The 113,376-nt window shown below is 39.3% G+C and overlaps 5 protein-coding genes across 7 annotated transcripts; 1 reads left to right on the top strand and 4 right to left on the bottom strand.

The window, feature by feature from the left end:
* Nucleotides 1-1,093: 1,093 nt before the first annotated feature.
* Nucleotides 1,094-12,771, bottom strand: LOC139943084 (uncharacterized). Of its 2 annotated transcripts, XM_071939900.1 has the most exons (9): nt 12,660-12,771; nt 9,511-9,934; nt 8,545-8,742; nt 5,893-6,069; nt 4,550-4,735; nt 4,255-4,335; nt 3,488-3,607; nt 1,947-2,206; nt 1,094-1,573 (listed from the first exon to the last, which is right to left on the bottom strand). In XM_071939900.1, the coding sequence occupies exons 2-8, from the start codon at nt 9,745-9,747 to the stop codon at nt 1,994-1,996; spliced, it is 1,212 nt and encodes a 403-aa protein (XP_071796001.1). In that variant the 5' UTR covers nt 9,748-9,934; nt 12,660-12,771; the 3' UTR covers nt 1,094-1,573; nt 1,947-1,993. The 2 variants fall into 2 exon arrangements, with proteins under 2 accessions (XP_071796001.1, XP_071796000.1); XM_071939899.1 differs by having other exon boundaries at nt 1,094-2,206.
* Nucleotides 12,772-20,573: 7,802 nt separating this feature from the next.
* Nucleotides 20,574-33,742, bottom strand: LOC139942929 (GTPase KRas-like). Of its 2 annotated transcripts, none has more exons than XM_071939752.1 (8): nt 33,479-33,742; nt 29,859-29,907; nt 28,991-29,019; nt 28,088-28,172; nt 26,589-26,731; nt 25,915-26,033; nt 24,476-24,517; nt 20,574-23,120 (listed from the first exon to the last, which is right to left on the bottom strand). In XM_071939752.1, exons 1-8 carry the CDS (start codon nt 33,507-33,509, stop codon nt 23,052-23,054), a joined length of 567 nt encoding a protein of 188 aa, XP_071795853.1. In that variant the 5' UTR covers nt 33,510-33,742; the 3' UTR covers nt 20,574-23,051. The 2 variants fall into 2 exon arrangements, with proteins under 2 accessions (XP_071795853.1, XP_071795855.1); XM_071939754.1 differs by lacking the exon at nt 29,859-29,907 and adding an exon at nt 29,752-29,800.
* Nucleotides 33,743-37,703: 3,961 nt separating this feature from the next.
* Nucleotides 37,704-84,872, top strand: LOC139942523 (TBC1 domain family member 2B-like). The gene is made up of 30 exons (XM_071939342.1): nt 37,704-38,041; nt 40,604-40,686; nt 41,674-41,742; nt 44,176-44,250; nt 45,301-45,373; nt 46,794-46,874; nt 47,223-47,286; nt 50,039-50,183; nt 51,487-51,576; nt 52,475-52,594; nt 54,251-54,350; nt 55,002-55,129; nt 60,309-60,443; nt 62,053-62,152; nt 63,322-63,522; nt 64,782-64,888; nt 65,587-65,672; nt 69,000-69,111; nt 70,233-70,347; nt 70,789-70,875; nt 71,877-71,941; nt 72,519-72,594; nt 73,167-73,262; nt 73,964-74,029; nt 75,648-75,706; nt 76,053-76,196; nt 77,261-77,327; nt 79,287-79,466; nt 81,187-81,264; nt 83,149-84,872. Exons 1-30 carry the CDS (start codon nt 37,715-37,717, stop codon nt 83,275-83,277), a joined length of 3,258 nt encoding a protein of 1,085 aa, XP_071795443.1. The 5' UTR covers nt 37,704-37,714; the 3' UTR covers nt 83,278-84,872.
* Nucleotides 84,873-85,016: 144 nt separating this feature from the next.
* LOC139942524 (oxidoreductase HTATIP2-like) lies at nt 85,017-102,453 on the bottom strand. Its single transcript, XM_071939343.1, has 6 exons — nt 102,150-102,453; nt 96,584-96,779; nt 94,958-95,065; nt 93,357-93,494; nt 91,371-91,432; nt 85,017-89,982 (listed from the first exon to the last, which is right to left on the bottom strand). Exons 1-6 carry the CDS (start codon nt 102,263-102,265, stop codon nt 89,682-89,684), a joined length of 921 nt encoding a protein of 306 aa, XP_071795444.1. The 5' UTR covers nt 102,266-102,453; the 3' UTR covers nt 85,017-89,681.
* A 5,871-nt stretch (nt 102,454-108,324) lies between these two features.
* Nucleotides 108,325-109,302, bottom strand: LOC139943479 (techylectin-5B-like). The gene is made up of 2 exons (XM_071940291.1): nt 109,168-109,302; nt 108,325-108,753 (listed from the first exon to the last, which is right to left on the bottom strand). The coding sequence occupies exons 1-2, from the start codon at nt 109,300-109,302 to the stop codon at nt 108,325-108,327; spliced, it is 564 nt and encodes a 187-aa protein (XP_071796392.1).
* Nucleotides 109,303-113,376: the final 4,074 nt, after the last annotated feature.

Below are 113,376 nucleotides of genomic sequence, written 5' to 3'. Positions count from 1 at the left end.
TGTAGTGTTCTTTCAGATATATTTTAGTTTGGAAGTATTGTTAACCAGCACTTTGACCGAACTCCATGTATAAAGAATATTGGTAGCCAAAGACCATTGTTTATTGGAGGTTCAAGATCTTCCTATACTAGACCACACAGTGTGAGCCCAGTGGCTCTGAAGTTGTTTATTGGGTGGTGTTGCAGTAGGGCAGGAATAGTGAGATCAGAAGGCAAGAACACATACTTTTCTTGTGAATACTTAAGTAGCTGTAGGCAAGAACACCTATTTTTCTTGTGAATATTTAATTATAGGTATGCCTTGATCATTTACTGCAGGGACAAGATTGTAATGGTTATAGGTTGAACACCTGTTGAAAGGAGTTATTGTGTATGCATTTAAAGGTGTTTGTTTTATGAAGTTTATTCTTTGAACCATTTTGAACCAGATTTAGAGATCAGTACATTTAATTTAGTTATTTGTTAGAAGTAAGTTTGAGTTTGCTGCATTACATCTTCAGTAAAGTAAGTACATCGTTTAAAGATTGACAAGTATTAAATGTTTTGATAATGATTGATGTAACGTGATTCTTATACCAGTGATGACCAGTAACAGACATTAAAGGAGTTTCTTCTAGATAAATATCGTGACAGTGGTTTTTCATTATTCTTTACAGTGGTCATCAACCCGATTTTAATGTGCTCCGTTTAGATTGTTAGTTTGGTAATTTGGCGGGTGCAACAATGGGAGATAGTGACTTTGCTGTCAAAAGTTCCTTCATGAACTGTTGCCCTCGCCTTGGGTTCGGGGTTCTATCCCTTATTAAAAGCCAATCTATGTTGTTAATGCTATTATACGCCTGTTATTATTAGTCAGGATACTACAAGAAAAGTTGCATCCGTTGGTCTAATTTTGCTCACTCGTTATATGCAGGATGTTATGTATCACATTTTAATTAACACCACTTATTGATAAACGTATACAACTTTGTTATACAATTGTAAATACTAAATAAATTCATCCTTTTCGAATACGATGCAGTCTCTACCTGAGCGACAGCATTTATTTGATAAACAAAACACATTTTATTGATGTTCAATACATATACCAGAAATAAATGACAGGAAAATTAACGGTTTTATTTGAATTCACTTTAAGAATTATGTCACGGTATATGATGCAAACAGTGGACAGTCGGTAGACAAATATTGTGTCGATCAACCCGGTATTTTATTTTATAACTCAGCGAGGACTCGCAGGTGAATTAAAATAACAAATAATCAAGAGATAAATAATATATAAATACATAATTGACCCAACAAATCAAGAATACAAGAGGGGTATTAAAAGAAAACAAGCAATGAGAGGTTTTTTGGAACGATTAAAGAAAATGCAAGGTTACCAGAAAGATAAAACAAAACAATTATTAAAGGCTAGAACAAATTCGTTGCACCACATTAATAATGTTCAATTATAACAGTTATAGACCATTCTAAGTTCACACTTACAAATTGTTACCGGGGAAATCACTTCAATCAACAGAGTGAGACGTAACGGTGATGTACAGAGGTTTACGGGAGTTAACGGCGGCAAACTGATAGAACAAAAAATTGTTGGGAAATACACACAGGATAATCAAAGTAAATAAACGAACAAATTGAGTGGGTCAAAATAACACTTAAGAATAAAGTTACTTCGCTAGTGGCCCTATAAAACATTTGCATACAAACAAACAACTTCGGATCTATTTTAGTAAATAACAATATTTTTGATCCTAAGAAATAATCAGGTTTTGACCAAAAATAACTCCGAAAAGGCCCAAATCATCAAAATAGAAACTTGGTAACGAACGCACCCAATAGAGCACAGGGATACTGACTAAGAAGCATGCACTGTATAGTCGATTATGGTTAATTCGAGAGCTTCGTCACAGTGTCTGGACAAGTCTAGTCGAACATGTCACTCACCCGAACTTGTCATCAATGGTGTACACATGTGTGTCTGATGAGTTGGTTTATGGTGGTGTGAGAAAATCAAATCTTGCATTGAGTAGGAGGTGATCTGATGGAAAGCTCGGGTTGGGACAAGTAGCAAACGGAGTGATTAAGTCTTCATCAACCATCTTCAGCACACCATTACACTGCAATACGTCTGAGCTAAACCAAATGTAGTCAAGAGTCGCAATGTACTTCTCAGATCCGTACGTTTCAGGATCGTTCCGATAGACCTGAGGACATTACAAATAACACAAACAATAATGTCATTGCTATTATTTCTGGTTTGACCAAAATACCAAAGTAGGATTTCAACCAACGACCTCTGGATTTGCATCAGAGGGCATTTATAATGACGATGATCCCCTGGTCAACCGCTTGATGGTAAAAAAAAAACATTGTGAGAAACGACTCCCTCAAAAGTTAATGTAGTTTTTGAGAAAGAAATAAGTAATTTTTCCACGAATTTGATTTCGAGACCTCAGATTTAGAATTTGAGGTATCGAAATCAAGCATCTGAAAGCACACAACTTCGTGTGGCAAAGGTGTTTTTTTCATTCACTTTTATCTCGCAACTTCGACGACCGATTGATGATCTCAAACTTTCACAGGTTTGTTATTTTATGCATTATGTTGAGATACACCAACTAAGAAGACTGGTCTTTGACAATTACAAAAAGTGTCCAGTGTCTTAACGGGTGAATGGCTTCCGACTGGCACCCCAAACAAAGATAATATTGACAAAATAGGGAGCCCGTCAACATGGCTAGATAGATAACTATTTAGTTGGTAGAGCGCCATCTTATTAATCCAGATCGGTCGTTGATTCAAATCCCGCTCCGTTCAATTTATCTTAAGGAGGTTTACATGACACGAGATTTGCCTCAATAGAACCAGAGAATGACGTGAAATGCTACATGTAAGCTGATGTCCTGGGCTCGTTTTTCCACGCAAAGAAAAGTTACCGTCCAATGATTTGCCTCCTTGTCTTCAGTGAGGTCGCTTTGTGGGAGTGTGACGTCATAATGCCAATGGTCTATACATAAGGAGAAGTTTTTCCAATTCTTCTCTCATTGTTGTTCAAATGCAATGCAATGTCTTTTCGTCTTGCCCAAACAAAAAGCGCTTTCCATATTTTAAAGCACATTAGCACGTAAACAAAATGCGGAGACCTTGTGTCCCAGTTTCGAATCCCAATATAAGCCATTTGTCCTTATTTCCAACAAAATCATTGGAGTTACAGAAGTCACAAGGATAAAAAATAAATAGAGAGATGAAGCCAGTTTGACAGCATTTGATAAGAAAGAAACGACTTGCTTGATGCAATGGGCCAAATAAAGCTCACCCTGCGGTAGTCTTGGCCCAAAACGACTAGTCTAATACGCTCAGTTGTATATCGTCAAAGTGCGCCCTCTTGTGGTATAATTTAACCACAACTGAGCGTATCACACCACCCACTATCAATCACTGTCGTCTTGAGCCAAGACTAGCCCTGATTTGGCTGGAAACATTACCTTAGGGTGACTAGGGATTGCATCAAACATCATCTGAACAGCATCACTGGGACGATCTCTCTTAGGAGTTTGGTACAAATCAGAGGAGTCTTCATAGCAGGAGAAGGGTAGCTCGTGACCCTATGTCAGAACCAAATAAGTAACCAATGTCTTAATCGTTTGATTACTGACGATGACTAAGAGCAAGCTATAGTCGAAACACTGAGACCAACTTTAAGAGCTCACTCCGCGGTAGTGCAGTAAATAACGATCCTATAACTATAAGCTAAAGTAGTACTAACTCCCAGCTGATGTCTATACCTTCCGCCCAGGTAGTAGTTATTAAAATAAGCAGGACAGTCTTTTCAAACTGAGAAGTCTCCCGAAAAAAGCACGATAAATCTACTCTGCAGTAATGGAATTTATAGCAAAACAGTTCTCTTCGAAACAAACTATACATGGCAGGATGTTACCGGACACCAAATTTATTATTGATAACTCACCATGCAATGACTCAAATCATGATAGTTATAGATTTTTAGATTAGGGTACTAGATTTCTAGAATCGTCACTGAACAAGTTTGTGTTCTTCGTTGAGAATATTGCAGTGAATTCACAATTGGTCATATGCCACTTTCTCACAGTTATCTTTCCAATCGATATATGCAAAATATAAGTAACTTCGGTTATACAAGTCATTGTGTGCATTGCATATAGCACAAACTTAGGTCAGCAGTTTACAAAGATGTTTATGGTGCTTTAACTCAATATACATGTAATGTACTCACCAGTATTGCTTCGTATGCACTCCTGAGACTTGCCGATGGGTGTGTGAAATGATCTTTGAATATATCCATCAAAGACACGGTCTGCAAGGTACAAATACTGTGATTCAGTGCAAGTGTCATTGACAAGATCAACAGTTTCATGAAGGTTTCAATGTAACAATTAATTGTTATGTTGGTGTGGTGTTCAAGTGGTGTGGCACATTGTTATCCTTGGTGAAGGAAACACCTCAACTTAGCATTCAGGATTTAGAAGAAAAAAAGGTTATTTCTTGAGTTTTCCTTAACAACGACTGACCTTGTTAGTTTCTTCATCACTCTGATCAAAACTTCGTACATATTTAGTCATGGAATGATTGAAACACCTATCATGAAGCAGCTGGTACCCGGGATGATGTGGTTCCTGGTTGAAATCGCCACACAGGATATGCGGTGTTTCTAAGCCACCAGAAAATTTGATGAGTTCGTTGATGGCAAACGATACCTAAACATAATTGTGAGATTTTGCATGTGTTTATTGATACTAAATAATAAAGGCTCACCTGTTATAATTCGCCATAATGGAAGATACATGTCTTAAAGGCAGTGGACACTATTGGTAATTATTTAAAATAATTGTTAGCATAAAACCTTTCTTGATGACGAGTAATGGGGAGAGGTTGATGGTATAAACCATTATGAGAAACGGCTCCCTCTGAAGAAGTGCCGTAGTTTTCGAGAAAGAAGTAATTTCCCAAGAATTTGATTTCGAGACATCATATTTAGAACTTGAGGTCTCGAAATCAACCATTGAAAGGCACACAACTTCGTGTGACAAGGGTGTTTTTTCTTTCATTACTATCTCGCAACTTCGATGACCGATTGAGCTCAAATTTTCACAGGTTTGTTATTTTATGCATATGTTGAGATACACCAACTGTGAAGGCTAGTCTTTGACAATTACCAGTAGTGTCCACTGCCTTTTAACCCTTGAGGGCGCTATTTATACAATGAAAGTGGCAATTTTCATAGGGCTTAAAGGGGTACATCTTAGGCCGTGTCCGAATTGGTGACTTCGGCTACAGCTACGGCTAGATCAGCGCGTCTGTCAGTGTTGAAGAATAGCAGACGTGCGCGCCCTAGCCGTAGCTGTAGCCGAAGTCGCCAATTCGGACACGGCCTTACAATGTAAAATTTGCATCGGAGATAAAGAATATTTTATTTGCTCTTTACATTAGGCCTGCACCGACGTGTGTTAGAACTGTTTACTCAGTACTTTTCCGAGTCCTTTGAAATATCGTTGCGGTACCCGCTGCCAAAGCATATGATTCGAACTGCCTCTAGCTACCGGGCATTCTCGGTACTAATTGGTAACACGCTGTTCTAGAATTGCAAGGGTCGTGGGTTGAAATCCCACCCGGGTAATATGCATGTGAATTTTTTTTCGCAGGACTCTGGAAAGTATTGAGTATGCAGTTCTAACACACACATCGGTGTATGGGTAAAAAAAACTCAACATCGAGATTAACTAACACACAACATTTTAAGCAGTTGGGCTTTTCCAGCTATTTCACAACATGTGTCATCCATGTTTTTTTTAAACATTACTTTTTCTAACTGAATTAGATTATTTACTAATTTCAACTTCCTGTAAATAATTACCTCTAATGAAATCAAATCCATTCTTTTAAAAAAGTCGAAGCTGAGGTGAACATTACCAACGGCGAGGAGACGCTTGGTTTTGTGACATCGGAACAGAGTAAATAGAAATGAGCGTCTACTGTCGGTAATACTCAACATTGTTTCCTTGTCATCTGTAACTCCATTTCGCGCATTTTCCTAAAAGGGATTAAAATGTCACAACATTATTCATTGACAATGTCAATATATAATAGTATCAAAGTCTTATTAGCGCACATATCTACCAAACAAGTTACTCATGGCGGTGAGTATGTACAAACTTTCAGAAAGATAGTTTATTGCAGTGATGGATTCTGAGACCCAATTATGTTGCACCTTATAAGGATGTACAAGGTGCTACGGCGCATACAGCAGCCACAGCCAGGAACACCGGGCAACCCCCTGTTCGTTTCGTTAAAGCGCACTGGGTTCTTTTACACTGCGTTAAACAACACTTGGGCCCAACTGCTTTACGTCATCCGATGGACGAAGCTGATGAGTGTCTTGCTTAAGGACACAAGTGTGGATGGGGATATGAAGTAACGTTCAGTCTGCAAAGGTATGAATAACGGTAGATGATCATTGTATCTTCATAAAAATGTACAAAGGTAGTCTGTGTATAGAACGTCGTATGTCAACGTTTTGGAAAACAGGTCGGAGAGGACAAAGTTGTTGGAACTTCCAGTTGATGCTTCAGTATTGGCATTGTACTGCCTATTAAACCACATTTAATGTAGTGTGGGGTCTATCAGTCAACAGTCAACATGGAACAAGCAATCGATTGACTTTATTTCACAAGGTGGCTGTTTACAAACTGCTTCCATCACAAAACTACATAGGCGTACGTGACAAGAAGTGCAAAATATAATTGTCACTGACCCACGTTTTAAACCAATACTAGCTACACGAGAAGAACTGATAATATAATAAATCATGCATTCAGTTCAAAAGATTAAAAAGTTTTTTGTTGCAACAATATTCACAGCGAACCATAATCTATGCGCACAACCATTATTCACATGGACATCTAGGGGGTATCACTAACAGCACTCAATGGAACTGAGTTGAATAGTGACAATACCAAAAGTGCAACCATCGGAGCATGGTTCATGGTACACAATACTGTCGCCATGCTCCGATGGTCATCAAAAGTACCTACAAAAATGTTGGGGTCCCTCATGGTTCAAAGATCGCTCATGTGCCTTGCCTAGCCACATGATGCTTACACATACACCGCGTTTACACTAGATCCTCCTCCAAGGATCCAAGGAGGACCAGATCCCGAAAGCGAGATCAAGCATTTTTGTGCCGCGTTCACACTTGAGTATGATCTCACATTGATCCCGCATAGTTAAACGGAAGTTCAGTTCAGCTGACGGCAAAGGTTACTGTGCGAGGTCATTTATTGTGCGCGCGCATGTTCCCTGAAATACATGTAACCGGAACACGACGCAAAATCAGACACAAAACTGACCAAACAGACAATAACTTTCCCATGTACACAATAAAAAATATATTTAAAAAATAATTTGTTTGAATGCTAAAAAATATGCTTAGGCCCTACATACAGATAATTAACGAAAAAAGGTAGGTACTGAAAATTCTGGAGGACGCAAAGCGTGTGAGTTATGCATCCACAATCGCTGTGATGTTGGTTACCAGTGTCATATGAATTATGGGGTCTGGGACGGCCGGACCAGTTAACGATAGAGTGCACATGCACAATGTATACAATCCCCATGTACATTACACCATGGGCAACAAAAATATATTTTTTGAATGGGATTCAATGGGATCCCATTGTTTTAATACAATTCAATTGGATTCAATGGATCTGTGGATCCCATTGGATCCAATTGAATTCATTTGAATACGTCCCAAATTCTATACCAATCCCATTGAATCCTATTAATCTCTCAATGGGATCACTTAATTCTTTTGATTTTTATCAATGTGATTTGTTTTCCTGGGTATGTGATTGATATCGACTGTTTTTATAATAAACAATACATGTACAAGTAGTTGCTACAATAGTGAAATCTAAGTCCAAAGAACAGACAGAAGGAGTCATAATCGCACCCAATCAGAAAAGTACAAAGACGTACTAGAGATGACTGATGTACTTATGTGAACAAAATAAAACGGCAACCCACTAAACACATCAAAATATATACAAAAATGTTACTCTTAAAGACACTGGACACTATTGGTAATTATCAAAGACCAGTCTTCTCACTTTGTGTACCTTAACATATGCAAAAAAAATACCTGTGAAAATTTGAGATCAATTGGTCGTCGAAGTTGCGAGATAACTATATGAACGAAAAAAAAACACCCTTGTCACACGAAATTGTGTGCTTTCAGATGCTTGATTTCGAGACCTCAAAATCGAATTCTGACGTCTCAATGTCAAATTCGTCGAAAATTACTTCTTTCTCAAAAACTACGTCACTGCAGAGGCAGCCGTTTCTCACAATGTTTTATACTATCAACAGCTCTCCACTGCTCGTTTTTTATGTCAACAATTATTTTTGGTAATTTCCAACCAATAGTATTCAGTGTCTTTGAGATTCAAAATAACATTCATAATGTATTTTTCAACCTAAATTGAATGAATATGTGTAAAGGAAATACCTGAAAAACGTCTCTGAAATTGCCGTCCCTCTTTTTGATCAACTGAAAACGTTGCTGTTTGTGAAATGTTGCCGAACCATCGGTCCATGGTCTTGTATCATGAGAAGCCCGGTCATTAGGTCGCTGAATGTAGTCACCAATGTAGCCTCGATGCTTCATCGCTGGTAAAAGTGTCTGACCATAATACTTACAACTCACCTTATAAAAGAACAAATGTTTCAATAGTTAACATGTGAAATGTCTGTATGCATACATTTTAGTTTTATTCATTTCCTCAAAACCTCAAAGATGTATAGTCATTAGCAAAACCATTAAGCTTTTGGAGACCAGTGACAGTCAGACTATAGAGAGCAACAGATCATCAGCAATAGCAGAAAACATTAAAGGTGGATTGGGCAATAACAAATGAATTAGTGTCATCTGACTAAGTGAAGTCCTTACAAAGTCATCTCTATATAGAATCATAATGTGGGTGTAAACAAAAATTGTTTGAATTAGAAGTGGTTTAAAGTGTGCATATTATTTCTGGTGTTATTGCAGCATCATCAGTGTACTAAATGGAGGAGTCCGACTTGCGCTCGATAAAAACAGTTTCGGTTCGGGCCCTTGTAATTCACTGCTTGAACACCAGTTAATCCCTTTTTCATGTTTTTCATGAAATATTTGTACAATTTGTAAAGACGAGTTGTATTTTAAAATGATACCTCATCGCACGCCATTAACACTGTGCAGACGGCGTTTTATTTAAAAAGACTCCAAATCCATTACGTATTTGCTTTAAATTTGTACAGCAGCGGCAAATAAAACCTACGACGATAGGCCCCAACGTGCTGACAACAAGAAAAAGAAGAGCAGTCCTTGTTGCAATATAATATTTATAGATAAGCTGAGCCTTTCAGATAATGTATGAGGGTTTAGTTTTTGAAGTTCGACTACAAAGGCGGAGTATGTCCCTACTGTGCCTACCTCTTGCATGCAGACTACATCAGCGTCAGTATGATTGTCTATCTCCTGCATTAGGAGTTCATGACGCTCACCATTCGTCACATCGTCTTCACCAAATTCCTTGGTTTCCTGACATAGATCTTGATTGAGAATGTTGTAAGTCAATATGACAAACTCTCCGGTAGTTTGAATCGGTTGCTTGTGCGATTCGTAGGCCCATTCCCTCTGGAGACAAACTGGTGATCTTGTGGACGCCATGGTTTTCACACAACGGCACGCGGCGCGTATTAACTGCTTCTCGGTTAGCGTAAAAGTGAAAAATACATTAATTTAAAATCGTTCAATCCACACTGCTGCTTCCAGGAAACCCGAACAGTAGATGTCCACTTTTGGACCGTCAGTGTAGTAAATTAGTAACATCTGCTCACTAAGACATCAGAAATCACTGAAAAGCGGAAAAATGGAAAACACGAAAAATGTTCAATCTACTTTTCTGAAAAATTCATCAGGAAACAACGTTCAACCTGCTTTTCTGATAGTATAAAAGCATCGTCCTCCATTGTTGGGCCATGCGTGACCCGCCACATACAGTTGTGTAGGATGGCTTGTCAAAACCTACCGAGCGTTCCTCTGCAGACAAGCCGCAGACTGGACAGCAAATACTGCTGTTGCTAAGGACCTCCGACAGTCCGCTGAAAAACGGCCATGTGCATTGAAGCGCGGCCAAGTTTAAGGAGCTATCCATGCCTGGCGCTATTGTTGGTATAACAATAAGTTTCATGAATAAACAAGTTGTATTTTCACTGGTCATGAACCACGGATCAGCCGCATGCTCTCCCCAGAATAATACATTTTCAACTGATATGATACCATTGTCCTGGAAGCGGACAGTCTGCACCGGCAAGACCATTGCACCATGCACGTTTGGTGCGCCAGCCGACCCTCCTGCTCACGTGATAATCGCGCGCTACATGTTTAAACATTATAGTCAACCAAATCGGTGACTTTGAAACTCAACATCAGAGTCATTCAACAGACATTTAAGAGGCACAGAATTGGCTGGTATTTTTAAAAAGCAAAATGTTGAGTCCCGGCTAAACAACTCAAAACGTTCAACACTTTATCGGCTTTGTTCGTCCATGAGTGAACATTATCATCAAATAAAATGCTTACTAAAAAAAAAGGACAACTAAACAAAAACAAGACAGTCAAGTTTTACTCCATGTCAAATATTTGTCACCCGAATTCATGCAAGTTTAATATTGTAATTTTTTGTTTACATCCCGGCCCCATAGTACCCGTATATAACTTTAAATGCACATCCCGTCGTTTTCACGTAGATAAACTCATTCCCGTCTATTCCTGTCCCACACCCTGTCCCGCATAAAAGACACAGTAAAGAAGAAAAATACCACCATCGGTTGGAAAAGTTGATCACCGATTGCAAAACACCACCACCCATCCCTAAAGTTGGTCACCGATTGCAAAATGCCACCACCGATCGTGATGCATCACCGATTGCTAAAGTTGATCACCAATCGCGTAGGACCATCACCGATGACGATCACCGGTTGCAAAATACTGTGAGTTTTGGTAATGTTTGCCCTTTTGGCTGTCCATCATATTTGCACTATTTTGGTTACTTGTATTTTGTTATGGTTGGTTAGATTTTTGCCCTTTAGGCTGACCATAGCTGACCAATTGTTGACCTTAGTGAGACCTGTTTTTGTGTGTGTATTGCATATGGCATGGGTTATGTGTGCTATAATGTAGCATGCCACACGCCAGAGGGAGTCATGCCATGCTTTGTTTAGGTCCCCTTTTTGTTATGGTAAGCTACCTTTAATTCACTATAGCTGATCCTTTAGTGTTTTTTCTTATACATGTACATTGTGTTTACCTGGGTTCTACAACAGTTTAAATAGCCTCTTTTCATTTGTGGGGTATAATTCTGGGGGAAAGTAGTTGTTGTGTGTTACAGGCTTTTAAGCCCTCCAAATTCAGCCGATTTGGCCTGGTTTTCACCCAAAGTTAATGCTTAAAACATGGCTGCACGTACAGGAGACACATTGGACGGAATTTGGGGTTCCATTCTAGTTTATAGTGCCTTTATTCATATGTATATTCTTGTACTGTAGAGTTATTAGAGCCCTTGGTTGGTTTTAACAATGTTTTTTGTGTACATGCGGCAGGGTAACATTTTGAGGGTATAATTCTGGGGGAAATTGTTTTTAAGCCCTCCAAATTTAACAGCCGATTTGGCCTGGTTCTCACCCAAATTTAATGCTTATTTAAGCATTGCTGCATGCATGTACAGGGGACACGTTGGACACAATTTAGGGTTCCTTTAATCCTGTTTATTCTGGTGAACTAAGTGTAAGGTTTGATGGTTTGGTCATAATTAATAGCGACATTCATGGATTTTTAGTCCATACTGCCTCCCATTTTGATGTAAGTTTGGATTTGGAAGTTATTTTGCTAGTTGAATAAAAAAGTTGCTAAGAGATTACAGTGACGACAACTTGAACTTTTGAATCGTTTGCGAGTCCAAACATTATTGGCTTGTTCATTTTTCTTTTAGTAATTTATCTGGCCATTTCTTTAATAAATCCCACGACTGGCGGAATTCTTAGGGAGGTTCTGTTACAATACCATCAACGATGATTAATTGCCTCTTTGGCGTTCCATACGTTTGTTATAAAAATCCGCGATGGATGATGCAGGGCCATCCATGTGGGTTCAGTGTAGCACACGGTCTGTGTATGTACATTGTATATACATGCACTGTGCTGTAGCAATGTGCACGGTCGACCTGGTGTGTTTGTTCATCCAACGCAGGTTCAAGAGGGAAAGAAATCCCGAATTTCATATAATAGTAATAATGCAGGAGCATGTCCCCCATCGAAGGATTCTTTTGAAATCGGGGAAAAGCCCGAAATTGTTTAACAAAATAAATAGAAACGCCGTTGTGCACATGCCCCCCCCCCCCCAGGTCTCATCACAGTCGCCATTTACAGCCCACCTTACATGCCTAAAACGCAAAGTTTTCGCAAAATGCGAGGTACTTTGATTGCAAATTTCTCCCATTTTGAAAAATCCTACACAACTCCAACGTATACTTCATTTTATTCCTTACATTTGTGGAATTACTCCCACATAACATGGCTTACCAGATGATGACTGTGTCCAGATGTGACGATTTGAAAATTTGCCCCCCCAAAAAACGTGTACACAAATTACATTAACGTAACTCGTTCATGGGCGCCGCCATCTTTTAATGATAGTAGGGTCATATCTTTGGATTCCGTGACCATTTTTTTGCTACCTTTTTTTCTCGATGGATTTGAGTTCAGGAACCATTTAAAAGGAAAATTAGCTCCTATGAACCTCTGAAATGTGATAGGAACTTTTTTTATTGCGCAATATTCAAAATGGCCACCGACGCCATCTTGAAAAACATAAATTGTAATAGCTCTGGCACCAGATGACCTAGATGGACAAAGGAGATGTCCTTTTCCACTATATCTGGCATGACAAATACACTGGAGTGGTTATTGTAAGGTTTGGGGACCATCTTGACCTCCAAATCCAATATGGCCGCCGGACGCCATCTTGAAAAACATAAATTGTAATAGCTCTGGCACCAGATGACCTAGACGGACAAAGAAGATGTCCTTTTCCACTATATCTGGCATGACAAATACACTGGAAGGGTTATTGTAAGGTTTGGGGACCATCTTGTCCTCTAAATCCAATATGGCCGCCGGAAGCCATCTTGAAAAAAACTAACATTCATTGGCTCTGGCACCAGATGACCTAGACAGACAAAGGAGATATCCTTTTCCACTATATCTGGCATGCCAAATACACTGAAGTGGTAATATTATATGGGACCATCTTGACCTCGAAATCCAACCTGGCCGCCGAACGCCATCTTGAAAATTTGAAATGTGAAAGCTGTGGCACAAGAAGAGCTATAAGAACAAATAGTGTGTCGTTTCCCACTATTTCTGGCATTACAAATTAATTTTAAAATGTTTTTTTATAGTTCTGGAACCATCCTTACCTCTAAATCCAAGATTCACATCATAGCAGCTTCACTATCACAACCTATCTCACTTTTCACTTAGCTGCCGCTATCACTGTTGTCATGTGTCTGCGGGTTTGTTGGTAGGGACATGGATCAGGGAATGGGGGGGGGGCTTAGTATAACGGATTGGCAGACACAAGCCATTTGCAAGATGCAACCCATGGCCTAATGGTGAGGGGTGACTTCTTAACTTAGTTAGTATGCACGCTCCCAAGTGTGGACAGAGACTGTCCAAGTCAGGCACAAACCAAATAGTGCTCTTTTTCCTGCACTCTTCACTTGGCAGCTCGGACTTCTCCCAGGGTCTTGCTTTTACAATCGCCATACACGTATGACAAATTGCTCCAAATTGCTGATAATCTTTTGTGTCACAGGGAGCTGTTTTATCTAGCAGGTCTTGTGCCTCTTTGGACTTTTCAACCCAATTGATCCATAGAAACCAGAGTTATCGTCACACCCAAAGAACATAAAGTGGTATGATGTAAGTGGCCATTGCCACATCTCACTAACACCGGGCACCGATTAGTTGATGTTTGCGTTATACACACACATGAGCCCTGATGTATTCTGAGAAACATATGCCACTTGTACAAAGTTGTCAGTGTTCTTAGTATCAAAAATGACTGCTTCTGAGTAGCCTTAAGAACAAAGCACAATGTAGATGGTGAATATGGCAGCGTCTGCCTCTGCATGGGCACAATATTAAGCTCTGGCATCAGACTGCCTGCGAGATTCTTAGCAGTTCTGCCTACTACACGTAGATGATCTCAATACTGGTTGACTCTGCTGTTTTTAGGAAAGCTTCTTGGAGGAAAACTTGAAGGCGAATCTTGCCTTGTTCTCAAGTGTGCTCAGGAGAGCATGGAAATCTTCTGATTTCATGAAAACATTGCTGATTGGCAGTTTGTCTTCAGTGGTAGGAATGGTCAAGCGCCATATGATGCCCATATCGAGGATCTATGTGTATACATCAGGCTCTGGAATGGCAGTCGAAGTAAGACTTTTGCGGGAGCTTGCTTTTCTGTGTCTTATGCATGATTCCATTGACGTTGAAGATTGCAACGGAAGGCACAACACGATTCTGCAGGATGTCTTCAAGATTGGGCACCACTCGTTTCGACCAGCCAGAGAACAGAGGCCAAAGCTTTACACTCCATTTCCTCCATCCTTACTGCAATTCTCGAGTTGAAAAGTTCTTCTGATGCTTGCTATTTCGAGTGTCTGAAAGGAGTTGCTTTTCATTGTTTGGAATTGCCAGTCATCCAGATGTCAGCTTAGAGCCCTTATTCATTGTTGGCTCTATCCAAATGTCAAGGACGACACATGAATATGGTTTTCCAATTATTGAGTGCGCAACATACCATATTCCTTGAATGCAGCCTGGTCTTCAGGAAGGGTATTAAGTACTGCCGTAAAATCGGGAAGATGCTGACTATACGTGTCATTGTCATAGATTCACATCCATGTAAGCATGAGGTTGAGTGAAGACTTGAACTCTGTCTAGTTGCTCGTTCTGAAGAGAGCGTCAACTACAATCATGTAGGTCAATCAGATCAGCATTGTACTTAGGTTCATCATGTGAATCTGAAAGTTCTTGAGCACTAATTGAAAGTCGGAGCTTGGCAAGTAAAGCGTCAATAGCAAATACGCTTCAAGTCATGTGTTTTTGTCCTGGCATGACAGAACAGTCTCGTAGTAGATTTATACAGGCATCGAACCCGCTCCTTTCCCACGAAAGGTCGAAAAAAAGAACCATCTGCAATGACACCCACTGGAACCAAAACATCTAAGATGCCAGATCCCTTTAAACCTCTTGAAATAGCGTAGATGAGTGACATATTGATGTGGAAAGGTCATGTGAAAGGTATGATTTTGTGGAAAGTTTACAGGATGGTCACCAACAATTATTGCGAAAGGCATTTTTATCTCTTTGAATTGATTGGCTTTACAAGTTTACACATCACATCAAATAAATCGTCTTATCAAGTGGGTTGGGGTATGTCGTATGAAATTGCTCAACTTTCCTCTGGTTTTGACATGTTGGCTGAAGCCCTGAAAACCCTGGCACAGTCTGCTCTTCTGGTTTAGGTCTCACTTGGTCATCTTTGGCCCTGGGCAAATGCAAGGATTACACCGCGAGTTCTTTGCCCGTATGTATCGAGAGTGCTTGAATCAGTTAGAATCAGTTGTAATGCCAGAAATAGTGGAAAATTACACCATATTTGTTTGTACAGCTCTTCTTGTGCCTGAGCTATTACAATTCATAATTTGTGAGATGGCGACAGCGGCCATCTTGGATTTGGGGTTTAGGATGATCCCCACACTCTACAATAACCGTTCCAGTAGACTTGTAATGCCAAATTTAGTGGAAAATGACATATCTTTTGTCTGTCTAGGTCATCTGGTGCGATAGCTAATGAAAGTTATGTTTTTCAAAATGCAATCCGGCGGCCATATTGGATTTCGAGGTCAAGATGGTCCCCAAACCTTACAATAACCACTCCAGTGTATTTGCCATGCCAGATTTAGTGGAAAGGGATATCTCCTTTGTCCGTCTAGGTCATCTGGTGCCAGAGCTAATAAAAGTTATAGTTTTCAAGATGGCGTCCGGCGGCCATATTGGATTTAGAGGTCAAGATGGTCCCCAAACATTACAATAACCACTCCAGTGTATTTGTCATGCCAGATATAGTGGAAAAGGACATCTCCTTTGTCCGTCTATGTCATCTGGTGCCAGAGCTATTACAATTTATGTTTTTCAAGATGGCGTCGGCGGCCATATTTGATTTGGAGGTCAAGCTGGCCCCCAAACCTTACAATTACCACTCCAGTGTATTTGTCATGTCAGATATAGTGGAAAAGGACATCTCCTTTGTCCATCTAGGTCATCTGGTGCCAGAGCTATTACCATTTATGTTTTTCAAGATGGCGTCGGCGGCCATTTTGAATATTGCGCAATAAAAAAAGTTCCTATCACATTTCAGAGGTTCATAGGAGCTAATTTTCCTTTTAAATGGTTCCTGAAGCCAAATCAATCGAGAAAAAAAGGTAGCAAAAAAATGGTCACGGAATCCAAAGATATGACCCTACTATGATTCTCCGCCTGTTGATCGTTAGCCTTGTCCAAGGCTATCTTATCTACGCAAGCACCAGCGACCCGCTCTGAATTCACGAACAGATACTATACCGCACGGCACATAACAGTGGTTGCGTGCGTTTAGCTTCCCTGGGTCGACCCCGGTGTGCTCATCCAAGTGGCGTATTTTTTGTTTTCCTTTTTTTTTTCAGGACGATTGTGGGCACTGATAACTACCACACGTTCGTTCTGGAAAAGTCGCCTATACAGGACGAACGTGTGCAGATATTTTTACCCACGTCCCACCTGGGAAAACAAAATACGCATCATCACGTGACCCTTCTCGTGGTGACGTCAGAGCACCTCGGGCCAGCCCAAAAGCACTTGGGGCTGGCCCGAGATTTATTTCCCAGATAGAACGTGGGTAAATATCTGCACACGTTCGTCCTGAAAAAATAGGCGACTTTTCCAGGACGAACGTGGGGTAATTATCAGTGCCCACGGTCGTCCTGGAAAAAATTAAATACGCCACTTGGATGATGAGCACAGGGTCGACCCAGGGAAGCTAATCGAACGCACCCAGTATAGTATCTTTGGGTGCGTTCGTTTTAGCTTCCCTGGCTCGACCCCGGTGTGTGGCGGTTTTTTTCCCAGGACAAGTGTGTGCAGATAATTACCCACGTTAGTCCTGGTAAAAAAAAACGCCACGCATCGGGGTCGACCCAGGGGAGCTAAACGAACGCACCCTATGCTGTTCGTGAATTCAGATGGGCGGGGCTTGCGTAGTTAATAAGCGTGTTGACTTCAAAATCTGTCTACATATCTTCAAGGCACACATTCTGAAATACCCAGTACACATCTGTGAAAGGCTTCAGCAACATCAACCATCACGCATGCTACGTTCTTCCTCACGCAACCTTCTCACTGAGCATAGGACAAGCACTAGTGCAGGAGACCGAGCCTTCTCAAATGCAGGCCCAGCTCTGTGGAACTCACTTCCTGATAGCTGCAGAAAAGCAAGCTCAGTTGATTCATTCAAGAAATGGCTAAAGACTCACTTGTTTTGTCTTTGATTTTGACTTTTGATATGTGTTGGACATATCCAAGCGCTTTGTAACCAATGGGAAAGGGGCTATATAAATGCTAGCTTATTATTATTATTACAGGTTTTCTCGGTCAAATTCGGCAAATGAGCAGCCAATTTCATTTTCATACGTTCGAATTAAAGCTGGTTTGCCTCTCCAGTTGTTACTGCGTTTCAAATTCATAATTCGGCCATTCAATTTCGTTTTGAGTCGAGTCAATTTCCATTAGCACTATGTTCAATTTAGAGTATCGTCATTCTTTTTCGAGACACACACGCCTCAAGAAGCGTCTGCGAATTTAAATGCTGCTTTGATGAATTGTTAAATTGAATGATTATTTTGTTAAATCGAATGACGCAACATTACATTTGACTAATCATAAAACGAAATCGAATGACCCTTTTCAGTAGCATTCGATTTCGCGCGAAATAGAATAGCTTGATGGTTAAATTGGCTGCTCTTTTTCCGAAATTGGCCGAGAAAACCTATATTAGATAGCCTTGGACAAGGCTAGTTGATCGTGAGAAGTTAGGGCGCCCGGCAGATCATGCAAGTCATGAATATATGTGGTTACGTCACATGGCTAGGCTGATTTATCAATCTGCTGCTTGAGTGTAAAGAATGATGAATGTGTATGAGGTGACGAGCTGTGCTACAGCTGGAAACTGGCCAACTTTCCAGCTATTAGCACTACCGCGCAACGTCACCTCATATTATTCACACGCAGATTGATCAGCGTAGCCATACTGCGTCACGTGACGTTATGGGAGAAATTTGCAATCAAAGAACCTCGTATTTTGCGACCTTTGAAAACATCGCGTTTTAGACATTTGTGGGCTGTAATGGTGACTGTGATGAGACCGATTTACAGCTCAACAAGGTGGGCTACCTACCATCGTCGCTCAGACGAGGTGACGTCACGCGATGTGATCGGACTGTGTCTGTATTATGCAAGGCAACTTTAAACACGTTATTTTCGCAAGTAGGCCGTACAGGGGCGTTTTCTTCCATTCTTATTATCTCGCAACTTCGACGACCAAATGAGTTCAAATTTTCACATGTTTGTTATTTTGTGCATTTTGAGATACACCAAGGGAGAAGACTGGTCTTTGACAATTACCGAAGGTGCCCAGCGCCTTTAAGTTTAAATGCAAGAAAACAAGAAGACTATAAACATAAATAGCTGCGATTTGATTGGCAAGTACAATCGCAATACACCTAGTCTTGAAATCAAGTCGGTAATTGCTGTGTGGTCTTATTCACCGCGCGCCCGCCGATGTGGTTCGTTCTCAACGACTGGTAGTCTGGTCCAAAGCTCTTTATTTGGTGCGCCTTACATTTATACAAGCGACCACTAAAGTGTACAGTGCTCTCCCTCTCTCCTGCAATTATTTATGTAATTTGAACTCTTATTTTGTTCAATATTATATCTGTGGATAGAGCGTTGTACCAGGAATCTACTGGACTCAAAATGTTTGGCTGAGTTTTCTTCTGAAATTGGATTTCAACCATTATTCACCCCTGTTTATTATAAAAAACTGCCCATCGTGCATCCCGGACTATCTTCTAGGTGACTGTTTATTGCATTGTGCTAGTTTTGGCTTTGGTCTCACACCTTGTGATGATTCCTTATTGGACAACTCATCACTTTGGCCTTTTGCAGGCACTTATCGGAACTACATGTACATTGGTACGAATGAACACTATGGAAAACAACATCCTCGACATAAATATACGAGTCTTCGAATTCCTTACTAGTTCTACCTTTCAACTGCAACTTCTAACATCTGGTGACATCATCCTAACCCAGGACCTATTTCCTGTATTAAAACAATGTCAATCCTAGGTTTTCTAGTTCCCATTGGTCTCCCTTTAAAGGAACACGTTGCCTTGGATCGGTCGAGTTGGTCTTTTAAAAGCGTTTGAAACCGTTTGTTATGAAATGAATATGGTTAGAAAGATGTTTTAAAAGTAGAATATAATGATCCACACAAGTATCACTCAAAATTGCACGATTTTCCTTTTACCTCGTCGACTAACACGGTCGGCCATTTATGACTCCCATAAATGGCCGACCGTGTGTGTTCGTGACGTAAAAGGAAAACCGTGCAATTTTGAGTGATACTTGTGTGGATCATTATATTCTACTTTTAAAACATCTTTCTAACCATATTCATTTCATAACAAACGGTTTCAAACCCTTTTTTATAGACCAACTCGTCCGATCCAAGGCAACGTATTCCTTTAATATGATCGAGATCAGCTCTTACATGTCACAGACAAAGATTAATATTTGAACTCTTTTTACATGTCACAGAAAAAGATTATTAAAGACACTGAACAGTGAACACTATTGGTAATTGTCGAAGACTACTCTTCACAGTTGGTGTATCTCAACATACGCAAAAAATAACAAACCTGTGAAAATTTGAGCTCAATCGGTCATCGAGGTTGCGAGATAATGATGAAAGAAAAAAAACACCCTTGTTACACGAAGTTGTGTGCTTTTAGATGCTTGATTTCGAGACCTCAAATTCTAAATCTGAGGTCTCAAAATCAAATTCGTGGAAAATTACCTCTTTCTCAAAAACTACATTACTTCAGAGGGAGCTGTTTCTCACAGTGTTTTATACCATCAACCTCTCCCCAATACTAGTTACCACGAAAAGGTTTTATGCTAATAATTATTTTGAGTAATTACCTAGTGTCCACAGCCTTTAAAAGTATCTATTGTAATCGAGGCAGATAAACTATAGACCATCATGACGTTACTTGTGTCATTTCGGGTTCTGTACACACATGGAGATCATAAAAACACTTTTGAACTATACGGTTAGAGGGAACCAAAATATTTAATTTGATTGGAAAACAAACACTTGGGAGGGGTTTCACATAAGACATGTACTACATACACTGCGTTAATGTTTCTCTATAAGTTATGTACACAAATCCAAATAGTTATTATGTGCAGAGTTAAATGTTGGAATAATAAGTCTATACATTAATATTAGCTTTTCACAAAATTACCAACAGTTACGTCAACGGCAAAATGGTTAGTTCCTTATTACTTATCCATGTGTATTCATTACATACTTCGTGGATAATAAACCATGTCTGGATTGCATTTTGGGCGACAGCTTAAAGAGTATGGACTGATTTTCAGAATGCACTTAACATGTTTCCCCAATGTGGCCGTAGCCAAACTAGGAAATTCCTTATTTTTACCAAAGAGATAATCAACCAGGAATTGCTTCGTATTCAAAGGTAAAAGCACTGCAACAACGAGTCAGAGGCATGTGTACATGGTGTTTTGTCACGTGCAGTTACACTAAATGGAAGCTAAGGAGTGATGACCATCATTGCAATGAATATGATTAATGAACAAGGAAATAATAAGGAACCAACTTGTCATGTGAAGTGAACAATGAAAGCAATAGTAATTTAATCCAATTGAACCTCTATCTTTCAAAGGCGATCCATTACACAAACCTAAATTGTGTCAACACTTCTCGGCAATTTTTATCTATTGAATATTTTTCTTACCAGATGCTGTGTTAAAGAAAGTTTCACTTGTATTAAGAAAAAGAAGTCAGAAAGTAAATTTGTAAGCATTGTACATTATTATATCGTCACTCACTGGCAAAATGTATCGATCAAAAACAATTCATTGAACGGTTTGGGATTACATTGTATTAAATTATATTCCAGTTCCTAATATTGAACATTTATAAAATTAATAATCTAAAGAAAGAAAAAGAACACAACTACCAACAAAAAGACAAGAATATTACTGAGGTGGTAAACCATTTTGTATCAAATGAGCTCCAAACTAATTTGTCATAAGAAAAGTGCTTAAAATCTCACTTTAGTATAATAAACACTTACATTGTACATGTTTACTGAAAAGGTTGCACTTTTGTAATGTTAAACACCAACTCAAAACTTTCAAAGAAAAAAAGGCTCGAGGTTGATGAACAGATCTTGACAACAAGACGACTGTAAGATATCTCTCTAAAAGAAACCCAATGCTGTAATGTCCAATAGCTGCCATTCAATAGTAGGATTGTAGAACAGCATAGTCTTGGCCCAAGACTGAAGTGCTCGATATTGGATAGTGTACTACGCGCAGTTGCAAATGGCTGAAGTTGCTCGCCAGTATAGTCTAGATTTCAAGCTTGCCAGTAAATTAAATCATACCGTAAGAGGGCGCGCTTTAGCGATTTACAGCTGCGCGTAGTACACTATCCAATATCATAACTGTAGTCCTGGGCCAAGACTAACAACAGCAGTACTTGTTAGTTCATGATCACCCACTTCATGATGGTCCTAAACACATTGTTCTTGCCTACCAACACATATCCCATTTTCACTGATTTTTTGTTTTTTGTTTTTGTGGCTTCAATTAATAGGGACGCTGTTTGTGAGTTACCCAAACCCTGTGTGCCTAGCTACCAGCATAGCACCTGCTTTTCCAAAACCACAACAGCTTTGAATTAAGCAGCTGCTTATAGTCTCAGTGCTTAGACTGCTGGAATTGTAATCACATCATGTACTCCAAGAGCAAGTTCGAGTGAGCACCAAGGTTTAACTAAAGCCTTAGGTTGACTATTTTGACTCAAACCAAGGCTGGTCGACCATTGGTTGACTACTGTGGTCCACCATTTGGAACCAGCCTCATGACCATGGCTGCTCCACTGGTCCCAATGGCCCGTTTCATTCTAACACTAGTAAAGTGCACAGGGGAACAAATACCGTGGTACCGATGGTCGACTAGACTTCCAAACAAGTAGTTCGAGTTAGCGCGTCACTGCGCATGTATGTTGCTGGTCAGTAGTCGACTAAATGGGGCACTGGAACTTCCTCCAAGTTGACCATACAGCACTATAACGTGTCCCAATTTTGACAGCCGACAAAAATGGGAAAATGCCACCCACATCATTCTAAGCAATGGGTTTGTAAGTCTGACACCATCTTCAGTCTCATAAAGTTCTTCACAGTTTTGCTTGAATATCCCTTGATAAGAACTGGATAGATACTTTGTGGAATGACACATGCAACAAATCAATCCATTCAGATATTGTAAATCTCTCTATTCTCTATAGTGCCTAATATAAAGCCAATGCTAAATACATGTACAGTGTTGAGAAAGCTTCAAATGACTCTGTCACAGAAACGAAAATATCTAAATTCAAAAATAGGGTAAAAATGGTTGAGAGCACCTTTAACTATAGACAAGTAGGGTGCCAGACAAGTTAACATTTATACTTAGGAATTAAGAATTAAAATGGATAATTAATTGGGTAATAATATCCTAAAGCAAAACACATTTCATTCCCTTGCTCTTCTTCTTCTTTTTCTTGCTGACATTTCGTCTTTCTTTCTGAAATTAAAAGAAACAAAAGAAACACAAATAACTATTGTGATTGACGAATGTAAACTAAGATGTTTGCCTGTGTGGTACAAACTTTAATTGCACCTAGCTGCACCAATGTATGAAAGTCCACTAAGTCACAGTACTAATGGATCAGACCATCAAATGCAATGAACCATAGAGGGCGCTGTGAACCATTGAGGGTGCTGTGAACTACATAGCCTGAACATCCGACGTCACACTTCGAGGCTCGTGAATAACGCCAGATACCTGCCTCCAAACCGGCGTTTACTTTCACCTTTGACCTCATTCATTTCACATAGAGATACACAATTAAATTTTATTGCGGACGTGACAGCAGTGTTCTGTGGAAAGCTCATGTCACTGCACGTATCACTTAACCCAATGGAATCACCTATCTGACAGCAGGGACCTGTCTTAGGAGCCCAGTCTATAAACTACAGAGTGCACTGTGACCAGTAGAGGGCGCTGTGACCATGCAGTAAAGATCATTCCTGAGAGGAACTATTTGCTGTTATTTATATTCATTATGTAAATGACCTGGCATCAAAGGGTGCGTTCGTTTAGCTTCCCTGGGTCATCCCCGGTCTGCCCCGGTGCGTTCGAATAGCTTTTGACGTCATTCCAGGGACTCACCCAGGTCAGGCCCCAGCGTCCTGCTTGTGGAGTGGGTCACTTGGGGGCTGGCCCCAGGTAAACGGCATCACTTCAAGAGCGGTGAGTGGTCGTTCGTTTAGCTCTTGACAGGGGCTCACCCGAGTGAGCACCGCGGGGCACACCCAGGGAAGCTAAACGAACGCACCCAAAGTTTATTGGAAAGTGTCATCTCCTCTTATGTGAGCTGTGTAGCCTAATGTCATACTCACTAACAGTAATGTATCAGCAAAATGTTGGGCTCTGATTATGCAGGCTGTCCAGTTAAAGGCAGTAGGACACTATTGGCAATTGTCAAAAACTAGTTTTCACAGTTGGTGTATCTCACATTTGCATAAAATAACAAACCTGTGAAAGTTTGAGCTCAATCGTCCATCGAAGTTGCGAGATATTAATGAAAGAAAAAAAAAAAATTGTCGCACCATGGTCACACGAAGTTGTTTGCTTTCAGATGCTTGATTTCAATTCTAAACCTGAGATCTCGAAATCAAATTCATGGAAAATTACTTCCACGAACAGCTCTCCATTAATACTCATAATTAAGAAAGGATTCATGATAATAATTATTTTGGGTAATTCCCAATAGTGTCCACTACCTTTAAAGGAGGTAAAGTCAAACAAATACACAGCAGATTTTTGAGGAATGGTTTGGGGTGGTGAGATTACGTGGTTAGTTTATTTGTACTCACATCTTTCCTAATTTCTCGAACCAGCGTGTAAAATGCATCATCCTGAATGGAAACAAGACAGAATATAAGAACAGTATTATCCATCGGGTCTGATTCCATACAGGGTCTGCATAGACAGGAAATGTTGTCACAACACACACATATCAGACCAATACTAATTTCATTGTGCCAACTGCCTGATACGTGGAGTTTGATACAAGTCAACAATAAGTTACATGACATCAACACAGAAATTGATTTATAAACTACTCATACATTGAAGTTGACATTAAAAACAAGTGAACCAAATGGGACAGCAAAACCCAAGTGTCTGGATTCAAGGCAGATATGTGCATTCTGCTAAACTGACTTCCTACGAAGTGCCGCTGTCAATTAAAAAAAAAAAAAAAGACATGTCAAATAAATTGAATCACCAAAGATTGATTTCAGGTGACTCATAGAGATTCAAGGTTTTGGATGCTGTGGCCATAGATAGGGTGGGTACCCGCTGTCACCTAGCCTTTAGTCAAGGCGTACGCGACACCCTAAGATGTCAAGCACAACCCCAGATATCAGGCACGAAAAAAGACCAACGCAAGCGGCGAAGCCGCGAAGCGCCTTTAGCAACTCGTTATGGTGCCTTATGTTTTTCTTGACTTTTTGCCACAGATTTTGGTGTGAGGAAATGTAATGCATGGAAGTAGAAGTGTCGTGGCCGAGCGGTTAAGAGCACTGAATTCAAACTCTGGTGTTTCTGATCAGCAGAGTGTGGCTTTGAATCCCAAGCCATGACGCTTGTGTCCTTAAGCAAGGCACTTAACCATTGCTTTGTCCATGGATGGGACGTGAAGCCGTTGGTCCCATGTGTTGTGTAACGCATGTAAAATAACCCAGTGCACTTATCGAAAAGAGAAGGGGTTCGCCCCGGTGTTCCTGGTTGTGGCGGCTGTATGCATCGGGACAAAGAACATTCAATTTGTTTTTTTACCAATAAACAACGATGTGTGTTAACACACTTTGTACTCAGTACTTTCCAGAATGCTGTTAACAAAAATCACAGGCATATTACTCTGGTGGGATTCAATCCCACGACTGTTGCAATTCCAAAGCAGTGTCTTTAATACCAACTACACCACTGAGATTGCCCGGTAGCTAGAGGTAGTTTGAGTCCTATGTTTTGGCAGTGGGTATCACAATGATATAATAAATGTTAAATTTGCATCAAGGATAAAGATTATTCATTTTGGTTTTCCCCATATACACCGATGTGTGTAAGCACTGTATACCCAGTCTTGTTGCTATGACATTGCTCTAGAATTGCAAAGGTCGTGGGTTCAAATCCCACCCGAGTAATATGCCTGAGATTTTGTCCACATAACTTAGGAAGTACCGAGATACAGTGCTTACACACACATTGGTGTATAATGGTAAAACCCAAATGAACATGTAGAAAGCATTACCACTCCATGTCTGGTCTTAGCTGATGTCTCAATGTAAGGAATGCCATAACTCTTGGCTGTTGCAGCACCATCTCGAGCTTCAACTGTTCTGTCGGACAAGTCAATTTTGTTTCCTACCACTGAATCAAACAAAAATTAAAGCAGATTAAGGAATTATTTTAGGAATAGCAAAAGTGTTTGGGGTATGAATTCAGGCGAGTCGGGTCAAATGAGTAGGATTTGAAACTTTGCATGGTGGAAATACGATATGGAAAGGTTTGCAGTAAGACCATACACGTAATGACCATCTCTACAATTGTAAATGAGCTGGGGTGGTTCTGAAAAGAACCCTTGGTTGAAACTCAATGTTTCGATCAGTGTAATCTGAGAAGACGATCAGAGCACACTGATCGAAACGTTGAGTTGAAATCAACAATTCTTTTCAGAACCACCCCAACTCATTTAGAGATAGTCATTACATGGTGTTACCGCAAAGCTTTCCATATTAGGTCAAATGCATGCAGAGATCCAGACAAACATGGCAGACTACACGTACATTGTACATGTAGGTTATACATGTACATGAAGGTTAGGTTGTGATTGTATGACATTGGTCAATACAGGGTAATGGGTCTATAGTGACAAGGTCAGTAGCCACTGAACCAGACAACCTGTTCCTGATTAGTCATACTTACAGACCATAGGGACTTCTTCTGCATCCTTCACTCGGTAGATCTGGGACCAATATAAATTGAAATCCTCAAAGGATTTCCGATTGTTGACGGCAAACACGATAAGAAAACCTTCTCCAGTCCTCATGTATTGATCTCTCATTGCGCTGAACAACAAAACAAAGAAGAGACGAAAATAGGCAAAAGAATCTCAATGAAAACATAAATGTTAATACTCCAACCATCAATTCAAATGCATGAGTTAAAGACACTGGACACTATTGGTAATTGTCAAAGACCAGTCTTCTCACTTGGTGTATCTCAATATATACATAATTAAAAAAACATGTGAAAATTTGAACTGAATTGGTCGTCGAAGTTGCGAGATAATAATGAAAGAAAAAACAACCTTACAAGTCACACAAAGTTGTGTGCTTTTGAGACCTCAAAATCTAATTCTGAGGTCTCGAAATCAAAGTTATGGAAAATTACTTATTTCTCGAAAAACAATGTTACTTCAGAGGGAGCCGTTTCTGACAATGTTTTATACTATCAACCTCTCCCCATTACTCGTTACCAAGTAAGGTTTCAGGCTAATAATTATTTTGAGTAATTACCAATAGTGTCCACTGCCTTTAAAGCAAATCTTTCATAATTCAATCATCTGGTACTTGAAGAAAATAAAAGAACTATTGAATAGCCCTATGTATGTTACAAACGGATACTGATTGTAAAGGGGCCAGACTACTGTCCTCTCCAGACCTGCTTGAGTTCCATTTACATTAATTTAAGAAACTATGGCCCTTTTTGAAACAACAGCTTCAGCTTTGGATTCAGGATCCACTCTCTCATCTGAAGCCCTGAGCGCGTACACAAAGCTCACTAATGTCAAAACAACCACGGGCAAAGAATCTAGCCCGAGCTGAATCCAAAGCCGAAGCTGTGGTTTTGAAAAGGGCTTATGACTTCACTATGATCAGGGTGAAGTTACTCTATGTCCCTTCAGCATGTACAGTGTTTGCTTGCTTGTATTTTTACATGTTAGTACATGTACATCAACATGTACTAAAATTACTAATGTATAAATGTATTTTTTCTATTAAAAGGCACTGGAGATTATTGGCAATTACTCAAAATAGTTTTTACAAGCGAGCAATGGAGAGCAGTTGATGGTTTCTAAAACATTAAGAGAAACAGCTCCCTATGAGAAAGGGGTTATTTCTCACTTAAATATTTAAAGACTGAAGCCTTTTATTCGGCATCTGGATGTTGAAAGCACAACAATTTGTGCAACAAGGTTTGTTTTTTCTTCTTTCTGTTATTCTCTTGCAACTTCGATGACCAATTGAGTATAAATTTGCACAGGCTTGTTATTGATATACCAAGTGAGAATACTGATCTTTGACAAACTACCAAAGGTGTCCAGTGTCCAGTGCTTTTAAGTGACACTTTCAACTATGTTGGTCATTTGTCTTTTGATTACCAATAAATAAGAATGAATGATAAACAAACTAGTCTAGTACCTATACTCCTCTTGACCTGCGGAGTCCAGAATGTCCAGTAAACACGTCTCTCCATCTATAACAACTTGCTTACGGTATGAATCCTCTGCAAAAATATATCAGGTCAAATTTGTTAAATAAAATTTTTAAATATTACACAATTCAATAGGTCAGAAAAGCTTCAAACTTAAATCTTTTAAATGGTGTTTAAAGCTTCGCATTGTGTGAAGAATAAGAGTTACTTTAAATGTAAATATGAATAGTAAACTTGCGGGTAAACAACCATGTGTATGAAGGAGTGTTGGCTCTGAAAAGAGCCAGTTTGGTCTCGACGTTTCAAACAGTATAGATGAGCAGGGTATACATGTAGGCCTACAGATCAAAACGTCAAGACCAAACCGGCTCTTTTCAGAGCCAACACTCCCTCAAAACAGATTTACACATTGTTGTAGTACTGTACTGTTAAAATTTGTATTTTTAGTAACTCATAAATCTTTCCTTAAACAGGGTGACTCTTACGAAACATAGGCGTCCCTTTACATTGTCCATGAGGGAAATGGAATAATTAGTAAGAACATGTATTCAAATGACTAATGCAGCTTTTCAATACACTTGTTGCTGAACGTCTCTTGTAGCGAATGTAACCATAATGTGCACGTACTTTCCTTACTATTTGATGTCAAATATGAACTACAATGATTTGCCAGCCTGCATGAACACAATACATAGGATATTCAGGCCTGATACTATACAGAGGCAACAAAGGTGATTGCCTCCATGCACCCTGGTCACTGCCGTGGTGCCCATGAATTAATGCTCCAGTAGTTATTTGCAATACGTGTAGGGTGCCCTTGCCCTTTCAAAAACGAAGCGAACAGGCCTGGATATTACATATTAAATGCATCAGATTAGAATCAAACTTACCAATGGTAGGGTCGTACTCATCAACAAAACTGTGGAAGACAAAATTAAGTGTAGCAAAGGTGAGTGATTGCTTTCTGATACAAGTCTAAAACTAGGATCCAACTTAATGGACGTACATATACGTTTCATAGTTTTAATGATGGTTTTTCCATTTTCACGGCTTGCCCCCTGTGTGGGATCAAGTAAAGATCCTTTTGTATTTTTTGTATAACTGCAGCGCCCTCTTTTGCACTTCAAGTACAGGCATCGAGAATTACGGATTTATTTTAAACATATGTCATGACACGGCGAAACATGCGGAAACAAGGGTGGGTTTTCCCGTTATTTTCTCCTGACTCCGGTGACCAATTGAGCCTAAATTTTCACAGGTTTGTATTTTATACATAAGTCGTGATACACGAAGTGTGGGCCTTGGGCAATACTGTTCACCGAAAGTGTCCAATGGCTTTAACGTTTGGTCAACAATCTTCTATGATGTACTATGTATGTGTACCAGTGATTGCATGTTGTTGTCAGTGATGTTGCTGTCAGTCATTGTCATTGATAGTATGTTGCTCTCGGCCAGAGTTTCAGTATGGTTCGAGTCAAAGGTCTCGTTCAGTATCAAAATTTCAGTAGCTACATACATGTACATTAGTAAGCGACGTTCTACTGTACAACTTTGTAAACACTTAGGCCCCTACTGTACAATGATTTTATAACAACACAATATTTTGCTTGAGTAAAAGGCATGGATGACATTTTACATAATTTGTACTCACTGATTCTGAATGAGCTGTATCGTTAGGGCGCTCTTGCCTACACCACCAGCTGTTTCAAATAATAGGAAAACAAACAATACAAAGATTATCATCTAAATCTTACTTACTGGTTCTGAATGAGCTGAATCGTAAGGGCACTTTTCCCTACACCACCAGCTGTACAAAAAACAAAACACAATACACATTACAGTATATTCAGGCTTTTCAATTCACACACATCTTTTTAAGGACAGTTTGTTTTCATTTTTTTCTAGCGTAGTAGTTCTACGACTTCCTACAACATGTACTATGGTTCTTGTATTAACATTTTATGGATTGTTGTATTTTCTCACTTTTTCCTGTTGTAATTTGTTAATATTTATGTTATGGAATGGGCGCAATACAAATGAATAAAATTATTATTTATTAAATGTACATTGTACATTGTACGTCATGCGTACACTAATGCTACCATGGTATTATTACAATTCAGATTCAACACAACATTTACAGTTTCTCAAAATAGGCCTGTACATTGTATGCTGCATCATTGAAAGGACATCAAGGCAATTTCTCCTTGGTAATGGCACCCTGTGAGGTGCACTTCAAGGGCACCAAGGCATTGACCATGGGGCATGAAGGCAATAGGACATAAAATCAGGCCGACATAAAAAGTCTGAATTCAGATAAAAGTCTGAAAAGTAGGCCTACTGCAGAGTGCACACCACAGTACCAGGAAGCAGAAAGAAACAGACAATAGAAGAGGAGGGATAACAACATCCAGGGTTCTAGCTACACCAAATCTAGTGGTGGGCAATCAATCAAATTTTGTTGGAAGTCTACCAAGGGCAACAAAACAAAATTTTTCATGTTTAATTGTGGGCCATTATTGCTGAGGTGGGGGCCAGGTTTCCAAACTGTTTGTGTCATGTGGCCATGCAATTAGTTGAATGGCCTTTGGATTGTGTTCTTTCTCACCCCTTATCATTAGCTGTGTCTCAGACCAATGCAAAGTGGACAATATTTAAAATCTGTGCTGGGCGGCATAATGTATTTTGCTCAGAGTGCTGGGCAAAAATTGAGAGTCCTGGGCAGGCCCGCCCAGCACCGCCCACCGTGGCTACAACACTGACAACATCAGGATTAAGTGACTCTCATCTAGAGCAGAAAGGTACAATAAAGTGACAGATGGAGAGAGCTTGTGCATTGTACAAAGTCATCTCTGGTGCTCCAAGTGCATAATACACAGTACATGTACATCATCACGCCTATACTTTGAAAGAGCAAGGACACCACGGGCATTTTCTTCTTGGTAAAGGGCACCCTATGAGGTCAGAGGAAACTGTAAATTTCTACTGGAGCATTTCAAGGGCACCAAGGCAATGACCTTCCTTGAAGTAGCAGGCCTCCATCATAATGTACAATCCTACAATGTACATGTATGTAAGCCATGTACATGATCTTCCAAACAGTAGTCCAGAGCTCAACTTAAAGGCAGTGGACACTATTGGTAATTACTCAAAATAATTATTAGCATAAAACCTTTCTTGGTGACGAGTAATGGGGAGAGGTTGATGGTATAAAACATTGTGAGAAACGGCTCACTCTGAAGTGCCATAGCTTTCGAGAAAGAAGTAATTATCCACGAATTTGATTTCGAGACCTCAGATTTAGAACTTGAGGTCTCGAAATCAACCATCTAAACGCACACAACGTTGTGTGACAAGGGTGTTTTTTCTTTCATTATTATCTCGCAACTTCGATGACCGATTGAGCTCAAATTTTCACAGGTTTGTTATTTTATGTATATATGAGATACACCAAGTGAGAAGACTAGTCTGTGACAATTACCAATAGTGTCCACTGTCTTTAACACAAAGAGCTGAAATTAGTCTTAACCATGATAATGAGAATCAATCTAAATTGCTAGGCCCGATGCAATCTGTGGAGGTATTGACAAACCTCTAAATGGTGACTGTGAAAATAAGCCCAATTGTACTTTACTTAAATTAATAACTCGTAGTGAGCAGGCCTACTCAGTACCAGTACAACAACTGTACTGTAATCTAGTATTCTAGAGTACACTGTAACGTTACGGTACATGCTGTGTACACTTTGAACAATGCACAGTACATGTACATGTGTGTACATCAAGGACCACAACGCACTGTCCAGTGTGAAAGCTATACACAACATGACCTTGTACGGTCTGCTCACTTACTCACTGGGTTTCCTTCAACAGGAAGTCTCTAATTTAACAAACTCAAGGTAACACATGTACCTGGGTTTATTTCATACAGTACACTCACATACCTACATGTACATCAGTACAAGTACATGACAGCATACTACATTGTACATGTACATGTGTAGGTGCAAGGTGTATACTTAGTACCTACAATGTACTCATTCTACCTTGTGAAATAATTGTACATAATGTACATATACTGTATGGGTTAACCAGTAGGTTCAGGTAAAAAAAGCTACACTTATAGACAATGTCACCTGTGACATCACATGTTTACAATTGAGCCACAGAGCCTAGACTTCCTGCAGGCACGATTTGTACATAGCTCAATGGAAGAAAACATAAAATCTTATATTTTATGGAGATGGCACTGCCTAATTCTTATTAACTTTGATATGATGAGAGGCTGCACATCTCAAAACTTGTCCAGCTTTTACTTTCATAATGGGATTGAGGAATACCCTATTGCGATAACTTAACCCTCCTGCTGAAGCATGCTTGAATGAAAAGGGCGAAATGGTCGAAATGGTCACGTACAATTTGGACAGCTAGTCAACAGATTTGCTCAATTTTTTACCACTTTCGAAAATCATGACACAAATTCTATGAACAGGAACTTAATCCTAAATGTCTAATGAATAACACTCAAAACAACATTGAGAAATTATTTTGAAAAACAGGACAAAAACTTTCCATATCCCGGAGCGAAACAGTCACAAATGTCCCAGGTTCTGTTTTTGAACCTGTCGCATGGCCATTTTGTGACTTCCCTACATGTTCAACGCTTTATTTTTTTGGTCACCAAAAAACACAATGAGGATTAAATTTAGAATTTGTGTCATGACTTTTGAAAGTGGTAAAAATTTAGCAAATCTGTTGACTAGACTATTCGCCTTTTTCGTTCGAGTATGCTTCGTAACCCTCCGGCTCCGCTGTCAGCAGGAGGGTTACGTTATCGCAACTATTCATACTTAACCTCTATGACCATCATGCCAGATGCAACATTATTGAGCACAGTGTCAGTGCTACGTCCATAAGGTTTATCGCGATTCAGAAACTCAATGCATTGTAGGATGGAATATGGGGCGGTATTATGGGTTTGTATTACTATTATTAAATATTGTTTATATGAAATAGGTTAGGCCAGGCCTAGCCCTAGTCCGATGATAAGGATTTATCATTCAATAATTATTTAAATATTAAATCATTTGCACCCTTCCATTCCAATCAATCAATGCAAAACAAGAAGGGCCAACATACATGTATCCTGACACAGTACATGAAGTTGAACACACTATGTATACAGTCTACACGTCTTGAAAAAACCAAGAAAACAAACAAACAAACAAAACGGGTCCGACAGTGACAACCCACTGACACGGAAGCATCACGATGGACAACACTGAATGGATGTGTTGTGACTGTGATGATGACTAATGGAATGGGTAACTACATCATAATGTGATCTGACTGGCACTTGGCACAATATTAATTACGAACCTCCAACGACGACCAATTTGTATTCTGTCATCGTTTCGTCTATTTGTCCAACATGTGTCTGTTAATTAAACAGCAAACAAACCCCTCCGTCCTGTCTGTACCGTATCTGCACTCATTTATAGAAGCATGACCTCTGCAAAGAAAAGACACTTAAATCAGACTTGATCTTTTTCCTTAGACTCCAACAGAAATGCATGCGTTGGAATGAGATCAGTTTGTGCGACGCCCAAAATACTGTTGACCACCCAGCGGCCTTGTGTGTGATGCATGCATGCAGTACTACTGTGTGTACATGTCCCATCCGCACATACTAAGCTGATCCTTTTGTTAGACTCTTTACAAACCGTTTCTTAAAAACCTCACCTTTTTTATTCTTCTTTTGGCTTCGCAAATGACAATAAATTTAAGCTTCTGTACATTTTTGTGAAAAAGTGTACTTGTTTCTATATTTACACTAGATTTGTATTCAGTTATATTTATTTTAGGTAATTAATACTTATTTCCATACTCTCAATAATGTTATTACAACTTTAAACTGCTGCTACAAAGACTATGAAAGCTCCATGTAGACTGGCTCCGATTCATTTGGAGTCATGCATTACGCGTATTACAATGCTCTTTCGGCGGCGGGAGCTGGTCCTAATTTTGTTTTCCCGAACGGGTGGGGGCGCTATACACTATACGGCTCTGAGATGGTTTAGACGAGATTATTGCCCTTTTTGATTGCCCTTTTTCTGGATTCGACTTAGGCTAGCTTGGCCCCGCCGGTTGTTTTGACAATAGTATTGCCCGTGCTTTGGGTATAAGCGCCCAGGGCTTCAGACGAGAGAACAGAGCCTCATGCCGAGTCCAAAGCCAAAGCCTAGCCGTACGGTTTCGAAAAGGGCCTATGGCTACTTTTCTCTTTTTGTGTTCTCTTTTTGTTTAACCGAAATGCCATTTTTTTCTTCAACAACAAAACTACTTATTTGAAAAGATCAAAATTGATGATTGAAATTCGACCATTGGATAACTTTCCGTATGGCGCCACCACTTTTTCACTCATTTTTACAAAAAGGGTTATCTCATTGAGGTAAATTAGATACTATATTATTGCATTTCGAATGAAAAAGTGGTGGCGCCATACGGAAACTTTTCCCGACCATTCATTTCAGTAGTCTGCCTAAGATACATTGTAAGTGGTAGCTAACTTAAAAGGACTACACAAATTAATTATTGCAGGTTCCTGGACTAAGTCTCTCATCACATCTATCATTATATTCAGCTACTATAACCAGTCTTTTGCGGGGGCAGGGGGCAGGGGGTAAGGGTCGGGGTTATAATATTATTTACCTTTCACGCTTGCACGTTTCACCAAAGATGGAGGTCTCTGCATGCATGGGGTTATTAATTTTAGTGTGGTGCAAGCACCCATTCGAGATTCTGTCCCGCCGGAGATTCGGTTCCACAACGTGTACAAACTTCTTCTGATAGCGCCCTCTTTTGAATCATCCTCCTATAATAACATCCAACGTCCAACTTTTGCAGGGGGGGGGGGGGAGGGGGGACACCACAATATCAGATGTCCCCCCCCCCCCTTCATTTTCTTTGACCAGCTCAACTATGCACCGTATGCCGCCATGGGCATCAATCCTGATGGGGGAAACGAATGACATCACTTTCTGAATGGTGGGGGAGACTGTAAATCAAAACTTTCCCCCATCTTAAACGCAACATTTTCCCGGGCCTTTAAGCGGGCTCGGACCCCACGCCGTAAAGCTTAAAGCACTTGAATGTTCCATCGTTGACAGGACCACCCCCTCTTAAAGAGTGGTAGGGACAAGGTGCCCCCAACTCCCCCTTTTTTGAAGGGTGTGGGACACAATATCAAATATCCCTCCATGTTTGTGACCATATTTATCAAGACGCAAGACGCTCAAGTTTTGTACTGTGAAGCCCAAACCCTGTTTCCGAATTCCCGCCATTGGCACCAGTCCTGATGGTGGGGATGTTCCCCCAATTTGAGTTAACTCGTGTGTCTTAATAACTTATAAGGGCAAGTGCGTGTCATCTCCATACTTTTTAGTTCTCTAGTTACTGTATTGTTTACTTTACTGTGTGACGCGCTGTCTCTGTCTGCCATTGCTCAAATTCTTCTGCTCAAATTTTGAAGACATTGCATTGTTTCGTTTGCCAAACTGGCCTCTACATTGGCCTATAAGATTGCACCACAGAGCATCTAGAATGCAACATTTCCCCGGGCCCTAAAGCGGGCCCGGACCCACGCAGTAAAGCCAGCACAATCGTGGTCGCAAGCTCAATCTTTGACAGATTTCCCCCTAGTATTCGTGCCATAAATCCATCTGAAGATGTTGTTAACCGTGAAGGGTTCTACTGCTGCAACAGGCTTTATGTTATAGAACCTATGTTATAGGCTTTATGTTCTGTTTAATTCATTATGCCTGTTATTGGCCGAAAATTTCACCACAGAGCATCTAAAATTGCACAATTCCAGGGCCCTTGAGCGGGTCCGGACCATCACGCGTATAAGGCTTCTTGTTCGCGTTTGCATTCTTGATCTTTTATAGATTTGCCCCACCCCCTAACATTTATTGTCTGGATTCATCCTTAACGATGTTTGGGATGAATCGCCGTCTGAGCATTAAACTCACTGTGCAGATTTTTTTTATTGGATACAAAGCAAAGAATGCTTCATACTAAACTTGAAAGAGGCCTTAAATTCCAAGATCTTAGAGGGGGAACTTTGACCCTCAGACTCCCTAGATGACACCAGAGAGTTTCTACGGCCTATAATTTTCCTGGGCCCTAAAAAGCGGCCCCGGTATGGCGGTTTCAACTTTCCGCTGTGTTCAGTTTTCCGAACGACCAAATACGGTAGCATTACGTCATGCGATGCCTGCGCACAGCAAGCGAAAGTAGTCCATTTTTAGTCATCCGTCATCCGCCGGTAGCTGTCATGGCGGCGTACACGAGTCGAGTACAACTAGCGGCAAACGCGTGGATCGTATGAGTTGTTTTTACGCAAGCAGAGTGTGACCTGCCTAAAGTTGTACCCATGACTAATTGTAAAGATGGGGCAAGAGATTATGTGACTACACATAAAAGAATCGTAATAAATTATATACAATTTGGGGTCACTGCTGAGAGAACATAAGTACTCGCCAGGGTACTTGCGGCGGTATCTGACAGGTCACCCGGAAAACTGAACACGCCGGAAAGCTAAAACCGTTCGAACAACGTGTTGATATGACCGACTACGTCACCCGGAAAACTGAACACGGCGGAAGACTGAAACCGCCACACCGGACCCACGCCGCAAAGGCTTCTAACTCGCATGATCACCCTTTTTTGTGCCATACATCAGCACCTGTTTTGTTTCATTCATAATGCCTGTTATTGGCCCAAGAGGCTCCACAGAGCATCTAAATGCAAAATTACCCCCGGCCCTTGAGCGGGCCCGGACCCCACGCCGCAAAATACCCCTAAAGAACTTCATGTCTTGACAATGCTGGTGATCATTGGGATGAGATGAAACGCCGTGTGAGTGCAAAATTATAAGGATACGCAGCTATAATTGAGTTTTTCTTTATTAGATACAATTACCAATAGCAAACAAAATTGTGCATAAAAACTTGAAAAAGGCTTTATGAGTGGAGGGGGGGGGGGGGGGGGTGGGGGTGGGCACATCACCCCCGCAGACTCCCTATTAGTATTAGAGCGGGTCCCAGACCCATTATGACTGACGATGCGTCCCGTATCTCATTCCGAGATTTGGTCCCGTATCACGCTGACGCTAGGAGGATCGATGATTCAAAGAAATAGTTTGTGCACCGTTCAAGAATCTCCGGGCGACAGAAAACAGCCATACTCCCCTCCCCACCCCCCCCCCCCCCCCTCCCCCCGGATGACCGTAAATTCCCTGATGGAACCATGGGCGTCAAAAATATTTTTCGGGGGTATGTGTATTAAAATTGTATCACAACGACGTGTCATAAACCATAAGTCAATGTTTCAAACTTTTATCGATTTTTTTTTAACATGCTGATCTCCACTAATAGGCCTTTTTGAAACTACGGTCGGCGGTTGCTTCGCTCTAGTTCAGTGCATAGAGTAAGGAGTGGTAGGCGGACGAAAGGCACGAGGGGCGCGCGGCCGGCCAGTCTAATTGAGGTTCAATGACTCGCGGGAGCTGGCTCGGCACAGACCTTGGGAAGTCTAAAAGTCATCAAAACAAACATGGCGGTGCCCTGGGCAGACAGAAAGACGAAGGAAGGACGGAAGTTACGTGCTGATTTAAGTATGACAACGACTGCAAGTGAAGTGCCAACTGCTCAACTCATATCCTTTGACGATGAAACCAAATCCGAGGGCAACGAAAGCGAAATTGAAAACTTAATTCGAAACAAATGCAGTAGTACCGATGTGCAAAGTAGTCGGAGCTTTGTTGAGAAGGGACACACACCAAACGTTAACGTGGTCGTGGATGCGGGCTGTAATGAGTCGAGAATCAACGAGAAAACGGATATGTCGCTCAGCAAAGATCCTAACGACACTCAGAAAAGGGTAGGTCAATGTCTGCTCTATGTCCCGGTGCCCCCCCCCCCCCCTCTTAAAAATTAAGTACCAGTACCACCTTAAAAAAAAATCTTTTCTTGTATGTTTTATTATTATTAATTAATAAGTTATATTTGGATATAAAAACAAAACACAAAAAAAAAAGATACTCAAATAACAATCAATCAAAATATGTTTTGGCGAAATCGAAAATGTTTCCGTATCATGCCACCACTTTTTCATTCGATATGAATAAGTATCTAATTTCTCATCAATGAAATATTTTGGATAAGTTTTCGTACATGTCGTATGGCGCCACCACTTTTAGTTTTTCACTCATTTTTATAAAAAGTGAGGTAAATTAGATACTGTATTATTTCATACCGAATGAAATAGTTGTGGCGCCATACAGAAGTTTTTCCGTTATTTTATCCTTTTTTTGGTAATAATATTTGTAATTCTTTTTTGGTAGGGCCTATAGTAGGCTAATATTTTTATGACTATTTTTGTAAACTACATTTCGGCTTGTAGCCGCTGTAATTGCAGTGTTTTAAACCATCAAATGTTGTCATTTGACCAATAATGACAAAGTTTAAAACAAAAATGAGTAGGCCTACATTGCCCAGTTAATGTGTCGACTAACTTACGATGTACCTCAATGAATTAATCATTCTTTCTGTTAAACCGAGTGCAAAAGTGGTGGCAGGATACGAAGTTATTCGCAATATCAACTAAATTAACAACACGGGCCATTGAGGGGCTTGCTTGCTGCTCATTCAACAATGTTCACTTCTCTAATATCATGCTAATTTGTTGGAAACCAGTCAACTCGCCCCCCCCCCCCAGTAAAGTCGCCCCTTCAAAGTCGCCCACTACACTGTCGCAACAAACTAACAAGACTTGCATATTTCCTGTTAATGGTGCTTTTGAGAAGTATTAAGGGAATCAATTTGTGGTGAAGAGGTTTTCAACTAGTGGTTTAATCCCAACGAGGCCTGGTTCTTGATAATTTTACCGAGACGAAGTCTAAGTTAATTATAAAGAACCAGGCCTCGGCGGGTTTAAACCACTAGTTGAAAACCGATTCAACACACTTTGATTCCCATTCATAAATACCTTTTCGGTCAAAAACATTAACACGTTTTGGTCAAAAAGTAAAATAAATGCAAATATTAAAATTGTTCAATGATTTCTTTCAACACAACACCCCTCCAGCTTTGAAATGGTAAAGCCCTCCGCTGCCCTCGGGTAAACAACTCCTTGTAAGGGACTGCTGTGCGCGTTGCGCGTATCGCGTGATGTTGCACAATTGTTTCAGCCTTTGCTCTCGACCAATAGGAATGAAGAAACTCCTATATAAGAACAGGTGCAAGCTCATGTGTCATGCCCATTTCAACACTTTTTACTGGTCATAAACAAAGGTTTACTATGCACACCTACGTTACGCGCTCTCCACCAATAGGAATAGCGAAACTGTATGAGGTTACTGAGGTATTTATGAATGTTTCTTTATGAATACTGCTATCTACAGGGAAATGTGTCAGTGTTTAATTTCAACCACCAAGCTTCCATAACAATGATCTTTGCATAAAGTGTACTGCACATTTGTAGTCTCGGTTTCTAATTGTAGTGTAACATTTTTTATCTTAGTCTGTATAAACTCTAATTTCATTTTGGACTTCCAGGTTTTGGATTGCAATACTAAGTATGAATAGTGTGTACATAAAAGCACATTAGGCCTGAAATCAAACTGTGAAAACTGCATGCATTCTGTATTCATTTTACCTATACATGCTGTAATGTAGGCCTACATGTACATCATGTATATGTACTTGTACCACGGAGGAAGCCTTCTTGTAACATTTTGTACAATAGTGAATAAATCGTCATTAAACAGAGTAGGTGCACATGACAAGTTTTCACTCCAAAAGCTTTAGAACATTGTACGTAAGCACACATAAAACGGGAAACAAAAGGAGGCTAAATGAAATTAAAAGGAAGGAAATATGAAAAAACATTTTGATTTATTTGAGACATGTACATGTAGGCTTATTGTACATAGCTGTATTCTTGAGCCACTATGCAATTCTTGAGTCTAAGGCCCAGTTCAATGTACAGTCTGTGAATGCAAAGCAATAGGCTACAAATTTTGACATCACAAATTATAGCAGTGAGTAATTTGCATACACTTGATTTGTACTCAACTCCTGCAAAACACTCGCTGTGAAAACAACCCTGTGTTGTCAAAATTCGCTTCACATTCACATATGCATTCGCATTTCGCAGGAAGTATTTTGTATGAACCATGCTTTATGCTTTCATAATTCTTTTAAGCTCTGTGGCTTCCTAAATAATAATAACAAGAAACTTGAAACATTCCTTCAACTACGTATGGTGTGATGAAGGAGACAGCTGAATAAAAACAGATTCACTCTTTGCAATATAAATGTAGGAGGCCATTGATTCAATTTTAAGTTTGATTTGGCTTAGTTCCTGATGTATTGTGTCATATTTTTACATGTTTTAATGCTTCATTAACCACAGTGTTGTTTGTTTTATCTGTACCTGCAGGGAACTATTGAGCATGTGAAACTTTGTGGCTACCTCAACAAGATGGGAGAACGGGGCATAATTAAATCCTACAAATCAAGATGGTATGGACATAATAAATTGCAGTCAATGTTCCTTAAACCTCGGCCTGGGCTCCAGCTCTTGCTTAGACTCCGCGCACTGCGTATGCAGCTTGACCTTTAACCTGCAATTGGAGCAGCGCATGTTTCAGGAACATCAGCACACGGAACCTGAGCTGGAGCCTAAGTCGAGGTTTGAGAAAAGCCTGTGGATGGTAACTTATTGCATCATCATGGTAACTCATCTTCTTCAGGGGATGGTAACCCATCTTCTGCAGGGGAAGCCAAAGGAAAGCCCCCCCCCCCCCTGGCAAACCTCTGCCTGTAAAGAGGGAGCTTGGACATGGGGTGAGAGATGCAGTGTATAAACTGGACACATCAACACATACATGTGTAGTGTCAGTACACAAAACAAATAGAGTGATTAAAGGAACACGTTGCCTTGAAAAGCGTTTGTAACCGTTTTTTATAAAATGCATATGGGTAGAAAGATGTTGTAAAAGTAGAATACAATGATCCACACAAACATGCCTCGAAATTGCGTGGTTTTCCTTTTACCTCGTCGACTAACACGTTGGCCATTTATGGGGGTCAAAATTTTGACTCCCATAAATGGCCGACCATGTTAGTTCGCACAGTAGAAGGAAAACCACGCAATTTCGAGGCAAACTTGTGTGGATCATTGTATTCTACTTTTATAACATCTTTCCAACCATATGCATTTTATAAAAAACGGTTACAAACGCTTTTGTTTTGACCAACTCGTCCGATCCAAGGCAACGTGTTCCTTTAAGAAGTGGCCATTTATTTTGTGCACTCTATGAGTTTGCGACACAGCCATGTTATGACAGCTCTGTCACTTCCCGATTCTGTCCTGTGGTTACATTTGATGTTTTCTTTATTGAAATTCTTAGTTTTTTTAATCTTAAAGATTGTTTGGGTTTGTAACTTTGTGTTTCTTCTAAAGTGTAGATTTTCTTATACAATGTCTACTTGATCTGATGTATGTAGGTTTGTTTTTGATGAGCTACGGTGCCGTTTGTATTACTACAGAGCTCCACAAGATCTATTACCTTTAGGGTAAGTATTTCTACACACTATTCTAATGACAAAGTTTAACACAGCTCGTTTGTTTTTCTGTCTAGCCATTCATCAGCTCCATGTTTGACTAGCTGGCATCAATCCAGACTACATTTTGTTGATTTCACAGGTTTTTGCAAATGTTTGTCAATTTAGTTGTTTGTTTGTCCTAGAGGCAACTTTGACTCTAGCACTGTACGCCAGACAGTAGAAAACACGTATTGACAAAATTGAGCCTTGCTTAACCAGCTTTTTGGGGGAAAACAGTTCAAAATATGAATACAGAGGAATTAAAATACTTGCTCACCCATTGCAGTCTTTAAAAGTTTGAATACTTTCACTATTCAAGCCACCATGATACACCACCCAGTTAAAGGAACACGTTGCCTTGGATCGGACGAGTTGGTCAAAACAAAAGCGTTTGTAACCGTTTTTTATAAAATGCATATGGTTGGAAAGATGTTTTAAAAGTAGAATACAATGATCCACACAAGTTTGCCTCGAAATTGCGTGGATTTCCTTGTACTGTGGGAACTAACATGGTCGGCCATTTATGGGAGTCAAAACTTTGACCCCCATAAATGGCCGACGTGTTAGTCGCAGGGTAAAAGGAAAACCACGCAATTTCGAGGCATGTTTGTGTAGATCATTGTATTCTACTTTTACAACATTTTTCTACCCATATGCATTTTATAAAAAACGGTTACAAACGCTTTTCAAAGACCAACTCGACCGATCCAAGGCAACGTGTTCCTTTAACCAATTCACTTCGCCCATTACCCTTATTTTCAATCGAACACATTAACTTTTTTTTCTAGGCTTTAAAGGCACTGGACACTATTGGTAATTGTCAAAGACTAGTCTTCACAGTTGGTGTGTCTCAACATATGCATAAAATAACAAACCTGTGAAAATTTGAGCTCAATCGGTCATCGAACTTGCGAGATAATAATGAAAGAAAAATAACCCTTGCAACACGAAGTTGTGTGCGTTTAGATGGTTGATTTCGAGACCTCAAGTTCTAAACTTGAGGTCTCGAAATCAAATTCGTGGAAAATTACTTCTTTCTCGAAAACTATGGCACTTCAGAGGGAGCCGTTTCTCACAATGTTTTATACCATCAACCTCTCCCTATTACTCGTCACCAAGAAAGGTTTTGTGCCAATAATTATTTTGAGTTATTACCAATAGTGTCCACTGCCTTTAATGATTTATTTGAATAAATAAGGGCATCAATGTGTGGTGAAGAGGTTTTCAACTAGTGGTTTAATCCCACTGAGGCCTGATTCTTGAGAATTTTACCAAGACGAAGTCGAGGTAAATTATCAAGACCAGGCCTCGGTGGGTTTAAACCACTACATGTAGTTGAAAACCAATTCAGCACACTTTGATTCCCATTCATAAAGACCTTTTCGGTCAAAAACATCAACACTTTTTGGTCAAAAAGTAAAATAAATGCAAAAATAATAATTGCTCAATGATTTCTTTCATCACAACACCCCTCCAGCTTTGAAATGGTAAAGCCCTCTGCCGCCCTCGGGTAAACAACTCCTTATAAGGGAATGCTGTGCGCGTCCTTCACGCTTATCACGTGATGTGGCACAACTGTTTCAGTCAATGCTCTCGACCAATAAGAATGAAGAAATTGTCTTATAAGATCAGGTGCAAGCTCGCAAGTCACGCCCATGTTTCAACACTTTTTACTGGTCATAAACAAAGGTTTATACACACCCACACGACGCGCTCTCCACCAATAGGAATAGCGCAAATGTCTGAGGTGTTTATGAATAATGTTTAAATACAATGTCATTTGAAGCAACCTGGTTAAAATATGGTTAACATTATAAAATGCATCATGATCATTCATAAATACCTCAGACAGTTTCACTCTTCCTATTGGTGGAGAGCAAGTTGTGTGGGGGTGTTTAAACGGTTGAAAATGACCAGCTGGAGCTCTGTTTATAACCGGTAAGTCTTGGTGCAAGACGTTTCTTGTTACGGGCGATGCGCGCGCTGTCGGTGAGTTAGCCGCGCTGTGTGTGAAAGGAAAACGAGAACGACGTGCACCAAGACTACAACACGCATGAAAGGATCCAGAAACTGGTCGTCTCAGGCATAACAATGCAACACACAGACGGCGCACATGTACATATAGAGCTCAAGCACGTAGTTCGCTTAAGTTTGACAGTTTCTTATTTTAGTACGCCTTTTGACCAAAAAGGCATTGCCATGTGATAAAGGCCTTCGCCTTCAGCTCGGGTCTTTATCACACGGCAACGACCCTGCCGGTTTTAAACGGCCAGTAAAGAACTCGTCGCTACCCTTTTATTCCCTTACTTAAAATGTTGATATCTTTTTGTATTTATTTGTATAGGAAAGTAAACATTAACACATGATATAAAGTTATTAGACCATTTGATGTTATTTTTTCAGATCTATTGACATTGCTAATGCAACCTTCAACTTTGAAGTCAATGATTCATCTAGCACTGGTCAGTTTCATATCAGGTGAGTTGCATTCTTCATAGTACACACAATGTATAAATACATTGAAGTTACTTTAATGAGAAGAAGCTATAAATATATAGTGAACTTGCGGGTACAACCATGTGTACATCTCTTAGGGTTAGTGTTGGCTCTGAAAAGAGTCGGTTTTGTCTCGACGTTTCGAACAGTATACTGTTTGAACAGTATACTCTTCGAATGGTATACTCTGCTCGTCTTCCAAGTTTGAAATGATCATGATCAACTAAAGTTACTTTCTGGTTTATGATTATATTCGCTATTCCAGGGTTAAGGCCGGCTCATGACGAATAGGGGGGGGGGGGTACACTCCGGTTTGTGGCGTGTCATGGCCGAGCAGTTAAGAGCACCACATTCAAGCTCTGCTGTTTGGTCAGCAGAGTGTGGGTTCGAATCCCGGTCGTGACACTTGCTACATAAAATTGGGGAGGTAGTGCTTTCTTCTCTACCGGCCAGGCTTCGGACTGATGATACCCAAGCCTACATCCGTATGGACTGTAAAAGGGTTAACCCTGTTTCAGCCCTAGGAGTAGGTGGCAACGGCCTCTTGACCAAAAATAATTGTAGCCCACACCTTGAAGTGGCCGTCAGGCCTTTTGTGTCTGGCGACTTGCATACAAAAAGAGCAAAAATAAAGAAATATTGCACTCTTGTTGCTATGGACCAATCAGAATCAAGGAATCAAGCCTACTTGAAGATAGAAGGTGTTATTTAAAAGCTCTTATTCTCTTGTACATCTACAATGTACATGTATGTATCATGTCTATATGATGAACTGAGCAAAAAACATAGTTTTCACTTTGATATGTTTGAGCAGAAAGTCCCTGGTTTGTCACACTACTGGAGAAGTCTAGAAAAACCTTTTTTGTATATTTTGTCATTGTTTTGAAAGCTGCTGTAAATGTGTATTTTACTCATGACACTTACATTATTAAGAAGCAACTTTGTTGACAGTGACTCAGTGATGGGCCTGTAGTGCATACTGTAGAGGGGTAACTTAAGTTGAATATGTTATGATTTCTTGTTATAATTTAGCACAGGAGGTCGAGTGTATCAGTTACAGGCAAAGGATCGTCAAACCATGATGTTCTGGCTCCAGGAGTTACAGGTATAATATTAATATATTTATATAGCGCTTTATATACCCGAAGGGCGTCTCAAAGCGTTTCCAACATTATGACCACTGGTCACTTGGTCTTAATAATTCCTTAACATGCTTAAAGACATTGGACACTATTGTCAAAGACCAGTCTTGGTGTACATACAATGTATCTCAACATGCACAAAATAACAAACCTGTGAAAATGTTAGCTCATGTGGTCGTTGAAGTTGCAAGATAACAATGAAAGAAAAAAACACCCTTGTCACACGAAGTTGTGTGCTTTCCGATGCTTGATTATGACCTACAAAATCTAATTCTGAGGTCTCTAAAAGAAGTTTTGTGGAAAATTACTTCTTTCTCGAAAACTACGTTACTTGAGAGGGAGCCGTTTCTCACAATGTTTTATACTATCAACAGCTTCCAAATACTTAAGGTTTTATGCTAATAATTATTTTGAGTAATTACCAATAGTGTCCACTGCCTTTGAACCATCTCAGCTCCCTAGGGAGTATACAGCCTGTGCTGCCAAAATATGTAGCGCACTAAGCTAATCAATCACAAGAACCATCTGCTGGGCCACAAAGGGTAATGATGAACCTTACAGTAACAGGGTTTGTGTTGTGATACTCTACAGTGTGTATCTGGCTAAAGCTTAATATTGTGAAGCACTGACTACTGCATGTCCAATACATGTTGAATCAGTCTCACTACATGTAGCCAAACAATCCATTCATTGTATGTGGACGGGTGACACAAGTTTTATTCAATATTCATAAATACCCCAGACAGTTTCGCTATTCCTATTCAATTCAATTCAATAATACATTTATTCCCTACTCTTGTTGAAAAAAAAAACAATTGTGAGAATTAAACATGTTAAACAGTACATAGAAATTTAACAAAGTGCATTAAATTAAACAAAAACAATATAATCTAAAGGAAAATAATAAATTACTAACTAGGAATTAACTATGTACAAGACAGGAGCGAGAGCATGAGGCTATTGGTGGAGAGCGTGTCACAAGGGGATGTTTAAACGGTTAATAATGACCAGCTGGAGCTGTTTATACCAGGTTTGCAGATACCATTTGTGCGGGTTAGCCCATGAATGCGAGGATGCATTACTACGCGCACAAATGCTATCCAAAAACTGTATCTTAAAAATGCAGCTTACCTAACAGAGCTCAAACATGATGGCTTCCAGTAAAACAGACATAACGCCTCTTGGAAATGACCAACTTGTTTCATCTTTTCTTCAGATAATCAAGAAAGAATGTTTGTTTCATATGGGCTTCATGGGTTTTGAGAGTCAGTTGTTGTTTTGTCAACTTTTTTTTTTGACTCGCCCTGTATTCATTTTGATTGATGAGCGGTTTGCGATCAGCTAAGTCTATTTTTATGTTAATTGTATTACATTTGTGTGTAGGAACGACGCAGAGCTTACAGCCAACAAAGAACCTCATTGACCAGGGATAAGTCACAAAGTAACTTGTCTCCAACGACTATGGTAAGAATTTTTAGGGTAACCAAAATTTATCTCAAGGTAGATACATTTTGAGGCAATTTTGAGGCATTTTGTGTTGATGATTATATTCTACTTTTAAAACATCTATAACATGCATTTCATAACAAACGTTTTCAAACACTTTTCATAGACCAACTCGCCCGATCCAAGGCAACGTGTCCCTCAAAGTTGGCTTTGCTTAGAGTCCTTAGCTTAACGACCAGAATAAAGAAAAGGAAATGAAACAATTAGAGTGATAAGAAATAAATACTGCGATCATCCTCAGAAGTTTTTATCTTTGTATTTCCTTTTTCCTCTTATTTCTTTGTATTGTTATTTGTTTTTTTAAAGGAGCCTAACTCTGGTTTGATTTCCACAAAGAGAATAAAGGAAAGGAGCGGCGATCCATTCAAAGGTATGTACATTAGATGACATAACACATGTACATGAACCTACCTGAGGCTTGAGCACGCAATAAGTGTGGCTGTCTTTTTTGTGATACATGGTGACGTACCTTTATTACTATTTTTTATTATTATTAAGGGAATAAAAGGGTAGTGACGAGTTCTTAAAGGGCCGTTTAAAACCGGCAGGGTCGTGGCCGTGCGATAAAGGCCTGATCCGAAGACACTTTGACAGGCGGAAATTCGAGGTTTGCACATATTTTTTCAAAAACTTTGTAAAAAATCTGTTTGATGCGTGTGGGATGGATTGTGTGTACAATGTACGTGCAATTAGAAAGAGATTACTCGCTGTTACTAATAGCTATGAATTGCGCTATGCGTAAGTTTCGTTGGCGTACATGAGCTTGCGCGCCCGACATGCGGAAGCCAGCCGGTTATAAACAGGTCCAGCTGGTCATTATCAACCGTTTAAACACCCCACGTGACGTGCTCTCCACCAATAGGAACAGCGAAACTGTCGGCGGTATTTATGAATATTATTTATTCTGCCATTTCACAAAGTATAATAACCGAAGTTTAGCTACAGGAAAACAAAATTAAACATGTTGAATAAAACTACATGTAGGCATACAGGCTAAATAGCAACTAAAGCACTGGTCCTGAATAAAGATGACATGTAAAGAATACATGTAAATAAGAGCTGGAGGTAGATTGTGTAAGGACAGTAAATGGGGTGGGAGGGGGAACAGCAGGGAATTAGGAACAGAGACAACCCAGTTCAAGCTGGCCAGTATTGACAAAAGTGTACCTAAACACTTGTGATGCGATCAAGCTACATGTAAATGAGGAGAAACATGTCAAAACAGGACAACATGGGTAACATTTTCAAAATATTTTTTGTTTGTTTGTAGATTCCAGTGCCAAAATGTCTCTATTTTACATTGGTGACTTCCTTTCTGATTAATAACATCATCAAGGGTTGAGAGAAAGAAATCAAAAACAGTTTAAAAACAATGTCTGCGTAGGTTTCTTACACGGAAAGTTGTGCACACAAGTTATCTACAATTTGCTGTCGTCTCAACGTCAAAAAAATACTTCAAAAGTGATTGAAAACAATCACAACATACCTTTGAAAATGAATACGAGTGTCTCTGTTACCTACAGGTAACTGCTGCACCTCAAACCCTTTCAAAAATTCAATCACATCACTGTATTCCTTCTTTAAAAACACCGATAAGTTTATCACAAAAAAGCGTAGATCGCCATTACTGTGTGTACATTGCGCGTGCGATACATGATACATTACCATTTAGGACCATACTACTTAGAGAAAAACAGCAACTCGTGCTTCACATGCGTTGCGAATGAAGGACTTATGCTATGGGCACCAAGCGCTATTTTTAGATTGTTTTCATGTCGAGATTGCGTTCTCTCTACGGCTGTTTGCTGCATGTTGATCGCATGTTCAGAGCTAAAATTACGACTCGTCAAACTTTGAAAGCGTTCGACGCAGTATTCGAAGTGCGCGGGGCGCCTGTGGGATGTATGTGCGCGCTAAAAAAGGGTTTTAAACCAATTACTCTTTGTTTTAGTCACTCATATCTCTTGGTGTTTCTCCTTTCACAACTTTTGAACAAAAGGTTGTATAAACATGGAGCATAGCTTTTACTCTTTTCAGATGTATAAAAAAATGAGAAATGACAAGGGTCGACAAACGACTCATTTTGCTTGATCGCATCACACTTGTTTTTGAACAATTGTTAAAGGCAGTTGACACTATCGGAAATCACTCGAAATAAATTTTTGCCTAAAAACTTACTTGTTAACGATCAATGGAGAGCTGTTGATAGTACATGTATAAAACATTGTGAGAAACGGCTCCCTTTGAAGTAGCGTAGTTTTTCAGAAAGAAGTAAATTTTCACTAAAATATTTGAACTTGATTTTGAGACCTCCGGATTAGATTTTGAGGTCTAAAAATCAAGCATCTCAAAGCACACAACTTGTGCGACAAGGGCGTTTTTTTTCTCTCATTATCATGATTATTCCTTACAACTTTGACGACCAATTGAGGTTTGTTATTTTGTGCATAAATTATGTTGAGATACACCAAGTGAGAAGACTGGTCTTTGACAATAACCAATAGTGCCAAGGTCTTAAATGCAAATTCATAAATACCTCAGACAGTTTCGCTATTTCTATTGGTGGAGAGCGTGTCACGCGGGTGTGTACAAACCTTTGTTTATGACCGGTAAAATGTGTTAACTCATGGGCGTGACACGCAACCTTGCACCTGTTCTTTTAAGACAGTTTCTTTATTCCTAATGGTCGAGAGCAATGGCTGAAACAAATGTACCACATCACGCGATACACGCGAAGCGCACAGCATTTCCATGTATGGAGTTGTTTACCCGTGGGCGGCAGAGGGCTTAACCATTTCATAGCTGGAGGGATGTTGTGTTGAAAGAAATCATTTAACAATTATCATTTTTGCATTTATTGTACTTTTTGACCAAAAAGTGATGATGTTTTTGACCGAAAAGGTATTTTTGAATGGGAATCAAAGTGTGTTGAATCGGTTTTCGACTAGTGGTTTAAACCCGCCCAAGCCTGGTTCTTTATAACTTACCTCGACTTAGTCTCGGTAAAATTATCAAGAACCAGGCCTCGTTGGGATTAAACCACTAGTTGAAAACCTTTTCCCCACACATTGATTTCCTTATTGTTAATGCAAAGTAATGTCAGTGGTGTTTGCATTTGGCAGGTATTCCTCCAATCTTGGGCCATGTGGAGGTTCCTAGACATACTATTGGTGAATCGACGGCACATACCATTCAGCAAACAGGGGTGTTCAACCTCTCCCTCACCAACCTCAAAACTGAATTCAGGAACCAGATTACAAACTTTGGGTAAGCTTCATCATTTCTACAAGAAAAAAGAGCAAGTCTGGATACAGTTTGTTCAAGAGATGTAAGACTTGCATGTTGTTTTACCCATACACCAATGTATGATAGCACTGTAAACTCAGTGCCTTCCTGAGTCCTATGCTACTCGGTGGGATGGACCCACGAGTGCTGCATTCTAGAATAATAGTAATAATAATAGTAGTGAGTTTTTATGTAGCGCTTTATACACCTGAAAGGCGTCTCAAAGCGCTTCCACATTATTACCCCTGGTCACTGGGCCTTAAATCATTCCTTAAACCATCTCAGCTCCCTGGGGAGTAAACAGCCTATGTTGGCAAATATGTAGCGCACTAAGCTTACATTGTATCAATCACTGATTACAAAAACCATCTCTGCCCTCGCAGGTACCCATTTATATGTACCCCTGGTTGGAGAGAAGCTTATGGTCTTGCTCTAGGACTTAAGTGTCACAACCAGGATTCAAACCCAAACTCTGCTGAACAGAAACACCAGAGCTCGATGCTCATATCCGCTCGGCCACAAACACCCCACGACTAAAAAGATATCTTAAACACAAAATTCAGTTTGAGTTAGACTAAAACTCTGCTTTCATCGTTACCTCGTGACCTAAATGTAGACTTGCTTTCAAGTTTTAGACCACGGGTGATTGTCTGCCACACCCCCAACCCCAAGTGGTTTAGCAGTTTTACAAGTTGCCAGAGGGGCGACTTCAATCAATATTATAATTGGCTGCAAGTCGCTTGCAGACAGAACTACTATCAAAGACTTGAAACCGAGTCTACTCCAAGTGGAAGAGAACACTGAAGACAAGCAGAGTATACTGTTCGAAACGTCGAGACCCAACCGGCTCTTTTTAGAGCCAACACTGACCATAAGAGATTAACTCATGGTTCTGCAAGTTTACTATTTATTTATAGTTTCTTCTTATTTCTCCACACCATGCAAAGCTTCAAACAATACTTATGTATATACGCATCACGGCCCAATTTCATAGAGCTGCTAAGCACAAAAATTTGCTTAGCATGAAATTTCTGCCTTGATGAAAACAGCATTACCAACCATATTTCCACATGATTTTCAGGATGAGCAAATCAGCTGAATACCAGTAACAAGCAATATGCAACAAATGGAATTTTGTTTGGTAATCCAGTTTTTATATAGGAAGAAATTTTATGCTAAGCAAATTTTTGTGCTTAGCAGCTCTATGAAACTGGGCCCTGATGTGAAGTGATGCACTTACATTGTATATCTACTGTGGTAAAGTTTGTGTCTTTATTGGTTTCAGATTGAGACGAGGAGTCTCAGGGGAAGAAGCAGCTTTGATTAATCCTGGCACGGATTGCCTGCAGTCGGATCCAACTCATGTAGTCAAAAGGTAGGACCACTGGGCAGATCATTGCTTCCAACATACACACCCACCCAGTCATGTTTGACCAATGCGTTACATGACACCTATTGTACTTTCTTTTGTTCCTGTATTCAGCCATTGAAGCAATCCCCATTGGTTTTGTACATGAATGACTAGTGAGGACCTGAAAACAAAGAACCGTCTAGTGAGGACCTATTGTCCAGGAAGATACACACATGGTGTAAACACAAACCAAATATATATTCCTTCTTTTCACTTAATTATAAACACCTTATTAGATTTCACCAACAGAGGGAGTATGCTCTTGCGTTATTGTGAAAGTGCCCTCCACCATCAGTGGTTATTAAATAAATGTAGCATGCAATAAAGAGATAACAAAGACTAGCAACCCCATTTATTAGAAACATTTGGACAGCGTGTATGTGTGCACTTGGATGTGTGTGTGCGTTGTGTCGAAAGAAAAACATGAAAAGAAATTAATTTAAAAAACAGAACTGGTTTTCATGATTAAAATAATTCATGATCTGTTCACATTATGTATATATGTTCTCTGGTATTCACAATGACTACTGTATGTAACAACAGCGTGAGGGGTCTGGCAGAACTCTGTGTGGTCTTATACAGCGTTGCGCCTTGTACACGTACATGCTATACTTTGAAATAAGTGCCTTACATGTATACATAGACAATACAGTAATTGACGCTTGCTTAACAAACCCATATTGATTTTGGTATGCTGGATTGAATCCAGGGCCCTGCTTTACAAATAGCAAGCCTATCATCAGAGACAGTGTACACAGTTTTCTGGTGTACACTTTGCTAATTAATAAATCATCGTTGTTGTTGCTAGAAGTACATTGGTTACAAACTGAATTCACAAACTGAACTGGTAATCTTCCCTTAGACCGTCGTCGTTGAACCCCACACTCGGTATTAGTCTTGACTCAAGTCAGCCAGACAATGTATCAACAGAGCAAGGAATGAGCAGAGGAGCAAGGGGAACCATGAAAGCTGGATTCATCAAGTAAGACGCTCATATTGATTTTGTTGCTAACTACAGATAGTGTCAATTCAGAAATTTGGTAGCTGTAAGCAGATCTGTGATTTAATAATAAATAATAATATTTAAAATTTATATTGCACCCCTTACATGTACATACAAAATGATCAAAGGCGCAGAACACATGTTAAAAAGCACAGAGTGGAAGAAAAAGACAAAGAAAAAAGACTGGTCACCAGGCCAGTGCCCAAACAAAGGTATGGGGATATGTCTTTCCCGCCAACAGAGAACTCATAGTTGCGTGTACCTACTACATAGGCCTATCTCTGCTGGCATCGGTAATGTTTTGAACTTTTCAGTTCAGGAGACAAACGTCTCTAACCCTATCTATGCTAAAATTCTAAACTAACTGGCAAGGTGACCATAGAAGAAGACACACTAAAAAGCGATTTTAAAAAGGTGGGTTTTGTATTACGTTTTCATTTTCATTTCTTATGAACTTGACAACTTATGAAGCTGAAACTTCTAAAGGTAAACTATATTACACTTTCAGTAAATAGGGATTCATGTCATTGCAAAAGGTGTTCAAACCCTTTTAAAAATGCACTTAATAGATGTTAAATTTGCATCGGGGATAAAGAATATTAATTTTTGGTTTTTTACCCATATACACCGATGTGTGTAGCACTGTATACTCAGTACTTTCCCGAGTTCTGTGAAAAAAATCACAGGCATTTTTACTCGGGTGGGATTCGAACCCATGACCTTTGCAATTCTAGAGCAGTGTCATACCAACTAGACCACCGAGATTGCCCGGTAGCTAGAGGCAGTTCGAATCCTATGTTTGGCAGCGGGTACTGCAAACGATTTAATAGATGTTAAATTTGCATGGGGGATAAAGAATATTAATTTTTGTTTTTTGCAAAGGTCGTGGGTTCGAATCCCACCCGAGTAAAATTTTTTCACAGGACTCGGGAAAGTACTGAGTATACAGTGCTACACACATCGGTGTATATGGGTAAAAACCAAAAATTAATAAAAATGCACTTGTTGGTAATTTTGACATTGCAAAAGATAGTTAATGGCCTGACGTTTCGACCCAAGCAGAGTCTTTCTCCTTTTGGTTGGTAAGCAGTTTGCAACAGCTAATTCTTTTTTCTCACAATATAATGCTTAAGCATTTTCTGCTTAGCTGAAATGAGCAGGATACAGTCACAAGCATGACAATAGGTACATGTGATCAGGTGTTTTGGCTGGTAACTTTATTCTGGTCAGCATAACGTTGGTTTGCATATTTCCTGTTCTTAAGCAGTTCTTTTAGGTTTTGCTCAGTTTCTTTTCTCTCTCTTAGTTTTCCAGATCCAAATAAATACAAACATTGATTTAAAAAAAATTGAATGTGAGGTTTCGAAATCAAGCATCTGAAAGCACGACTTCGTGTGACAAGGGTGTTTTTTCTTTCATAAGTATCTCGCAACTTTGACGATTAATTGAGCTCAAATTTTCACAGGTTTGTTATTTTATGCATATATTGAGATCACCAAGTGCGAAGACTGGTCTCTGATAACTCCTGCAGGTGTCCAGTGCCTTTAAATTCCCCTCCATCCATTAAGGTGGGTGTGTAACAGTGTATCTTTATTTATTGACGATGTTGACCATGTTTACATGTTAATTGTGTAGGAAGTTTAGCCGAGGTGCAGCTCCTGAGTTACCATCTCCTACAGCTGTCTGGTTTGAGAATGAACGTATGAGGGATAATGAGTGTGCACAGTGCAGGAAGGTACATGTAAGGCATTCCCTCGGCTATGGGTTGCTTCAGGAGAAGTCATGTTTACTGAAGGCAGTTACATGTATATGTGATAATCAATGCAGGCAGACATGAGATTTGTCCAGAATAACAATAACACAAGGTCTTAAGACCTTGTGTTATTGGTAGATACCTGCGTTATATAATATAGCGCATGTATCTACCAACAAGATACTCAAGGCGCTTAGTATATACATTTTTACAGAAAGTGAGGTTATTGAAGTTATGAATTACATGTATAAGACCCAATTATGTAGCACCTTATAAGGGTTTACAAGGTGCTAAGGCGCACTCAGCAGCCACAGCCAGGAACACCGGGGATAAGTTCTTTTGGATAAGTTCTTTTGGATAAGTTTGTTTCACAACACATGGGACCAATGGCTTTACGTTCCATCTGAAGGACGAAGCAACCATGGTTAAGTGTCTTGCTTAAGGACACAAGTGTCACGACTGGGACTCGAACCCGCACTCTGCTAATCAGAAACACTGGAGTTTGAATTCAGTGCTATTAACCGCTCAGCCACGACACTTCCACAATCCAAGGCAACGTGTCCCTAATATGCATGTCATGACAGCCGGCCAGAAATTGTTTTGTCTTATTTGTTGTGTTTGTTTGGTCCATAGTTTCATCAACAACTGGGTTCTGTTCAGGAAGAATTGGAGCTTGTAGAGAATGAAGCAAGAGCTAGTCAAGAAGTCATCACAATGCTACATAAACAACTAACTGCTGCCCAGATGGAACATTCAACCAAGTAAGAACTCATTTTGGTTTTACCAATATACACTGAGAATTGACAACCACAGTTCTTGGAATATGAACATGAATGAATTTCAGTTGCGATTCAAACACAGGAATCGCTTAGTAAAGTCATGTGCGCATTGGACTTTTTTTGGGGGGCGGGGGGGGGGGGGGTAAACTTACAGAGCCAAATGGGTTACTTGTTCATTTCAAGTCCAATGTACGTAAACAGCCCAGGAAACTTTCCCCCAGGTAACTCTAGTGAGTGCAATGGATAGTTTGACTGTGGCCACCCTCTGCACAGGTAAACTAACCTTGTCAATCTCCACTGAGCCCAATCAGTCCAGTGTGGACACGCTGTACATGTAGTCCCTGTAAAACAGGTTCACTGTACAGACATGATCACATGACTATTGGAAGTGAACTATGACATGCATAATGTATGTTTATGTATTTTCACCAAACTGCTTCCCTTGTTGGAACATGAACCAGACAAAAAGGGAAGAAAAAAAATACTCCTTAGCGAATTCTAAAGACCTTGGTGCTCTCCACAAGGCATTTTGTGTACAAAGTCTATGGAAAAATCTTCAGTACCGGGACAATGGAAAGAACTAAAGAGGTCTCCACAGGAATGTAAAAATGGGAATGTGCACCCTCATGAGTGTACAAGCTTGGGCGATATTGCTTTTGTTAACCCATGATGTATCGTCAAAAAAAATATATCGCGATAATCGATAATATCGCTATCTGAATTTGAAGTCTAAATTACTGACATCTTACATTGTACTATCCCAAAATTTCATACTTCCAAAAAATATTAAATCGAAGTATACGTGTACAGCTGTCGGTGTACTGTCTATCCGTGGTGTGAAAACCTGGGCCTTTCAGTTACACACATTAAAGTGTCTTTTGAAGTGTCTACTGCGCATGACTGTTCCAACGTGTGTGCACATTTAGCTAGATCCCGCCCATTTCAATCTAGTTAACCAATAAGCATCCATAATGCACGTGAGGTGACTTCCTCATTCACAAAGAATACTGATTGGTTGTGGTTTGTGTAACATGATCCCAATGTGGTTTTCATTTCACAGCACACACAAAGGGGAGGTAAATGATACAATGTGTTACTTCTGTAGTGTCTGTGTGAGACTGCCTGGGTGCTCAATTCTTCGATGTGGTTTTTTTCCAAAGAAACCCTGTCATTTCGGGATCAATGGGGGAATCTTGCGGTTGGTTCTGGGACTCTATATTTTTTGAAACAGCCCTTTGTGGTTGCAAGATCGTCTTAATTAGGGAGGGCATCGTGATATTCTTTATCAAGACCGCAATTTACTGATATGATAATCGTCCAGAAATGGTATCACGATTTTGGATAATATCGAGATATCGCCCAAGCTTGTGAGTGTACACAATGTATAATTTTACATTTTGTATCACTAACTTCTCTTAAAATAATCTAAAAGTCCACATCGATAAGATGTACATGTACACATTGGAATGTAAGCTACATGTATGGTGTTGTTTAACTAATAATCAAATGCCAACTGGGCTTTAGATTATTTTTATCTGCATCTGTGACAGCCTTACCTTATTCCAGAATAACCTATTATAGTCAGGTAGCTTAGGGATGGAATCGTGACCGACTGGCCCAAAGCACCAAATTTGACAGGTACCTTCTATAGGCCCCAGAAATCAATTTTAGAAGGGGTGACACCAAAAAATATTTTTGGAAGGTACCTAATTTGCATAATTTCAAAATTGCTGCAAAATCCTATATTAAGCACTAGTTTCGGTACATTTTTATCATTTAAGCAAAGGTCATTTTGAAATATTTACTTTGGTGGTTTTGTTTACATATCCTGCACTTAAACAACATTAATGAACTGATGATGTGCCTGGGTAATTATGTGTTGTCAGAAATCCAAGATGGCTACTACAATAATAATTTAAGTATCCTGGTTCGAAATATGCAAAACAGTTATATTTTGTTGTTACTACCGTCTTAACTATTAAAACAGTCCCATGTGGGGAAAATTGGTTTAAACTGACAATATCTTCAAAGATTTTGGCAGCTTCTGCTGCAGTTGTAAAGCGCTGTGCAAGAAAGCCTGCACTTTGCGGCATCTGCAGTTTCTAAAGCACTGCAGCAGTGTTTGGCATCCGCACTCCAACAGCTCTCTGCAGACACTGGCTGCCTCTGGAATGAGTGACCACACAGGTTTCCAGTCAGATGCAACCTTTGTTCAACCATATCCCTCGGGTAGTGAAGCACGCTGTTCAGACTTCAAGCTTGTTGTCCAGATGCTCGCCTTTCCAGCAGGAAACTTCATGTTCGATACCTTCTCAGTTAGTAGTTGAAATAGCTCTTGGTGGGATCCTGCAGAAAGTTTAGGAAGTTTGTTGGTAGTTTAGTGTTCCCTGCAACCTTCTTCCTACACCTTTTCCTCTCTTCTTCCTCATAGATTGCTTCAAACATACCTCTCTTGTATGTATTCCACACTATGTCTACTCGGTTGCTATCCCTCAATTGTTGGATCCAAAGGAGAAATAACTTTTCACCAGATTCATTGAATGTACTAGTTTGATTTGCAGGAAATGCGTGGACGATAGCAGCGTCGTCAAAAACCTTGGCATGGTAGTATGACGGAGGGTCTGGCTGATCTGTTGTCAGAATTTCTACCAGATCAGGTTTTTTCGTCGGCAGGAGGAGCGCTCCATACACCGAGAGAGAAGATGGCCTAGGATGATTCATGGGCGAAGAATTCTGTTGAGTCTCCATCACGGTACTGACTTAATTGCAAAGTAGAGCTGGCTGAAAAGATTGCAATCATTGTTTTTACTTGAACGATGCTGCTTAGCACTTGTGTTTGGCTTTGATTTCACACGCTTCCAAATGGCCACAGAATTTCTTTTGATGGGCTTATGAATGCTGGTGCTTCGGTCTAAAATCACATCCTTAACATGCTTCTGGTACTAGGAAATGCCAAGGGCTTCAATTGTGCGGACTTTGGAAACAACATCTTTTATTAGCACAATTTCAAGTGTCCAAAGCAAGCAGTTCTGAAGAATTTCAATGAAAGAGTTACCCATTTCTGAGACTGCTTCAGTGAGGCTCTTCACTTGTTTCCTTAAAACCTCCTGCATAGTCATCCCTGTTAATGCTGCTTGTAAATGTCGACGTGTTCTCCGTCCAAGAACTGGTCCTCAAATTCCTTCAGCAGTCTTGCTTGTTGTGGACCTGAAACCATCCATATTCTGGAGGCAACTGGGTTTTCGGTAAGTTCTACCACGCCACCAGACCCTTTACCAACGTTGTTTTGTTCATGACCATGGTCAAGAGGCATGCAAGAGGACGCGTGTTGAGTCGTTTGAAGAACCCACATTTGTGTATGACCTCTTCTTTGATATTTTGTTGTAGAGCCTTCATGTCTCGGATGTGAATGGGGATCCAGCCAGCGTAGGTGTGATCCAGAACAAAGAACCAAGACACCAATGCCTCCAAAGCCACCACAAAGAGATCAAAATCTCGGATACCATGAGCACGGATGAAAATCAGCACAAGTGTTTCATATTTCAAGATGATATCCCAGTACTGAAATGTAGGGCTTGCCGTTATCATCTTCTGCTTCCACGTTTCAAAGAAATCCCACTGTCAGACTCCACCTTCAGTTGCCAAGCATCTCTCTCTGCAGATTTGCAACTGTTAGGGCTGTAACTGTGACTATGCCTGGTTCTAGTGAGGTGAGCAGCTTAGAGGAAGGAGTCTGCTGTACCTGAGGAGCCCACACCAGCTTCACATAAGGCAGCGGTCCAACCAGATCCTTCAAGAAAGTCTCCAATTGTGTTCCATCTATAGAGTCATCTCAATTTAGAGACCAACGTTACTAAAACGTGCTTTTCCCCAATACAATGTCTCGGGCAAACACCACTGAACAAAATTGGCATGGGCAGACAGTGGTTGGTCCACAGCAATTAGCGGTGATGGATTGAGATATGTTGTTATCTGCCTTTGGATATCTATCCCATCAAGCATTATGCTTGATCATGTCAATGGTTGTAGCCTTTTCGTAGAAAAGGGGAAAGAGGGCGTCAAGAACAGCAGGATCTGAAAGAGGCATCTGAGTTAAAGCATGGAAGGCAGACCAGGCAATGTAATCTTCTTTCTCAAGCTTGTCCTTCTTTATTAAGAGAAAAATAGATCTGTGTATCCAGGAGACTTCTGTAGCTCTTGCAATTTCAAGTTTACCATCGACCTTATGTTAGATTTGCAGGGCAGAAAAGCTTCTTGTTAATGGCACGGTCGTAGCTAACACTGATGCCCAGTCTATACAGGATGTTCATTATATGTTGCATCTTGTGAGTGTTTGGATACATAACCCATTGTAGAGAGGAAGAGGTGGCTCCTTTTCTTTGGAATGCCTGCTTTTTTTTGCCACAGAAGCTTTGTTTTTTGCATTGAAGCTGACCATCTGAGTTATGGAAAGACAAACCTGTGACTCGGTGATATCTTGGTGCTTTAATTTACATTAGGTCCATTCAGCAGCATGGCAACTAGTGTCTTAAGGCTTGCCGGAACAGAATTTTCCAGGCAGTTATGCTCAAAATTCCGGGTATAAAAAGGAGGGATTCCCAATCAAATATGTCTTGTCTGATGCTTTTAAAACTGATCTTTATTAACTAAAATATCAAAGTGAATACGCCGGGAGGGATAAAAAAAAATTGAATTGGCTAATTGAAGCCCACCTCCAAATTGTAGGTGCAAATAATAAAACGAATATTGAAAATTGTACATTAAATCAAATCACTAACAATTACGTTGTAATTAGTCTTAATTAGTGATAATTAGTTATAAGCATCAGTCTACTTTGACTTTAAAGTAAAAAATACATAATTCGAACCCTATCAATAGGCCTAATTAATAAAGGGCTGAATACAGCAATCAACTGAAAAACAAAATCGCCACATAATTTTTTTAAAAAGATTTTACATGCAAATTGTGCACAAATTGTGATTTATGCAAATTAGGTACCCTCCCAAGATTTTTTTCAGGTGTCACCCCTTCTAAATATCTTCTCTAGAACCTAAAGAATATATCTACCAAGTTTGGTGCTTTGGGCCAGTCGGTCACGATCTCGTCAAAATTTGGACCTAAGCAACCTGACTATTATAATCTCATGATGGTTTCTTTTCAGTGACGTGTTTCTGAAGTGCAAGACTGATCAAGAGAAGTTGTTGATATTGAGTAGGAAGGATAAACAACTAATTCAGTTAGAGCAGTTGCTTCAAGATATGAGAGATGATCGAGATAGTTTCAGAGAACAGTTAAGGTACGTATAAAACAATAGATCTTATCTTCTAGTACGCGTTAATCCTCCAATCAGATGCACGAACCGGACAATATTAAGCGACAAAACTACTCCCAGTTTTTACTTTACACTCTGCGTATTGAGAGTGTCAATGCATCACGCTTTACATAAGGTCAGTGTGTATTGGTTTCTTTGTTTTTTGTATGAGACATGAGGTTGGTTGACTTACACTAGGCTGGAAGATAAATTTGTTATCACACGCTCGTCTGGGTCACCTATCAAACTTCGCCTTCGGCCTCGTTGGATATGGGACACGGAAGGGCTGTTTTTTCTGTATTCCACTCGCGCTTGTGTGATAACTTATATTGACCATTTTTACGCCGCCCTCGTGATGAAATTGGTGAAGTCAAATAACCCAATCTTAAGATGCAAGGATGAAAATGTCTGCCTTTTTTACATTGAGAAAAACTGTTGTTTTTTTTCAGTTGAAACTTTTTAAAATCTCTTACTTGTCAACAGTTCACTTTCAAACATTAGTTAATTGACAAACAGTAGCATGAGAGTCATATCCCTTGTTTACAAGTCTGCCGGGCATGTCCAAAACTTGGTCCATATCACAATAAATGAAGATACGGTTGTAAAATTTTCAAAAGAAATTGTTCTTACGTAAGCTTGTGAAAAGGTTTGACAATTCTATTAAACACGCATGCATATAAGTCGGGCTCTTTCCTCAATGTTCTATACAACAATATGTAGGCAAGGATGTAGGCAAGGGTGGGAACACACAACTTGAATTTCATGGGTTGAAAGACGTGCTGTGGAGTTAAATATCAACCTTGTCCTGGTTATATTTCAAGCTAAATTAATATAGTCTTGTACTACAATGCTCTCGCCACTTTCTTTTCCCAATGTGTGTCGTCCACCAATCGCTAAATCAAGAAAATTTGTTTGGCTTGCTGGCCAGCGAGTGAAAACAAAGTTTTAGACTTGACTTACTTGACTTAAACATACTGCCATGCATACTCAATCCCTTCAAGTCGTAACATTTGGTTTAATTGTTTCAATATACTGGAGAGTGTGTTTGAATTGGGAAAATGCTTGCAGTTGACCTAGAGAGTGTTTTAAAAAGAAATCTATGGCCAAACTTGGTTATGGGTTCCATGCAGAGTAAGCAATTACAGGACTCTATGAGAACGGCTCAATGGGTACAATATTATAAAGTACTTAAGGATCCTATAGACCTTTATCACGGTGTGGCCATCTTGATTTTACTCCATTCCAGGGCATTGTAAGGCCGTGTCCGAAACGACGACTTCGGCTACAGCTACGTCTAGATCAGCGCGTCTACCAGTGTTGAAGAATAGGCAGACGCGCGCGATCTAGCCGTAGCTGTAGCCGAAGTCGCCATTTCGGACACGGCCTAACCAAACTGAGGCTGGACGAAATAATAGTCTGGTGCCATGGTTGCACAATGATTGTTAGCATTCATTGCTGAATATTGGAAACAGGGAACATGACCAAGATGGTGTCAGCGTGATAAAGGTCTATTGAGGATCCCTTAGGTACACAAATATTAAACAGATACTCTGCAGTTAAATTGACATGCACTTTGTTTATATGTGATTTACAGATCTAAGGAAAGAGAAGTGGATCAGTTAAATGAGCAGTTATCAATGTTTATGGAGATGGTTGCAGCTAAAGATCAAATTGTTATGGCCTTGACAAGAAAGGTAAATACATGTACATGTACCAACAAGCAAGCACAGATTCAATAGTCACATCCAAACGTGAAATATTTGCAAAATCATAATAGTGTTGGTATGGCTATCCAATTTGATGCCCCCTACGTCAAGGGGCATCAAATTGGATTCCTATTGAGTTTTACACCAAGCATTAAGGCTGCTTAAGTCATGACAGGTTTTGAAGGTACATAATAATTACATGTAGGTGGGTAGTTTGTCAGATTTTGATTGAAGGCCTTTGTATTTTTGCAGGTGTTTTTGTTTCTGAGCTCCGGTAGCCAACCACGTGTACGTGTACCTATCACTAATGGTAGTAGCAAGCATTAGACAAACTTTGCTTATAATACAATGTAGCTCTAACAGGTTATGCTTGTACGAACTTCAAGTTAGACAAAACTTGTTTGGCTCTGTAAGCTCATCAAATAATATTCAGATGGCACATGCAGAAATTGTTTTGGGACATCTAGACCAAATTGGTAAAGAGTGATTCAACTGCCTTTGACCCCGTCTGTACCAGTCCATTGAAACTTTGTACCATAGTGTATCGACCCAATTCACCTGACGTCATCATTAGAACAATCTTGGATGTGCCATTTTGATGGTCAATGTCAACGTGTGTTATTCAGAGAAGTGTGCATGTTAGGCGACGCGGCGTTTACACGTAAACATATATGTGACGCGCTTGCAAGGGGTCAATACATTTACATTGTACAGTGCATGCTACTAACTGAATCTTTTAAGCGAGTCTACATAAAAGTCCGTTGTTGGGAAACTCATACCATACAGAATGTTCGGACATCTTATCAACCATTGAGTCAAAAGGACACTTAGTCAGGCCACTATATCCCCGTGTTAACATGTTATCTGGCATATAGGTTGAAAATCATACATGTAGGCCTACAAGTAATCAATGTTTGAAATAGTGATATTATCCCAAGTGTGCTTTTATCATTAAGTTGTAGTTGTGGTAGACTTTATTGAATTTTGTTGTTATATCCTGTTTTTGTTGATCCGACACCTTCCAAAGTCTCAAGTCTTTCAACCAATAATTCTTTGTTACGATAACGACTGATCATCTAGCATGAGTATGAGGTTGAAGGGGGTGATGTTGCAGATGTAGTAGTTTGACGCAGAGTGTTTCTGTTTCCTTTGTCAAGGTGCATGAGCTGGAGCAGAATGAACCAATAAGGTTATCCAGTAGACTACAAAGTACACCTGCAAACAAATCTGGTAATGAAGTCCGACGCACACAAGGAAACACTCCCAGTAATGAACAGCAAAGTAGACATATAGCACCCTCATCCACAGTTAACAACAGTACTCCATTCATTGATCCAATAGCATACGATAAACTCAAGGTAAATACTCAGCAACTACATGTATGATCATGTATATGTAATGCTTAATTGTCAATGGTACATGTAAGTGATTTGAATAATAATAATACCAACCAGTTTTTATATAGCGCCTTTCAAAACCGAAGGGTGTCTTAAATCGCTTCCAACATTATTTCCCCTGGTCACTGGGCCATTTAATGACTTCCTTAAACCGTCTCAGCTCCCTGGGGAGTATACAGCATGTGCGACAACCGACATGCGCTACATGTACTATGCAAAATTAATCACAGGAACCATCTCTGGCATGCACTCACAGGTACCCATTTACCCCTGGGTGGAGAGAAGCAATTATAATTTTTGCTCATGGACACAAGTGTGTGGAGAGAAGCAATTATAATTTTTGCTCATGGACACAAGTGTCAGCCACGAGTTGCAACCTCTGTTCTAAATGCCCAAATTATGGAACACATCCTGTAATTCAGACATAGTTCAGACATAATTTCCTGTGCACAAGACTTGGCTTATCTGACTTTCAAAGGTCAAAGAAAAATCACTGCGTCTTATCTAATGGTGCGCCTTTTCTGATATCGCTTGGGTTCATTGTGATGATCAATGTGTGAAATCTTTCATATATTTTGTAAAGTAATTCCTTTCTTTTGTCTAGGGAAATTGTACTTGTTATAATTGTTATAATTTTGTTATATTTTTTTTAAAACCTAGCCCATTCACATTGTGTAGTTTCAACAAGCTTTGAGGAAACTTACGTTAGACAAAGCCTCTAGCTCTAGTCACTGGCCATGCTTTCCAGAAGCGCTATATTTTTCCATATTCCACTTGCTCTTGTGTGATAACTTATGCTATACCAACACAGTGACCCATGTACGTGTTGATGTACCAAAAGTGAATGAGACCTGATGAGCTTCTGTGTATAAACTTGTGTTATGTCTTATTATGGCAATGCGTCTTTGTACATTAACACCATAGAATCCTGTTTCGGTAGTATAACAGTACTGCACCTTATATGCCAATTGGCTTATATGCAGGAAATTTCGGTAAGTGTTCAAATTTGGGCTCATGAGACAAAGTTTATGATGAAAATGGATGGTTTGCAAGTTTTTGCTTCTCTCCAAATTCCAACCCAAGAGTGGTAACAGAAAGAACCAACAATTTATCCGAGAGAGATCTATGGTTGTAAGGTTTTCTTGTCTGAGGTTTCAATGCAAAAGCTTACAAAGTGTGACATTGCTGACTCAGTAGTCATGATAATTTGTTTGTTTAAGGATGCTTGCCAGGCGTTTGAAACGCAAAATAAATTCCTGAATTCTGAGATTCTGGAGCTGAACCACATCAGGGAAGATGATTTGCAACGAGAGAAGATACTTTTTGAGTAAGTTTGTTTGATTGTCCTAACATTATATTAAATACACCAAACTTTGTCTTAACCACTTTGCATTGGATGACGCTTCATGCCAGTTTTGTCTGAACTAGCTTGTGGCAGATGTTTCGTACAGGGATGTTATTTCTTCATTTTAAACTGGATTTCTGACATGAAGATAAAACTGTAAAGATGGCCCCAGATTGCAGAGTAGGGCTTTTAAACCAAAGATAAATGTATGTAAGCAGACTGTGCACTTGCAAACTTTCACTTTGCACTTGCATTGTACAATTATCCAATCAAATGACAATGACCTACTTGCAACTAGCCTTATCACTGTGATTCAGCACTACTTTAAGGCACTGGACACAAAATAATTGTAAGCATGAAAACCTACTATGTAATAAGCGATGGAGAGCTGATGATAGTACAAAATGTTGTGAGAAATGGCTCCCTCTGAAGTAACATATTTTTTCGGGAAAGAAGTAGTTTTCCACTAAAAAATTTGAATTTGATTTGAAGACCTCATAATAGATGTTGAGGTCCTCAGATTTATCAGGTCCTCACGACTGTGTCCTCAAACATAATGTGTGCTGACAAGTGGAAAGCAAAGAATTTCACTTTACAACTTTTTAATTTTTGTTTAATTCAGACAACTAGTCAGGAATATTTTTGTAATCTAGTTTTAACATATCCTTATTTTTCTTCAGGCAGTATTGTGAGATGGAGGCAGAGTTTTATAAGATTCAGAGTAAATACCTTCTGTTACTTGATGAGATGAAGACACCCAAACGAGGTAAGAAAACAACCAGCTATTACATCTAAATACATGTATTTAAGTTACTCTTCTTATAGACATACTGCTCATGTATTAGCCTTTCGTCAAGGTGTTCATGGCTTGAACAGTTTCACAGAGTCGCAATCCCAAGCAACCACTACGCAGATGGACTAGTCTTGGACTAGACTAGTTTCGACACAAGACACATTTAGTTGCTCATTAACACCTTTGTACAGTGTTATCTTTGTTTTGTCATGTTATAATATGTAAGTTCCGGTTCCTCAGTTGCAGAGACACATGAACTGATATCTAGACTGATTGAAGAAGCTATTGAGTCTGATACTAACCTTTGTATGTTATTTGTAGGTTCTGGTTCCTCAGTTGCAGAGACAGATGGACTGATATCTTGACTGATTGAGGAAGCTACTGAGTCTGATACTAACATTTGTATGTTATTTGTAGGTTCTGGTTCCTCAGTTGCAGAGACAGATGGACTGATATCTAGACTGATTAAAGAAGCTATTGAGTCTGATACTAACCTTTGTATGTTATTTGTAGGTTCTGGTTCCTCAGTTGCAGAGACACATGAACTGATATCTAGACTGATTGAAGAAGCTATTGAGTCTGATACTAACCTTTGTTTGTTATTTGTAGGTTCTGGTTCCTCAGTTGCAGAGACAGATGACCTGATATCTAGACTGATTGAAGAAGCTATTGAGTCTGATACTAACCTTTGTATGTTATTTGTAGGTTCTGGTTCCTCAGTTGCAGAGACAGATGACCTGATATCTAGACTGATTGAAGAAGCTATTGAGTCTGATACTAACCTTTGTATGTTATTTGTAGGTTCTGGTTCCTCAGTTGCAGAGACAGATGATCTGATATCTAGACTGATTGAAGAAGCTATTGAGTCTGATACTAACCTTTGTATGTTATTTGTAGGTTCTGGTTCCTCAGTTGCAGAGACAGATGACCTGATATCTAGACTGATTGTAGAAGCTATTGAGTCTGATACTAACCTTTGTTTGTTATTTGTAGGTTCCGGTTCCTCAGTTGCAGAGACAGATGACCTGATATCTAGACTGATTGAAGAAGCTATTGAGTCTGATACTAACCTTTGTATGTTATTTGTAGGTTCCGGTTCCTCAGTTGCAGAGACAGATGACCTGATATCTAGACTGATTGAAGAAGCTATTGAGTCTGATACTAACCTTTGTTTGTTATTTGTAGGTTCTGGTTCCTCAGTTGCAGAGACAGATGACCTGATATCTAGACTGATTGAAGAAGCTATTGAGTCTGATACTAACCTTTGTATGTTATTTGTAGGTTCTGGTTCCTCAGTTGCAGAGACAGATGACCTGATATCTAGACTGATTGAAGAAGCTATTGAGTCTGATACTAACCTTTGTATGTTATTTGTAGGTTCTGGTTCCTCAGTTGCAGAGACAGATGAACTGATATCTAGACTGATTGAAGAAGCTATTGAGTCTGATACTAACCTTTGTTTGTTATTTGTAGGTTCCGGTTCCTCAGTTGCAGAGACAGATGACCTGATATCTAGACTGATTGAAGAAGCTATTGAGTCTGATACTAACCTTTGTATGTTATTTGTAGGTTCTGGTTCCTCAGTTGCAGAGACAGATGACCTGATATCTAGACTGATTGAAGAAGCTATTGAGTCAGATACTAACCTTTGTATGTTATTTGTAGGTTCTGGTTCCTCAGTTGCAGAGACAGATGATCTGATATCTAGACTGATTGAAGAAGCTATTGAGTCTGATACTAACCTTTGTATGTTATTTGTAGGTTCTGGTTCCTCAGTTGCAGAGACAGATGACCTGATATCTAGACTGATTGAAGAAGCTATTGAGTCTGATACTAACCTTTGTTTGTTATTTGTAGGTTCTGGTTCCTCAGTTGCAGAGACAGATGACCTGATATCTAGACTGATTGAAGAAGCTATTGAGTCTGATACTAACCTTTGTATGTTATTTGTAGGTTCTGGTTCCTCAGTTGCAGAGACAGATGAACTGATATCTAGACTGATTGAAGAAGCTATTGAGTCTGATACTAACCTTTGTTTGTTATTTGTAGGTTCCGGTTCCTCAGTTGCAGAGACAGATGAACTGATATCTAGACTGATTGAAGAAGCTATTGAGTCTGATACTAACCTTTGTTTGTTAATTGTAGGTTCCGGTTCCTCAGTTGCAGAGACAGATGAACTGATATCTAGACTGATTGAAGAAGCTATTGAGTCTGATACTAACCTTTGTTTGTTATTTGTAGGTTCCAGTTCCTCAGTTGCAGAGACAGATGAACTGATATCTAGACTGATTGAAGAAGCTATTGAGTCTGATACTAACCTTTGTTTGTTATTTGTAGGTTCCGGTTCCTCAGTTGCAGAGACAGATGAACTGATATCTAGACTGATTGAAGAAGCTATTGAGTCTGATACTAACCTTTGTTTGTTAATTGTAGGTTCCGGTTCCTCAGTTGCAGAGACAGATGAACTGATATCTAGACTGATTGAAGAAGCTATTGAGTCTGATACTAACCTTTGTTTGTTATTTGTAGGTTCCAGTTCCTCAGTTGCAGAGACAGATGACCTGATATCTAGACTGATTGAAGAAGCTATTGAGTCTGATACTAACCTTTGTATGTTATTTGTAGGTTCTGGTTCCTCAGTTGCAGAGACACATGAACTGATATCTAGACTGATTGAAGAAGCTATTGAGTCTGATACTAACCTTTGTTTGTTATTTGTAGGTTCTGGTTCCTCAGTTGCAGAGACAGATGACCTGATATCTAGACTGATTGAAGAAGCTATTGAGTCTGATACTAACCTTTGTATGTTATTTGTAGGTTCTGGTTCCTCAGTTGCAGAGACAGATGAACTGATATCTAGACTGATTGAAGAAGCTATTGAGTCTGATACTAACCTTTGTTTGTTATTTGTAGGTTCCGGTTCCTCAGTTGCAGAGACAGATGAACTGATATCTAGACTGATTGAAGAAGCTATTGAGTCTGATACTAACCTTTGTTTGTTATTTGTAGGTTCCGGTTCCTCAGTTGCAGAGACAGATGACCTGATATCTAGACTGATTGAAGAAGCTATTGAGTCTGATACTAACCTTTGTTTGTTATTTGTAGGTTCCGGTTCCTCAGTTGCAGAGACAGATGACCTGATATCTAGACTGATTGAAGAAGCTATTGAGTCTGATGATACTAACCCTTGTTTGTTATTTGTAGGTTCTGGTTCCTCAGTTGCAGAAACAGATGACCTGATATCTAGACTGATTGAAGAAGCTATTGAGTCTGATACTAACCTTTGTTTGTTATTTGTAGGTTCTGGTTCCTCAGTTGCAGAGACAGATGATCTGATATCTAGACTGATTGAAGAAGCTATTGAGTCTGATACTAATGACAAGGAGCAGCCTTTGAATGAAACAATAAGCAAGTAAGATTCAGTTTATCTTGTCTGATAAGAAAGGGAGACTTTGGAATGCTAGGTGGCAGCAGACTTACCAGTTAAATTTCTATTGTTTGTGTAGTTCTGAGCACGCACACATGACCGAGAACAAAGGATTTTACCTGGCAAGTCTGCTGCCACCAAGCATCTCAAAAGTCTCCCATTAGTTACTTACATCACACCGCCAGTCGACCTACTTCTTCAAGGTGTACAACTTGTTTTCTCCAGTTTTCAATAAACGGAGATAGGATCAAACAAAAAAGGTTAACTTCCCCTACCATTGTGTTACTGAGTCTAAAATATTGACTCTCAGAAAACCTGTCCATGGATGTCCAACGCATACAGTGGGCTGCATGTACTGCGTATGTGCTCATTGTTAGACGGAATCACAGTCACTGACAATAACGGTCATTGACTATGTACAAGGGTACATCGTTGTGCTCCATGGACAGCAGCAATGGCAGTGCATGAGATCTTGCTCTTGTTGTAATCCTATGGATTCAACCAACCTGTGAACTTGTTTTTAAAGGATAAGTCCCTGACAACGAAACATGTTTTTACTGGGTTTTGAAAGAACTTGAAGGCACTTAAGACACTATTGGTAATTACGCAAAATAATTGTTGGCATAAAAACTTACTTTGTAACAAGCAACATGAGTAATGGCGAGATGTTGATAGTATAAAACATTGTGAGAAACAACCTGAAGTTGCACGTTTTTGAGAAAGAGGTAATTTCCCTCCCAAATTTTAAAGGACTTTATGCCTAAAGACTTTTTTAGGCATCTGAAAGCTTACTGCGTTAGGGTGTTTTCTCGTTCATTTATTCTCTTGCAACTTCGATGACCAATTGAGTTTGTTATTTTATGCATATGTTGGGATACACCAACCGATAATACTGGTCCTTGACATTTACCAAAGGTGTCCAGTGCCTTTAAGCATTCAGTTTTTATTATGCTAAATAAATGGAGGGCAAATCTTAAAATAGCATCTTCTCCTTTGAGGAGTCTTTTTCTAAATATTGCTTTGAAAGAGGATTGGAAGACAATGTGCAAACGCTTAAATTCCATGTATTGATTTAAAAATGGATGTGTTGATTTTGTTGTTTAAAGTGGGAAATATGACCGCTTTGGATTTATGGAAGACATTGAGGCGAGTGGTGATGGAGAGAAGGATACGTTAACATCTAAGGCAGCTTTGGCTAAGAGACGATCAGAGCAAATTCAGGTAAATACATCTTTATAATAATAATAACGCGCCTTTTCCCCAAAGGAAACAAAGTGCCAAGTTTGTTTACGCCAAGGTGAGTGGAACAACCAGCCACGACCAGGAGTACTGCGGCGAACCCTTTTTTGTTTCGATAAGTGCACTGGGTTCTTTTCTGCGTTACACAACCTTGGGACCAACTGTTTTACATGTACATCCCATCTGAAGGACGAAGCAGTGGTTAAGTGTCTTGCTTTAAGGACACAAGTGTCACGGCTGGGGATTTGAACCCACACTCTGCTGATCAGAAACACAAGAGCTTGAATTTGAAGCTCTTTACTGCTTGGCCACGATACTTCCACATCGTTAACATTTGCCTGTTGTTGTGATTGTGTTATATAGAGCACTGTACCCGCTGATAGCAGAGGGGAATATCACGTAATGTTTATTTTCACTTCTCAGTCACAGAGATCTGACCATGGGATTTCACTGTCAGTCAAATGGGAGAACTATATGGTCCAACACGGAGATAGGGAACTTACAAGAACAGTAAGTACATAGTATTGACCCCTTGCATGCATGTCACATACAGCGACTGTGCCACCCTCACCTTTTTATTGGTCAATTTCTGTGTAAATGCCATGTCGCCTAAAATGCGCACTTCACTAAAAAAAATTACAGTATCATTGACCACCAAAATGGAGCATCCAAGATTATTCTTATGATGACGTCAGGTGAATTGGGTCCATATCAATTTATAATACTGGCCAATCCCAGATTATCACAAACAATACACATGGTATAATTGATAATTAAGTTGCGTCAGGGATAAAGAGTATTAAATGAGCTTACCCTTACACCGATGTGTTTTAAATGATGTAGACTCAGTACTCTCCCAAGTGGAAACAAAACCTACAAGCATTTTTATGTGGGATTCAAACTCATGACTTTTGCCGTTTTATTGCTATTTCTGCTCATGTTTTTATCCTGCATTTGAATGTTTTTAAAATTATTATTACTGTACAGCGCTTTGAAACCCGTGTTACAACCCGTTATAAATACAATTAAAGTAAGCTTCGTGAAGTAAAAGCAGATGTCTTAACACGTTATTGCGTGTGCCTGTTTTTGATAATGCAGCAGTACAGTTTCTATAAGGCACATGTGCCATAATGAAGTATTATGGCGATGGTGTGTCTCAAAATAGCAGTACAGAACGCACTTATAGTCACTGTTGAATTGAAACAAGTCAAACCAAAACAGATAGCTGTAATGTCACAATTAAATATTGTATGCTTTGTTTGTTTTAAAGGTTGTATCCTCCAATCAAAATGACAAAATTCTACTTGGACATTGTTGGATGTTATGTAAAGCAAATACTGAATGTTTTTTATTCGTGCAACAGTAAAAATGTTTTCATTTGTTAAAAGATGGAGTGTTCTGTTTATCTAGGCTCCGCCTCGTTACAAAACAAATTCCATCTTTCAACTCATGAATGAATTTTGCCATTGCACTCATAAACATTGATTATTTGTATATTATTTGATTTGCAGTTGGAGCTTAAATCTCTTGTGAGGCAAGGTATACCACATGAATCAAGACATCGGATATGGAAAGAGTAAGTAGAAAGGTAGCTCAACTAAATTGCATACCGTTATAAAGGTACATATATGCAGTCCTGAAATTCATATATGTATAGGCTGTGCAGTTACTAGCAGTAGAAGAACTTGTTTACAAGATTTTGCATTTGGGAAAAGGAAGCCAATTTTCTCAATCAATTATTTATTCCCATTCACAAATACAGAATGATAGAATCAACACAATGTTTTAAATATTGTTTCATAAACCCTGTTTTCCAAAGGGTTTATTTGCCTGCAACTCACACAAATTGTACAAAGGCATACTTTGCAATCGTTCTCATTTCCAAACATATTAAACTAGTATGTATTGGTTGCTTTATGCAGTACAAGTTTCTCTGCACATGCAAATGGCAGAACAGAATCTGTATACACGTAGCTCCAGCTACATCTTTATCGACTCTTCAGGGCTGGGTTAATACCATCATGTCACCACCTTTTACAAGAGGGATTTTTTATCAGTTTGAGATGTTTATGATCACCTGATATTAATAAGAATGAAACGGCATCTATGTTTAATACTTGATCATTTTTATATCTCAATCTACTTGCCACTAGGATGGTTGAATGGAGGGTGAAAAGAGACAAAGAACTGACTGGACCTGGCTACTATGAGAAACTGATCAAGTCAGAGGTAAGCTATTGACTGGACCAGTGAATAGTTAACTGTTTTTTACAGACATGTAAAGTATCAACACAGTTAAAAACAGTGTCAGTCATCACAGTAAAAACCCACAAACCCCCAGGTGTGGGGCATATGTACAAAGCAAAATGAATCACCAAAATGTACAGGATCAAAAATAATGTGTTGCATCTTGTTAGTGATTAAGATAAGAGGATTACATCAACAAAAGGGATGTCAATCAGCCACTCAAGATAGGATTTGGAGCTAGCATTTTCCAGACAAGGCAGGTCCGAATTTGTTTTGTTGTTTTCTCATGTATTTTTCTTCAGATTGGCTTCTTTTTTACTGATTTCCTATACTGATTACCTTGTTTAAACATTCAGGCAATCTGGAACTGACCTCATTGTTGTTTTGCTTTTGGTTAAATGGTGACATGTCCCAAACCAGCAACATATTCAATTAATAAACTTATTTCACTTTGCCTATAGTTTGTCTTTGCTCAGGTGTATCTCTGATGCTGAATTTGTACCATCTTCTACTGTGCTAGAAACAATTAATACTACTTATTTTTTTGTTTACAGAAATTTAAGATGAATCCCGCAACCAAGCAGATTGAGTTAGATCTGTTGCGAACGCTGCCGACCAACAAGAACTTTGACAACATTGAATCTAAAGGGGTAAGTTTAATTTCATATTGTGATTCGTTGATATATTTTTACACATTCAAAGGATGTTTTACATTTTTAACAAATATCTTTTTGAAAGGTTTTTGCTAACCTTGATCTTTTACATTTCTGATTTATTACCAATTGTCCGAGAGTTCTGCCAAGTAACTGTCAATTCATTAACCATTTTTAACTGTGTAATCTTCATCAGCGGTAGGTTACATGTACATGTATGTGTGTACAGTGTATGATGCCAATATTGCAATAGAGAATATAAACAGTTATCTTCCAGTACATGTACGCGCTAATCCTCCAATCAAATGCTCGAACCGGAGTGTGATATAAAAAGCTTTAACCTACTCCCAGTTTTTATAATGCTCTCTGCGTATTGGGCATAGGTCAGTGCAAAAAGTATGTTCTAAACTTTGCGCGTGCACGCTGTTTGTCTTGGAATAATGCTTTGAAATTTTAAACTTTGAGGTTGACTTAATGAAGCTGGAAGATAATTTGTTATCACACGCGAGCTTGTGGGAAGCGGAAAAATAAAGTGCGCCTGTGTCCCAGCTCAGCCTTTGGCCTTGCCGGATATGGGACGCAGAAGCGCTATAATCCCACTCGCGCTTGTTTGATAACTTATGTTTTTTATAAAAAAGTTCTATGTATGATATATTTGCTAGACAGAATTGACATGTTAGTGTTTTGTTGATATGCAGATACCTCGATTGAGACGAGTCTTGAAGGCATACAGTGTGCATAATCCTGCTATTGGTTACTGTCAGGTAGGATTTACGTATTCTTTGTTTTACACAACACTGTAAAAAACATCTCCAGCATGCATATACTTTCTACAGCATTTTTGATATACCTTATAGTTAAAATCTAGGCCTCCACTCTTTGCAACAAAAGGGCTTGAATACAGACACATCTAATTAGTGCATGAAGTTTTGCTTGACTTCTAATGTAGCTGACCAAGTTGTGAGAGGGAAGTTCATGCCTGCCTTGGATGGACTGCGTTGATTAGAGTATTTAAACTACACACAGTGTATTCATGAATACATGTATCTGAGTTTGATTGGTTTTTGGTTTGATGTCATGAGTTGCGTGCAGTTCCAAGTTGCAAACGTACATGTAGATGAAGTGGTGTATGGCTGGGAAGGTATGTCATAAAACGCACCAGAATTGTTTGGCGTTAGGTACCAGCACTCTGCCACGGTATAAAGGAATCTTGGACTTCGTCCACTGCTGAGTACATGGTCAACATTGTAGGTCTGAAATTGGGGATTACAAAAAAAAATTGATCTTGAATGTCAGTAGTGTTTGTCTCTTATTATATACAGGGAAACAAAGTGTAGTACTGTGAGTTCACTCCTGTTTATGGTACAAAAAATGTCTCTCATACAAACAAAAATCATGTGCCAGTATTATACCAAAACAGGTTTATCAGTCATTAGTATTCCACCTCAACAAAGTTATGCAAGTATTCAAGTCTTCCAGTTCACTTATTTGGTTAAATTCAATGAAACAAAACTTAAGGGCTTGAAATAAACACTACCCAAATGCCTGATGAGGCTTGTGTTTTTAGTGTTTGGCCAATATTTATACTCCGTACTAGACCAGTTCGGTGGTTTTTTGTTTTTCAATTGAAAAAACTCGGCTCATTAGCTAATCAGACTTGGCTTTCTGTTCCCAGAACTAGAAGGAAGGGCGGGGATAGCTCATTCCTCGAGGCTGACCAGCGTCTATGAAACGAGCTTCCCGCCGGTCTGCGAGGGGCGATCTCATTCCTGTATTCAAAAGCCTCCTGAATACATTCCTGTTCCACAACCAATCCTAATTAGTTTTTTGTTTTGTTTTGTCCTTCGTCTCCTGTAAAGCGCTATGTTCTTAGTATAGCGCTATATAAATGCTCCATATTGCTATTATTCTTAGGGAGCGTCTCAAAAGATGGGCACGTTCCTAGCGCAAAAGAACGTTCCTGCAGGCATATGCCCGCAGGATCGCAACATCATGACATTAGGAACGTTCTAACACGAGATTGGACGCGGTCACGCATTTGGAACGATCCAAAAGATCGCTCTGGCGGTCCAAAGGACCGGTCCAAGTAAAGCGGCGGGGATACTTTTGCGATCCAAAAAGAACGTTTCTACCGTTCAGACTTTTGAGACGCTCCCTTATTATTAATTGTGTTTGATTTGTTCTTTTAATTTGGTTGAGTGTTAAAGTATTACTCATCCAAAAGACAATAAGATAATTGTTCCACAATTGCTTGATAAAATAACAGTCAAGTTGTTGAGCTACAAGGCAAGTGCACAGCCATGGTCTTGTGTTTTTTAAGTCCTGAAAAAGGTTTGACTTGTAATTGTAGTAAAGCATTTATTTCCTTGATGTGCAATGCAGGGCTTGAATCGTCTGGCAGGAATTGGATTGCTCTATCTAGATGAGGAAGATGCATTCTGGTAGGCTAGTTGTTGTCAAACAAAACGACTGCTTTCGTTTCTTGATAATTCTAGTTTGTTTTCAGAGATTAGTTTTGTGGATTTGTGAAGTGAAATCCAGAAGGAATTTCAAGGGTTCATTGTAATTTGCTTGTATTATTATCATGCCGTTTTTGATGCAATAATGTATTCACTCATCAGTCAATTATTCTTCAAACTCTCTCTGGTGCATCCAAATGAATCAATCAAAATAACACCACAGCAACTAAACATCTCATTTTATAAACCTGGATGAAGAGAAGCAATTAGTGGTGACATGAACTTCAGCAAATGTATTCAATATTGACTTGAATGTTTGTTACTGCAGGTGTCTAGTGGCTATTATAGAGTGTATAATGCCAGCTGATTACTACAGTAAGACATTGATTGGGTCTCAGACTGACCAGAGAGTCTTCAAGGACCTACTAGCAGAGAAACTTCCAAGACTCAATGTACATCTTGACACTTATGGGTAAGTGCAATCATAAGAAATAATGTTTCTGTTCAGCAGAGTGTGGGTTTGACTCCCGGTTGTGAAACTTGTGTCCTTCAGCAAGACACTTAACTATAAGGACATTTTTTAAGGAGAAGACGTCAGTTCGAACTGACTGTTTTCAATAATAATGTTGTGGACGATAAGCAGTTGGCTTGAATTTTATTTCAACAGTAAGAATGTACCGTCTGTAATTGCCGTATGAGACGATCCAGTATTGGAGAAAAAATAATATTGTTTATTAATTAATAAGCATGTCCAACGAACTCCCATGTTTTTAATAATAACAATCGCCGTTGTGGGACATTTTCATGTACCCAAAATTGTTTTTATTGTAAAAATGTCGGTACTCCGTCGTCGTAAATAACAAATTGCCGTTTTGGGACTTTTGAGTATTTGGGAACAATTTTTTTTAAGAGGAAGACGTCAGTTCAAACTGAATATTTTCAATAATATTGTTGTTGCGGGACATTTGTAGTTGGTTTTAATTTTGCTTCAACAGTAGAATGTCTGTACTCCGTTGTGAATAACAAATTGCCAATTTGGGACTTTTGAGTATTTCGGAAAGCCACTATTATTTAAAACCAGTCCTACATTTGTAATTAAAGTGGTGTGATATGTTGCTTGGGATTGATAAAGAGATATTTGGTTTATTATATTTGCTGACAATAAGATCAGTAGCCTAGGTGTAAACATCTACAACTTCAGATCTTTTCAGCTGATTTCCTCTTAATACATATATCGTAATTTCTATTATTTAACTATATTGCTTAAATCATGTATGGGCATTTCAATCAGTATCACTGTAGGCATCATTTCAAAATCCAGCAAATTAACTGTCATTTTGATGTGACTGTCACACCATTGCAATGCACTGTATACTTGGTGCTTTACCAAGCCCTGGAGAGTGGTTTTAACCAAGGCACTTCGTACTCTAACGCACATGTCTGAAGCGCAACACCAGTGACTGGAGGACAGTTTCTTCACATTTAATTAACAGAATGCTGTATAAATGAAATGGTTTTGTTTGTTTATTATTGTAGGATTGATCTATCTCTTGTGACGTTCAACTGGTTCATTACGATATTCTGTGATAACATTCCTGCAGAGGTAAGAAGCTCTTGATAACCTCTGACCTGTGAATATTATACAAATATTGACTGCTTCGAGGGCTATGGTTAAAACTAAAGCAAATTTGGTTCATTCGTTCGTGTCAGCCAGTCATAGTGTTTTGTTTGGTATGCAGAAACTCCTTTGTCTTGTGACAAATATTACATGGTTTATAGACAATGTGACCTATGTTTACATTCAAACTGCCCTCTGTTGACAAAACACTGCATACATCATATTTCGCCCGGCAAAAAGACGCGTAGTCATGGTAAGCTACGTGTACTTTCTAGCTGGCTGTCAAGACACAAAGGTTTTACCAGGCGGTATGCGCGCGAATCATGTTTTGGTTTTCGAGTAACATCAGAGCTCACAATGTCTATAGTTATTGAAATATTTCGAGTATTATCTGTCCATTTATCTACACATCCACCAATTTGCTCCAATAACGGGATGAATATGGAATGAGAATAAATGCTCAGTTTGAGATGTGGGAGGAAAATCCCCATTGGGAAAATCCACGCAACCAGGCGTATGTCAGGTAGGGACTGAAACCCAATCTATATGCAAGGCCCCGGTGGGATTCGAACTGAGGTCCACAGAGAGGTGAAAGGCTGAGCCAACCTGATTCCCCAAATCATAGAAAAGTAGATTATTAGAATCGAGTTCTGGCTAAGAGTCCAATCCTACCAGTGGAAGGGTCGTGGTCGAGCGTTAAAGAGCACCGGACTCAAACTCTGATGTTTCTGATTAGCAGAGTGCGATTCATGTCCCAGTCATGAACCTTGTGTCCTTAAGCAAGGTACACTGCTTCGTCTTTCGGATGGGACGTAAAGCCGTTGGTCATATGTGTTGTGTAACGCATGTAAAAGAACCCAGTGCACTTTTCAAAAAAGAGAAGGGGTTCGCCCTGGTGTTCCTGACTATGGCTGCTGTAAATCCTTGTAAGGTGCTCCATAATTGGGTGTCAGAATTCATAGCTTCAATAACCATAACCTACATGTACATGTAGTATCTTTCTCTATAAATGTATATACTTAGTAGTGCTTTGATATCTTGTTGGTAGATACATGTATGTGCGCTATACAAGACTTTGATATTATTTCCCTCATGGTCCAAGGTGCTTGAACTTGTGTTGCTTGACCTTCTCATTGATTATAAAAAATATATTATTATATGTTTTCTGAACAATGTTATCACATCGTATTGAAATGAAATGAAATGAATTCACATTCGTCCCTAAAGATAGGAGCGACTATTTTCTTTTCGAAGCTGCAAGAGCCACACATTTGCCCATTTGATACATTGCCTGCACACTTTCAATTAATTTGATATGGTTTAAGTAACACTACCCACAATCAGGTAAACATGGAACAAAAAGCGACATAAATGTATGTCATTCATCATCATATCAGTTTTAAGGCTGTTGTATAGTTTGTTCTGGGTTGGCCTGCTTTCTCCCTGTGGCTCTCCTCCACTTGGCCCTGTCTATGGCGTCCCTTGTATTGACTCTAAGCAGTTGCAGATCATTCAACATGGAGTGTTGTCACATGTTATTCTTACAAATAATAATAAAATAAAAAAACAATTTGAGATTCTTTATCCCCGATGCAAACTTAACATCGTTTAGGTACCTGCTGCCAAAACATAGGATTCAAACTGCCTCTAGCTATCGAGCAACCTCAGTTGTCTAGTTGGTAAGACACTGCTCTAGAATTGCAAGGGTCGTGGGTGCGAATCCCACTCGAGTAATGAGTAATATATGCCTGTGATAATATTTCACGGGACTCTGGAAAATGCTGAGTATACATCGGTGTATGGGTAAAATATTAGTAATTATCATTATAATAATTAATATTCTTTATCCCGGATGCAAACTATGCAAGTTATCCTAAATTATGCAAATTATGCAAATTATCCCGGATGGCATCTTTTCTAAATAATTTATTTGTTGAATTTCAGACAATGGTGCGGATTTGGGATACGTTCCTGTATGAAGGAAATAAAGTACTGTTCCGATTTGCTTTGGCTTTCTTCAAGATGAGTGAATCCCAATTATTGAAGCTTCATGATTACATACAGATCTTTAACTTCTTGAGGAAGATGCCTTCTAGAATGAAGGATGTACAACGCCTATCACAGGTTAGTCATCTTGGGTCTTTGCTGTTGTTACAGCTAATGTGATAGTTAAGTTTATATATGGTTATTGTGAAATGAAAGCTGCCTACTTTTAAAGCCACTTGACACATTTGATAATTACTCAAAATAATTGTTAGCATAAAAACAAACTTGGTCAAGCAATGGAGAGCTGTTGATGGTATAAAACATTGAAAGAAACGGCTCCCTCTGATGTAAAACACTTTTGAGAAAGAAGTAATTTTCCAAGAATATATTTGATTTTCATTTTGAGACCTCAGAATTAGAATTTGAGGTCAAGAAATCAAGAATCTAAAAGCACACAACTTTGTATGACAAGGGTGTGTTTTCTTTCATGACCAATTGAGTTTAATTTGTTACAGGTTTGTTATTTTGTGCATATGTTGGGATACACCAGATGAGAAGACTGGTCTTTGACAATTACCAAAGGTGTCCAGTGTCTGTAAACTTGATGCTGAAGACTGAATGACAAATGATGACATTTTATTCAATATTCATAAATACCCCAGACAGTTTCGCAGCTCCTATTGGTTGAGAGCGCGTCACGTGGTGGTGTTTAAATGGCTGATAAAGACACAGCTAGAGCTGTTAAGAACAGCTGGCTTCGGGTGTTGGGCGCACAAGCTCATGTACTCCAACTTAACTTATGCGAAGCGCAATTCATAGCAATTAGTAACATCACGTTAGGTGTATTCACACGCGCGTACATGTATTCACACCACCACCCGACGCACACAAAACATTTTGACAAAAGATTTTGAAAATTTCAAAAGCTTTGTGTGTTGGGTGCGCAAGCTAATGTGCGCCAATTTGAATTACGCGGAAAGCAATCGGCAAAGCTTTAATAAACAGCGCGTAAAATGTTAGTACACGCGCGTAAAAATGTTAGTACACGCGCGTAATGTAAACACACCGACCGACCCGCAAAAAAACAATTTTACCAAAGTTTTTGAAAATTTAAACGGCCGTTTACTCATTGTCTACTCTTTTATTCCCTTATTTAAAAGGTTTGACTTCAGTGATTAATTTATCAGTAATGCCAAACCTTTGAAGGTGTTGTCATTTGTCAAAAAACCTGTAGCATCCTCTACTTAAATTTTCAAAGGCTTGAAGTACCTCATAGGATAGTTCCCACTTGACTTCACACCTTGCAAAGTCTACAATTTTCAGGGAAATCAAGTGATTTTTTTTCTGCCAGACTGCGTTATGTGTAAATACTGCGCGCACTGGTGTTTAATCAAATTTCTTGTATGATTGGTCGATGAACCACTTGGCTAGGTAGAGAAGTTTCCTGTTTAAACAGCGTTGATGGAGAACTTCATGATGTATCTATTGGTTGATACTTGCACTCTCAGACTTTGGTGTTGTTTTTATTATTATGAATTCATTTTGATTTTGAGTCCAAAACCTGGGGCGGATTGCATCAAGCGGTCGTACATAAACATATATGTCGTATGTGCTATAGCCGGCTATGAAATAAACAGTCTTTAATTATAGACTGTCTAAGGCAGTAACTGCTGACTAAAGACCGTTTTATTGCAATCCGCACCTGATGTGTGAAAGCAGTGAAAACATAGAATGGCATTTGTGTCTATTTTTTCATGACACTAATGGCCGATTGGTTCACATAATGTGCAAAAGGCAGTAGTAGGTACCTCATATGTGTAGTAAAATAATGACATGTTTTTGTTCTTGTCTTTGTTAGATTGCGTTTCATGAGTTAAATCCATTTCCAAGGAGACATATTAATAATAAGCGAGCTTTACACCGAGCACAAGTCAAGGTGAGTTGCAAACTAAGAATCATGTATTAATCACTTCACATTAATAAACGTATTCACCGTGCCTCTGTGCAACATCATTTACAACTGTTGGAATAATTTGTTTGGGGAATGTCGTTGTCTCATTGCTAAACCAAGGAAAATGCACCAGGATCAGTCACCATATACAAACAGCCCTTGACATTTAACCATGGTACGGTATGCTGTACTGAAAACAATGGTAACCAATGGTGGCAGCCTATCCAACTCTTGTACATGTACAGTAGTTCTCGTCTATACAATAAATGGGGATTGTACAATAACTCCTAGAGAAAAGGAGATTTTGAGAGCGACATCCAGCACGTAAAGGACATACATGTACAAAGCAACTCAGCCTACATGTAATAATTCTCAAACCATTGGAGTTACATGTACACGTACGTACATTACGACTCTGCAAACACCTACAATGTAATTGACCAACAAGTGATTGATAAAAAGAGTTTGCAGTCTTTTTTTTAGGTAGCGATTTTTTTACGTTTAATTTATTTAAAACTTTGACAATTAAGTTCATTAGCCTTTTTGAGGTATTGTGGACACTGTATGAGTACACTGTTTGGTTTGGGTGCATATAGAAAAACTTACTCAAACCAGTGTTATACATGTAGTATTGTTCACCTATCTCAAAATGGCTAATTTACATGTCCAGGGTTGTAACAATTGTGTGATTGTGTACATGTAGACTATTAGAGTTTTTATAACTGACATACAGATCCTTGTCATTTGATTGGTGGAACTTACTTCACGTGACATTCACTATTACTCCCATCCGCACTGGTGATCAAAAAGACCTACATGTATTCGCCCATTGGGAATAGCATTTCCCATTCAACAGTTAGGATCATCCTTGTTCCCAATGTTTTTGAGCAGTACAGCGCCGCCGCGCCGCTGCTAAAACAAAGGAGCACCTGTGCAAAAGGTTGTGATCCGATTGCTATTAAATTTATTTTTGGTTGTCAGTAATTTGTGTGATTTTTCATAATGTTATACTTTCAAAAAACATCAAATGACAAGGATCTTTATGTCAGTTACATGTGTATATAAAACAAATATTAAGTGGCTTTAATTCGTGGAAAGGAACAAATATCATCACTCGGTAAAATTTTGACTGTTCCATTCCACTCGACTTTGCCTCGTCAGTCCAAATTTTACCTTGCGATAATATTCCTCCCAATCCGCTCTGAGCCACTCAATATTTGTATAAAATTTCCCTGTAAAACATAGTATAGAAATATTGACTGCTATTTAGGGGCACAGTTAAAATTATTGGCCCTCGGTGATGTCAAAACCATGGCTTCGCCTCGGGCATAGTCATGGTTTTGACATCATCGAGGGCCTCTAATTTTAACTGTTATTAAGAAGTCAATATTTCTTTTATATTCTGAATAAAGATTCTTCTAATCAACAAACCTTGATTACCATGACAGAATGCTAGTCGTACATACAGTACACATGAGCGACCTATTTGCGATCGATATTTTCAGGGCGGGCACAGTCGATTTACCATGCCCTGGGCAAAGTTAACTATTATGTCATCTTGACTGAAAAAGCTATTTCAATGACTCCATTTTTAATTAATCAGATAGAATGATTCTGTATACGTTGGTCAGTGGGTTTCAATATGAGTCCATTGTGGTTTATTATGTAGTTTTCTGATTATAATTAGTACATTGTAGTTCCAGTAGTTTATTTATGATTGTGTATTATTAATATTTCCTGTATTGCATGTATGCAAATTTAATTTCCTCCATGGTAGGACCAATAAAAAATTAATTGAATTGAGTTGAATATGAGGTATATAATATTAAATATAATAACCCTTTGGTTCTTTGTGGATTGATCCCACAGCAACAACTGGAAGAACTAGAGAAGATGAGAGATGAGTTTGTGCCCCAACGTACACCGTCAACAGAGGGCGCTGACAGTGATGATGATGAAGATTACGATACTGTAGAGGCTTTGGGCGGCAAGCAGTAAGAAGGTTGTTACTACTTTTAATTTAACATCTCTGACTGTCCTACTTTTTGAAGTCTATTAGGAAGTAAGTGAAGCTACATTTGATAAGAATCAGAGCAAAGTAGAAGTTTGCGGTAACACCATGTAATCTCTAAATGAGTTGGGTGGTTCTGAAAAGAACCGTTGGATTCAACTCGACGTTTCGACCAGTATGCTCTGATCGTCTTCTAGAGAAAGCTGGATTCTGATGCTGCTCAAGACGCATGCTGCAGGACCACCCCAACTCATTTAGAGATTATCATTACAGGTGTTACCGCAAACCTGTACTATAATCATCGTATTTTCACCATGCAAAGTTTCAAATCCTACCTAATAATCAGAGTGTTGGAAGAAAGCTGACTGTTTTATGAACCCAAATCACCAAATACAAAACTAAAGTAAAGTACTATTTAAGTAAGTCAGTTGATACATGGTACGTATGTACCTTCACAGAAATGGTTTATAAACAAGAGTGTGTTAGAAAGTTAATTTACTTTTGTTTGTAGACACTACAATCAACAATTCCCGGAAGCACTTTTATATTAAGTTCAAAATGTTCCTACAATTGATATTTTGATCCGTTATATCAAAATGGTCATATTCATACATGTGCATGGTGTACTATGTACATGTAGGAACAGGCTGAAAATCCCTGATAGGGCAGGAACCATTAGTGGCTGTTTCTCACATTAAATAGGATCTCCTAATTGTGGAAATGTTGACAGGTTCAAGAATAAATCTACTTACAGGAAAAGTATACCCTTGATCTTTGACTGTTTGATTGTTTTAATTCTTTTTAAGTATACAATAAAACTAACCATAAATTAAAACTAAACGGTCGTGTTTGTTGAGTTGTTGCCAAAAATCTAGAATGATTTTGTCAACACAAAAAAAAAGGTAAATGGAATAGAAGAGTTACTGCAAAACTGCTTCTCAGATTCACATTTTTGGAGATAAACTTATATAATTAGTTGTTCAAAACCACTTTTCTTCAAAAGGAAACTATTTTCAAATTGCTTGTAGCTTTTTACTTTCAAAAACTGCTGTACTTATCACTGGTACTTATAAGTAAGTTTTTATTAAAAAACGTAAGCCTTCCCCAACTAGTGATTATGTTAATTTATGCAAACATGTGTACGCTAAAATGCCAATACCTAAATATTGAACTGATCCTTATGGCAATTACTATCCAGACAAAGTTGAAAAACAGGAACAATATGACAGCTTTAGTGTAAGTGTTTTATAGGTCTACGGTATGTAGAAAGTCAATGCGACTATGACTGCTTTAAAAGCAGATGTCAATAACAGCATGGATAAACCCCTGGACACAGTGATCTAATTATCTACACCCAACTCCCTCCACACTGTTGCCATCATCTACAACATTGTACAATGTTCCAGATCATAGGGGGGGAACATTCACTGTAGAAAAACCCTGCGCAGTGAGCAGCACAAATACACGCATGTCCGCCAATTTGTGTGTCAAAACGTGCACAAAAGGACTCCCCCAAAATTGCAGAGATGGTCGGCGCGCATTGTTCAGAGATGTGTAAACATTTGTACCATCATTTTTGTGCATATTCTGACACCAAACTTGCAGACAGGAGATGCCTGTGTATGTGCTGCGCATTGTGTCAGTTTGAATAGACCAAAATTACGCTTGCCCAGTGACAAAAAAAGTTCATATTAAAAGCATATTTCAATGCTCATGAAACTGTAGATAAAGGTAATGAAATATGCTACATTGTTTATTGAGATTTCTTCCATAGTTTGTGTTTTCTATAAACCTACTTGCTTGTTACATGTAAGTCAAAGTCCTACATGTACCTTTCCCCTCCAACCCACCCAAAAGTCCTGTTTATTTTATAACATGTATAAGGTGCTTGTAGAAACAATAATAAATGCTACAGTAGAAGTGCTAGTTATTCAACATTTAATTATGGCATTGGTTTATTTTTTTAATCAGTAACTTAAAGATGCGTCACCCAAGTGTTGCTTAACATTTGAAAATTTAAAATGTTGTTTACAAGTCATACTTTCAGGTAAGTTCTTCATTGTGATATTATTGCACTGTGAGCCTAGCCAACTTCACACATCCTGGCTCCACCGATTACCAGAAACATGTGGGAGTTGCATTCAGCTAATTTTTCTCTAATAATTTATGCATTGGTTACTACTAGTTTACTATGAAATTAATGAGTTTTTTATGCAAGTTCCATCGAACCTCTTTATACATGTGGATACCGTTTCTTTCTTGAGTGATGCATTTCTACTAGACCATGTGAACTTGGTTTACAATAATTGTGACCATGTACTTTTTTTTGGCTAGTCTGGCAGGCAAGATACTGCACTGGTCATATGGGAAAGTTGGCATTTCGTGACATAATGTCCACATAAACCCAGTAGTTGTGAAAGTAAAAGCTGGACAAGTTTTGAGATGCCCCTTTCATTATATCAAAAGTTGATGAGAACTGGGCAGTGCAATCTCAACTAAAACATAAGATTTTATGTTTTCTTCCGTTGAGCTGTGTACAAATCGTGCCTGCAGGAAGTCCAGGCTTGGTGGTTCTTTGGTAAACATGTGATGTCAAAGGTCACATCATTTTTATTGCAATTATGAAATACATTTCAAGCTTAATATACAGTATTAATCATGTACATTATGAATACCACAGTTATACAATAGTTTAACTTTCCGTCAAATTATTTTGTAATTTAGTAATACATGTATAGCCATACAAACGTATTTTGTTTGAATTATTTTGTGGCAATTGTGTGTAATAAAACACATTTGAATTATTATTGGCGTAGTGTGATCATGATTCTGTCTGTCTAAAGTGGTGATACAGCTACTTCATTTATTCTGGTTGTTGAGCTAAGGACTCTAAAAAAGTGAGCTTAACCTTCCGATGGCCTACCGGTCTGCAGCCAGTAAACCAAAAATACATTTTAGTTAAATTTTCAGCAAAAAAGTGAAAGCCTTTAAGTTCCATCCTCAGACAGACCCGATTGACATGGTCTATGACCCTTTGGGCAGTATGACTGATCATGGAATCAAAATAACCAGTTAGGAAACACTTTCTACATGTACATACATTTGTAGGCTTTTGCACAAAAATACTGCAGTTTTAGTGTAAACACATACATGTACTAATTATCATTAAAAATGATTTTTTTTTGTTACAGCCGTTCGACCCTTTCGGGTAAACAGTATTGTCCAAGGCCCACACTTCGTGTATCACAACTTCTATAAAAAATAAACCTGTGAACATTTAGGCTCAATTGGTCATCGGAGTCGGGAGAAAATAACATGAAAACCCACCCTTGTATCCGCACATTTCGCCGTGTCATGCCATGTGTTTAAAATAAATCCATAATTCTTGAGAACGAGAATTTATATTGTTTTGCTGTTTTCTCAAAAAGTAAAGCATTTCATGGAATAATATTTCAAGAGAAGTCTTTCACCATAAACCCTGTAAGTTATTTGTAAATCTGTGATTTTTTGTTTTGTTTCTGTACCGAATGGGTCCAATAGCTTTAAATGGACTCTTCAATCTCTGGAAAAGAGTATGAAATCAACACTAGAAATGAGTTATGGGTCAATGCACAATTCAATGCCAATTAAGCATAACGGATGATAAGTGCGTTTGTGTATGTTAAATGAAATAAATTTGAAATAAAGTTGATCTTGATGACTCATTAGAACACGTTTCTTGACAGTCTACTGGCTGCAGTACCCAATGGCCACCATGGCATTTGTGTAAATCTGACCCGGGCCGAGCATCTCAGGTAATCATACCGGTACCAGCCAAGAACACAATGGATAGAGGACAAGGAAGGAGGTTTCAATTTTAGATGCGGGCAAAACAAACCCTGAGAACTGTTCCAGGGAAAACCCATGCAGTCGGGTGGGTACTGAGAACCCAATCCACATGGTACCCCTGCAGGTTCTGAACCAGGATCCTAGAGGTGCAAGGCGAGGAAAGATTAGATGTACCTCTTTAAGCCGAGTCACACCGCAGCAATCACTAAAAAAAATAATGCTCACGACGCAAAGAGAGTGCATTATATTGGTTGGATGAGCGTGCACATATTTTGCATGGAGCAATACAACCAATATAATGTGTTCTCTTTGCGGTGTGATCGTTATCGTTTTCATTTTCGCTGCAGTGTGACTCGGCCTTCAGCCAACCAGATAATGTCGCAGTGTTCACAGCATACAGATCTTTTCAGAACCACACATACATGTACATGTACGAACAAAGAGACCTACTGTACAATGTACATGTACGTGTTCTCAATTTGTATTATACTTGTTGTTTGTACTTCGTTTCTCACTTATCAATGGCTGCAATGTTGGAAATTTATTTCCAATCATTATAGTTTTGTATCTCAACAGATACAAGCCTGTACTGGGGAATAATAATTTAGCATGTGTCCAACTTAGATAGTATTATTAAAGTACATGTATACCATCCAAGTTCTGACCAATTAGTCCAAACCCTGCATACAACACCCACTATGCCACCAAACAAAAGAGTGTAAAAGGCAGTTTGACATTGTTCATGGTCACCATTCCGACAAAGCTCCTTGCTTAGGAGTGAAAGGTAACTACTAAATTATATGTAAATAACATCATACATTATTTTGGATTTTTAAAAAACACATCTTTTAATTCATCAAAGTTTCCCGATTGAGGAAATATTGACATTGTTGTGAGTGACTCGTTACATCAGCTTGATGAATGTCTGCCCTAAGTGATGCAAAAATTTTCTCTAGTACAATTTCCTTATATATTTTATTTAATTGATCTTAATTGGCTTACAATGTGTATATACAATTACATTTAGTTTATACATGTACATGTATATATATATATATCAATTTCATACTAATCACATACAAATTTTAAAGAATTTGGTTACTATTGTAGGACACAATACACAAGAAGTACTTGACACTTAATTGACTGGAAAGTACTTGAGTACAGCACTGGTACCAGTACTAGGTGCTTACAGGGTTCATAGTGGCATGTCAACATCGGGCACACTCTGTGGTCTAGCAGTTTCAATAACTGCTTTACAATACAATGGTTGCTGGTACCAATTCAAACCCAGTACATGTAGTCGATTGGAGTTTGGTTCGGCGGGATTCAAATAGTGCTTCAAACATTGGTGTATGTGTATTAAAGCCATTGGACACTTTCGGTAAACAGTATTGTCCAAGGCCCACACTTTGTGTATCACAACTTATATAAAATAACAAACCTGTGAAAATTTTGGCTCAATCGGTCATCGGAGTCGAGAGAAAATAACGGGAAAACCCACCCTTGTTTCCGCTCGTTTCGCAGTGTCACGACATGTTTATCCGTAAATCTCGATATATAGAGAATTGATATTGTTTTAAAGTTTTCTCAAAAAGTAAAGCATTTCATTGAACAATATTTCAAGAGAAGTCTTTTACCAATACCGTCTGTACACCCTGTAAGTTATTTGTAAATCTGTCACCTTTTTTTTATTGTTCCGAAAGGGTCCAATGGCTTTAAATGAGTAACCTATATTCGGATATACAAATACACAAACTAGTACAAATATACATTTGTAATAATTTGTGTACCCTGCGAGAAAGTTGCAATACAATTAGTGTGACACAAAGTATTAAGATATTAGAGGTTGCCAAACAATGTTTAAGTAACGCTCCTGTGGAGTTACATAGCTACTGTTGCCCGCTGTCTTGACCAGTGTTGGCCTTGATGGTTCTTTGCAAGATAACAAAAGGTGGGACCTTGCCCTTTGACAGATGAAATTCAAGAAATAGGAATACAAATGATTAGAAACCAACACAACTGAAACTTAGATGTGTTTACCAGAAATAGGAATACAAATGATTAGAAACCAACACAACTGAAACTTAGAGGTGTTTGTGTGCATGATTGTCAAAAAGTTATACGATAAGAACTACAATATTTAAATAACTTGAGGTTAATGATTTGAGTCTCACTATTAGTTTTGAACTTAACTCCATTCACACTTTAGCTGTTTTCACACTACCCTCCGGGAAAAAATAAGCAGCTCTATCACACTTGGATTTTTCCCCCTGAGCTACCCAATGGGCATACCCGGGGAATGTCCACCCCTGCTTTCGAGTAGCGGTAAAACCAAGGGGTATTCTTGAAACCTGCACCTGGAACCCTGTGTAATAGGGACCTAGGCAGGGACAGTGAGAAAGTGCGCCATGGTAACTGTGGTGTAAGAAACTCCAAGGGATTTGGTAATGTTTTCAAATAAAAAAATGTTAGTGCGTGTACTGGGTTTTAATTACATGTACATATAGTACAATAACCCATGTATTGTAAAGCAAGAGTGTCTTTTAGCCTTGTGTTGGGTTCACTCTTGATCTGGTTGTTTCTCTTTCTGGGTCTCTGGTGCTTCATTTTTAGGCTCTGATTGTTTCGCTGCTTCTGCTTTGCCTTTCACTGTTTGAGGCTTGGATATCCTTTGGATAGACCTAGAATCAAACATCTCCATTGCTTGAGTGGATTGTGATATGATGGTATTAATGAGGGCCTTGGCTACTGTAGTGGTAGGTGAGGTCATAGTACCGGGGGATAGATACTCCATTGGGGCTAGTAGCTTCTGAGCCAACCACTCCCCTGGACGACTCTCTTGTCTATTACACAGCAGGAGACTGCAAATAAACAAACATTGCGTATTATTAGGATAGGGTCATTGTGTGCTGTTTGTTGATGTAGTGAGATCCCCTTAAGGGCACTGTACACGTTTGGTAATCGTCAAAGACCAGTGCTCTCACTTGGTGTATCCCATCATAAGCAAAAAATAACAAGCCTGTGAAAATTTGGGCTCAATCGGTCACCGAAGTTGCGAGAAAATGATGAAAGAAAAAACACCCTTGTTGGACGAATTTGTATGCTTTCATATAGGAATATAAGACTTCTGGCTAGAAGTCTTTTATTATTTAAGTGAGAAATTATCTCTTTCTCAAAAACTACGATACTTCAGAGGGAGCAATTTCCCACAATGTTTTATACTATCAACAGCTTTCCAATGCTCTTTACCAAGTCAGTTTTTAAGTTAATATTTGTTTTGAGTAACTACCAAACATGTACCTTCCCTTTAAGTCACATGGTTAGTTTAAACGTGTTGAATACAGTGGCCACATTAATGAGAAAACTGCAAACTGATGTGGTACATTTCTCTGGAAAGTTGTATCCATCTACGTTTAGCGATGTTAACCACATCTCAGGCTGCATTGCGTGAAGCATTGAAACTTAAATGTTAAATAAATTAAATGCAGGCAATTTTGGAAATACAAATGAGATGCAATCAAATAAGATGTTTGTCGGAAAAACCATTATGGATAAATAAGACAAAACACGGCAATTATGATATTTTCCAAAACTTTTTTTGGCAAACTTTAAATCCTAAAATACATCTTACTAATTGAGAATGTCCCTCCTGGGATTAGAATAAGCATTTGGAGAAAAGTGTATGTTCAATAAACAACTCAACATTAAATCCCCTTTATCTAAGTTTCATTCTCTCGCATCTCTTGGTGTTTCTACTTTCACAACCAAAAGTGGTATCAACATGAAGTGTAAACAGCATTAAAGCGAGGACAAAAGGCAGTGGACACTATTGGTAATTACTCAAAATAATTGTTAGCATAAAACCTTACTTGGTAACGAGTAATGGGAAGAGGTTGATGGTATAAAACACTGTGAGAAACGGCTCCCTCTGAAGGGACGTAGTTTTCGAGAAAGAAGTAATTTTCCACGAATTTGATTTCAATACCTCAAGTTTTAGAATTTTGAGGTCTCAAAATCAAGCATCTGAAAGCACACACCTAGGGTGTTTTTTTTTTTAATATTATTTTGCTTCGAAGACTGATTAAGCTCAAATTTTCACAGTTTTTTTGTATAATATTGATTTTTTTTTATAATATTGAGATACACCAAGTGAGAAGACTGGTCTTTGACAATTACCAATAGTGTCCACTGTCTTAAATGCGCTCTTTTCAAATGAATAGTAAAATAAATGGATGTTTAGATTACTTACGCTGGTCTATAGATAGACAGTCTCTCAAAACCAAGCTCTTGGGTTTCTGCTTCAACCTGTCCCTGTAACACACAAACACAACGATATCAAAGTATAGTGAATTTATGTACCAAGTCAAGTATGACATGTGTAACGTAGACCATTCTGTGGAGGTCACGTGATGTTACATATAGCAAAAGAGGTGGGTGGGATGAGGCTATAAAGAGAGGTGGGTGGGATGAGGCTATAAAGAGAGGTGGGTGGGATGAGGCTATAAAGAGAGGTGGGTGGGATGAGGCTATAAAGAGAGGTGGGTGGGATGAGGCTATACAGAGAGGTGGGTGGGATGAGGCTATAAAGAGAGGTGGGTGGGATGAGGCTATACAGAGAGGTGGGTGGGATGAGGCTATAAAGAGAGGTGGGTGGGATGAGGCTATACAGAGAGGTGGGTGGGATGAGGCTATACAGAGAGGTGGGTGGGATGAGGCTATAAAGAGAGGTGGGTGGGATGAGGCTATAAAGAGAGGTGGGTGGGATGAGGCTATCAAGAGAGGTGGGTGGGATGAGGCTATAAAGAGAGGTGGGTGGGATGAGGCTATAAAGAGAGGTGGGTGGGATGAGGCTATAAAGAGAGGTGGGTGGGATGAGGCTATAAAGAGAGGTGGGTGGGATGAGGCTATCAAGAGAGGTGGGTGGGATGAGGCTATAAAGAGAGGTGGGTGGGATGAGGCTATAAAGAGAGGTGGGTGGGATGAGGCTATAAAGAGAGGTGGGTGGGATGAGGCTTTAAAGAGAGGTGGGTGGGATGAGGCTATAAAGAGAGGTGGGTGGGATGAGGCTATAAAGAGAGGTGGGTGGGATGAGGCTATAAAGAGAGACGGGTGGGATGAGGCTATAAAGAGAGGTGTGTGGGATGAGGCTATAAAGAGAGGTAGGTGGGATGAGGCTATAAAGAGAGGTGTGTGGGATGAGGCTATAAAGAGAGGTGGGTGGGATGAGGCTATAAAGAGAGGTGATGGGATGAGGCTATAAAGAGAGGTGGGTGGGATGAGGCTATCAAGAGAGGTGGGTGGGATGAGGCTTTAAAGAGAGGTGGGTGGGATGAGGCTATCAAGAGAGGTGTGTGGGATGAGGCTATAAAGAGAGGTGGGTGGGATGAGGCTATAAAGAGAGGTGGGTGGGATGAGGCTATAAAGAGAGGTGGGTGGGATGAGGCTACAAAGAGAGGTGGTGGGATGAGGCTACAAAGAGAGGTGTGTGGGATGAGGCTATAAAGAGAGGTGGTGGGATGAGGCTATAAAGAGAGGTGGGTGGGATGAGGCTACAAAGAGAGGTCGGTGGGATGAGGCTATCAAGAGAGGTGGGTGGGATGAGGCTATAAAGAGAGGTGGGTGGGATGAGGCTATCAAGAGAGGTGGGTGGGATGAGGCTATAAAGAGAGACGGGTGGGATGAGGCTATAAAGAGAGGTGTGTGGGATGAGGCTATAAAGAGAGGTAGGTGGGATGAGGCTATAAAGAGAGGTGTGTGGGATGAGGCTATAAAGAGAGGTGGGTGGGATGAGGCTATAAAGAGAGGTGATGGGATGAGGCTATAAAGAGAGGTGGGTGGGATGAGGCTATCAAGAGAGGTGGGTGGGATGAGGCTATAAAGAGAGGTGGGTGGGATGAGGCTATCAAGAGAGGTGTGTGGGATGAGGCTATAAAGAGAGGTGGGTGGGATGAGGCTATAAAGAGAGGTGGGTGGGATGAGGCTATAAAGAGAGGTGGGTGGGATGAGGCTACAAAGAGAGGTGGTGGGATGAGGCTACAAAGAGAGGTGTGTGGGATGAGGCTATAAAGAGAGGTGGTGGGATGAGGCTATAAAGAGAGGTGGGTGGGATGAGGCTACAAAGAGAGGTCGGTGGGATGAGGCTATAAAGAGAGGTGGGTGGGATGAGGCTGTACAGAGAGGTGGGTGGGACGAGGCTATAAAGAGAGGTAGGTGGGATGAGGCTTTTATGTACTACCTTGATTCTTGGGTAGAGGAATGAACTGTCTTTGTTAGCACCGGTTGATGACATCAGGTTAAAATGTTGACATCCTCCTGCCTTAGCTAGTCGAGCAACATTCATAACGTAGTCATAATCAACTTTCTTGAATCCTTCCTGATAATGAATCAAAAAGCATCATCAATAAACGACTATCAATATGCTTTACTGAGACAGATTTGCCTTATTATTATTAGCAATTGCCCAAAGCAACCAATCCAGATCCTATCTATAAAATAATTGAAAAAGTCACTGCTGTCTAGATGCTCACAGCAGTAATTATTTCCATTGTTATTATTTTATTTGTACACTCTGGTGCTAGGTTATAAATTGCATCAGTCGTTACGTTAAATAAAAGGCCAAACAACAAAACTATAAAAATCACATTCCTACCATCGAACATTGTACGTTCCGAACACCTCATTCTATATTTAACATTTTTTAAAGGAGAGATTGTTTCTGGTTATCATGTTTTCATGGACTCTTTTTGTTGTGTCTGTTTATTCTTTTGTTTTGTTTTTGTTTTACTGCGCCTTGAACACCCAGCAGGGTGAATATGTACCATTACAAGTAATTATTATTGATATTATTATGATTAATTACGCGAGAAGTTTGCTGCTTGAGTTGAGCTGTCATCAGGTTGGCTATATTGTATCAGTGTGTAGGCTGCAGGGGTAGCAATACCACACAGCTGCATATATCCACTAATCAGTATCAGTATCTTGAAGCCAAAGGTCCATTTTGAAATAAACAACAGCTTTGAAAAACAGTCCTCATTCATGCGTTCATTGTACATAATTATGTACTCACTATCCTGAAGTAGCCAAACTACACTTTGGATAATTAATAACAAAACTATAAAAATCACATTCCTACCATTCCACATTGTACATTCTATGTAAACCTCATTCTACATGTATGTATATTGAACATTCTTTATACATGTAGGAGAGAATGTTTCTGGCTATCATGTCAGATAATTTGTGATTTTGATAAACTTATCTTCAATCACATGAAACAACTTACAGTGATAACGTTTGCGCAATCATCATTATATATATTTTTGGCAGTACACATATTGTTCACAATTAGGCCTAGATGATTTTTAATTTGTTGTTTTATGATGTTAGAGCAACAACAGTAAAGTCACTATTGGAACTTTGGCCCGAGGGCAATTAATGTGCGATATCTGTGGGTTTAGTCCAATGCGACGCAAGTATTTGCGATACCATTTTTCATGAAATGTTCTATTGAACACAGCCTGATGATCTGCTAGCAGTATACCTTTTATGACTTCTAAGATACTGCTCTAGAATTGCAAGGGTCGTTAGTTCGAATGCCTTATGATTTTGTTCACAGGGCTCGGGAAAGTACTGAATACACAACGCTCACACATCGGTGTATGGTTAAAAAAAAAAGAAATTGTATTCTTTATCCCTAATGCAAATATAACATCCATATTAACTTGTACTGGTTAGCAAATCTGCACTACACAGCTTCCTTGTGAGGACACATGTTGGTTTTCATACACCTTTGTACAGTTTACAAACTAGATTATTATTACATCAGACAATGTTTACCTTGCCAGCTTTGCCTTTAGTTGTTCCCATTAAGCAGATACCAACGGTGTGATCTTTAAAAGCATCAGCGAAGTCATCCAGCTTGTCAAAATCAACAATCTTCTGATCCTAGAGTAAACACACATGAGAGAATCAATAAAGCTGAATAAAAGCATGGAAGACAAAGCTTGGAGGTAGGCCTACTAATCCTAATGGCTCATGCAAAATATGTATTCATAAATACCTTGGACAGTTTCGCTATTCCTATTGCGTGGGTGTGTATAAACCTTTGTTTATGACCGGTAAAAAGTGTTAATTCATGGGCGTGACACGCGAGCTTTGCACCTGTGCTTACAAGACAGTTTCTTCATTCCTATTGGTCGAGAGCAACGGTCGGTACAGTTGTGCCACATTACGCGATACGCGCAACGCCCACAGCATTCCCTTATAAGAAGTTGTTTACCCTAGGGGTGACGGAGGGCTTTACCATTTCATAGCTGGAGGGGTGTTGTGTTGAAAGAAAGCATTGAATAATTATAATTTTTGCATTTATTTTACTTTTTGACCAAAAGTGTTGATGTTTTTTTACCGAAAAGGTATTTATAAAATGGGAAGTGTGTTGAAGCGGTTTTCAACTAGTGGTTTAACTCCCCCCCCCCCCCCCCCGAGGCCTAGTTCCTGATAATTTTTTTACCTTGACTTAGTTTTGGTAAAATTATCAAGAACCAGGCCTCGTTGGGATTAAACCACTAGTTGAAAACCTCTTCACCACACATTGATTCCATGATTTAAAATCAACAACACACAGCATTTTTTTAATTTTACATAAAGCATTTTACAAGGCCAGAGATGTCACACAGGGCTGTTTAATTGTTATCCAGGAATTCCAACTCGTTGAATACAAACCCCTTTTCTATTAAAATAACACATACATTTTTTTGTACACTGTAGAATGCTGTGTTCACAATCACAGTATTGGCCCAACAAAGATTAATGTGATGACACAAATGGATGATGACATCAGCGGACTTGGGCTACATTTAGTGAATGTTCCTGCATATTTTCTTATGCCCCGTTGAACGAAGTACAACAGAAAACTGTAATTGTCAAAGACCAGTCTTCTCACTTGGTGTTTATCTCAACATAAAACAACAAACCTGTGAAGTTGCGAGATAATAATGAAAGCAAAAAAAACCTTGTCACACGAAGTTGTGTGCTTTCAGCCGTCGATTTCACAAAGAGTTAGGACTAGTCTTATCTCGAGTTAGGACGAGTAACTCTTCCTAACTTAGGATTAATCTTAAGGTCTGCATGCTACAGTGCAGGGTTGGGACTCGTCTTAAGTCATAAGATTAATCTTAAGTTAGGAAGAGTTTTTTTAAATCGACGGCAGATGCTTGATTTCGAGACCTCAAAATCTAATTCTGAGGTCTCAAAACCAAATTTGTGGAAAATTACTTCTTTCTCGAAAACTACATCACTACAAGAGAGCCGTTCCTCTTTATGTTTATACTACCAACCTCTCTCCATAGGCTATCCATACAAATTTTCTTTTCCCCCAGAATCGCATTTGTTTTTTATTTTGCATCAATTTCAAAAGTGTATAGTTTGATTTAAACACCCTGTACACATAATACATGTACTTACCATACTGAAATCTTTGAAGAGTTCGTCATCATACTTGACTTCTCTCCTACCAACCAGAAAGACTTTACTGAAGATCTTACTTCTGGCTAGTTCCTTGACTACTTCTTTACCAACCTCCCCAGTATGACCAACGATAAAGGCAGTCAGGTTCTTGTCTTTAAACAGCTTCATCTTTTCATCTATATTACTAGCCATGCTGCATGAAAATAATGACAAATAATCCAATCACACTTGGCACAGGACTATGTCACATTAATCTGTCATTTTGGAGGTTGACATACTGTAATAGAGTGTGAATTAAAAAACAAATTGTAAATGTCCAACTGATTTAACAAAAATCTTAGTGTTATTTGTACACCATCTGACCATAAAGTCCTTTATTTCATTTGCAGCATATGCAAGACAGTCGCAGTTTTGCATATATAATGAGCTGGGAGGGCACATTTTCAAAAAATCATATCGTGAAAACCCAGCCATGTAAAAATACAACAATGTGACAGTATGAACGAGGAATGCTTAATTGTAATGACAAAAACCATAGGAGAATTTTTAATTGTTCAGAAATAAGGAATTTCGGACTATAAAAATGATCATCGTTGTACAAAAATAACGGTCTCCGAAAAAGTCCCTTTTGTAGCATTTAACGAAATCGTGCAGACAAACCTTAATCATGTGTGTTCAGGTACATTATTCATCTACTCAACCGCTACTGTCGTTGTTTCTGAATCCACTCGAAACAGTCGGGGGCACCCTAAGTATCCGTCGCCATCAGAGCGAACTTTCTCGGTAAAAAAATCCGCCATTACTCAATGGCATAATGTGAGCCCGAACGTGATTGGTCAGAATGTGCATCAAGCGTGCCAACTGACTAATCAGCTTCTACGTAACAAAACGCAAGGCAACTTTGGTTTGGCATGATTCCTTGCTCATGTCATGCAATCACGGGGGCTTGTTTTGACAACAAAGGGGTGCCCGACTATTATTCGTTAGTATGGTGTTTGGCCGGGTTTAGCTTCAGTTATTATCTGATCTGCATCTTTACGTCTACGAAACCAAAACTGGCATAAACGCAACGGATAATTGTTATTCTGTGCCAAAATATGATGGCCTTCCAACCCAATGCTATGAATCCAGGTATATTTGAGTTTTAAAAAGAAATCCTTCTTTGTATTATATTGATTAAAATAAAATCAAAAAGGGTTCAAAACTCATTTGTTGTTTTCTTTTAACCAATGAAATGTTCAATTCCTGACCCTGGCCTTCTCCCTATTTATTAACTGTGAAATCTCAACTAAAAGCTGGAAAGTTTGGTCAGCTTCAAATTAAATATATTCAATATACAACACACAATAATAAACCAGATGACAAATCTTTTAACTTTGTTAATTTTACAAAACATTTATTTTAAAGTCCCTTTCAGCTGCTTACATAAAATAACAACAACATTATGATGCATTTCTGCACACACGACAAGTTGAAAAAACTTGAGTGACCACTGCAAAATACAAATTAAAAATTACTTGGGAAAGTACCTTGGTATATTAATATAAATTAAACAGAAATATCAGTTTTGTTCAGTTTACAAAAATATCTTGTGAGGGAGTCTCCTAGTGAAATTTATTACTCGACTAGTCGGGCCTCGGAGTCGCAACTTTTACACTAGTTTTCGATGCCCAAGATGCCTTACGGCATATTATTTGGCACAGGCGCAATGTATTAAAGTTAACGCTGAATGGATTGAAAGATTATGTAACTGGTGAAAAACAATCAGATTGTGTTCCGTAAAGTAAATTAAGACCCTTTTCAAAACCGCGGCTGCGGCATTGGATTCGGCTTCAGGCTCTGTCATGTCTGACACCCCACGGGGCATAAGCAAAGCATGCACAATTGTTAAAACAACCACGGGGCCAAGCTAGCCTGAGCCGAATCCAAAGTCAAAGCCGTGGTCTCGCAAAGGGCCTTTCGCTGTTGTGAATGGTCGCAAGCGATACAACAGCACTCTGCACTTATGACATCACTTTTGCTTGAAATACCCCGGTGTCAGACAAACATTCCACTAATTTAGCAGTCACGCCAAACGCGCCATATGGCACTTGTATGTAGTAGTAAGTAGTAACGCGAGTAAACATATAGTGGACAAGTATGTGTGCATATGTTGTTAGTAAAATTTTGTACGCTTGTCTGAGATCCATGTACTAAACTTGATTTTAGCATTTAGTGCGGAGTGCTATTGGTTCACAAGCAGGTACATGTAGTTACGACTATGCAGTGGCACGATAACCGAGTAGTTGAAAAATGTTTGCAACTCGACTAAGCAATCAACAGTCCCGACTTCAACAGTAGTCGCCCTATGTAGTCGTTCAGGCTCGGGTCTCCCCGTCACTTTAAACCGTGAAAGATTTTCAGAGAGCTGGGACTGTAAAAGGAACACAAAGAAAGCAAATAGAGTTAAAAACATACCCAAGAAGACCAAAATGTTTCAGAAACACTTTACACAGAGCAGAAAACTGACATGGACTACAGTTAGTACCAATAAATTGCAATCCCCCATTGAAATATTTTTGCTGTGTGAAATTAAAGTTAGACATGTTTGACCGTTCCCTTTTTGATTAAGAGTTAACCAAGACTTGAATCAATAGGATTTAACCCAGTATGAACTAGCAAAAAGTATTGACCACCTGATCAAATTGAAACTCAATCAATAATTATTGTATTATTTATTTTCTCAACAACGTGTCCACAAATATTGAATATACTTTCAGGTAATTAAAAAAATATTCTTTTTTGAATAGTAATATACATGTAAAATAGAACTTAGATTCGAATCATAGAAATAGAAGACCTTACTCTAAGTCTTACTCTACACATTTAATACAGAGTCTCAACCACCACGAAGAAAACCCATAACAATTCCATATTTCAATCCTGCATCAAACTGCCATGTTTTGTTATTATTGATGGAAATAATTAATTGATATTCTTTTTTTTTTCATGAGAAATTTTATTTCTTCATGATTTTTTTTCACAACGATCGTCATCAAACAATCATGATAAAAAAGAACGCTGTACGAACAGTACACAAACCAAAGCCTTTTCTTACATGATGACGTCACGTAAGCTAAAACGAAGCGGCACAAACAATGATTTTTGCACATTTTTGGCACTGAAAAAAAATATCAACGGCAAAACCTGCAGAAGTGTATGTGGTACCAAACGAAAGAACTATCCTTCGTCTATCAGAATATGGACTCCGTTTGTCTCAATCGTGCTCGAAACAGTCGGGGGCACCCTAAGTGTAAAGCCTATCAACAAAAAGTGTAAAACTTCAACCACATTTCAGACGAAGATTCACATGTATTTGGTCTCGAAAATCCGGTAAAAATGGATTTGTTTTACGAGGAAAATGTTCAAGAAACTTACCACTCCATGCTTGACCCAACACTGCCCTCTTGCTGGGACCTGTAGCCAATTTTGCACATCGTCTCCGAGTTCTCGCGCTGTCACGCGAAATCTCGAAGGGTCCGAGTGCGCCGCGCGACTGCAAATGAAACCTGGAAAATATGCTAATTATCTCGCACTCTGCGCACGGACTGCATGTACATAGGTGTTCACACACTCCAAAGTCACTATGGTCGATTACTTCTTCCCTTTGCATTCGCCATTGCAGCAAGTATAAACTGGGCTTTACTTGGTGATTAACGGTTTATATCCATTGCAGCAAGTATAAACTGGGCTTTACTTGGTGATTAACGGTTTATATCCATTGCAGCAAGTATAAACTGGGCTTTACTTGGTGATAAACGGTTTATATCCTGACTATTAACAATACAAGCAGCTGTGTGTAGTAATGCAGGCGTCAATCTTAAGACTCAGAGGTCTTTAAATATCTACGCCCATTCGACATTTTAACAAGTAGTTGCTTGTACCATGCATCTCTGCAGGTACTTACAATAAGGGCCTACCTTACTATGCCTTGCCTACACATACCGTACACCGTCATTAGCTATATAGTTAGATGCTATAAGATAACCTGCGTCGCAGAGGGTTAGGTTAAGGTAGCCACCATCAATAGTGCCAATACGCTTTTGGGAGTCCAGTACGGATGGGGCTAAATGTTATCGCAACTACAATATAAATTTATCAATCATTATCCTTTTTGTGAAAATGAGTGAACAATTGATGGCAGGAAAGTTTGATTTAGTTTTCCCAAACCATGAGGGCGCTGATTACATACTGGCTCATAAAACAGGCTCAGGTAGGTAAAGACAAATGCCATCGTGTTCGCGTGATAACGAGGGTGGCTTCAATTATTGCAGGCTCTAGCAGGCTTTAAATTGAGTGACGTCTCTGCAACTGGAAGTGGAACTTATAGACAGTGGACACTAATTGTAATTGTAAAATCTAACTTGGTACACTAACTAGTATAATGGGTCTGTAGTAGTAATGTGTCCGTGGCAGAAAAACAACAGTGAGTTTATTGATGATGTTTTTTAATTTCACTCAACAAAAAGGAAATACAAGCATTATGAATGTAAATTGAGTAGGTTGGGGAAAGATTTAGGTTAGTACACAGGAAACTTCAGTTCTGGCTGGCTAACGGTCGTAAACCTTTCACCCATCAACGCTGATTTGAAAAATGTACAGCGTTAAAAAGGCCCTAAGTATGAGACCCCTATTATACAAATATTGACAGCTTCCAGTGCTATGGTTAAAACTATGACTCCCAAGGTGATCCCCGGAGCGTTCTACAGTGTATTATTATTAAGTTACAGACCTGAATGCAACAATCTACGGACGACGCAAATTACATGTAGTTAGTGCTGGGCGAATAGTGAAATTTTGTTCTTCGGATACCGCTGGTCAACTATCCGAAATTAACCGGATATTTGAATAGTGTTATAAAACAAATATTGACTGCTTTTACTCGTGCAATGGTTAAAAACTATGACTGCCTCTAGACCCAGTAACTGGGGCGCTGTACTCCTTTTAAAACAATTTTTGTTGTTTTAAAAGGAGTACAGCGCCCCAGTTACTGGGTCTAGACTCCCTCAATGATCACCGGAGCGTTCTACTTTCCTTCGACTGCCTCGGGAAAATAGAACGCTCCGGGGATCACCTCGGGAGTCATAGTTTTAACCATAGCACTCGAAGCAGTCAATATTTGTATAATAGGCTTACAGGACAGGGGAGCCATTAGCCCAGGTTGGACTCCTCCCGTTATTCCTCCATGGTTGTACGCAGTATCCCACGCAGTGGCACTGACTGACGTCCTACCACGGCTAGGGAGCCATATAGTTTCTAGAAGTAGTCAGTGGTAGGATGGGATAACTTTCCGTATGGCGCCACCACCTTTTCACTCATTTTTACAAAAAGGGATATATCAATCAGGTAAATTAGATACTATATTATTTTATTTCGAATGAAAAAGTGGTGGCGCCATACGGAAACTTTTCCCCACTGCCTTTAATTTAATCCCTGTGATGTCGGGAGTGTGGGGATCATCACCCATTGTCCCGATTGTGTACTGTATTGACTGTACCAAGTGAAAGACAAAAATAATGCTTACCTATCGAGAAGTTGTTGGTTTTCGACGGGCAGTAGAACTGTGTATCCAATAATCAGCGAGATTATTAGCACGACAGTAGTCACAAGAACCTGGCCAACACAAACGCACGGTGACATCGAAATCAGGCAACTGTCACTGATGAAGCTATTGTAGCTACCTCCTAGCACTAGGACCCCAGGACTAAGAAATTAATTACACATCGGCCGTGCATACTATGCAACATGCCCAATGACTCGTCAAAATAATTGAGTGTTGAAGTTGGGCGTCCCAACTATAATTGGGAAGCCCATACTAGAGGACCGTCAATTCGTGGATTGCTGCAAGTTCACAGCAGTAGCCTTTATTCAAGGCGCACGCGGAATTCAAAACGTCACACACGGAACAAAACCACGCACTGATATAGGCCTACGTATTTTATTTGTAATCTTCTGTCCAATTTATACGAAGTGGTACCAAATGAACGGATATTCGACGAGAGAGGACTAAAGCTCCGACAACATTTGGGAGTGTTTTATTCTCCTTCAACTACAGCATGGAGGTGACTTTAGTTAGGACTGCCCCCAACATTAGACCGGTCCCAATTATAGTTGGGACGATTATCAAGTTGGGGCAGAACAGGTGCTTTTGGAAAGGGCGCCATCATGTAAGGAGAAGCAGACGACGAGAAAACTACACATTGCCCATGGATCGGACGAGTTGGTCAAAACAAAAGCGTTTGTAACCGTTTTTTATATAATGCATATGGTTGGAAAGATGTTTTAAAAGTAGAATACAATGATCCACACAAGTTTGCCTCGAAATTGCGTGGTTTTCCTTCTACTGTGCGAACTAACACGGTCGGCCATTTATGGGAGTCAAAATTTTGACCCCCATAAATGGCCGACGTGTTAGTCGACGAGGTAAAAGGAAAACCACGCAATTTCGAGGCATGTTTGTGTGGATCATTGTATTCTACTTTTGCAACATCTTTCTACCCATATGCATTTTATAAAAAACGGTTACAAACGCTTTTCAAAGACCAACTCGACCGATCCAAGGCAATGTGTTCCTTTAAAATCAAGTAAGAAATTGTTGCGCGCTCTAATTCAATGTCGTATTATCGTGTACACAGTGCTACTGCTAACACACATCAGTGTGTGGGTAAAAACGAAAAATTAAAATTCTTTATCCCCGATTCCAATTTATCTCCTATAATGTACATAGTTATTTTAGTATTTTCTAGCTGAGACAATTACCCTAGACTTTGAACTCTAAACATTACAGTTATAAAGACGTGGTTTCAAACCTTCCGCAAACACAACATCGACAACACAGTCTGAACATTCACATCATTTAAATAAATCGAATCAATCTTAGCCTTGCTCAAGGCAGTCGCATTATTCGCTCCGAAAAGACGCAGCTGTAAACCCACCCGCCGTATACCCTGTGCATGGTGTGTGCGATCACACCGAATGAACCACCCGTACACACACTGTCACATCGCACGAATACTTTTCACACAAGTCATCGCACTCGTACACCACTAACCGCATGCGGAGGCCGTCAGGCCGACATGTCGGCCTGACGGCCTCCGCATGCGAATAGTGTACGGGGGCATCGTGTCGTGCGATGTTACGCACAGTGAATACGAGTGGGTTTTACGCACAGTGAATACGGGTGGGTTTTTATACAGCGGCGGTCTTTTTTCGGAGTGAATAATTCGACTGCCTTGAGCAAGGCTAAATCATTCTAAGCAAGGAGTTTTTGTTTCACTTTAATTTTGTTGATCCTTTGGTTTATTGGCCCAAAACATAGTATACAACCGATTATCAATGAGATCACCCAAAGTCGAGACGTTGCAAAGGCACCGTTATTCGAAACTTTTTGATCGCTCCAACACACATGACTTGTTACATAAGAAGAACAACAGCCCAAACCTGCTTAGGTAAATTCGAACACACTGGACATTTTGCACGGCCCATTGTAGCTTAAAGACCCACTATCGGTAATTGTTTACACACATATTGATTTACGCAATAAAATTGCAAAGAAAAGTAAAGAGCTTTCTGAAACATTGTAATTAAAAGCACTGGACACGTTTGGACACGTTTGGTTGTTGTCAAAGAGCACTATAGTCTCACTTGAAACAATTATGCATGAAATAAACTGTGAAAATTTTGGCTAAATGCGCCGTATTTTTGACTGCGTGAGGGCGCTCTCCGTTGCTTGTTTACACTGAGTATTTTTTATGTTAATATCTGTATATTGAGTATATACCAAATTATTTTGTCCAGTACCTTTAACCATTCTTATAACCATTATCATCCAGATAAAAAAAAAATGATATTTTTAAAATCACCTTGAGTCCACAAGTTGGACGCTTTGCCAATTTTACAGCGCAGTAAACAGCCAACGCTAAAAAAGAGAACAATTAATTTTTTAAATAGTAATTTAAAAAAGATCAAAAGTAAACAAACAACTTCTTGCGTAAAACTCTCTTTGTTTCGGTGATTAAACCAAAACAAGCAAATCTGAAATCATAGTTTCCTTCCACAATTGTGTGCCATCTGTCAGTTGTAATGTAATTAAAAAAAGTTAACATCAACAAAAATACAATTAGAAAAGAAAAATCAAGGAAAAGCAAATTCTTGCGTAAAACTCTCCTTGTTTTGGTGTATAAATCAAAACAAGCATTCTGACATTCTCATTCCTTCTCACAAGATGTGCGATCTGTCAGTTGTATTTTTTTTTTTATTTTTTTTTTTCCATCAACAAAAATACAAGTTAGAAGAGAAATTAATTGTTTAGAATAAAAAAAGATCCAAAGCAAATTCTTGCGTAAAACTCTCTTTGTTTTGGTGGTTAAATCAAAATTAAATCAAGCAATCTGAAGTTCTCGTTCCTAACCACATGTGCCATAATATGCCAGTTGCTATTTACTTTTTAAGCATCATGCTCTAAATTAGTCTTGGTGCAAGACGTTTCTCGTTTCCTTATCACGCACACCGCGGCCAATAATCACCGACAGTGCGCGCAACGAGTCACCTGATTTATAGTCCACTCACCGATTGCCGCGGTGAGTGGTTGCGCGCGCTGTCGGTGAATTGGCCGCGGTGTGTGTGAAAAAGAAACGAGAAACGTCTTGCACCAAGACTAGTGAATTGGCCGCGGTGTGCGTGATAAGGAAACGAGAAACGTCTTGCACCAAGACTAGCTCTAAATACATCAACCCAAATTATCAAAAAGGCGATGTACAAAAGACCAGCAATGTACCCTCCCATTTCAAATGTTTCTTCATTGGAAGATTTGTAAATAGAATAGATTAAATATTAAATTGTAATAATATGACTTAAATTTTAGCTCAATCGTCGAAGTTGCGAGATAATAATGAAAGAAAAATCACCTTGTCACACGAAGTTGTGTGCGTTCAGATGCTTGATTTCTTGACCTCAAAATTCTAAATCTGAGGTCTCGAAACCAAATTCGCGGAAAATTAACTACTCTCTCGAAAACTACGTCCCTTCAGAGGGAGCCGTTTCTCACAATGTTTTATACTATCAACCTCTCCCCATTACTCGTTACCAAGTAAGATTTTGTGCTAATAATTATTTTGGGTAATTACCAACAGTGTCCACTGCCGTTAAAAGCCAATAAGGTATAGGTCATAGAACGGTCTTCAAGGAATTATTAAAGTAAAACTGATTTGGTGGTGGGAGTTCTATATCGTCACCGTTTTCACGAAGGGACAATTTTTAAAAAAATCAATAAAAGCTCATTTTGATTTTTTTTTGTGGTTTCGGATTAGTTTAACGGTATCTAACAATTCTCTAATTTATAGACCTAAAAGTCGTCTAGTTTCTTAGATATGCTAAAATGGTGAAGGACAATAACCTCAAGATCCTTGATTTGCGTTTTCACGAACAGACATTTTCCTTTCTGTGCGTTAAAGACACGGCTGGCACAGCGCCAAAAACGAGTGCTCCGGTTTATACCTGTGACCTACATTGTTTTACGCGCGAGCGCCCCAAACGGGCACAAAACAAATTAATGGCCACAACTTGTTTTTTCGTTTTCACGAACAGGCACTTTGTGTATTGCTCTAACGCGTGGAAATGTCCCCTTGCACAGCAAACAAGTAGGAGATCCGGCTTTTGCGTTTTCACGAACAGCAACACGACTCGCTGCACACAGACCACATTTTGTACAGTTTTCACGAAGAGGCACTTTTGTTAATTGAATAATAACTCATTAATTAAACCATTATAAACAAAATTGGAAACAGATTTGTATGATTTAGGATCTCTACTTTCCTGATATGTAAAAATTTCAAAGATTTAACATCGAAAAGTCTACGAACCAGTGATTTCAAAATTAGCTTAACTTCAAACGCGATTTTCTCCAAACATACATTTTGGGCTGCAGGGGACAAATTGTCCCTTCGTGAAAACGGTGACGATATTATAACTGTATTCGCGAAAGTTTTCCCTTCAAAGTTATATGGTTCGGATAGTTCATCAGAAAGCCTAGAAGAATAAAAATGTCTGATTCAAACAAAAACTCATTTATTAATTTCACAGTAATAATCAACTCACAGGAAAAAAAAAAAAGAGTTTGGAAATTCCAAACCGAATTTTTCAAATTAAGATGTTTTTTTTTTATATCCTTTTGATCTGTTGGAAACGTTGTTCATAAAAAAGCAAACCATCATGACACATCCACTCACATCTCAAAGTAAATCAGTTGATATTTAAAAGATGCTACTGTTGATTTGGCCACAATAATAAGTTGTTCTCAAAGTTGCTGATTTTTTGAATGATTTGTGAGGGTTTTCCCAAGTTTGAAATTATCGCTTACTTTATTGGTCATAAGAAATTGAAGAAATTGCAAGTTGAAGTTCATTACACTGAGATGAAGCATGGATCTGCTCATTCTTGGTGAGTGTTTCTTAGCAAAGGCAGCCGATTTCATGATGGTTTTACGCCTATTAGCCCGTCAGTTCATCCCATCCCTTTGTTCATGAGGTTCATGTTGGTTGACTTCTTCTCATCGTGTCCACACACCATATGCTGTGCTTCAGCCAGAACTGAACACAACTCTTAGCAATATCATTGTTCTCTGCAAGGTCTTCAGGTCTGCATTTTTTCTCCTCCATCTGTCTCCATATCACAGTAAACATGTAACCATCAGTCACACTTGTAGGAAAGATGGTGTATAAACCATTGATGCGATAACCAGCTTGATACAAAGGAATTTGACTTGACCCAAAACGAAATTGGATGGCCGAATTCTGAATTTGAAACGCAGTAACAACTGGAGAGGCAAAACAGCTTTAATTCGAACGCATGAAAGTGAAATTGACTGCTCATTTGCCGAATTTGGACCGAGAAAACCTATATTAAATATGTTGTTACGTTTTTTTCACATTATTTACATCTCAAAATTCTTTGATTTGATCAACAACTATTTGTTAAAATTGTTTATAAGAAAACAAACCAGTATGACAATCACTCACCTCTTAATGTAAATTATTTCTCGGTCAAATAATCCTATCAAAGCTGTTTGAATGATTTGTTAGAGTTTCGCAGTTCTATATCAAGTCATAAAATACATGCAGAACTCAAAGGGTTTGTTTCATTCCACTGAGATGAAGCATGAATGTGCTCTTTTTCTTGAGTGTTCCTAGCGAAGTCAGCTTATTGCATGGTGATTTCCATCTGTACCGCCCGTCAGTCCATCCGGTCACTTTGCTTTTATGCGGTCCACTGTTGTAGGACGATGAACCATCTCCATGCCACAATTATAAGCTGATTTTGTACTAGTTGTAGGTTATAATATCCAGTCAATTGAGGTTATTATATCCAGTCAATTGAGGTTATTTTATCCAGTCAATCGGATGGTTTTCTTACCGTTGGGCCGTCGGCTCACTCAACATTAAATGTTGACATATCGGTCAAATAACGAACAAGTAATTACAGGAGTTAGTTTGTGTTTCCAGTCTTGACCATGGGTCGACTTTGGTCAATTCTAGAGCGACGTCACAGTTTCTGGTTTTCAATATACGGCTCTGCATGGTCAGGTCTAGTCGTTCATGAGTTGCTAATGGCTGGCTGTAATTTCATGCAGCATGGGTGGCCGTATTTTTATGCAACATAAATTGGCCGTACTTTCATGCTGCAAGGTTGGTCGTGTTTCCATGCTATTTGATTGGTCGTATTTTCATGCTGCATGACTTGAGAGGGTGATTGGAACCTTTCCAGGGACTCCATTGTATTGCCCTCCCGTTGATCACATTTCCTTGTTGGTAGTCACTGTTCAGGAGTGCAGTTTGGCAGCTGTTAAACCACCAGGCACCTCCGTATACCGCTGCACAATTATCGGACCTTTTATCATTGTCCTGATCCTTTGTTGTGAATGGATATCCATTATGATATTTCAATGCATCACCAGCTGTACTCTGATGATCATATAAACCAACATGGATAGTGTACTTGTCACCTGTAACGTTGAACTCACCATAAGAAGCCCAAGCTGAACTGGGCTCCCAGTCTTCGATATCTACTCTGAGTTGCCATTGACCTGACCCGGTAAGGTCACGCAGAATGTCATTCCCCAACCAGAACTCATTCTGTAGATCACCAAACCCAGATTGGTAATCAGCCCAGTTAAGGTCAAAGTTAACAGAGCCATCTTGTCTCCTCTGGAACACGATCCAGCCTCCTCCTTCTGTCTCCATATCACAGTAGACTTGTAACCCATCAGTCAGACTTGTAGGAAAGATGGTGTATAAACCATTGATGCGGTAACCAGCTTGATACAACTCCAGACAACTACTGTTACTTGTAATGGTTGGTAGTGCAAATGACAAAGTGTCCAAGTTGTCATCATAGTAAGCACTCCTTTGAATCTCAACAAACTCATCAGGGCTGTGAGCTCTGCTGGCATTATTCAACTCACAAATACCTCTTATGATGTGATAGTTGAATGATGCACACTGTGGATCCATAGAGCAGTCTCGCCCACAGATCACAGGAGAAGATACAGTCTTCCACTCAATCACGTGATTCAGTAAGGCCCCGTTTTCAGCTAAGTAAAGATCCACAGACACCTGATTTGGTGTCACACTTCGACTAAGTTGCACCACGGACGTCAAAAACAAAGCTACAGTGATAATCATCGTGGTTTAGGGTTCACCTTAGATCCTATTCTGTTACTTTATCCTGACACTCTTACTTGAGAATGCTTTCCAATGAAAGTGTTCTTTCCCAAGTTCGTACAGGAGCAACTACTGGCAAAAATCAGTATTGCTTTGTTTCAAGTCCCATACAAATTTTGATTAGTGAGAATGTAGTGTTAAAAAAACAAAACACTGACTGTCTGAGAAAATGTAGTGACTGAGAAAGTGAAGAGCAAACGCTGCCTCTTTAGGGCTGATGTTGGTGTTGGAAGTAACCAATAGGTATCGGAGAGGACACTTCGTATAATCTGATTGGTCCTTTTGTTGTTGTTCGTATGAGATGAATATTCATGTACAATAACTCGTAGGATTTGATTGGTCCATTTTTTGTGTCAATATGAGATGAATATCGTGATGAGTGATGATTGCAAACAGTTGATGTAAGAACTTGACCTTCTTGATGAAACAAACGCCTGCCATAATTATTTTGGTTGCCTCAAAATCAATTTGACTTTAGTTACGATTGAAGAGAAAACAATGCTGCTATTGTGCCGCTCTTAACCAATCTCCTCGTTTGATTAACGCTTGGTGGTCTTTATTAGCAGCTCGAATAACCAGTTCCTTCAAGGTAGCTACAGTCACGGCACAGATTTGGATTTCTGTCAAACAGGAATTGCGGTCAGCGCTTCGAAAAGAGAAGATTCTGGAGCGAGACGTTATTAGAGCAGAAACACCGTTGATTATTATCCGCATGAGTAACACTTGACGGTCTCCATTGTCAGCAGTTGGAGAGTCTAATACGTCTGGCAGTAATAATCAATATTGAAACGTGTGGTACAGAGCTAGAGTCGCTGTTTTTTGAGAATACCAAAAGGTGAACTGTTGTGCTAGTGGGAAAGAAACCATGCATCTATGAAAACATGTTATATAAATGCGCCCCCAAAAAAGGCATGTTTGAAACTGCACTAAATTTAAATGTAAGTAATTTCCGGAAAAGCACAAAGCCTATGCCACTCAGTCAGATCACCTTCACTTTAAAGTCACCTGGAAGTGGTATTTTTTCAAAAAAAGCCTTTGTCACTAATATATGTGTGTTTATGCATGGAATGTGAATAAACAGGTAACTAAGGTTTTAAACAATCAGTTCTTCTATTATTTCCAAATTTAAGAGTAGACCCCGACTCGAGAGGGCGCTGTTCGTGACGTCAATCGAGGCAGACTTTGCCTGCAATGCGTAGAGTGAACACAATTGCAAAGTACATGTACGGACCAAGTCGTGAGTTTGTACGTTTCAAAAATAAATTGTTTTTTTCCGGCAATGCCGACCAGGTGTATTGCTGCTGAATGCAGAAAAACACCTTTTGAAATGTACCAACTCATGACTTGGACGTACATGTACTTTGCACGTGTTTACTATACGCATTGCAAGCAAAGTCTGCCTCGATTGACGTCACAAAAGGGGTAAGCGGAGTCAGCCGCCAAAACAACTTTATATATTTTTTAAACATATAAATCGTGACAAACAATTACTAAATATTATTTTATTGTTCGTAAGCATATGCTCTTATGTTTGAAAGAAAAAAAATCTACTTCCAGGTGACTTTAACTGTTTCAATGTCTGTGTCTTTACGTTCACATTCTTGATACGAGCTTCTGTCCCAAAGGGTTAAAATCGGGAGGCCGTTTCGTAAATAAGCAGAGGTTTCGAGATGTTTTTCTTGTCTCCTGTGAATGGGCAATTGTAATTTCTGAAAACTGCGTGACCGGTGAACAATAAACCTGCAGAGGGAATCAAATCAAAAAGACATATTACGAGAGACATACAACCCCTAAAGGAACACGCTACCGTTTGAGACTGTTTCTTATGAAATGCATATGGCTAGAAAGATATTTTAAAAGTAGAATATAATAATCCACACAAGTATCACTCAATAATGCACGGCTTTCATTTTACGTCGCAAATTAACATTTGACTCCCATGGCCGACATTGTTAGTCGACGAGAACCTCGCAATTTCGAGGCATATTAATTGTGTAGATCACTGTATTCTATTTTTACAACATCTTCCTAACCATATCGATTGTATAACAAATCGTTACAGAACGCTTTTCAAAGACTAACTCGACCGATCCAAGAAAACATGTTTCTTTAACTGACGATTAAAAGCCAACACGTGATATTTATTGTTTTTCAAACATCAAAATGAAACGAATACCCATATTGTCACTGTCGACGTAACCAATCGTCTTGTTCTTTCCTGTTTTACACAAATTAATAGGAAACTAAAAAAAAACTGTGGATGAGCCTAAAATTGACAAAATATAAATGTTTCTATATACCTACTCTAAAATGGGTGATGTTGTTATAATTATTATGGGTTTTGTTTGCACAACTTTTGCAGAGGCTACTTTTGTTTTGTTTTAATGGAAAACCAATCGAATGGATGTGTACGTATATGAAGTAGCATCATACAGTGTTGTAGACTAGACCTAGTGACATGACGTCACCGGATTGGGGCACCAACACAAAGATGATATTATTTTATGAAAACCCTTGTTAGATGGAATAGATACCCATACCTTTATAGATGGAAACCGATGCATTTGACGAGCCGCAGCTGGCTGAACACGAGATAATATCCCCATAAGATACAGCCAAGTGGCTCGTTTTGATCACCAAGACAGAATCCAAGATGCAAGGAGTAACAGAAAGCGCCGTGACTTGGACGTCTTCAGTCACCGAGCTGGATATGCAAATTTTGCCAGCCTCAATTGTGGTATACGCTCCAGGATATGTCCAGACTAGTCGAAGAGGTCGTTATGCCGCTAGCTCTGTATTCATAACGTTGTATGATTGAGCACTGTTGGCCTGATTGGCAAACAAGTAGCGTATCTGGACGTCCGAATCTAAACATGGATTAAGGTATCAATCAGAACAAGTCAATAATGGAATTGTTACCCTTTAATAAAACCCCATAAATAAGCACTCAAATGTATAAACCAATAAATATCTTCTGTTTTCTTTACTAACCGTCTTGTATTTACGAAGGAGGAAATCATTGAACGCAACCAGTATTTTGAGATCTCTGTGGTAATATACTGTATGGACATGAGCGCCGGCACAATAATCCGGGGGTCGTTGGTTCTAACCCCACTCAAACTCAATATCATTCAAAGTTTACCCATCAGTTCCCCTTGTGGTTTTTAACAAACAAACAAACAAACAAACAAACAAACAAACAAACAGACAGACAGACAGACAGACAGACAGACAGACAGACAGACAGACAGACAGACAGACAGACAGACAGACAGACAGACAGACAGACAGACAGACAGACAGACAGACAGACAGACAGACAGACAGACAGACAGACAGACAGACAGACAGACAGACAGACAGACAGACAGACAGACAGACAGACAGACAGACAGACAGACAGACAGACAGACAGACAGACAGACAGACAGACAGACAGACAGACAGACAGACAGACAGACAGACAGACAGACAGACAGACAGACAGACAGACAGACAGACAGACAGACAGACAGACAGACAGACAGACAGACAGACAGACAGACAGACAGACAGACAGACAGACAGACAGACAGACAGACAGACAGACAGACAGACAGACAGACAGACAGACAGACAGACAGACAGACAGACAGACAGACAGACAGACAGACAGACAGACAGACAGACAGACAGACAGACAGACAGACAGACAGACAGACAGACAGACAGACAGACAGACAGACAGACAGACAGACAGACAGACAGACAGACAGACAGACAGACAGACAGACAGACAGACAGACAGACAGACAGACAGACAGACAGACAGACAGACAGACAGACAGACAGACAGACAGACAGACAGACAGACAGACAGACAGACAGACAGACAGACAGACAGACAGACAGACAGACAGACAGACAGACAGACAGACAGACAGACAGACAGACAGACAGACAGACAGACAGACAGACAGACAGACAGACAGACAGACAGACAGACAGACAGACAGACAGACAGACAGACAGACAGACAGACAGACAGACAGACAG

This window comes from Asterias amurensis, chromosome 10, assembly GCF_032118995.1.
Source record: "Asterias amurensis chromosome 10, ASM3211899v1".
Lineage (NCBI taxonomy): Eukaryota > Metazoa > Echinodermata > Asteroidea > Forcipulatida > Asteriidae > Asterias > Asterias amurensis.
This window is presented reverse-complemented; position numbering and strand designations above follow the sequence as displayed.

Excerpts from the sequence above, each read along its gene's own strand:
- LOC139942929 (XM_071939752.1), bottom strand. The coding sequence starts at position 33,509 with ATGACAGAATACAAATTGGTCGTCGTTGGAG. Across the intron at positions 29,020-29,858 it reads ATTCAGCTCATTCAGAACCA|TTTTGTTGATGAGTACGACC; the intron begins GTAAGTAAGATT and ends TGTCTTCCACAG. Across the intron at positions 26,034-26,588 it reads AGAAGAAGTCCCTATGGTCT|TGGTAGGAAACAAAATTGAC; the intron begins GTAAGTATGACT and ends TGTTTGATTCAG.
- LOC139942524 (XM_071939343.1), bottom strand. The coding sequence starts at position 102,265 with ATGTCACCGTGCGTTTGTGTTGGCCAGGTTCTTGTGACTACTGTCGTG. Across the intron at positions 96,780-102,149 it reads AACCAACAACTTCTCGATAG|CATGGCTAGTAATATAGATG; the intron begins GTAAGCATTATT and ends ATTTTCATGCAG. Across the intron at positions 93,495-94,957 it reads CTAAAGGCAAAGCTGGCAAG|GAAGGATTCAAGAAAGTTGA; the intron begins GTAAACATTGTC and ends ATTCATTATCAG.
- LOC139943084 (XM_071939899.1), bottom strand. The coding sequence starts at position 9,747 with ATGGCGTCCACAAGATCACCAGTTTGTCTCCAGAGGGAATGGGCCTAC. Across the intron at positions 4,736-5,892 it reads TGGATTTGATTTCATTAGAG|GTATCGTTTGCCATCAACGA; the intron begins GTAATTATTTAC and ends AATTATGTTTAG. Across the intron at positions 4,336-4,549 it reads GTGATGAAGAAACTAACAAG|ACCGTGTCTTTGATGGATAT; the intron begins GTCAGTCGTTGT and ends TGTACCTTGCAG.
- LOC139943479 (XM_071940291.1), bottom strand. The coding sequence starts at position 109,302 with ATGATTATCACTGTAGCTTTGTTTTTGACGTCCGTGGTGCAACTTAGT. Across the intron at positions 108,754-109,167 it reads ACGTGATTGAGTGGAAGACT|AATGAGTTCTGGTTGGGGAA; the intron begins GTATCTTCTCCT and ends GGTGATCTACAG.
- LOC139942523 (XM_071939342.1), top strand. The coding sequence starts at position 37,715 with ATGGCGGTGCCCTGGGCAGACAGAAAGACGAAGGAAGGACGGAAGTTA. Across the intron at positions 69,112-70,232 it reads TTGAATGAAACAATAAGCAA|TGGGAAATATGACCGCTTTG; the intron begins GTAAGATTCAGT and ends TGTTGTTTAAAG. Across the intron at positions 70,876-71,876 it reads ATAGGGAACTTACAAGAACA|TTGGAGCTTAAATCTCTTGT; the intron begins GTAAGTACATAG and ends TTTGATTTGCAG.